The sequence below is a fragment of the Hemiscyllium ocellatum genome, chromosome 17 (genome assembly GCF_020745735.1).
Source record: "Hemiscyllium ocellatum isolate sHemOce1 chromosome 17, sHemOce1.pat.X.cur, whole genome shotgun sequence".
NCBI classification, from domain to species: domain Eukaryota; kingdom Metazoa; phylum Chordata; class Chondrichthyes; order Orectolobiformes; family Hemiscylliidae; genus Hemiscyllium; species Hemiscyllium ocellatum.
In genome coordinates this window covers 59,609,289-59,753,467 of record NC_083417.1, presented here as the reverse complement: position 1 = coordinate 59,753,467, position 144,179 = coordinate 59,609,289, and the positions used below count along the sequence as shown (strand labels likewise).

The following is a 144,179-nucleotide window of genomic DNA, read 5'->3' as shown; positions in this document are numbered from 1 at the left end:
CAGTCCCTGCATCCTTGTTAGATTTCCTCCTCTCATCCTTCCTACATAACTGTGTCACTTCACACTTCTCTTTATCAAATTTCACCTGGTCAGTCATCTATATCTCTCCTAAATTCCATCACTATTCCAGCACAATACTTCCAAGTTTTGTGTTATTTGGAAACTTTGAAAGTGTGTTCAGTACACTCAAGTCTAAATCATTATAACATACGTCAAGGGAAACATTGATTCCAGTACCTACAGTATCTCCAGCAGAACTCTGAAGAATAACTGTCCACCATTACACTACATTCTATTTTCTGTTACTTGGCACGTATTTAGGCTACCACTGCCTCTCTACTCACCTGGACTTTAACTGCACTGGAAATATGTTGGCATTTTACAAAGCATCTTTTGTAAATCTTTGTTCACCATATCAACCACATTACCTTTGTGATATCTCATCAAAAACTCAATCACATTAGTTGAACTTTCTGACTTTTCTATAATTAATCTGCACTTCATAGAATTCCTACAGTGTGGAATCAGGCCATTTAGCCCATCAAGTTCACACCTACATTCTGAAGAGCATCCCAACCACACCCATCCCTGCATTCCCCGGAGACAACAGGGTAATTTGGCATAGGTAATCTACCAAATCTGCACAGCGGGAGAAAACCAGAGTAAACCTACAGACAGTGCACAAACTCCACACCGTGACCCAAGGGTGGGATCAAACCTTGCGCCCCTGGTAATATGAGGCAACAGTGCTAACCACTGAGCTACCATGCTACTTACCCAAGTGTGTGTTAAATCTTCCCAGATGATCATTTCTATAAGCTTTCCCACCGTTAAATTTATCGATCTGTAGTTACACAAGAGTTTGACATTGCAATTCTCCAGTCCTCTGGCACCATGCTGTACCTAAAGAGAATTAGATGATTATGGCCCACTGCAATTTCCAGCTTCACTTCACGAGCCGTTCTTGGCTAACCAATTGCTTCTGGTGACCTATCAGATTTAAATGCACTCAAGCCTCCTAACAGCTCCTCTTAATCAAAGTTTAGCCTGTGTGGTATCTCTTTTTTTTATTTCAAAAATATACTTTATTTGTAAAATAATCATAAAATAATTTGATGGTCTGTACATTTGGTCATGCCATACATATGTCAACATTTACATACACAGATCAGAAATTATCATTTTTATATACAGGTCTGTACATTCCTCACTCATACGCCCATATATTGAGCTGAGGCGTCAGCAGAGCCCAAAATGACTGGATGGGCCCCCTGTTCTTCTTTAGGCAGGCAGATGTTACACGGTGGTCTTTCCCCACCGCGCCTTGGCGGCAGCTGCCCCAAGCTTCAGCGCGTCCCTCAACACGTAGTCCTGGACCTTGGAATGTGCCAGTCTGCAACACTCAGTCGGAGTCAACTCCTTCAGCTGGAAGATCAACAGGTTTCAGACCGCCCAGAGAGTGTCCTTCACCGAGTTGATGATCCTCCAGGCACAGTTGATGTTCGTCTCGGTGTGCGTCCCGGGGAACAGGCCATAGAGCACGGAGTCCCGCGTCACGGCGCTGCTCGGGACGAACCTCGACAAACACCACTGCATTCCGCTCCAGACTTCCTCTGCATAGGCACATTCCAGAAGGAGGTGTGTGACAGTCTCTTCCCCCCCGCAGCCGCTTCGAGGGCAGCGTGCAGTGCGGCTGAGAGTCCGGGCATGCATAAAGGATCTCACAGGCAGAGCCCTTCTCACCACCAGCCAAGCCATGTCTTGGTGCTTGTTGGACAGTTCTGGCGATGAGGCATTCTGCCAAATGGCTTTGACAGTCTGCTCAGGGAACCGCTCGATAGGATCCGCCCTCTCCTTTTCCCGAAGGGTCTCGAGGACACTACGTGCTGACCACTTCCTGATGGACTTGTGGTCAAAGGTGTTTTTCTTCATAAACTTCTCCACGAAGGACCAGTGATATGGAACGGTCCAACTACTCGGAACATTCCGCGGCAGCGAGGCCAGGCCCATCCTTCGCAACACCGGGGACAGGTAGAACCTCAATACGTAGTGACACTTGGTGTTTGCGTACCGGGGATCCACGCACAGCTTGATGCAGCCACACACAAAGGTGGCCATCAGGGTCAGGGTGGCATTGGGTGTATTTTTTCCCCCGTTGCCCAGATCTTTGTATAGTGAGTCCCTTCGGACCCGGTCCATCTTTGAACTCCATATAAACTGGAAGATGGCCCGGGTGACTACAGCGGCGCAGGTTCTGGGAATAGGCCAGACCTGTGCCATGTACAGCAGCAATGACAGTGCCTCACACCTGGGAACCCTCCAACCACAAGGGATGAACTCAGATTTCTCCAGTTTCCTCATTTCCCCTCCCCCCTCCTTGTCTCAGTCGGTTCCCTCAACTCAGCACCGCCCTGCAATCTTCTTCCTGACCTCTCCGCCCCCACCCCACTCCGGCCTATCACCCTCACCTTGACCTCCTTCCACCTATCACATCTCCATCGCCCATCCCCCAAGTCCCTCCTCCCTACCTTTTATCTTAGCCTGCTTGGCACACTCTCCTCATTCCTGATGAAGGGCTTATGCCCGAAACGTCGAATTTCCTATTCCTTGGATGCTGCCTAACCTGCTGTGCTTTAACCAGCAACACATTTTCAACTGTGATCTCCAGCATCTGCAGACCTCATTTTTTACCCTCACACCTGACGACCAGGTTTTTTCCCGTGATGGAGAGCGACCATAGCTTCCATCTGCCCAGTTTCTGCCTCACTTTACTGATACGCTCCTCCCAAGACTTGGCGCACGCCCCAGCCCCCCCGAACCAAATACCCAGCACCGTCAGGTGGTCAGTCCTGACGGTGAAGGGGATTGAGGATTGGTCGGCCCAGTTCCCAAAGAACATGGCCTCACTCTTGCCTCAGTTTACCTTGGCCCCTGAGGCCCATTCGAACTGGTCACAAATGCACATAAGCCTGCGCACGGACAGTCGCATAGCCTGTGTAGTATCTCAGCTAAATACTGACTTGAGCAGCACTGACCTGGGAACAAAAAGCTGCAAGCTCGGAGTTTCCCACTCCAGCCATGCCTTTAACGTTGACTGACACTTGTTCAAATATGTTGCTGAACTTTTTTATCCCAGTTGCGAGGTGGCCCAGCCACTGAGTGCAACTTATGGAGATGGTTATTCTTTTGATGATGTGGCACAACCGTGACATGTTTTCGGATCAGGATTGAACAATATGGTAATGAGGCAGCAACCTCTGGTGGTTTCATCGGAGACTCCTGCCACACCCTGAGTGAAGCAAACAGAAAGCTCGGCTTCCTTGGGACAGACACGTCGCTGTGTTTAACATGTACACATGCACATGTAGGTTTGCACTCACCCTCTGTGTCCCCTATATGTACAAAAAAAAGCACTGAAAATGACAGCACAACATGAAATCTCCAGTCTTGCATGCTGTGATTCCTTATGCCAGCAGCAGCCCTTTCTCTCTCACTGGTGCACTATGTTGCAAATCCCCTACTTGTGGGACAGGGGTGGGCCCAGCGTCACTGCATGTGAATGTTTGGATTCTGTCCCCTTCGCCATCACCATTCTGTTCACACCACCTTCTGCAGCTCACCCATTGTTTCCCTTTGATGGGAGGATGGCAATTGGCCGCTTTCTCATTGAGAGGAGCGATTCTTGTTGAATTTTCCGTCATGGGCAATTCTTTAACTGCTTGTTTTTTTTCTCTCTCATTAACTCAACAGGGAACATAGCAGAAAGTATTGTTCTAGAAACGGCAATGCTGTGAAATCCCACGAGGGAGAGCAGGGGGAAAGGAGCGCTGCTTCTGAATGGGAGCTGCAACACAGCATTTGCTTCACACACACAGAGACGGATAAAGGAAATTGTTGCACAAAGAGAATTACTCTTGTGGAATTTGAGAGCATGGATCTTGATTTAAATGAGAAGGGGTAATGTTGCCTCAAGAGCATGCCAGGGATCCGGTGTGAATTCAAATTGGACCCGGTTTTAACTCCCTCACTCTGCACAGAGTTCAAATCGAAGCCTTGATTCTGCAGCTTAGCCACTGTGTTCCTTTGAAATCTGTTCCACAAATTGAGCTGTGCACTGCAGCAGCAAGTGGGAATTAGCGTGGAGTGCACCGAGCCCTCCTTCCCACCCACCAGGCAGCTTTCTGCCACCCAGGACCTGCTCTTTCGCACCTGGTGCTGTCTCGTTCGCTGGAATCTCTTTTGACAACTTACTGTTTACACAGGGGTTTCTTTGTCATTTGGTCCTCCTTTCAATCGATGCCCTTTCCTCCAACTTAATCCGCCTTTTCTCCTCTTCACCTGACCTCCCTTCCTCTGCTTCATTACTTTCCCCTCCGCGTAACCTTCCACCACCCCCGCAACTGCACAGCGTCCTCTGGCTCATAGCCACTTGTTCCTTATGCTTGGCACTGGTGGCCGGAAGGAGGTGTGTGTGTGAGAACATTGCTCAGGATCTCCCCCCTTTAACCTCCCTGGTGGAACTGGGCCAGTCTGCTGTACACTGAGGTATCGATTGTCATCCTGGTGCCGAACATGAATCCACGAGTATGGTTTTTAAATAGGACTTTTCACAGTCTTGAGAGATTTACCCTTACCGTGTCTAATAATTTGCTTTTCCAGCAATCAGATTCCAATCAGAGGAAGATAGAAATTGCTGTAGGAAACCATTCAGCCCTTCAAGGCTGCTGTCACTATTTGTTGCTTACCTGGAGCTGTTGCATTCATCCCACTTCACTGCACTTTTCACAATAATGTCATGGAAATTTTTAATACCTCATTGTGGTTGTTTACAAGTTGTGCAAAGCATCTACTGTTACACTCGGTACAGATGACGACGTGCCTGGGATCTCAGAGTTATTGGGGCTACAGTTATAATTCAATTCAGATACAATTCAATTCAATTCAATACAATTCAGATGACCGTCGCCTTGAAATCTGTACAAAACTTGGAAGCCATTGAAATCTCTATGCTTTCTCAATCAGGAAACCTAGTTAAAGGGGAAAAGACACAAGGGATGAGGCGAGCATTAAAGGTGGAGAAGGTGATGAGGTATATTTGAAAGTTGAGATGACATGCTAACAAGCTTATAAAAGGTAGGGTGAATGAGGTGAAGAATTGTTAACTTCAAAGATTTGGGGAATAATGAGTCATGAGTAATTTTTAATAATGAGAAGAAAAAGGCGACATGCCATTACATTGGGGGAACGGGAGAGCCAAATTCATGGACATGCTGACCTCAGTGTAGCTAAAGCAGAATGAGCAAGTGGATAGAGAGAGTAGAAGGCAAATGACAATTTATTAATGTTGGCTTCAGAACTAATATTCCAGTTCTGAGTATTTGACAGATACACATTGCTCCTGCCGTACTCAAAATGGCCACTCGTATTAAGGTCTCAATCACTATAGGATTAGAATAGATGACTTACAATGTGGAAACAGGCTCTTTGGCCAAACAAGTCCACACTGACCCATTCCCCTAACACTATGGGCAATTTAACATAGCCAATTCACCTAACCTGCACATTTTTTGGATTGTGGGAGGAAACCCACACAGACATGGGGAGAATGTGCAAACTCCACACACAGAGTCGCCTGATGTGGGAATTGATCCCGGGTCTCTGGCGCTGTGAGGCAGCAGTGCTAACCACTGTGCTACCATGCCACCCATATGGGCACCTTGGCTTTATTGAGCCAATTTATTTAGACCTTATTTCCCTATAATTTCCTAAGTAATTATTTCTTACACTTGTGTGGTGTTCAATTTCAAGTCCGTAGCTTAGAAATTATATATAGACCAGTGATCCATTGATTATCACTTCAACTGACCCCACTGTATGGTTAGGGATCTATTTCAACAATCCAAGAGGATTTCTGGAAAGACGCCATGTTTGTGTAACGATCTCTTGAGTGTTTGAGCAAGCCTCAGCAAAACATTGTTTTATTTCCAAAAATATACTTCATTCACAAAATGTATAGAAGTACATTATAAAATATTCCCGCTTCAAATCACAAAAATTGCAACAGAGTTCAAACTGTCTCCTTGCAAATTGTTCCACTTTTGGGTGCCTCAATACAGTTTGAATCTTGATAATATTTACAATACATATTCCACATCAGACATGCATCTGGAAGACAAATCATTTCAAGTTCAAAATTACACAAAGTGTAATAGAATTAACCTTTTTCTCTGTTCAGCATGTTCTACCTGAGCTGACTCAATACAACTTCAATAATCTTGGTATTCACAATGTGATCATTACTAGGCATGTGGCCTGAGGGACTCTAGTTTTCAGCTTCTTGGTATACTGTAGTGTACTTAGATACACTAGTCGAATTAATGTTGCTTGCCATCTGCATGTGTGGATACTAAGGATAGCTGGTCATGTCGTTTCGTGGCTCGACTGGGACAACACTACTATTATAGGACAAGCCAAATAGAGAACAGCCAGGGAATTCCTAGAGACATGGCATTCATCCACAGATTCAATCAATTGGCACATCAACCTGTACCCGATATCCCGACCACTGCAGAGGACAGCTGGAACTGACAACCAGAAGCGGTAGATACAAATGCCGGAGGAAAGATCACAGAAGCGCTTCACAGGAGGCTCCCAAGCACTGAGGATGTCACCTAGATAGGGGATGAAACGTCTGCCACACAAATTCCCAGCTCAGCAAACAGAACCACAACAATGGATGCTTGTGGATATAGTGCCCAACCAAGAGAAACAATGAATGTTTTGAGTCTGGTCTGACTCATCTTCAATCATATTGGACTCAAACATTAACTCTGTTCTTCTCCCTCCACAGATCTGCCAGACCTGCTGAGTTTCTTCTGCATTCTCTGTGGTTTACATCATTTCAATTTTTTGCCTGTATTCATTGCAGGTATTAATCTGATAAAATTCTGTGAACCACCTCCAATTTGTACATCCTTTTGTAAATAAGGAGAACAAACTGCACCCATCTTTGCCAAGGCCCTGTAGAATTGAAGCATTTCATCATTACTTTTACATTCAATTCCTCTTGCAACAAAGGATAGAATTCCATTCACCTTCTTGATTATGTGCTGTAACATTCTGTGACTCAGGCATCAGAACATCTAAATCCCTCAGCACCTCCAAATCCCACAATCTTTGTCCATTTAAGTAATACTCTGCTTGATTATCCTTCCTTCCAAACTGAACATCACATTTTCCCACATTATATATCATCTGTCTTCTGACCTAACTTCTCTACATCTGTCTGCACACTCCTTGTGTCTTCCTCACATCATACTTTCCGAACTATCTTTGTGTCAAATTAGTTACCATACCCTGCTCCTCTCATCCAAATCATTGACATAGAAAGTTTGTAAACAATCGTAAAAGAATTATAAGAAGTTTAGGCCTTAGCCACAGAAGCCTGCAGGATTCTACTTATCAGATCCTGTCAATCAGAGAATCACCTTTTTATGCAAACTCTTTTTCTGTCAGCCAGCTAATCTATATAATGATGACTTGGATGAGGGAGGTGAATGAACTGTAGCAAAGTTTGTGGATGGCACGAAGGCAAGTGGTAAGGATAATGGAAAGAATTTACACACAGCCTACTGGTATTATCGCTGGGCTGTTAATAAGAGATCAAGGTAATATTGTAGGGAGTCTGGTTCAAATTCTGCCATTGTGGATGGTGGAATTTGCATTCAATAAAAATCCGGAATTAAAAGTCTAATGAAGACCATGAATCCATTGCCGATTGTCAGAAAACTCCATCTGGTTCATTAATATCCTTTAGGGAATGAAATCTGCCAACCTCACCTGGTCTGGCCTATATGTGACTCCAGATCCACACCAATGTGATGATTCTGACTGCCTCCTGGCTAATTAGAGGTGGGCCAGTATTTATGGCCTAACCAGTGAAGCCCACATCCTGTGAATGAATTAAAAATACATAGACACATTCAGTGAGTGGGCAAAAAACATGGCAGATGGAAACATATAAGGCTTTGGCAGGAAGAGCTGAAAATGATTTCGATGGGGAAAGACTGCAGAAAGAGATCTGGAGGTCTTCATGTGTGAATCCCAGAAAGCTGGCATCTCTGTTCAGTGATCCTCATGCATCGCAGGGTCTGTTGCTCAGCTTCCAGCTCAATGATACTGAGCCAAACCTTCTTGAGCCACAAACTGCAGGTGGGTTTGGGTTAGATCAGTGTCTTCCAGAACATTCTACACCTTGACACATTGCCTGATCTGCCATGCCTAATGAGTTTTAATTGATTATTTAAATATACTATTAATTTTTTTTCTGTATATAGATATTTTTAACTTCATCATCAATTTGAATTCAGCTTTAAACTTTAAAAATAGAATGGACTTAATAGCGTACTGGACTCCCACTCCACAGCAAAGCCCGTTCCCTGTAGCCGACACAGTTCCTATCAGAGTGAGAAGCAAAAGCAAACACAAAAGGAAAGACCTACCTCTTTTCACTGCCTTTCACCAAACTCCCCTCTCACTAAATTTGCAGATGTGCACCCCATTTTCTCACTTGTTCCTTTGGCTGCACAGACACACAATGGCTACGTGGATTAGAGCTAAAGAAACCAGATTCAACCAGTTTGCCATCTTCCCATAAACTGGTAATCCCTTCCTAAACCAGGAAGCCTTGGTAGCACCTCCAGATTTAGCACAAGTGAAAAATCAGTGGCATCCAACGGCAATGAGTGACAGCAGCAATCTGCAAGAGCTCCGAAACCAGGAAAATATTTGTACTTGTGCGATGATACTGCTTTTTCAAATTGACTTTTGTCTACAACTCCTGTAAAGATGGTCATACAAATGTCTAAGACACTCTGCTATTTGATCAGGCAACCAGACGTTTTGGAGATTGGAAGTTGTTACAAGAAATAAATGCTGAAGGAATTGATTTGGTTGCATTTTGACGGAGATTCTTGATGTCCCTGAATGATTTTGCTGTGCCCAATATTCAGACTATACCAGTGTACTGTGTGGCCATCTTACACTGAGAATGCTGCTTTATGTTTCTTTCTGTACTGGCTGTGCATGCTTCTCCAAACATTTTTGTGCTAATACTACGAAGGCATTGGCAAGCAATTCTTGTCACATTGTGACATTGTCCCATCATTTATTTACCAGTGCATTTTGTGAATGTAATACCATTAAAAAAGTCAGCATGTGACACATTCATATTTCAACTGAAGGACACAGTGTCACACCATCAGAGCAAAGAGATGTTTTAAGGGCTTTGTGCTCCAGTGTGTAATTTCAGAGACTACCCAGAGGGCAGATGGAGATGTGCAGAGCTGATGAGAGAAATTTAATAAGCAAACAAATTTGGGATATCTACTGGAGAATCCAGCAACAACACAAGCTTCTGGCACAGTATGGATTGGGTAAACATCTGAAATCATACCACAGGCATTTAGACCATATGACCATAGGAGCAGAAGTAGACTATTCAGCCCATCTAGGATCTACTCCACCATTCAAGGAGATCATGGCTGATCTAATAATCCTCAACTCCACTTTCCTGCCTTTTCCCTATAACCTTTGATACTGTCACTGATTAAAAATGTGTTGACCTCAGCCTTGAATATACTTAATGACCCAGACCTGACTGTCCTCTATGATAAAGAATTTCATAGATTCACTACCCTCTGAGAGAAGAAATTCTTCCTTATCTCTATCCTAAATGTGTGACTTTACTCTGACATTATGGTCTCTGATCCTAGTCTCTCCTACAAGAGGAAACAATCTTTCTGCTTTTATCCTGACAGTCCCCTAAGAATCCTGTATGTTTTAATAACATCGCCTCTCATTTTTAACTTCTGGAATGTAAAAAATACTTTATTCCTGGTCGAGACTCTTACAAAAGAAAAGTCTGAGGGCAGCAAATAGGTTGGTTGAGCGGTTAGGAATGGAAGGAGCAGAATGAAATGCAAAGATATGGGTCTTTCTAGGTTCTTCTTCCATCCTTGGTGGAGTTTCTGATTTCCAAAGCCAACATCAGGATGGATGCTGCTGATTTGTCCTTCCACAGCTCCATTCCACCATACTGTTCCCTGAATTGCTGATAGTATGATTTCTCTGCTCTGCATAGCCCCTTACCCTTCCCAAACTAAACAGCGCAGCTGCCAAATCTGGAACCAACCATCTGTATTGTAAGATTATAGGGCTTGGCCTGCGCTTTAAGAAACTGCTTATGGTCTCATTAAAGGGGAGGTTGAAAGATCAAAAGTTAAATCTATCTTGGTCACTCTCGGAGAACTCATCAAAAAAATACTGGCAGTACATGACTCAGATGGGAAATGATGGGAGTGTGACACAAAATAAAACTGGATCATAATTTTACAGTGGATGTAATTTTGTGGATGACACCAAAATTGATGGGATGGCAGACAGAGAAGCAGGTTATCTCAGAGTACAACGGGATCTTGATCAGATCAGCCAATGGCCGAGGAGTGGCAGATGGAGTTTAATTTAGATAAATGTGAAGTGTTGCATTTTGATAAGGCAAATCAGGGCAGGACTTACGCACTTAATGGTAAGGTCCTGGGGAGTGTTGCCAAACAAAGAGATCTTGAGGTGCAGTTTCATAGTTCCTTGAAGGTGAAGTCCCAGGTAAACACGGTAGTGGAAGAGGTGTTTGGTATGCTCGTCTTTATTGGTCCGAATAATTGAGGAATTGGGAGATCATATTGCTGCTGTAAAGGGCACTTGTAAGGCCACTTTTGGAATACTGCGTCCAATGCTGGTCTCCCTGCTATAGGGAAGATGTTGTGAAACTTGAAAGGGTTCAGAAAAGATTTACAAGGATGGTGCCAGGGTTGGAGGGCTTGAGCTATAGGGAGATGTTTATAGACAATAGGTGCAGGAGTAGGCCATTCTGCCCTTCGAGCCTGCACCACCATTCAATATGATCATGGCTGATCATCCTTAATCAGTATCGTGTTCCTGCCTTATCTCCATAACCCTTGAATCTACTATCCTTGAGAGCTCTATCCAACTCTTTCTTAAATGAATCCAGAGACTGGGCCTCCACTGCCCTCTGGGGCAGAGCATTCCACACAGCCACCACTCTCTAGGTGAAGAAGTTTCTCCTCATCTCTGTCCTAAATGGTCTACCCCGTATTTTTAAGCTGTGTCCTCTTAGCTGTGTTCGGCATTCATCCATCAGCTGAAACATGTTTCCTGCCTCCAGAGTGTCTAATCCTTTAATAATCTTATATGTCTCAACCATATCCCCTTTCAATCTTCCAAACTCAAGGGTATACAAGCCCAGTCACTCCAGTCTTTCAGTGTAAGGTAATCCCGCCATTCCAGGAATTGACCTCGTGAACCTACGCTGTACTCCCTCAATAGCCAGAATGTCCTTCCTCAAATTTGGAGACCAGAACTGCATACAGTACTCCAGGTGTGGTCTCACCAGGGCGCTGTACAGCTGCAGAAGAATCTCTTTGCTTCTATACTCAATCCCTCTTTTTATGAAGGCCAGCATGCTATTAGCCTGCTTCACTACCTGCTGTACCTGCATGCTTACCTTCATTGACTGGTGTACAAGAACACCCAGATCTCTCTGTACTGCCCCTTTACCTAAATTGATTCCATTTAGGTAGTAATCTGCCTTCCTGTTCTTGCCACCAAAGTGGATAACCATACATTTATCCACATTAAACTGCATCTGCCATGCATCTGACTACTCACCTAACCTGTTCAGGTCACCCTGTAATCTCCTCCTCACATTTCACCCTGCCACCCAGCTTAGTATCATCAGCAAATGTGCTCATGTTATTACTAATACTATCTTCTATATCATTAACATATATTGTAAAAAGCTGCGGTCCCAGCACTGATCCCTGCAGTACCCCACTGGTCACTGCCTGCCATTCCGAAATGGAGCCGTTTATCACTACTCTTTGTTTCCTGTCAGCCGACCAACTTTCAATCCAAGTTAGTACTTTTCCCCCAATACCATGTACCCTAACTTTGCTCACTAACCTCCTATGTGGGATTTTATCAAAAGCTTTCTGAAAGTCCAGGTACACTATATCTACTGGATCTCCCTCGTCCATCTTCAGAGTTACATCCTCAAAAAATTCCAGATGATTAGTCAAGCATGATTTCCCCTTCTTAAATCCATGCTGACTCTGACCTATCCTGTTACTACTATCCAGATGTGTCGTAATTTCATCCTTAATAATAGACTCCAGCATCTTTCCCACCACTGAAGTCAGACTAACTGGTCTATAATTTCCTGCTTTCTCTCTCCTTTCTTAAAAAGTGGTACAATATTAGCCACCCTCCAATCCGCAGGAACTGATCCCGAATCTATCGAACTCTGGAAAATAATCACCAACGCATCCACGATTTCTTGAGCCACCTCCTTCAGTACCCTGGGATGTAGACCATCAGGCCCCGGGGACTTATCAACCCTCAGACCTAACAGGCTCTCCAACACCAATTCCTGGCAAATATAAATTCCCTTAAGTTCAGATCCTTCAGCCACTGTTACCTCAGGGAGATTAATAGGCTTGGGCTGTTTTTCCTAAAGCGTTAGAGACGGAGGGGTGACCTTTTGACGTTTATAAAATCATGAGGAGCTTGGATAAGGTGAATAGCCAATTTCCCAAGGTAGGGAATTCCTAGATGGCATAGGTTTGAGGTGAGAAGGGAAAGATTGAAAAGGGACCTAAGGGGCAACGTTTTCATGCGGTGGGTGATGTGTTTATGAAATGAGCTGCCAGAGGAAGTTGTGGAGGCTAGTATAATTACAATATTTAAAAGACATCAGAATGGTCACATTAATAGGAAGAGTTTAGAGGGATATAGTCCAAATACTGGCAAATGGGACTGGAATAATTTAGGATTTCTGGTCAGATTGAATAAGTAGGACTGAACGGCCTGTTTCTGTGCTGTACAACTTGATGTCTCTGTTGAACGCAATGAGCATGCCCAAACTTCCAGCACTGATGCACCGTTGATGATGTTTTCAATCAATTGAGATTTTTAAAATTGCAATGAGAGGTTTATTTGCGGTCAAATCATCCTTGCACCAGGAAACCGATGGTTTAGCTGCAGAGAAAAGATTGTTGGTAAAATATCAGCCGATGAACTGTGTTGAAAAAAAATCACAGCGGATAATAAGCCTGCTGGAAAGAAAAATGGGTCAAAATGACAGAGATCAGCTGATGATTGCCATTTGCTGGAGGCTTTTAAGAGTATTAATGGGTGAATTATAATCATATGACTAAAGTTTTTTTTTATATATTCATGCTGACAGAAGCTCCTGCACTGCAGTCTCTTTTCTAGGATGGAGACAAAATGATTGCTTTTGATACCACCTCAATTTGAGGATCACAGTCAGGGAAGAGAAATGTTTGATCTTATACCCAATTCTGATCCCAATCTGACCTGGGACAGTGTAAAACCATCACTCATTGCATGGAACACGAGCAAGAAATGTTAAAACAAAAGTCTCCTCATTTGTACGTAATTACTACTCCATGGAGTGGTCCGGATCCAGTGTTCTCCAAGCACTAGATTACCTCACCCTCAGATCCTTATCAGATAGCCTTTGGGCCCTCATTACTTCTTTATTAGAAGCTTGTTACATTCTTATGATTTAGGGGCTGTTCATTAGTTATGCTGGAGCTGCTGTTTTCTGAACCACCCCCCTCCCTTCGTACAAGTAGTAATGGTTAGGCCTGAGAAATGTCAAGTGCCTGAAGTACTTTTTCAGTCTGTTAATTTTGGGAAATCAGAAATGCTGTTGCTGATTCTTGACGCTTACAGACTTCTCAGCTCCTTGAGAGACAGCTTGTGTTTTCAATTCTGCAAAGGCTCCCCAGCATTTGGAAGGTTCACTCAATGACAGATTGATGATGTACAACCTGCTCTCCATCCATAAGCCTCATAGCCAATTATATAATGTCTGCAATAGTGGTCTTCTGTGCCCTTTCTGTGAATGCTAACAGAGTTGAGGCACAGGGTTGCAAATAGTGATGAAATGCCAGTCTACTTGTGTGGGGATTAATATCACGAGACTCATTGTTATTCCAGTGGAGATGGCACAGGAGTGACATTCATCACAAGATTTCTAGAAATAGTCAGTTACTTGGCATCGCCACCCTCTGCCTATTTATGGTGATATGTGAAGAATCGCTACTTAGAGTCATAGAGTCATACAGTACGGAGTCAGACCCTTTGGTCCAACTCATCCATGCTAGCCAGATATCGAAATTAATCTAGTCCAACTTGCCAGCACTTGGCCTATATCCCTCTAAACCCTTCCTATTCATGTACCCATCCAGATGCCTTTTAAATGTTGTAATTGTACCAGCCTCCAGCAGTTCCTCTGGCAGCTCATTCCATAAACACCACCTTTAGGGCCCTTTTCAATTTTTCCCTTTTCACCCTAAACCTACGCCCTCTAATTTTGGATTCTCCTACCCTGGGAAAAAGATCTTGGGTATTCACCTTATACATGCTCCTCATGACTTTATAAACCTCTATCAGGTCACCCCTCAGCCTCCAACACCCCAAAGAAAAAAGCTCCAGTCTATTCAGCCTCCCTCATAGCTCAAATCCTCAAACCCTGGCAACATCCTTGCAAATCTTTTCTGAACCCTCCCAAGTTTTACAACTCCTTCCTATAGTGGGGAGACCAGAATTAAATGCAGTATTCCAAAAGTGGCCTCACCAATGTTCCACACAGCCACAACATGACACCCCAAGTCCTATACTTAATGCAATAACCAATAAAGGCAAGTATACCAAATGTCTTCAGTAACTTAATTAAATTCTGACAAGTAAACAGACAATTATTCCATGGATCCATTATAGTGCTCCGCCTCCATACAAAGTTCTAAACACATATTAACTACCCTGCTTCCCAATCTATGACCAGAAAACTGCAAGTATCAGGCAGCTTGCAAAGCTGGTAGAAATATATCCCAGCAGGTGTTGCTGCTGCCAAAAAAGGAGAAGGAGAAAATGCAGAAATACAACTTATTGCCTAGAGCTGCTTGAGAAAAGGAATACAGAGGAATAGCATTGGGTATCAGGATCACGAATGGCCAGGTTTTCAGCAGTATAGTTAAATGCAGTGTGAAGTTCCCTTCACGTCAGCACCAAAGCAGAGTCACCTGCTGCACAAGTTCAACATTTACCTCTTTCCAAAACCATGCTGTGTTCTTACTGGAGATGACCAGTGCTGGCTTTGCATTGTAGACCCACCATGCTCTAGCAGAAATGGGACTGGGGGAGACTCGTTCCATCAATCTGGTCTGTGTTTGAATCCACGTTCCAGGACTGAGTGGCTATTATGTTAATGATTTAGATGAAAAAATAGAATGTAAGATCTCCACGTTTGTAGACAACACAAAGCTGGGTGGGAGGGTGAGCTTTGAAGAGGATGCACAGATACTTCAATACGACTTGGATGAGTTGAATGCATGACAGATGCAGTTTTTAATGGATATATGTGAGGTTGTCAACTTTGGGAACAAAAACAAGCAGGCAGATTATAATCTGAATGGAAACAGATTGGGAAAGAGGGAGGTGCAACAAAATCTGGGTGTCTTAGTATATTAGTCGCTGAAAGTAAACATGCAGGCACAGCAGGCAGTGAAAAAGTGGCATGGTGGCTCAGTGGTTAGCACTACTGCCTCACAGTCCCAGGGACTCAGGTTTGATTCTACCGTTGGGTGACTGCATGAAGTTTGCACATTCTCCCTGTATCTGTATGTGTTTCCTCTAGGTGCTTTGGTTTCATCCAACATGAGGTGCAGCTGGATGAGCCATGGATATTGCAGGGATACTGGGATGGGGTGGGTCTGGATGGAGTGCTCTTTGGAGGGTCAGTGTGAACTCGATGGGCTGAACGGCCTGCTTCCACACTGTAGGGTATTCTATGTAGGCAAATGATATGTGGGCCTACGTAATGACAGAATTTGAGTACAGGGGTAAGGATGCTACAATTGAAGAGGGCCCTGGAATATTGTGTGTCGTTCTGGTCTCACCTGAGGAAGGATGTTCTGGCTGTGGAGAGAATGCAACAAAGGTTTAACAGACTAATCAAGCAAACGCACCAATGTACAGACTCAGAGTTACATCAGGATCAGTTGCTAATTGAGCATGGTTAGTGATGACACCCATTCTGATCTAACATTGCTGCACCACTCTCAGCTGCAGGCTCTATTTTTAATCAGAGTTGGTTTACAAAATATGACACATCTCATTGACAGAGCTCCCCCTGCTGGATTTTCTAAAAGGTGATCCTATCACAAAACACGGCACAGGCCCATTAATTTGGCCAGTGTTTGCTTCAAGAACAGAGTTGTGTCAACAGCACCTTCTGTCAAATCGCACTCCAGACAGACATGAGGAAAGTGCAGGGCCGTGACCCAAAGCATGGGATTTTCGCAGTTGCAAGCGAAAATTCATTGGAAACTTTCTAAATTCCTCCACATCTCAGGAGACCTGAAATAAATGACAAACGAACTGAAACTTTCTCATTCAGATTTGCTGGTGGGTCACAGCCTTGTTGGTTTGTTGTGTTGGGTGGAAAAGTGAGTTCTCAAGCTAGTGGATAAACCCAAATGAGGCTACATATGACTTTCCCCAAGGACAAGTCTAGACAGAATGAAACAGCCCTCCATGAAGGATGACACAATCTTACTGTGGCCATCTAAATAGGTAAAAGGAAAGAATTTTCTGACTTTAAGCAAGGAAAGTACCAACAGCCTTCATTGATATGGCATCTTGAACAGAAAAGAAAACTCCTAAGATGCTTCATTACAAAATGTGATTCAGAGACGTGCAAAGAGCTATTAGGCTAGCTGAATGAAAGCTTGACAGATTTAATGCCAGTCAAAGGAAGAGAGGTAGAGATATGAGGGAACTTCAGAGTGCACAGGTGAACAACTGGGAAAGCTCAACAGGCCAGGGTAGAGAGAGACCTGGGAGGGCATGGGGTGGGTATGTGTGTGTGGGGGGGAGGGGGGGTGGAGCTGGAAGATCACAGAGATAAGGAGGGGGCAAGAAGGATAAGAGCTTAAAAATGAAGGTATTGCTTGACTCGGAGCCAAATATAAGCCAGTGAACACAGGGGCAGTGGGACTTGTTGTGAGTTGGAGCATGAGTTTGAGGATTTCAAATTTTTGGAAAGTTAGAACCTGGGAGATCAGTCAAGAGTGAAATGGAATCACCAAGTCTAGAAGTAATAAATGGATCACAGTGTTAGTGGCAGATGTTATGAGACAATGACAGAGTTAAGCATGATTATAGAAGTGGCAACTGGTAGTCTTAGTAATATGGGTAAGGGAGATCATTGTCATATATAACCTTTAATTAAGAAATTACAATAATCACAGTAAGAATAATCTGAAATCAACTTCTTTGTCATAGGATATACTGCATATCTGTTATGAAGAGTAGGTTGTGCATTACATTTTGCTATGTTTTTTTCTTGGGTAGTTCAAAGTTATTTTCCCCGCCAATAACTTACCTTCAGTGTTGCAGCTGCTGTCGTAAATTAAAGTGTTTCTAAAGTGAAGATGGGATTCCTTTGGGATTTATGGTTGTATTGCATGACAGAGCTGAGAAAGATGGATTCATAAGAGAACAACAAACATAGGCAGAATGATGCCCAAGGCTTTTTGGCTGCATTCATTACTCCCCTCGGAACATTGTTTCAAGGATCTTGTACATGTCAGTGGAAACTTGTCTCTTGGTAATACAGAGCTAAAAAAGCAGACATGTTGCCAAAACCTTTTTGCCTCGCACTCACCAAATAAATGCAAGAAGATTAAATTTCAAGCGATCACTTCAATGCATCCTTCAGGAGAAAAGGGAACTCTGATTGGCTGAGTTGTTGCCATGCAAGAAAGTAAAAACACAAGAGATTTCCTAAGCTTCTGGATAATTCAAAAATAGCCCAAGGCTTGACCATGTTCCTTTAGTTTGCAGAGGATGTGTCACTGCTTATAAATGTGTTTCTCGTAAGTGTAATGAACCATATCATGTGATTGACTAATTATCTTGTTGATCAGTCTCACTATTAGCACACACTCAATATTATTCAGAAAGTGTTGCTCAATTGCACAGTCACAGCTGACAGCAGATTTTCGGTTTTGGATTCCATAAGTGCAGTCTGGTTGAGTACCATCTGTGTATCTTGTTGGCAGAAAACAACACTATGTTACCATCAGTCCTGGGACCAGTGCAACCCCACTAGGCAGTTGTGTAGGGGTGGCAGAAAACAACACTATGTTACCATCAGTCCTGGGACCAGTGCAACCCCACTAGGCAGTTGTGTAGAGGGTGGCAGAAAACAACACTGTGTTACCATCAGTCCTGGGACCAGTGCAACCCCACTAGGCAGTTGTGTAGGGGTGGCAGAAAACAACACTGTGTTACCATCAGTCCTGGGACCAGTGCAACCCCACTAGGCAGTTGTGTAGGGGGTGGCAGAAAACAACACTGTGTTACCATCAGTCCTGGGACCAGTGCAACCCCACTAGGCAGTTGTGTAGGGGGTGGCAGAAAACAACACTGTGTTACCATCAGTCCTGGGACCAGTGCAACCCCACTAGGCAGTTGTGTAGGGGGTGGCAGAAAACAACACTGTGTTACCATCAGTCCTGGGACCAGTGCAACCCCACTAGGCAGTTGTGTAGGGGGTGGCAGAAAACAACACTGTGTTACCATCAGTCCTGGGACCAGTGCAACCCCACTAGGCAGTTGTGTAGGGGGTGGCAGAAAACAACACTGTGTTACCATCAGTCCTGGGACCAGTGCAACCCCACTAGGCAGTTGTGTAGGGGGTGGCAGAAAACAACACTGTGTTACCATCAGTCCTGGGACCAGTGCAACCCCACTAGGCAGTTGTGTAGGGGGTGGCAGAAAACAACACTGTGTTACCATCAGTCCTGGGACCAGTGCAACCCCACTAGGCAGTTGTGTAGGGGGTGGCAGAAAACAACACTGTGTTACCATCAGTCCTGGGACCAGTGCAACCCCACTAGGCAGTTGTGTAGGGGGTGGCAGAAAACAACACTGTGTTACCATCAGTCCTGGGACCAGTGCAACCCCACTAGGCAGTTGTGTAGGGGGTGGCAGAAAACAACACTGTGTTACCATCAGTCCTGGGACCAGTGCAACCCCACTAGGCAGTTGTGTAGGGGTGGCAGAAAACAACACTGTGTTACCATCAGTCCTGGGACCAGTGCAACCCCACTAGGCAGTTGTGTAGGGGGTGGCAGAAAACAACACTGTGTTACCATCAGTCCTGGGACCAGTGCAACCCCACTAGGCAGTTGTGTAGGGGTGGCAGAAAACAACACTGTGTTACCATCAGTCCTGGGACCAGTGCAACCCCACTAGGCAGTTGTGTAGGGGGTGGCAGAAAACAACACTGTGTTACCATCAGTCCTGGGACCAGTGCAACCCCACTAGGCAGTTGTGTAGGGGGTGGCAGAAAACAACACTGTGTTACCATCAGTCCTGGGACCAGTGCAACCCCACTAGGCAGTTGTGTAGGGGGTGGCAGAAAACAACACTGTGTTACCATCAGTCCTGGGACCAGTGCAACCCCACTAGGCAGTTGTGTAGGGGTGGCAGAAAACAACACTGTGTTACCATCAGTCCTGGGACCAGTGCAACCCCACTAGGCAGTTGTGTAGGGGTGGCAGAAAACAACACTGTGTTACCATCAGTCCTGGGACCAGTGCAACCCCACTAGGCAGTTGTGTAGGGGGTGGCAGAAAACAACACTGTGTTACCATCAGTCCTGGGACCAGTGCAACCCCACTAGGCAGTTGTGTAGGGGGTGGCAGAAAACAACACTGTGTTACCATCAGTCCTGGGACCAGTGCAACCCCACTAGGCAGTTGTGTAGGGGGTGGCAGAAAACAACACTGTGTTACCATCAGTCCTGGGACCAGTGCAACCCCACTAGGCAGTTGTGTAGGGGGTGGCAGAAAACAACACTGTGTTACCATCAGTCCTGGGACCAGTGCAACCCCACTAGGCAGTTGTGTAGGGGGTGGCAGAAAACAACACTGTGTTACCATCAGTCCTGGGACCAGTGCAACCCCACTAGGCAGTTGTGTAGGGGTGGCAGAAAACAACACTGTGTTACCATCAGTCCTGGGACCAGTGCAACCCCACTAGGCAGTTGTGTAGGGGTGGCAGAAAACAACACTGTGTTACCATCAGTCCTGGGACCAGTGCAACCCCACTAGGCAGTTGTGTAGGGGTGGCAGAAAACAACACTGTGTTACCATCAGTCCTGGGACCAGTGCAACCCCACTAGGCAGTTGTGTAGGGGTGGCAGAAAACAACACTGTGTTACCATCAGTCCTGGGACCAGTGCAACCCCACTAGGCAGTTGTGTAGGGGTGGCAGAAAACAACACTGTGTTACCATCAGTCCTGGGACCAGTGCAACCCCACTAGGCAGTTGTGTAGGGGGTGGCAGAAAACAACACTGTGTTACCATCAGTCCTGGGACCAGTGCAACCCCACTAGGCAGTTGTGTAGGGGTGGCAGAAAACAACACTGTGTTACCATCAGTCCTGGGACCAGTGCAACCCCACTAGGCAGTTGTGTAGGGGGTGGCAGAAAACAACACTGTGTTACCATCAGTCCTGGGACCAGTGCAACCCCACTAGGCAGTTGTGTAGGGGGTGGCAGAAAACAACACTGTGTTACCATCAGTCCTGGGACCAGTGCAACCCCACTAGGCAGTTGTGTAGGGGGTGGCAGAAAACAACACTGTGTTACCATCAGTCCTGGGACCAGTGCAACCCCACTAGGCAGTTGTGTAGGGGGTGGCAGAAAACAACACTGTGTTACCATCAGTCCTGGGACCAGTGCAACCCCACTAGGCAGTTGTGTAGGGGTGGCAGAAAACAACACTGTGTTACCATCAGTCCTGGGACCAGTGCAACCCCACTAGGCAGTTGTGTAGGGGTGGCAGAAAACAACACTGTGTTACCATCAGTCCTGGGACCAGTGCAACCCCACTAGGCAGTTGTGTAGGGGTGGCAGAAAACAACACTGTGTTACCATCAGTCCTGGGACCAGTGCAACCCCACTAGGCAGTTGTGTAGGGGTGGCAGAAAACAACACTGTGTTACCATCAGTCCTGGGACCAGTGCAACCCCACTAGGCAGTTGTGTAGGGGTGGCAGAAAACAACACTGTGTTACCATCAGTCCTGGGACCAGTGCAACCCCACTAGGCAGTTGTGTAGGGGTGGCAGAAAACAACACTGTGTTACCATCAGTCCTGGGACCAGTGCAACCCCACTAGGCAGTTGTGTAGGGGTGGCAGAAAACAACACTGTGTTACCATCAGTCCTGGGACCAGTGCAACCCCACTAGGCAGTTGTGTAGGGGTGGCAGAAAACAACACTGTGTTACCATCAGTCCTGGGACCAGTGCAACCCCACTAGGCAGTTGTGTAGGGGTGGCAGAAAACAACACTATGTTACCATCAGTCCTGGGACCAGTGCAACCCCACTAGGCAGTTGTGTAGGGGTGGCAGAAAACAACACTATGTTACCATCAGTCCTGGGACCAGTGCAACCCCACTAGGCAGTTGTGTAGGGGTGGCAGAAAACAACACTGTGTTACCATCAGTCCTGGGACCAGTGCAACCCCACTAGGCAGTTGTGTAGGGGTGGCAGAAAACAACACTGTGTTACCATCAGTCCTGGGACCAGTGCAACCCCACTAGGCAGTTGTGTAGGGGGTGGCAGAAAACAACACTGTGTTACCATCAGTCCTGGGACCAGTGCAACCCCACTAGGCAGTTGTGTAGGGGTGGCAGAAAACAACACTGTGTTACCATCAGTCCTGGGACCAGTGCAACCCCACTAGGCAGTTGTGTAGGGGTGGCAGAAAACAACACTGTGTTACCATCAGTCCTGGGACCAGTGCAACCCCACTAGGCAGTTGTGTAGGGGTGGCAGAAAACAACACTGTGTTACCATCAGTCCTGGGACCAGTGCAACCCCACTAGGCAGTTGTGTAGGGGTGGCAGAAAACAACACTGTGTTACCATCAGTCCTGGGACCAGTGCAACCCCACTAGGCAGTTGTGTAGGGGTGGCAGAAAACAACACTGTGTTACCATCAGTCCTGGGACCAGTGCAACCCCACTAGGCAGTTGTGTAGGGGTGGCAGAAAACAACACTGTGTTACCATCAGTCCTGGGACCAGTGCAACCCCACTAGGCAGTTGTGTAGGGGTGGCAGAAAACAACACTGTGTTACCATCAGTCCTGGGACCAGTGCAACCCCACTAGGCAGTTGTGTAGGGGTGGCAGAAAACAACACTATGTTACCATCAGTCCTGGGACCAGTGCAACCCCACTAGGCAGTTGTGTAGGGGTGGCAGAAAACAACACTGTGTTACCATCAGTCCTGGGACCAGTGCAACCCCACTAGGCAGTTGTGTAGGGGTGGCAGAAAACAACACTGTGTTACCATCAGTCCTGGGACCAGTGCAACCCCACTAGGCAGTTGTGTAGGGGTGGCAGAAAACAACACTGTGTTACCATCAGTCCTGGGACCAGTGCAACCCCACTAGGCAGTTGTGTAGGGGTGGCAGAAAACAACACTATGTTACCATCAGTCCTGGGACCAGTGCAACCCCACTAGGCAGTTGTGTAGGGGTGGCAGAAAACAACACTGTGTTACCATCAGTCCTGGGACCAGTGCAACCCCACTAGGCAGTTGTGTAGGGGTGGCAGAAAACAACACTATGTTACCATCAGTCCTGGGACCAGTGCAACCCCACTAGGCAGTTGTGTAGGGGTGGCAGAAAACAACACTGTGTTACCATCAGTCCTGGGACCAGTGCAACCCCACTAGGCAGTTGTGTAGGGGTGGCAGAAAACAACACTGTGTTACCATCAGTCCTGGGACCAGTGCAACCCCACTAGGCAGTTGTGTAGGGGTGGCAGAAAACAACACTGTGTTACCATCAGTCCTGGGACCAGTGCAACCCCACTAGGCAGTTGTGTAGGGGTGGCAGAAAACAACACTGTGTTACCATCAGTCCTGGGACCAGTGCAACCCCACTAGGCAGTTGTGTAGGGGTGGCAGAAAACAACACTGTGTTACCATCAGTCCTGGGACCAGTGCAACCCCACTAGGCAGTTGTGTAGGGGTGGCAGAAAACAACACTGTGTTACCATCAGTCCTGGGACCAGTGCAACCCCACTAGGCAGTTGTGTAGAGGGTGGCAGAAAACAACACTGTGTTACCATCAGTCCTGGGACCAGTGCAACCCCACTAGGCAGTTGTGTAGAGGGTGGCAGAAAACAACACTGTGTTACCATCAGTCCTGGGACCAGTGCAACCCCACTAGGCAGTTGTGTAGGGGTGGCAGAAAACAACACTGTGTTACCATCAGTCCTGGGACCAGTGCAACCCCACTAGGCAGTTGTGTAGGGGGTGGCAGAAAACAACACTGTGTTACCATCAGTCCTGGGACCAGTGCAACCCCACTAGGCAGTTGTGTAGGGGTGGCAGAAAACAACACTATGTTACCATCAGTCCTGGGACCAGTGCAACCCCACTAGGCAGTTGTGTAGGGGTGGCAGAAAACAACACTGTGTTACCATCAGTCCTGGGACCAGTGCAACCCCACTAGGCAGTTGTGTAGGGGTGGCAGAAAACAACACTGTGTTACCATCAGTCCTGGGACCAGTGCAACCCCACTAGGCAGTTGTGTAGGGGTGGCAGAAAACAACACTGTGTTACCATCAGTCCTGGGACCAGTGCAACCCCACTAGGCAGTTGTGTAGGGGTGGCAGAAAACAACACTATGTTACCATCAGTCCTGGGACCAGTGCAACCCCACTAGGCAGTTGTGTAGGGGTGGCAGAAAACAACACTGTGTTACCATCAGTCCTGGGACCAGTGCAACCCCACTAGGCAGTTGTGTAGGGGTGGCAGAAAACAACACTATGTTACCATCAGTCCTGGGACCAGTGCAACCCCACTAGGCAGTTGTGTAGGGGTGGCAGAAAACAACACTGTGTTACCATCAGTCCTGGGACCAGTGCAACCCCAGTAGGCAGTTGTGTAGGGGTGGCAGAAAACAACACTGTGTTACCATCAGTCCTGGGACCAGTGCAACCCCACTAGGCAGTTGTGTAGGGGTGGCAGAAAACAACACTGTGTTACCATCAGTCCTGGGACCAGTGCAACCCCACTAGGCAGTTGTGTAGGGGTGGCAGAAAACAACACTGTGTTACCATCAGTCCTGGGACCAGTGCAACCCCACTAGGCAGTTGTGTAGGGGTGGCAGAAAACAACACTGTGTTACCATCAGTCCTGGGACCAGTGCAACCCCACTAGGCAGTTGTGTAGGGGTGGCAGAAAACAACACTGTGTTACCATCAGTCCTGGGACCAGTGCAACCCCACTAGGCAGTTGTGTAGAGGGTGGCAGAAAACAACACTGTGTTACCATCAGTCCTGGGACCAGTGCAACCCCACTAGGCAGTTGTGTAGGGGTGGCAGAAAACAACACTGTGTTACCATCAGTCCTGGGACCAGTGCAACCCCACTAGGCAGTTGTGTAGGGGGTGGCAGAAAACAACACTGTGTTACCATCAGTCCTGGGACCAGTGCAACCCCACTAGGCAGTTGTGTAGAGGGTGGCAGAAAAGGGGCGAGGCAGCAACAAACAGGAGCTGGTTAAAGAAACTGGAATTGAGGGTCAGCCAGAAAGTGGCAACATTTCCCAAAGGTCACAGGCAGCATTTTCTAGTCTGTCAGTTACTAATACAGGCACACTTTACACAGTCAGATTATCATCAATTGCCATGAATAAAGTGCCAAAAGCTATTTCAGTTAGTGAAGCATCTGACTAAGAATTATTTGCACTCTGCGACCTGTCTAGTCCCCTGATGCCTCCATCCTTAAGAAAGCAACTTGGTCAGATGAGGTGAACAATTGCTTTCTGATAAACTTACTACATAAACTAGAACATACAACATTACAGTGCGGTACAGGCCCTTTGGCTCTCAATGTTGCACCGGCCTGTGATACCAATCTGAAGCCCATCTAATATCTACACTATTTCATTATCATCCATATGTTTATCCAATGACCATTTAAATGCCCTTAAAGTTGGCGAGTCTACCACTGTGCAGGCAGTGCTTTCCACGCCCTTACTACTCTCTGAGTAAAGAAACTATCTCTAACATCTGTCCCAAATCTATCATCCCTCAATTTAAAGCTATGTCCCCACATGCTAGCTATCACCATCTGAGGTAAAAGGCTCTCACTGTCCACCCTATCTAATCCTCCGATCATCTTGTACATCTCTATAAAGTCACCTCTCAACCTTCTTCTCTCTAATGAAAACAGCCTCAAATCCCTCAGCCTTCCCTCCATACCAGGCAACATCCTGGTAAATTTCCTCTGCTTCCTTTCCAATACTTCCATATCCTTCTTATAATGCGGCGACCAGAACTGTACGCAATACTCCAAGTGCAGCTGCTCCAGAGTTTTGTACAATTGCAAAACAACATTGTGGATTTGAAATTCAATCCCACTACCAATAAAAGCTAACACACTATATACCTTCTTAACAACTCTATCAACTTGGGAGGCAACTTTCAGGGATCTATGCATGTGGACACTGAGATTTCTCTGGCTATCCACACTACCAAGAATCTGACCATGAGCACAGAATTCTGTATTCCTGATACTCGTTCCAAACGGAATCATCTCACACCTTTCCACATTAAACTCAATTTGCCCAGCTCTGCAGCCTATCTATGTCTCTGTAACCTGCAACATCCTTCCGCACTGTCTACAATTCCACTGACATTAGTGTCATCTGCAAATTTACTAACCCATCCTTCTACGCCCTCATCCAGGTCATTTATAAAAATGACAACCAGCAATGGCCCCAAAATAGATCCTTATAGTACACCACTAGTAACTGAACTCCAGGATGAACATTTCCCATTAACCACCACTTTTTCTTCTTTCAGCTAGCCAATTTCTGATTCAAAATACTAAATCACCCTCAATCCTATACTCCTGAATTATCTGCAATAGCCTACCATGGGGAGTCTTATCAAATGCCTTACTGAAATCCATATACACCACATTAACCACTTTACCCTCATCTACATGTTTGGTCACCATCTCAAAGAACTCAGTAAGGTTTGTGAGGCACGACCTACCCTTCACAAAACCATGTTGACTATTCCAAATCAAATTACTCCTTTCTAGAAGATGAGAATCCTATCTCTTATAATCCCTTCCAACATTTTACCCATAACCAAAGTAAGGCTCTCTGGTCTATAATTATCAGGATTGTCTCTACTCATCTGCTTGAACAAGGGAACAACATTTGCTATCCTCCAGTCTTCTGGCACTATTCCTGTAAACAATGACAATATAAAAATCAAAGCCAAAGGCTCTGCAATCTCCTCCTGAGCTTCCCAGAGAATCCTTGGAGAAATCCCATCCGGCCCAGGGGACTTATCTATTTTCACACTTCCCAGAATTGCTAACACCTCCTCCTTATGAACTTCAATCCCATCTAGTCTAATAGCCTGTATCTCAGTAATCTCCTCGACAACATTGTATTTTTCCTGAATACTACAAAAAATATTCATTTAGTGCCTCTCCTATCTCCTTGAACTCCACACACAACTTCCCACTACTGCCCTTGACTGGCCCTAATCTTGCTCTAGTCATTCTTTTATTCCTGACAGACCTATAGAAAGTTTTCGGGTTTTCCTTGATCCTGTCTGCCAAAGACTTCTCATGTCCCCTCCTGGCTCTTCTCAGCTCTCTCTTAAGTCTTTCCTAGCTAACTTGTAACTTCAAGCGCCTTAACTGAGCCTTCATGTCTCATCTTTACAAAAGCCTCCCTCTTCCTCTTGACAAGAGATTCAACTTTTTTTAGTAAACCACGGTTTCCTTGCTCAACCACTTCCTCCCTGCCTGACAAGTACATACTTATCAAGACACACAGTAGCTATTCCTTGAACAAGCTCCACATTTCATTTATGCCCATCCCCTGCAGTTTCCTTCCCCATCCTATGCATCCTAAATCTTGCCTAATTGCATCATAATTGCCTTTCCCCCAGCAATAACTCTTGTCCTGTGGTATATACCTGTCCCTTTCCATCGTTAAACGTTATCGAATTGTGGTCACTATCACCAAAGTGCTCATCTCCCTCCAAATCTAATACCTGGTCTGGTTCATTATCCAGTACCAAATCGAATGTGGCCTCGCCGCTTGTTGGCCTATCTACACACTGTGTCAGGAAACCCTCCTGCACATATTAACAAAAACTGACCAATGTAAAGTACTCAAACATAGTGTTTCCAGTCAGTATTTGGAAAGTTAAAGTCCCCCATAACAAATACCCTGTTACTTTCACTCTTATCCAGAATCATCTTTGCAATCCTTTCCTCTACATCTCTGGAACATTTTGGAGGCCTATAGGGAACTCCCAACAGGGTGACCTCTCCTTTCTTGTTTCTAACCTCAGCCCATACTACCTCAGTAGTCCTCATCAAATGTCCTTTCTGCCACCGTAATACTGTCCATGACTAACATTGCCACATCTCCCCCTCTTTTACCACCTTTCCTGTTCTTACTGAAACATGTAAACCCTAGAACCTGCAACAACCATTAAACTGAGGAAATTCTAATGATTGCTAATTTTTCATCTGCCAAACATCACTCCTGAGTTAATAATTCAATAGGACCCGTACTAAAGTTAATCTAGAATTCAGAAATACCATTAAATATGACATGGTTTGGTGACTAGTTAATTTAAACTGAAGAAGCTCAATTAATGAATATGTTTCTCAGTACATCTAAATTGGGCATGTTACCTCACTGGACACTAAGGATTGGGTTTGCTGATGTCTCTGTGGAATAGATTAGGAGGGGAAGAGAGAGTACAGCCAGCTTTTAGTTTCTGATATTCGTCAAACATGGAGCGAGGAGAGGAGGCATCAACAAAATACATGAATTGCTTCCTCAGCTTCATTTCCTTCATATGTTTTTAATGCCAGTGAACATTTTAATTCTCAAAGCAGCCATTCCAGTAGAAATGAAACATTAAACAAAGGAAATAAAGTGCAGACTGACTGCGATTGGAATTCAGAAGTGCTGTGTGAATAAATACTAATTTAGACAACATTTCATTCTGAATTCCAGTTAAAAATTATTTAACTCAGGAAAAACACACAAAATGTTCCTTCTCTTTAACTCCTCCTGTGAACAACTGGAAATGCCAGTTTTTACCAGGTTTGGACTGTCAAACCGAATTAACCAGCTGCTTGCCTTCAGCAACTCACCTCGAATAACCCAAAGATGTTCCCAGCTCACTGCAAACAAGGTCAACAGGGCTGAGTGTTCTGATTTTTAGCCCAAGTATTATGTTTATCGAGGGTCTCCCCATCATGGGCTCATTGCCACCTACTCCTCACACGATGGTTCTTGACTGTTAGCGGAAGGAAAAGACCAAAGAGGGAAGGTGCTTTAGCGGAGGTGCTGGTGAATAGAACAATGAAGAGCAGGGCCCTCCACTTTCTTGTGACTACAACACAGAGTGCCACCATCTTCTCTCTGCTTCCTCACACTAATCGAGCCAGCACTCACTCTAACTCTGCCCCTGCACAGTAACACCAACACAGTCTGCAACTCTCACTATTTCATGCAGCATCTCCACTCAAAGGCTCTTTCCCATCTCATCCTCCATGACTATTCACCCTTCCTGCCCTCTGCGCTTCCCCCTCACTCATTGAGAATGCCTCCCAAACTCTCCTGGTCCTGCATTACCTTGCGCTGCTCTTCCATGTTCTCTCAGCTCACTCAGTCTCTATTTTGGTCTCCTCATGGGAGGCAGAGATATGGGGGTCAGTGTGACTGACATTCCCCCCCCCTCTCTGAAGAGAAGGTCCCAGAGATGCCTGGAGAGGACTGAAACTGCTTACACAGAGATGCCAGAAGCTGTGTGTCAAGGTAACCCCGTGAGCATCATTGTGCTGTGCTGTTCTCCCATTCCCACCCACTGTGAATGCATTCTTAACATGGGTAAGCTTCTACCCCTTTTACACAATGAATGGCCTCTCTCCTCTCCTGCAGGCGCATCACCCATCAATCTCGGACACCAAAGAGAGCAGCCCCACAGACCATCAGCTCAACCTCCAGCTCTGAGGAAGCAGCCACAGATCCCTCAGCGGATATACCAGCAAAACGTTCCCCTGCAGCCTCCACCAGCCCAGAGCCTCTCACCTCAGTGGGTACTCTGTTTTGATTTGATTCAGGAGCAGGTTCTGGTCAGCACATCATTGGCATGTCCCTGCAGCTGGCTGGTGAGGAAATGGCCCAGGTGAATGGGCACCCAAAGCATGCCAGAGAACTAGGCACAGGATGATCCCATTGTGTCTGACTTTGTCCAAATGCACAGATGTGACGGGAACAGCTTGGTCAGAGACACTTGGTAATCTGCACCGGAAGTTGAAGGAGCCCACCGGTTAGCAATGCCTGACTGGCTGCGGTCTGTCTGTGTCTGGCTGTCTCCACGGGCAGGTTGGTGGTTGCCATGGGAGAGCCAGGTCCAGCAGAGCTCTCAGCGGTTGCTTGAATTGCACAGAGAGGTCCATCACTTTAAGCACCACCCCTCAGCATCAGCAGCAAGAGGGGGACAAGGGACCTCAACCTCACTCCTGGTGCCTCTTCTTCTCGTGGAGGCAGGGTAGTGCCAGCAGGCACCCAGACAGAGAAGGACACAGACACAGACACACACACGCTCACACACACAGATATACACACACTCACACACACAGATACACACATGCACACACACCACACAGACACACACACAGAGACACCACACACACGCACACCACACCACACACACTCGCACACCTGGATACACACACGCACACACACAGACACAAACCACACAGACATACACAGAGAGACACCCCACACACACACACACACACAGACACACCACACAGACACACACAAACACACACACACAGAGACACCACACACACACACACACACACGTACACACACATACACAGACAAATACCCACGCAGATACACACATACAAACTTACACACAAACCACCAAAGGTCTCTGTCAGGACCCTCCAACCTCCACCCTTCCGATGATCCCAAACCGTGTAGAAGTTGCAGCTAGGGAGGGTGAATCTGCATCTAGGCAGCATGATTGGGCCCTTTAGGTACTGTGATTGTCCACACAAATCATCCAGTTTAACAGACTCAAATATAAGAGGAGCTTCCCTCCACTCCAGTGGCAGATCTCAGGGCTGCACCTAGTAGTAGGAAGTCAAGAAAAAACACTCATAGCACACAGCACAAGCAACATATTATAAAAATAAATGTGCATTCAATTGTCAGATGTCTGATTGTCATATTAGCAGCAGATTCTGGATTAGTGGTGCTGGAAGAACATAGCAGTTCAGGCAGCATCTGAGGAGCAGTAAAATTGAAGTTTCAGGCAAAAGCCCTTCATCAGGAATAAAGGCAGAGAGTCTGAAGGGTGGAGAGATAAATGAGAGGAGGGTGGCGGTGGGGAGAAAGTAGCATAGAGTACAATAGGTGAGTGGGGGAGGGGGTGAAGGTGATGGGTCAGGGAGGAGGGTGGAGTGGATAGGTGGAAAAGAAGGTAGGCAGGTAAGACAAGTCACGGGGACAGTGCTGAGCTGGAAGTTTGGAACTAGGGTGAGGTGGAGTAAGGGGAAATGAGGAAACTGTTGAAGTCCACATTGATGCCCTGGGGGTTGAAGTGTTCTGAGGCGGAAGATGAGGCGTTCTTCCTCCAGGCGTCTGGTGGTGAGGGAGCGGCGGTGAAGGAGGCCCAGGACCTCCATGTCCTCAGCAGAGTGGGAGGGGGAGTTGAAATATTGAGCCACGGTGCGGTGTGGTTGATTGGTGCGGGTGTCCCAGAGATGTTCCCTAAAGCACTCTGCTAGGAGGCGTCCAGTCTCCCCAATGTAGAGGAGACCGCATCAGGAGCAACGGGTACAATAAATGATATTGGTGGATGTGCAGATAAAACTTTGATGGATGTGGAAGGCTCCTTTAGGGCCTTGGATGGCGGTGAGGGAGGAGGTGTGAGTGCAGGTTTTGCAATTCCTGCGGTGGCAGGGGAAGGTGCCAGGATGGGAGGGTGGATTGTAGGAGGGCGTGGACCTGACCAGGTAGTCACGGAGGGATCGGTCTTTGCGGAAGGCGGAAAGGGGTGGGGAGGGAAATATATCCCTGGTGGTGGGGTCTTTATGGAGGTGGCGGAAATGTTGGCAGATGATTTGGTTTATGCAAAGATTGGTAGGGTGGAAGGTGAGCACCAGGGGCGTTCTGTCCTTGTTATGGTTGGAGGTGTGGGGTCTGAGGGCGGAGGTGCGTAATGTGGATGAGATGCGTTGGAGGGCATCTTTACCTGTACATCCACCAATACCATTTATTGTATCCATTGCTCCTGATGTGGTCTCCTCTACATTGGGGAGACTGGACGCCTCCTAGCAGAGCGCTTTAGGGAACATCTCCGGGACACCTGCACCAATCAACCACACCGCCCTGTGGCCCAACATTTCAACTCCCCCTCCCACTCTGCCGAGGACATGGAGGTACTGAGCCTCCTTCACCGCCGCTTCCTCACCACCAGACGCCTGGAGGAAGAACGCCTCATCTTCCCCCTCGGAACACTTCAACCCCAGGGCATCAATGTGGACTTCAACAGTTTCCTCATTTCCCCTTCCCCCACCTCACCCTACTTCCAAACTTCCAGCTCAGCACTGTCCCCATGACTTGTCCTACCTGCCTACCTTCTTTTCCACCTATCCACTCCACCCTCCTCCTTGACCTATCACCTTCATCCCCTCCCCCACTCACCTATTGTACTCTATGCTACTTTCTCCCCACCTCCACCCTTCGGGTTCTCTGCCTTTATTCCTGATGAAGGGCTTTTGCCCGAAACGTCGATTTTACTGCTCGTTGGATGCTGCCTGAACTGCTGTGCTCTTCCAGCACCACTGATCCAGAATCTGGTTTTCAGCATCTGCAGTCACTGTTTTTACCTATATGAGCAGCAGGACCTGGCTAAGTGGTTACCATGCCTGACTTAGGCTGGCTTTTCATACATCCCAAGGGGAATAGACGTTACAGTGGAACACAATACTCATCTCTGAGACAGCAGCAGATGGTGGGAAATGCTTCTGTATTCAGGTTCACAAGTGCTGTGTCAAGCCTTAGTTTGTTAAAAGATCACTGGGACCAAACATTAATGTGAAAACCCCGTAACAAAGCCTGGTCTCTACACTCACCTTCCACACTGATGATCAATTTGTGTATATGAACCTGTCATCATTCATGAATCCACACTGTTCCGGAGGCAAAGGTTCATTCGGTCGATATGGGTTAACCCATAGGAGGATGGGTGCTGATCAATGTTCAATTAACATCCAAACCAGGCCTCATAGTGCAAACATGTCCACCCTGCTGCCACAGGCTGGAAAAATAAACTTTCTCCACCCACTGAAAATGTTGTACTTTGCAGTTATTTTTCTTCCTTGTTGCATAGTTAGGGTTTCGTCAAAGATGGCATGTTGTTCAATTTGTATTCCTGAGAATTACAGGCACCACATTAAAGTGAAGATTCCTCCTCTTCATGTTGCATTTTGGACAGCTGTCCCTGTTAACCTGCATTAGTTTCCAGACTCCCTCACACACCTATCCAACCTTTCTATTTGATATTTAATATTCCCAAGTTTCCTCCTGAGCCTATGGTTTATAAAATCTTTAGATATTGTATTTTAAGCAGGTAAATGTTCCTGTTGCTGCGTCTTTATTTAACTGCAGGGTATGAGAAGGAAAAATCCAGTGTTCCAATATACATGGGGAACAGGAGAAGTCGAAGAACCAAAAATCTCTGTTCTGCATTCTGAATCATTCAAACCTCCTAGCTGATCTCCCGGCAGCACAGGGATTGAGGTTGCTTCAAGAGTTGTGGGTCCAAATCACAATACGTTATTGAACAATACTAAGGGAACATGGTGCTGTGGAGCTAGAGATTGGAACCACGGCACGATGCACAATAAATTTGTTTTCAAAAGGTGTGTGTGTGTGTGTGTGTGTGTGTGTGTGTGTGTGTGTGTGTGTCCCTACTATCAATGTTCAACCACTGACCAGAAACTGAACTGGACCTGCTGTATCAAGTTTTGTCAGTAGTAGAGCAGCTCAAGTCCAGGAATTCTGCATGATTAAGTCACCTCCTCCCCTCTCCCCCAATTCCTGTCCATGACCCAAAAGGCACAAGTCAATGGCAGCCATGATGTGGAGGTAATGGTGTTGGACTGGAGTGGACAAAATTATAAATCACACAACGCCAGGTTATAGTCCAACAAGTTTATTTGGAAGTACAAGCCTTTGTCTAGTAGCTAGCTGACTGTGTGATTTTTAACCAAGGCACAAGTCAGAAGTGTTATGGAAAACTCTCCACTTACCTGGATGAGTGCAGCTCCAACAATACTCAGGAAGCTCCATGCTTCTGGGGCAAAGCAGGTTGCTTGGTTGGTACCCCATCCACCATCTTCACCATTCATTCTTTGTCACACCGAGGCACATCGGCTATCATGTCTACTATCCTCAAGGTGCACTGCAGTAATTCATCAGGATTCTTTCGACAGCACCTTCCAAACCAATGAGATCTACCAATTGAAAGGACAAGGGCACATGGAAAAAAAGACAGCAGATGCATGGGCGGCATGGTGGCTCAGTGGTTAGCACTGCTGCCTCACAGCGCGAGGGACCTGGGTTTGATTCCCACCTCAAGCGACTGTCTGTGTGCAACTTGCACATTCTCCCATGTCTGATTAGGCTTTCTCTGGATGGTCCTGTTTTCTCCCACAGTCTGAAGATGTGCAGCTTACGTGAATTGGTCATGCTAAATTCTCATAGTATTAAGTGCATTAGTCAAGGGTAAATATAGGGTAGGGGAATGGGTCTGGGTGGGTTACTCTTCGGAAGGTCGGTGTGGATTTGTTGGGCAAAATGGCCTGTTTCCATACTGTCAGGAATCTAATCTAAAACCTCCACTTGCAAGTTCCCCTCCGAGAAACGCACCATTCTGACTTGGGACAATATCGCTGTTCCTTCAGTGGTGCTGGGTCAAACATTTGGCACTCTCCCACTGACAGCATTTTGGGTGCAACAGTTCAAAAAGGCAGATGACCACCACTTTCTCCAGGACAATTAAAGATGGCTAATAAATGCTGCCCAGCCAGCAGCGCCCACACCCTGTGATTAAATATTAAAAAAACTCTTGCGCTGATTCCGATCACTGTCAAGAAATGTTCTGCCTACCACAACAATTGAGCAACGTCATGTGGTTTCAGAGCCAATGTGATGCCAGGTACAAAGGATGTATGTCTCTGCAACAGGCTGATCATATCAAACAGCCTGTTCCTTTGGTGGTTTGTAATCAGCAGAGAACATGCTACACTCAACCCGTTCAAACACAATCTTGTACAGTTTGAAAGCAAACCCACTGACACTGGCATTTTGATCTTAACCTAAGACTTGCACACATTGTGCCAACGGGCTCCTCTTGTGAAAGACTCACAAGGACAGAGGTGACATGACTCCTTAAAATCGAAACCTGCTTCGAACTGTGATGATTACACAGTAAAATGGACGGGTACATCACAACTGTTGGTGAAACAAATAACATGAATGGTCCCCTGATTGAATGAAAGTCCTTGTCTCCCAGTCAGGAGTTCCCAGTTTGAATTCCAGTCTGGATTGGCACTCACACCTCAGCCGCAATTCCTCAGTAGCTGTTCCATGTTTCTCACCTGGGGTCACCTTCAACAAACGTGTGCACAGTAGGCTAGGTGCCATACACCAGAAAGGGCAGACAAGTAATGGTTTTATTCAATGGCTTTATACTTAGTATTTCCAAGAGGTTGTGGCAGTTTTGAACTTCATTTACACCATGGGTGAGATTCTATAAGAAATATGAGTGCTCAGCTCAAACCAGTCAATATCTGCCACACATCTAGCCAGATGGGATGACCACCTTTAGACTGTTGGCGACTTGTCTGCAAGGAGCTGGCATGTGGAGGGTAACCATCAGCTGTCACATTCACACTCAACTTCAACTTTTAAGCAGCTGCCGGGACTTACTTGTTCTGCCAACGCACTTCACCTTTTAATGAGGAATTTCTGCTCTTGTACAGCGATAGATTCAAATGATGTCACTCCCAAAACCCACGTGTTACAGGTTAAGAGCCGGGTACTTGTTTGTGCAGTTTCAGCCCATGTTCACACTCACTCCTATCGCTCACTCTCACTCTCCTCTCATTGCCAATGTCCCTCCCCTCCCGCGCACTTCTAAGAGAGTGGAGCTGGATCAGGCCATTCAGCCCATTGAGCCAGCTGTGCCATTCACCAAGATCATGGTTGATTTTCTAACTCAACTCCACCTTCTCCCATTATCCACTTATCCCTAACTTCCCTCAAGATCCAAGAATCTATCAACCCCTGTGTGGGAAAAGATCTGCCACCCTGCCTACCCAAAGTAGGCCCACACAGAACATAGGAATGCAAACTTGGCGAAACTATACCAGAAATACCCCAGAATGCCTCAGCAGTGTCCAAACAGGCTGACAAGTGAAACCAGACAGCCCTCACAGGCAAGAGAATACTCTTCCCAAAACACACTAACAATACCAGACCAACATAGCTGTCCCAAAGCCCCGAGGGCATTCTCATAACACAGGAGTACCAAAGCCACACAAAGAACAGGTCCGACAGAGAGGCACCACCAAAGACTTTGCTCCAATCAGCACAATGGAAGCAACTTACTGTTTCAAAAGATTAAAAATCACACAACACCAGGTTATAGTCCAACAGGTTTAATTGGAAAGACTAGCTTTCAGAGCGCCGCTCTTTCATCAGGTGGTCCGAAAGCTCCGAAAGCTAGCGCTTCCAATTAAACCTGTTGGACTATAACCTGGTATTGTGTGATTTTTAACTTTGTACACCCCAGTCCAAAACCAGCATCTCCAAATCATGTTTCAAAAGTGACATTCTCACCACCTGCAAAGAGAACAGGAATCTCCTGATCCCATCAACACTGTGAGGATGGTGCATTGTATCGACAATCAGGACCCTCCTCTGATAACTGTTTTTCAATTATCATCGTAGCAACTGGATTACTCAATTTCTAAATACACTGTATCTTTCCCCATTTCAATTAACCATATTGTACAACATTTCTATAAAACCTGGCTTCATCATCAGCTTGAGGAAGAGAACCCTTGATCTACCTGTAATGCCGAGACATTAACCGTTTCAACCTGTCGCTGGGACATTAACCGCCTCAACCTGTCTACCTCCCTCCCCCACTCCAACCTCTCACCCTCACAACGCGCAGTCCTCCAATCCCTCTGCTCTAATCCCGACCTCACCATCAAGCCAGCAGATAAAGGGGGCAGTGGTAGTCTGGCGCACTGACCTCTACACCGCTGAAGCCAAATGCCAACTCGAGGACACCTCTTCCTACCGCCCTCTCAACCATGACCTCACCCCCCATCATCTCCTAGACCATACAGAACCTCATCACCTCAGGGGATCTCCCACCCACAGCTTCCAACCTCATAGTCTGGGAACCCCGCACTGCCCGGTTCTACCACCTTCCCAAGATCCACAAGCCTGACCACCCTGGCCGACCCATTGTCTCAGCATGCTTCTGCCCCACTGAACTCATTTCTACCTACCTCGACACTGTCCTATCCCCCCTGGTCCAGGAACTCCCCACATACGTTCGAGACACCACCCATGCCCTCCACCTTCTCCAAGACTTCTGTTTCCCCAGCCCCCAACGCCTCATCTTCACCATGGATATCCAATCCCTCTACACCTCTATCCGCCATGACCGGGGCCTCCAAGCCCTCCATTTCATCCTCTCCCGACGTCCCCAACAGTACCCTTCCACTGACACTCTCATTCATTTGGCCCGAACTGGTCCTCACCCTTAACAATTTTTCCTTCAAATCCTCCCACTTCCTCCAGACCAAAGGGGTAGCCATGGGCACACGTATGGGCCCCAGCTATGCCTGTCTCCTTATTGGCTACGTAGAACAGTCGATCTTCCATAATTACACCGGCACCACTCCCCATCTCTTCCTCCGCTACATTGATGACTGCATTGGCGCCACCTCGTGCTCCCGCGAGGAGGTTGAGCAATTCATCAACTTCACCAACACATTCCACCCTGACCTTAAATTTACCTGGACCATATCTGACACCTCCCTCCCCTTCCTGAACCTCTCCATCTCCATTAATGACGACCGACTTGACACTGACATTTTTTACAAACCCACTGACTCCCACAGCTACCTGGATTACACCTGTTCCCACCCTACCTCTTGCAAAAATGCCATCCCGTATTCCCAATTCCTCCGTCTCCGCCGTATCTGCTCCCAGGAGGACCAGATGGCCTCCTTCTTTAGAGACCGCAATTTCCCTTCCTACGTGGTTAAAGATGCCCTCCAATGCATCTTGTCCACATTCCGCACCTCCGCACTCAGACCCCACCCCTCCAACCGTAACAAGGACAGATGCCCCTGGTGCTCACCTTCCACCCTACCAAGCTTCGCATAAAACAAATCATCCATAGACATTTCCGCCACCTCCAAAAAGACCCCACCACCAGGGATATATTCCCCTCCCCACCCCTTTCCACCTTCCGCAAAGACTGTTCCCTCCGTGACTACCTGGTCAGGTCCACGCCCTCCTACAATCCACCCTCCCATCCTGGCACCTTCCCCTGCCACCGCAGGAATTGCAAAACCTGCACCCACACCTCCTCCCTCACCTCCATCCAAGGCCCTAAAGGAGCATTCCACATATATCAAAGTTTTACCTGCACATCCACCAATATCATTTATTGTATCCATTGCTCCTGATGTGATCTCCTCTACATTGGGGAGACTGGACGCCTCCGAGCTTTAGGGAACATCTCCGAGACACCTGCACCAATCAACCACACTGCCCCGTGGCCTGACATTTTAACTCCCCCTCCCACTCAGCCGAGGACATGGAGGTCCTGGGCCTTCTTCACCGCCGCTCCCTCACCACCAGATGCCTGGAGGAAGAAAGCCTCATCTTCCGCCTCGGAACACTTCAACCCCAGGGCATCAATATAGACTTCACCAGTTTCCTCATTTCCCCTCCCCCCACCTTACACCAGTTCCAAACTTCCAGCTCAGCACTGTCCCCATGACTTGTCCTACCTGCCTACCTTCTTTTCCACCTATCCACTCCACCCTCCTCCCTGACCTATCACCTTCATCCCCTCCCCCACTCACCCATTGTACTCTATGCTACTTTCTCCCCACCCCCACCTTCCTCTAGCTTATATCTGCACCCTTCAGGCTCTCTGCCTTTATTCCTGATGAAGGGCTTTTGCCCGAAATGTCGATTTTACTGCTCCTCGGATGCTGCCTGAACTGCTGTGCTCTTCCAGCACCACTGACCCAGAACCTGGTTTCCAGTATCTGCAGTCATTGTTTTTACCTACCTGTACAGACTGTCAGTTCTGTGTCAGCCTAGTCAATTTCTCTTCCAGCGAAATCGCTTGTAATAAACAGCTTGTCAATTTCACCCAACCTGGTTTGTGTAGTCTCTGTTTTATTGGGCTAATTTCTCTGATACTCTGTCTCAGACTTACTCAACAACTCAGTGCCCATGCGTCCTTGAAATAGAATATTCCAAAGATTTCCAACGCTTGGACTGAAGAGATTTCTCCTCATCTCAGTCCTAACTCCTAAACTACTCTGTTAAATGCTTTAGGAATGCTCTATATTTCAATTAAATCACCTTTCGTTCTTCTAAACACCATTCTTCTAATGCCAATTGACCATTACTCATGGGATTATATCTTCAGCCCAGGAAGCAGTCTGGTGGATAGCTACTGTATTCTGCTGTGGCAAATGTTTCCTTACTTGGATAAGGAGACCAAAAAACTGCACACAGCATCTAAGTTCATGCTGATCTAGAAATTGATTGCATAAACACTACATGAACTCAGCCTCCACACTATTACTGCTCCATTCTGTATGAAGATTAAAACCCCTCTGCTAACTCTTGGACGTTTATGACCTGTACCTCTCATTTCCTCATGTAAACTTTGCCCTAGACCACAATCACTGTTGGTGGTGGTAATGAGGGAGAGGGAAGAGAGGGTTGGACATAGATAACACCTACTTACCTTTTCTATCCTTTGCCATTTCTTAGTTCTCCTGCCCCGCTCCCACCAACTGAATATTCTTGATTTTCTCAGTTTGAATCCTTAATCTCTATTGTCTACAAAGACAATTTCATAACTTGATTGTTTGGTCAAAAGGTCTATTTGTTAGAGCAGCAAAAACACTAATTTCTGCTAAGCAGGTTACCCTTTGGTAATATCGCTACGAACATTTTTCAGCAGCAAATTTTCTCACACACACACACACTTTCAGAGATTTAATATAAAAGCTGCCAAACATCTTTTTTGCAAATAGAACAGAGTGCTGATAACCATTTGTGAATTTCTTTCTCGCAGTTATTTTATTGTTGCTAGAGATGTTAAGGTTTAGTGTTTTTTCCTAAATGGTTTTTCCACTAAAATGCCCAGCCCAGGGATTTTTTTTGTGTATGGAACTTTAGTCTAGAATATCTGCCTGCTGTGAAAAACCTAATGGTAACAGCAATGATCTCTGTGTTCCCCATACAATCTCTTGTTATATCCTCAGCGGCAGTGGCAGCCTTGACTGCATCTGATCCCATCTCATTCCAATGGGGTTTTAGCTGCAAAAAGATTATCTCACTCTGCAATGATAGCTTTTCAAAGTGCAACAAAACCAAGGCTGCTTGAGGCTCCCTCAGCATTATACGATAACTGTCACCACTTTATCCACAGATAACTCATTGTTCTTGACTGCATCATCACTGTTTTAAACAGTTCCTCTCCTCTTGAGCTCACACCACAGCCCCAGTCAGGGACAGGAACTCCTCGAGATCCTCCCTCACAATAATTCTGTCCCCCATGTTTCACATCTCTCCACACAGAAGTTGAAATTACAAGTGCTCCATTGTTTCTCAATCTCTTTTCCTCTATTTGCCACCTTCACTGTGTGGGTGCGACAAAATTATGGCTTCAAGAGGCAGATTTTGCCCTGAGTTTTATTTTTGATGAGAGGTTTTAAGGCGGACATGCTGAACTGTCAATTCTAATGTCACTGCATTCTTCTAGAAACTTTGTAATCACAAGGAGAAGGTACTGGAGAGCACCACAACTGTTGCCTCTCAAAAACCGCACTGCTAAAGACATTGAGACAACCAATATATCCATATTTTCCACTTTTTAAAATGGCAATAAAAACATAAGCATTATAATTTTTATCTGTAAGAGCTGGTATGCACCTTATATACATGGGCACCAGTGTATACATCAACAATGGGAATGGAGAATGGGTCGGCCAATGGACAGGGAAAGGAATGGGGAAGAGGACAGATATGAAGTGAAAATGCAAGAGACAAGAGGGTAGCATATAATACGAAAGAAAAGATCGACTGATCAGTTAGGAAACTGAGAAATCTCCTTTTCATGTGCATGACTCAACTCTTAGAAATGTCTTACATTTTTTAAGACATTCGTAGAGAAACACAACAAAAGATTTTAAAAACACATTATATTCTCTACCCATCAGCTCTCTTGATGCCAACCAGTTTGGTAGGTTTTACATCTTACTTTTAATCTTCCCTCCATCCTAAGGTTAAAACTGGGTATGTTCACTGTACAGTCTTCAGTCGTATTCAGAGCTCCTCAGATCCTTAAGCAGACAGAAGACCTGATAAATAGCATTCACACCACACGAGTACCATTTTCTGAAACCTCCACCATCAGTTTGTCTACTGTTGACCAGGAGCTATTATATTCAGCCAGAAACTGTAATAGGTAATCTACATTGGCTTCAAGTGAACTTCCCGACATTATAGATGGATTCACGCCATACAATATTAAAAAAATGGCTGAAGGCAATAGATGTGACAAACTATGATCCCTGACAACATTCCATCAGTGATATAGAGGAATTATGCTCTAGAAATAACTGCAGCCCAATCAAGCTGTTCTAGCACAGCTACTGTGCTATGATGTGCCTAACAATGTTGAAGGTTGCCCAGATATATCTTATTTGATTGTTAACGCATAGCATTAATGGCTGAACACAAACCAACTGTTGTGTTTCCTACATAAATTTGTCCTAATCCTACCAGATCAAGGGTTGCTGTCCCATTGGAGAGAGATGACTGGCAGTGGTTTAAACTGAAGGTCTCCATGCCTCAGGCGAGGGATAAGGTTGAGAAGCTGTGACCTTCATGGTAACCTCAGCCAGTGTGGGAATTGAACCCTTGCTATTGGTGTCACGCTGTATTGTAAACCAGCCATCCAGTCAAGTGAGTTAACCAACTTCAACACTCCCCTCAAAATTAAAAAGGTATGTCTTTGCAAAGAAAGTGTTCAAATCTAATGTAGTCTTTTACTGCTCCATCAGCGTTCTCTAGATCATCAATGAATTTATTGAAGGTGTCATTGATAGTGCTGTCAAGCAACACTCGCATGAACCTGCTCATTGATTCTCAGCTTGGGTTCAGGCCACTCAGCTTCTCACCTCACTACAGTTGATGTCCAAACATGGTCAAAAAAGCTGAGGCAGAGGGAAGATGAGATTGACATTAAGGTGACATTTAATGCAAACTTAGCTTTAAGGAGCTCTAGTGAAATTGAACTTGATGGCAATTGGCAGGAGTGAGGACTCTACTAGAGGGAGTCATAAGTACACAAAATGGTGGTGGTTGTTGGTCCTAGGACATCAATGCTTATGTTCCTCAGAGTGGTGTCCTAGATTTAGTTATAAGATCAGAAGTGGGGATCTTGGTTGATGATTGCACATCATTATCATTTGCATTTCCTTAGGTATGAAAGCATTTCAGCTCCATATGCAGCAAGACTCAACAATCAGGCTTGTGCTCATCAGTGTCAAGTAACACACAAGTCCAAGGCCATGACTGCCTCTATCTCCCATTGATATTCAACACATTCCCATAATTAAATCCCTTACTGGGAGTGGTTATACGGTGGGGATTATGGATCTGGGTGGGATGCTCCGTGGGATTCGGTTCAAACTCGATGGGCTGAATGGCCTCTTTCTGCACTGCAGGAATTCTATGATTCTGAACAGGACCAATCAAATAAATATTGTGACCACAGTCAGACTCAAATTCCAAGGTGAGTAACTCACTTAACTCTCCGAAGTCTGACCACCTTTGAGACAGAAGCTAGGTCTATGATTGATTGAATTTTGTCCACTTATCTGGATGAGTACAGCTCAGCAACATTTACAAAGCTTAACATTATCCAGAACAAAGGAACCCATCTGCCAACTTAAGCATTCAATCAACTATCAGTGGCTCACATGACAGCCATTGCACTATCGACTGTACACTCTGCAGCAACTCGCCAATGCAACTTTGAAAGCACCTTCCAAACACATGTCCTACAACACTGTCTAAGAGTGTGATTTAACCAAAGGTCAACAGAGATTTGGTATAACTTCCCTACTTTTCAATCCTATCCCTCTGGCTCGGTGTGCTGTTTTATGACTGTACCAGCTTGCGGTATAACTTTTAATGATTGGTATATTTGTATACAAACCCTTTTGTTCCTCTTCCCCAGAAAGACACCTTTCAAGGGGACTCCCCATTTTTCCTGTCAAATTTTGCAGCCTCACATTGATTTATGCCGAACTCCATTCATTAATTATTTGCCTATTCTGCAAGTTTAGTAATGTCTTCCTGCAGTACATTGCAGTTTTCCTCGTTGCTCAGTCAAAACACCATACAGGCACAATGGGACGAATGGCCTCTTTCTCTGATATACCAGTCTTTGATTGACTGTGCATTTCACTATTCTCAGCTACAGTTTAAGACAAAATCAAACTCTAACCTTACGTATAAAAGCAAACTACTTCAGAAGCTGGAAGTCTGAAATAGCAATGAAATGCTGGAAACACTCAGGAAATCTGGCAGTATTTGCAGATGGAAGGGAAATGGAGGATCAAACTCTACATAGGTAGGATGCCTTTCAAATTCAGACTGAGACACTTGAGCTTGGCTGGCTCTTTCAGCAGCCATTTCACATCTGTTTGGACGTTAATTGGTCTGGGGTTGATTCTCGACAAACAATGGGGGAGTGAAAGATTATTGGGGACTAGGTGGAAATGTGAAGTAATCAGATCAGCCATGGTCTTACTAAATGGTGAGGCAGGCTCAACGGTCTGAGTGGCCGAGTGCGGATTGTACTTTTGTATGTTCATCCATCTCCATCTGAGAGGAGAACTCACCTCCAAGACCATCGGCGAATGACATGGTCAGCAGCTCGTTTATCTCAGTGGTGCCACTGGCAGTGGTAGACACTGCTGGGAATGCAGGCACACTCCCGATGGGCAGACACCAATGGAGCTGGTACTGGCAGGTGCAAGTGAGGAAGAGGGACGTAACTGCAGGTCCCAGTGAGGGAGGGGACTCAGACTGGCAGGTCCCAGTGAGGGAGGGAGTTCTGACTGGCAGCTCCAGTGAGGGAGAGGGACATAACTGCAGGTCCCAGTGAGGGAGGGGACTCAGACTGGCAGGTCCCTGTGAGGGAGGGGGCTCTAATTGGCATGTCCAAGGGACGGAAGGGGCTGTGACTGGAAGGTCCAAGGGAGGAAGTGGGGCTATGATTGGCAGGTCCTAGTGAGGGAAGGGGGCACTTACTGCCAGGTCCCAAGGAAGGGGGGGTTCTATGATTGGTAGGTCCCAGTGAGGGAAGGGGGCATTTACTGGCAGGTTCCAGTGACGCAGGCCAGGATTGAAAGGGTAGGGGTCACAATGATGGGAGGAATACTGAGGTGAACCTTCCAACATGCACAGAGGGCCCAAACAGGAGGTGAACCTTCTCCCCACAGGCCCATCCACAAGGCTGGCACGAACCACTTGACGCCCTGAATACGTGGCATGGGTTTCCCCCACAGCAGAAAAAAAACGCAGGGCTGGCAGGACCCTGAAGTAGGCATGATTGTTTGGCTCAGGGGTAGGTAAAATGACTGTGAGTGTCCAATATCACTCACTGCCACCAACACATGCACCCCCCCCAAGCCCCGCCTCCAACCATCATGTACCATTGTGGTGGTGGCAGATAATGCAGTCCAAGATCACTCTTTCAGATTGACAAACCTTTGTATCCTTCTCTGCAAAAGGACGTCCTTTTAGCTCACTCACCTTTATTGTTTTCCAGTTCTGAATCTCATCGATGTATAGATATATGCATTCAGAAAGCACAGCAGTCTCCCACTCCTCCATCAACAATGAAACCATCCGATAGATATACATGAAAAAAATACATCAGCCAATTAAGACAAAGAGACCTTGGAGTGCAGGTTCATTGTTCCTTGAAAGTAGAGTCACAGGTAGATAGGATAGTGAAGGCAATGGTTGGTATGCTTTCCTTTATTGGTCAGAGCATTGAGTATAGGAGTTGAGCGGTCATATTGCAGTTGTACAGAACATTGATTAGGCAATTCTAGTCTCCTTCCTATTGGAAAGATGGTGTGAAACCTGAAAGGGTTCAGAAAAGATTTACAAGGATGGTGCCTGGGTTGGAGGATTTGAGCTATAGGGGGAGGCTGAATAGGCTGGGGCTGTTTTCCTTTGAACGCAGAGGCTGAGGGGTGATCTAATAGAGATTTATAAATTCATGAGGAGCATGGATGGAATAAATAGAGAAAATCTTTTCCCTGGGGTGGGGTGGGGGTGGGGTCGGGAGTGGGGGGAGAGGTGTTGGGGGGGGGGCGGGGTCCAGAACTAGAGGGCATAGGTTTAGGATGAAAGCAGAAAGATATAAAAGAGACCCAAAGGGCATGGATTACTTGGACGGAAGGGTCTGTTTCCATGGTGTACATCACTTTGAATCTAAGACAAATTCTCATCAAAGACACTTTCGGAGATGAGTGTAACCGAGAGACCCAATCTCATCAACCTTCGGTATGAGGTAATGTTCATCATAGTCAGGAACTTGTCCAGCTCCCATCTGCATTCCTGCAGTAAGTCTCCACAAAATGCACAAATCAGTGACTTGTTTGCAGAATTCAGTGTTTCTTTGCTCAAATAAATATCTAAATTAGTCCCATCAATTTCATGTTTCCCTGCTTCTCCCTATCCTACCTAGTGTCCAAATGTGGACACTAAATGAGGCCGAAACAAAGCCTTGCACTAGGCCAGTGTTCTTTAGTCTCAATGCAATTATCCTGGCATGACATCCCAATTGCTCATTCATGCAAATACCTTGGCCATAGATCTACAATGATTTAACCAATTGGTTAGAGAGATATATTGAAGTGTACCTTCTAACATGTCAGCTCATCCTGGCCAGCAATAATTGCTTTGCTAAGTATAAACTAAATATCGAAAAGAATGAATAATCAATCACTATTATAAAAGATAAGCAAGCTGAAACATTAATACTGTTTTTCTCTCCATACATGTTTCCTGATTTGCCAAGTTTTTGTTTTGATCTCAGCTTTTCAACAGCCACAGTGAGTTGCTCTTGGTTGGATTGGGAATACAAAATACAGCCAGACTACTAAGACCCCACAGAATCCTAGTAGCACACAAACCCACCAACACTCTCAAACAAAAACTAACAAACTTAAAAGACCCAGTACAACCCATGGACAAAACCAACGTCATCTACAAAATTCCATGCAAGAACTGCCACAAACACTATGTAGGGCAAACAGGAAGAAAGTTAGCCACCAGGATACACAAACACCAGCTAGCCACAAAAAAGACACAACCCTCTCTCCCTTGTAGCCCTACATATGGATGAAAAAAAAACACCATTTCGACTGGGACAACACATCTATCCTGGGACAGGCTAAGCAAAGACGTGCCAGAGAATTCCTAGATGCCTGGCACTCCAACCACAACGCCCTAAACAAACACATAGATCTAGATACCATCTATCAACCCCTCAGAAAACGAACAGGAAATGACATCACCACAAACCCCAGGTAAAAGATATAAATAGAAAGCAGGAGACAACAGCTTCTCATCACTTGGAGGTTGCCACTGATGATGTTACCTAGCCAGGTAATGAAATGTCTGGATATCAAACCTACAGCTCAGTGAGCAAACTTACACCCTATACGTTTTTGACGCAGGTTTAGTGAATTGATAAGTTGGAAATAGATATAGTGACCATATAGAAAATGGAGCTCAGAAATGTTAACTAAAATGGCCCCGGCATATTGGCTGCATTTCCCGGCATCCTAAGTGACAGGCTAAGCGAAACTAATTGCTAACATAGCAATTTGTAAGAAGCCAGCCTAGCGGTAAACAATCCTCCCCACAGGTCCAAGGATGAGATAGTACATAGCACAAGATAAAAGGGCAACCATCAGAGGAATACTGGAGCCTCATTGTTTTAGAGCTGTACTAATGAATACATGTGTAGTTTAGAGCAATTTTTGATATCTGAATGTTACCTTGAAAAGCAGAGTAAGAATAATGAGGGCTATGTTAAGAGCTTAACCAGATGGCTGTTGGTATCTGTGTGTGTGTTAGATTTAGAGCACTTTTTTTTGTGTAAGCTTCCAATAAAGTATGCTTTGTTTAATTTTACACTGTGCAATAGCTTAATGATACGGGACTCTGTATTGCGTACGAAGTTATGTATAAATGTAACAACTTTCCCTATCAACGGTGAGAGAATCCATCCTTTAGTACCCGGCGTGGTCTAAAGTGGCTTTTCTCTCCCAGGATTGTTTGTATATTCGTATACTGACAGTCTTGAATAAAAACAGTACTGTTGAAATGTGTTAATCAAGTGGTGGTTCTCTGTTCTTGGACAGGCGTTCACAAAAAGCCCAGAAGCTCAAAGCTGAGCTTCCACATTTTGGTGGCAGCGGTGGGATCCCAACGGAAGGCGGCTCCTGGTGACGGTTGAACAGGACACGGTCTTGCTGTGGCAAGGTGGACACGGGCCCAACTAGGACGTGAGTATACCGTTTGGGACTCACGACTAGTGTCTCCCCGAGTCAGGGGCGGACCTGGATCCAACTCACCGCAGCAGGAGCTGCTACCGGACGGGATCCAGAACAAACCAGTGAACAGCTTTTTAAAGGGACCACCACACAAGCGCTGGGAGTGCTATAGAAGGTAGGACAATTTTTTTTTAAAAAAAAGGCGCTGGGAGCGCGGGGAGAAATAAGAATAGTTAGATACGTACGGGTTTAAAGTCCCTTGGGGTTAGAGTCCCCATAAAAGCACCACAGTACGTCTGTGTGAGAGGGTTTAAAGTCCCTTGTGCAGGATTTCATAAAAGCACCGCTCACAAGTAGTTGTTTAGATACGTACGGGTTTAAAGTCCCATGGGGTTAGAGTCCTCATAAAAGCACCGAGGTACGTATGTGTGAGAGGGTTTAAAGTCCCTTGAGCAGGATCTCATAAAAGCACCGCTCACAAGTAGTTGTTTAGATACGTACGGGTTTAAAGTCCCATGGGGTTAGAGTCCTCATAAAAGCACCGAGGTACGTATGTGTGAGAGGGTTTAAAGTCCCTTGAGCAGGATCTCATAAAAGCAACACTCACAAAAGGTTAGGGAAAGTTTAGGGAACATTATGGGACAGTTCATGGATAAATGTGAGGATCCGGGATCATTAATTGTAACAGTCTGCGCAGAATATCCTGAGGATGCGCAGTCACTCAGGAAATTGTCAGGATGGCAAACAGAAAAATTGGGACCTGATGAATGGCCTGCAGGGGGTACGTGGAAATTGGAGATTGTAAAGAGAGCTACGGAGTTAGTGTGGAAAAAGGGAATAGGAGGAAAAAAGGGTGAGAAAATTATGGCTAAACTAAGAGATGCATGCTTAAAAAAGAAAGAGGAAGCTAAAAAACATCACGAGCAGAAGGTTTACAACAGTTGGTTACATAATGCTACAAAAAGGGGGCTAAGTGTCACTAAGGATGGGCTTCCTTTGACCCTCCATGAGCTCAAGGTTGCATGTGCAAATTTTGATGAAAATATTAATAAGAATAAACGGTTGGCCAACCAAGCGGTGGAGACGGCATTGTCAGACCTGAGGCTGGGTGCAGGATGGGAAGATAAGGGAATTAGTTCTAGGAATGTGGAATCCCCTCCCCAACCCCCTCCATCAGGTACAATACCCCAGGAGGCATGTAGTGAAAGGAGTTTTACCCCAAGCACAGGTAAAAAAGGATATCGGCCTCCACCACAGTGTGAACCCAAACGGCAATTGCCCTACCCTTGGACAGAGGAGGCTGACGATGACAGTTCAGAGATAGAGCAACCCCCAGGTCACATGTTCCCTATGCGTACTGTTCCTAACCCTCAAGCGGGACGGGTAAGAGTCCCCGGCCAGCCGCGCGCTAACCCTCCTGTCGCTGCGATTCTTTACCCCCCTACCATAGAAATTTTTACGCCATGGAAACTGCAGGAAATTTTGGCACTGACTATGAATCTCCCTGACAAAGATAAGGACCCACAAAAATGGTGTGAATCAGTTGAAAGCATTTGGCAGGCTTACGGGGCAGTGGGAGAAGATATCTGGAACTTTTTGAGGATTGGCTCTAAGTGGACAAAATTTTTAGAAATATTAAATATGCCCCCTGGTGCCAACAGTTGGACTGCCTTTACAGCACAACACCCGAATCAACAACAACAGGAGCAGGAAATTAAAGAAGCAATGCAGCAGGTCCTCAGGAAACCGGTTGACTTAGCAAAAATCATTGATTTAAAACCAAAAAAGGGGGAGGGTGCTGAGGAATACCTACAGAGGTTTAATGAAACTTATGGCACATATTCTGGGGACCCTCTTTTCCCTTTGGGAGTGGGGGCTGTCTCACAACAGTATAATAGTCTCTTGATGAACACTTTGCCTAAACCTATACAAGATAGATGGAAAACTAACAACTTAAGTTGGATCAATTCCTCACAGGGTGATACAGCTAGGGCAATTAAAGCATTATGGGGCGAGGGTGACAGTCCTAAGGCCGAAAAACCTATTAAATCTGAATTTGTTGTACGGGAAAGTGATCAAAATACCATGGCCCCCTTGCGGCAACCTCCCACCCCTCCCCAGCAGACACAGCAGCAAGGGCTGTGGAGATTACCCGGTCCCCAGCTGCAGTCTGACAATAGAGGCTATCAGCTGGAACCGGATTTTTATGTCCCAGGCTGGCAAAACCAAAAGGGCTCAGAAAGCTGAATTAATTGCATTAACTAGGGCATGTGAGCTAGCCTCCGGACTTACAGCTAATATATATACTGACTCTAGATATGCTTTCGGGGTTGCCCATAATTTTGGGACACTATGGGAAAATCGAGGCTTCATCACCTCGTCTGGGACCCCTATCGTACACAGGGAGGAAGTCATTAATTTGTTACAGGCCATTCAAAGTCCTCGCGAATTGGCCATTATTAAATGTTCCGCGCACTCTGCCGGAACGGATCCAGTTTCTATGGGAAACAAACAGGCAGATGAAGTTGCTAAACAGGCTACGGAGCTCCCTGGCTCCTTTATGATGGTTCACAGGAAATCTATTAGGGCCTCAGTTCCTGACAAGCCGCCTTCCTCCACCGCTGATATTGTTGCTTTACAGGGGGACACCCCTGACAATGTACTTCATGAATGGACTGATCTGGGATGTTTCAAGGACGTTGACGGTCTTTGGAAAACCCCAGTAGGCCAGGTGTGTATGACTGATGTTTTAGCCGTCTGGGTGGTTGATGTTGTCCATCACTTAACACACTGTGGGGCTAGACAAACTGCAGATTTAGTCTGGGAATCTTGGTGGCATCCCAGTGTTCTGCAATTGGCTAGAGCACAAACTAAAAAATGCTTGACATGTATGCAGCATAACCCCGGCAAGGGGGTCCCCTGTGATCAGGGTAGAACCCCGCTGCCTGAAGGCCCCTTCGATACGTTGCAAATGGACTTCATTGAGCTACCCAGAACGGCCAAGTGTAAATATGTTTTAGTTATTGTAGATGTTTTTAGTAAATGGATTGAGGCTTATCCTGCAGCCGATAACAAGGCTGACACTGTTGTTAAGACTTTACTCAAGGAGATTAAGCCTGGATCAGCCTACACCATTGCAAGCTTATTGGGGAGGAATGATAATAAGGGGCAGCTACTGCTGTATGTATTTTCTCTTCCCTTGACATAGGTGCCAGTAAGGAAAGAAGACTGAAGAAAAGTGAAACGATGAAACCTACCCTCTTTCTCTTTGGCCTCTGCCTAACAGTGACATGGACATCAATGCAGACCAGTAACACCACCAGCGGTGCACCTCCCACTCTCCAAGGGCCTACAAGCAACTCTAGTGCAGCCACCGCGGAGACATGGATAAAAACAGGCACCCCCGCGATGACTTCACACTCTACAGATGTTACTACTAAAATGACTAATGGTTTTGTGAGTATGGCACCACGTATTGCTTCTGATGGCCCCAATGGTACAGTAATAGTCCCGAGGGATCTCGTGAGTACTATGAGTGACAATATCACTATTAGCACCCCCCAAATGAGTTTATCACTGCCCAGAGTGATAGGTACCCAGTCTAATAATATAAGTGAGTCCAGTCAGACCCTAGCTACTCCTTGCAACCTCATCGGGGATTGGTGGGTATGGAAACAGGAGAATAGCATAATGCTGAATAACACAGGCCCCACGAGAATAGTTCAGGTCAGAGTGAATGCCACGTGTGATCGTCATGGCCCAGGTAACAGTGGGTTTAACCAGACAATTTGTCCCTTGGTCGGCTTTCCTGACTACTCTAAGGCCACTTCTAATTATAGCAGCATAGTCATCCAAAATCTTGCATGGTCACAGGATTGCGTGGAGCATTTGCAAAACCTAACAGGACTTCAACAGTGGTGCCCTGAATATAATATTACAATTCTGGATGCCAGGACAGAATGTCCCCGTAATATAACAATTCATAATACTGGCATCTGCCAGGAAGTAATGTATGTATGCCTACGAGGAAATGGCACCAAATCCGAGGATACCTATACGTACTTAAATGATACACGCACGTGCTGCCATGCCTTTGTGAATAATACTGCAGCATCTGTTCCACCAACAGACATTTTGGAGCAGATTCTTTGGCGCCCTTCTGCCCAATTATGGGGTCATGCAAGCCCTGGACCAGATTCGTGATCTCAGTCACGAGCTTGAGGAAATGGCTAAGGCCACTGCTGATGCCCTGGGTCATTTGGAACACGAGCAGACTGCCCTACGAATGATGACCTTACAGAATAGGATGGCTTTAGACTATCTCTTAGCAAGCCAAGGGGGAGCATGTGCAGTTATTGGCCCTGAGTGTTGTACCTATATTGAGGATGAGAGCTCGGCTATATATAATGACACTTCACTAATTAACGATGTTGCCACTAAAGCGTATGACCTGGACCATTCAGTCTCAGAAGAGACCTGTGCCGGGTGGAATTTACTGTGTCAGCTGTTGGGATGGCTAAAGTCTATTGGGCTGGACATTCTCTCCATTCTGGCCATCATTCTTGGCATTTGTATTAGTATCCGAATCGCTTGGGCCCTTATTACAAGAAGTTGTCAGACTTGTCCCTCACGACGCCGATGTAAAAAGGAGACAAGTCCGATATGGACACAGGAGGAAGGATTGACACCTACACTTTTGACTGATGACAATTCAGATGTAGAAACAGGAAAAGAGTTTGCTCGACTTCAACGTATTAATATCTGAGGGTTATCATAAAATGATAAAAAGGGAGGAATGATAAGTTGGAAATAGATATAGTGACCATATAGAAAATGGAGCTCAGAAATGTTAACTAAAATGGCCCCGGCATATTGGCTGCATTTCCCGGCATCCTAAGCGACAGGCTAAGCGAAACTAATTGCTAACATAGCAATTTGTAAGAAGCCAGCCTAGCAGTAAACAATCCTCCCCACAGGTCCAAGGATGAGATAGTACATAGCACAAGATAAAAGGGCAACCATCAGAGGAATACTGGAGCCTCATTGTTTTAGAGCTGTACTAATGAATACATGTGTAGTTTAGAGCAATTTTTGATATCTGAATGTTACCTTGAAAAGCAGAGTAAGAATAATGAGGGCTATGTTAAGAGCTTAACCAGATGGCTGTTGGTATCTGTGTGTGTGTTAGATTTAGAGCATTTTTTTTTGTATAAGCTTCCAATAAAGTATGCTTTGTTTAATTTTACACTGTGCGATAGCTTAATGATACGGGACTCTGTATTGCGTACGAAGTTATGTATAAATGTAACAACTTTCCCTATCAACGGTGAGAGAATCCATCCTTTAGTACCCAGCGTGGTCTAAAGTGGCTTTTCTCTCCCAGGATTGTTTGTATATTCGTATACTGACAGTCTTGAATAAAAACAGTACTGTTGAAATGTGTTAATCAAGTGGTAGTTCTCTGTTCTTGGACAGGCGTTCACAAAAAGCCCAGAAGCTCAAAGCTGAGCTTCCACAGAATGGAGGAGAATTGGTGAGCCCAGGAGACCAGAGACGCCTGGTTTGGTAATCATATAGATTGTGTACTGAGAGCTGAGATGTTGGAACACTGGAACAGGCTGAGTTGGTGCAATGTGCAGCAGCAAGGCTTCCAAGGGAATACAGTGACCCCAAGGAGGTAAGATGGATGTGAAGATCAGCCCTGAAGGTTGGGAATAGCTGGAATAAAGATGGGAGTCTGGAAGGTTCAGTTTGACCCTGAAGTATTTAGGACCCCAGAAGGAAGCACTAGTACACCTTGTGAATGACATATACTGGTCTGACACTCCTTATATACTGGAAAATGGAGCTCCACTACATCCAGTTACTGGACCCAGTATGTCCATTTGGAATGAATTCTTTCTTTTGATGTTCAAAAGATGTGGCATACAATACGAGGGAAACTTGTTGTAATAATTTGGTACAACTACAAGCTTTTTACTCAGTTGTCAAATTTTCAAGTGGGTAATACGTAGGGTTTTTTTAAAGTGGTAAAAGTAGAATAAATGAGGAACTGCCACAGAAGCGGTGTAGCAAATGTGATCAGGGAGAAATGTAATAATCCAGAACAGGTTTTGGGAAATAGAATTAACAAGATGATAGAAACAAAAAGTAACCAGTGATCAGGAATCATAGCCAGCTGAGAATATATAGGAGGTAAAGTTTATACCAGCACTGGAATCATAGCCTTTTATATTATGGAGTGAATGTAAATGATTACATGACCTTAAAAATAAGGATGTTTATCTTCCAGCAAAACCCTCTCTTCCTAGTCTTTGACATGTTGTATCCTTGTACCCCAAGCTTAAAAGCACCGTTTCATGCAACTACAGAGAATAACATAGCAGCCATATGAAGATAAATTGACTGGATCAGTCTTGAGTCCACATACAATACGCACTGTGCATTAAAGTTGTTGGCAAGGCTCTGCTCATCATGTTTTCAATGCTAAGTGCATGCGTTAATGATCAAGTGCATTCTAGACTTTTAATTTATTCTCAGTCATAATTTGCTTTCTCAGTGGGCCAAGGACACAAAGACGGTTTCCCTATTGGCTTATCTTAAATAGACAATGCCTGATGTGGAAGACTTTTTGAATTTCAAGTTACTGTGTTTTTCATATTCTAGGAGTAAGGCTATAAATCCAAGCATCATAAATGATGATTGACGATATCCTTCAATGAAAAGCCAAGTGTGGCTGGTACCCTTGAGGAAGACAGTTCATTCCAGCATCCTTGGGTGAAGTCGTTAATCAGAATATAACATAAGTGGTTCTCTTCTAACATCTTCATCCTTTTTCCTGTAATTAAAAATTACACACAATTGGCTTTTCTCAAAATGGAACTTTCTAAATTTATAGCTCTTACTTACCTTTCACATCTGCTACAGAAATTTTAAACCGTAGAGTAACAGGCTGAAAGACCTGTTTAATTGTCTATTGTAAAGATTTTATGTGAAATGAGTTGATTTTATTTTAATTTAGCTCTAAGGCTGTGAATATTGCTAAGAAGAAGCAGGCAAATATGAATACTGCGCCATGAATTGTGGAAGTGAGTGAGATATTCATTTGTGCAGAGAGACATTGAATTCTGCAAACAAGTCACTGGAATGTGCATTTTGTGAAGATTCAGCAGGAATGCATTTTATTGCGTGGCTCAGACTGCCTTTGAGGAAGTGATAGTCAAATTCTTGGGTTGTAGGCACACCCACAGCACTGATAGGAAGTGAGTTTCAGGATACAGACCCAGCAGCAGTGGAAGGAGTGACATTGTTTCTTCTCAGGTAGGTACTTGTCTTGCAGAGGGGCTTGCAGGTGGTGGTGTCCCTGCCTCTATTGTCCTTGTCCTTCGAGAAGATGGATCTCGTGGATTTGGGTCACCAGTGATAGTGCACTGTAGATGATAACACTGCTGCCACTGTGCGTCGGTGATGCAGGGAGTGATGTTTAAGGTGATCGATGAGGCTCTAATTAAGTGGACTACTTTATCTCTGACAGTGAATAGGAGAAAGTGAGGACTGCAGTTGCTGAAGATCAGAGTTGAAAACTGTGGTTCTGGGAAAGCATCATAGATCAGGCAACATCTGAGGAGCAGGGCAATTGACATTTTGGACATAAGCCCTTCATCAGGAATGTGATGGTCTGAATGTAGACTTGAGTCCATGCAGGTTGCAAAGGCAGGTGCTGAGGAAGGGGATTGGGGTTGTAGTAGTGGGTCTGCTTCAGGACGTGGCTAAAGAGTTTCAGGGCAGAAGAGACAACCTGGGAGATGCAACGAGAGAGAGATCCATTGAGTTCCTTGTAGAAGGGGGAGGAGACCTTTTTCAAGGTGGTCATCCTTAGAAGAAGCTTCACAATAAGGTTACAGCAACTAGGAGAAAATGAGGACTGCAAATGCTGAACATCAGAGTCAAAACGTGTGGCACTGGAAAAGCACAGCAGGTCAGGTAGCATCTGAAGAGCAGGAGAATCGACGGTTTGGGAAAAAAGCCCTTCATCAGGAATGTCATGATGAAGGGCTTATGCCCGAACCATCAATTCTCCTGCTCCTTGGACACTGTTTGATCTCCTGTGCTTTTCCAGCACCATAGTTTTTGACTCTTGCTTCAAACAGTGTCAAGTCTCAAATATTGTCGGACTCATCCAGCTAAGTGGCTTGAAGGTGAAGAACAGGTTTTAGGGAGTCAGGAGATAGGTAACTTGCTATTGAACTTTGAGCTTATGGCTTCTTTTTTAGCCATATTATTTATACAGCTAGTCCAATTAAGCCTGTGGACACAGTTGACCCTCATGATTTAACTCAGTAATGGTTTGGAATGTGAAGGGGAAATAGTTAGATTTTCTCTTGCTAAAGATGGTCATTGTCTGCACTTGTGCAGCATAAATGTTAATTGCCACTTGTCAGCCCAAGGCTGATTGTCGTCCAGGTCTTACAGTAGTCAAACATGGACTGCTCTCATATCTGAGATAAACACTATGCAACCATCAGCAAACATCCTCACTCTTAACTTCACAATGCAGTTAGATGACCCTGAAGAACCCATTCACAATGTCCTCAGAGCAGAATGACAGACCTCCAACAATCACAACTATCTTCTTTTATGCTGGGTATGACTCCAACTAGTGGAGATTCTCCTCAAATTCCCAGCGATTTCAATTCACTGGGCTCCTGGATGCTGTATGCAGCCAAATGCTGCTTTGTTGTCATTCTCATCTCAACCCCGGAATTCAGATCCTCTGTCCAATTCTGGGCCCAGGTTGTCATGGTGGCTGGAGCTGGTTATGCCCTGGCAATCCAATTTCTCATAAGTATTCAACTACAGAGCAGAGATTCTTCTGGTTTAGTAGAAATAGCTGTGCGATTCCTAGTCTGATTGTATTTGATAACAAAACCTCATAAGCAAAGTGGGGAAAGTGTTTCACTCCTCAGGACTAGCATTCTTCACTGCAATGAACACAAAATGCTCACTCACCCCCTTCAACGCGCTGGAAACATCTGTGGTTTGATACTTCTTAACATCACTATTCTTATCAACAGCAGGACAAGACCGTTCTCAGCGTTACAAGTTAACATTAGTTGGCACTGAAAGGTGAAACGGGATTTACAGGCAAAAGAGCAGTAGAAGGTTGTGGAAAAGCATGAGCTGGTTGAGAAGAGGCAGTGAGTCAGGCAGAATCTCACAGTGGATTGGGTTGGCTGGGTGAGGAGGGGGAAGTGACATTAGCCATGATTAATGCCTTTGGCAGTTCATTACATTTCAGCAGCTGCAACGCCAAACAGGGATTTCTGTTATTCCTTTGCAGGTAATAAAATCGTTATTGTAATTTGGCAACTGCAATACTTCAGGGAAAGGTGAGGAGCACCTGTGATGATGATCACAGGAGTGAAGTAGAGATAGATTGCTTGAAAACATCCTTCAAATTGGAATGATGCAAAAAGGAAACAAAACAAGATTCAATGTGAGTCCAAGTGGTTTATAATTACATATTTGTTTGTTTGAGGATGTGCGTTAATGAGTACACCTACATATTGGTGAATATTTCTGCTCATTCTCCTGTACCTGGTTGCATTCCTGTATTTCCCACACCACAGCAGTAACTACACATCAAAAAATAAAGTCATTGGCTGTAAAGGGAATGCTGGATGACTAAAGAAATTGAGGGTTTGGTTAAGGAAAAGAAGGAAGCATACGTCAGGTATAGACAGGATAGATCGAGTGAATCCTTAGAAGAGTATAAAGGAAGTAGGAGTATACTGAAGAGGGAAATCAGGAGGGCAAAAAGGGGACATGAGATAGCTTTGGCAAATAGAGTTAAGGAGAATCCAAAGAGTTTTTACAAATATATTAAGGACAAAAGGGTAACTAGGGAGAGTACAGGGCCCCTCAAAGATCAGCAAGGCGGCCTTTGTGTGGAGCCGCAGAAAATGGGGGAGATACTAAATGAATATTTTGCATCAGTATTTACTGTGGAAAAAGATATGGAAGATATAGATTGTAGGGAAATAGATGGTGTCATCTTGCAAAATGTCCAGATTACAGAGGAGGAAGTACTGGATGTCTTGAAACGGGTAAAGGTGGATAAATCCCCAGGACCTGATCCAGGTGTACCCGAAAACTCTGTGGGAAGCTAGAGCAGTGATTGCTGGGCCTCTTGCTGAGATATTTGTATCATCAATAGTCACACGTGAGGTGCCGGAAGACTGGAGGTTGGCAAACGTGGTGCCACTGTTTAAGAAGGGCGGTAAAGACACACCAGGGAACTACAGACCGGTGAGCCTGACCTCGGTGGTGGGCAAGTTGTTGGAGGGAATCCTGAGGGACAGGATGTGCATGTATTTGGAAAGGCAAGGACAGATTAGAGATAGTCAACATGGCTTTGTGCGTAGGAAATCATGTCTCACAAACTTGATTGAGTTTTTTGAAGAAGTAACAAAGAGGGTTGATGAGGGCAGAGCAATGGATGTGATCTATATGGACTTCAGTAAGGCGTTTGACAAGGCTCCTCATGGGAGACTGATTAGCAAGGTTAGATCTCATGGAATACAGGGGGAACTAGATATTTGGATACAGAATTGGCTCAAAGGTAGAAGACAGTGGATGGTGGTGGAGGGCTGTTTTTCAGACTGGAGGCCTGTGACCAGTGGAGTGCCACAAGGATCGGTGCTGGGTCCTCTACTTTTTGTCATTTACATAAATGATTTGGATGCGAGCATAAGAGGTACAGTTAGTACGTAGTTTGCAGATGACACCAAAATTGGACGTGTAGTGAACAGCGAAGAGGGTTACCTCAGATATAAAAGAGACCTAAGGGGCAACTTTTTCACGCAGAGGGTGGTACGTGTATGGGATGAGCTACTAAAGGAAGTGGTGGAGGCTGGTACAATTGCAACATTTAAGAGGCATTTGGATGGGTAAATGAATAGGAAGGGTTTGGAGGGATATGGGTTAGGTACTGGCAGGTGGGATTAGATTGGGTTGGGATATCTGGTCAGCATGGACAGGTTGGACTGAAGGGTTTGTTTTCATGCTGTACATCTCTATGACTCTATAACAACCTATACAAGTAACAACATTTACACGGCACCTTGACATTAAATGTTTCATGGTGTTGCACAGAAGGGTTATAAAGGAACAACTGACACTGAGCCACAAAAGGTGCTATTAAGCCAGATGACCAACAGCTTGATCAAACAGATTTTTGAAAGCATCTTAAAAGGCCGGGGGCAGAAAAAGAGGGCTAATGAGAACATCCCAGGGCACAGGCCATGGGAAGGTGAAGGTGTGACTGCAGATGATGGAGCAATTGAAATCAGGGATGCTGAGGAGGCCAGAAGAATGCAGATGTCTCCAAGAGTTACAGAGGGTTTTGAAAATAAAGATGAGAATCTTGTAATCAAAACCTTTTGTAAATGTCAGTCAATGTAGCTCATTGGGCACAGGAGTGCTGGGTAATTATGGCTTATTATGACAAAGGATAACAGCAACAGGGCTTTAAGATTTGAAGTGAACAGAGTTTAGAATGTGAGAGACCAGCCAGGAGAGCATGAGAATGAACATGTTTACAGGTTACAAGGGCTTGGATGAGGTGTCCAGCAGATAAGCTGAGGCAGGGACAGAGGTAAGCAATGATATACAGGTTGCAATTGGTGATCTTAGTCACGGTTGTGAATATATGGAGCGAAGCTTACCTTGAGGTCAGGTACAATAGCAAGATTTCAATCATTGTTTAAACTGTTACCAGAGAATGTAAATATAAACTTTATTAGCAGGAACCTGTAGAGGAGGATTTCCCAAAATGTAGGCCGCGATTTGCAGTTGGGTCACAACATGTGCTTTTGGGCTCACAGATTCCAAATCAGCCTGACCCTTCATTCCTTACATTTTATCCAATGGTGGGTGTACTCGAATGGGCTGCTCTTTGAGGACCAATTGGTGCTCTGAGCATTTGTTTTGCTTTCGTAGAAACCTTGCCTTGTTGTCAACCCACCCAATGCTGAACTCCTGAAGACGTAGAGGATATTATTAAGGTGGAGGAGGTTCAGATGAGGTTTACCAGGATGTTGCCAGGAATGGAGAGTTTGAGTTATAGAGAGGGACTGGATAGGCTGGGGCTTTTTCACTGGAGCGTTAGAGGTTGAGACGTGACCTTATAGAGGTTTGTAAAATCATGAGAGGCATAGATAAGGTGAACAGCAAAGGTCTTTTCCCTGGGGTGGGGGAGCTCAAGACGAGGAAGCATACTTTTAAGGTGAGAGGAGAAAGATTTTAAAAAGACATGAGGGGCATTTTTTTTTTTACATATAGAGTGGTTCATGTGTGAAATGAACTTCCAGAGGAAGTGGTGGATGTGGGAACAATTACAATGTTTAAATGACAGATGATTTCACGAATAGGAAACGGGATTCACAGAGGCCAAGTGCAGGCAGGTGAGACTAGTTTAGTTTGGGATTATGGTCAGGATGGACCAGTTGGACCGAAGGGTCTGATTCCATTCTGTATGGCTCTATGGCTCAACCACCACTCAGCAAGTGAGGTGTCTCCTGAACTCTGCCCCTCCCAGCCTGCTCAACTGCTCTCATACCCTCCCAAACTTTCACACTGACGTCACACAGAATTGAAATATATTCACACCAGGAATAAGTTTAGGAAGCAGCACTGGAGAACGTGTGATGCATGGGAATGAGCATGTTTGCCCCCAGCAATGTGAGTTAGTGCAAACTTATTACAGTGTCAGTTTGAGTCAATGCGTGTGTGTGGGTGTGTATAATTGAGGATGCATGCTACTCTGAGTGCATTTGTCTCAGTGGAGGTGAAATGAGCCTCAGATCCTGTTTTTGGAGACAAGAGTGTGAGGCAAAGGAGGAGGAGCACTGTTCTCAGTTAAAGTTTCATCGAGAAATTTCAAACTTGGCTAGACAGATCAGCACAAAGTTCAAATTAAATTGCTACTTTGTTGAAGAAATTTGAGTACTGCCAAGGGCAGCTTAAATTGTTAATGACCTATTACCATCAACATCAATAAGTAAAATATACATGAGCCAGTTAATATTGATTGTCATAAAATATTACTGATACAGTTCATAATAGTGGAATCAAAGATCTTATTCATGTCGTGCGGCTAAATAGAGAGCATAATGGCGTTCAGGGCCTCTTATTGATTAAGTCTTTTACGCTGAAGATAGTTTGCAACCAGTGTATCTTAAACCCTCACTAAATGTTTTGACAAATGTTTTCTGGTAAATTATAACATTAGATTTGTCCCATGGGAAGAGCACATGATAAATATGGAAAGCTTTGTATTTTGTGGATGTATTAACCACAGATAAATTGGTTAAATGTGCTGTTGAAATACCTGTGAAAGTCGATTTAATGAACCTGCTCTTCAAATGGGATGTTTAGCCTGTCAGGAAAGCGTGTTCAACTGAGTCTCGAGGTTCAGAACATCCTGAGCAGTGCACCACATTCTCCAGATTCATGCTACCACTAGATCAAACTCTCTCCCAGGGGCATCCTTTTGTACAATGAACCCTGGAGTTCAGGTTTAGGTTGAGAGGGGAAAAATTTAAAAGGGACCTAAGGGGCAATGTTTTCACGCAGGGTATGGAATGAGCTGCCAGAGGAAGTGGAGGAGGCTGGTAGAGTTATAACATTTAAAAGGCATCTAGATGGGTATGTTAATAGGAAGGGTTTAGAGGTATAAGGGCCAAGTGCTGGCAAATGGGACTAGATTAATTTAGGATATCTGGGCAGCATGGATGAGTTGGACCGAAGAGTCAGTTTCCGTGCTGTACATCTGTATGACTCTATGAGGTGAGTGCTGCCTTTCTGTATGGGGCTATAAGATAGAGGTCAGAGTTTCCGTCTCTATGTTGTTTCGTCTGTAGGTACACCATGGTACAGAAGCTTCGACTAAGGTACTAATGAAATGGCACTCAGTTCAGCTTCAGGAGGGATATGAAGCCTGAACAAAGGTGTGGCCATTGGTTGCTCAATCAATTGGTTGTTGACTCGGAAACCTTTTTATCTGTTTCCAGGGGATGTGGGTGTCACTGTCAAAGCCAGCATTTGTTACCCATTCCTAAGTATCCTTGAACTGAGTGGTTGTCCAGACCATTTTAGAGGATAGTTATGGGTCAATTGCATTGCTTTTGTTATGTGCAGAACAGAACAGGTAATGATGATGATGATGATAATGGCAGATTTCCTTCCTTAAAGGAAATTCATGATCAAATAGATTATTACGATAGTCATCATGGTCACCACGTCTAAAATTACTGGCATGTTCCCCATTAATTCATTGGAAAACTGGTGTCTATGTCTAACATAAATTATCCTCAATGCCCTCAGCTCAGGAAAAGGAACAGTAGGTTACGTTGATTGAAAGTATACAAAAGACAGACAATGGGAGGAGAACAATTGTCACTAAGCTGTTAAAAGATGACATCTGAATCAATTTGACATCTGGGTATCTCGAGCATGAAGCTAGAAAGCAGGAAAATGCTGCTTCTCCTGGCTCCACTAAAAAGCATCCTCGATAGTTTTCTGAGTGGCCTTCAGTGAATTGTCGGAAAGTCTGATCAACATCTGATACAGGTAGGCAGAGCATGCATGTTACACAAATCCATTTGTACATGTAACTGCAGTCAGTAAGTTCTCAGTTAAAGTTGTGACTGTGTTCCTAATCTTCAGGATTTTAGGTGAAACAACTTCAAGTGAAACATTGGTTCCCAAGAAAAGTGAAACAATTCTCTGAGCATAACATATACTGCATAAATTTAAATTAGATGACGTTCACAAGTTTCTTTTAAGCCTGACATGGGGATGACTTACTTCCACTGAGGTTTGGTAGCTTCTAAGATGGTTGATATGTCCAATATCTCCAGACTCTGCCTCATGTGGCCAGATGTTGCTTTAAGCATTTAAATGAATTGCACTCTCTCCTCTGCCTTAATCTAAATTTTGCATTAGCCTGATGAAGTCTTTCTATATCAATGCCTTCTCAAACAGACTTTCCCCCATTTTAGTTGGTCGTCATGAGTTGAAGAAGATTTTTGACATCTTCAGAAGTGTTTGATGCCATTCCTAAAGCATTTAATGGAGGTGGCTTTGAGAGATATAGAGCCTCCATTCTGGGCATTTTGACTCAGGAGAAGAATTTACTGTTGCGCCAACTTTCTTGCCAAGGATTTGAGGTGCTCACATGGTAGAGCGTCGCCACAGATTGTTCTCACTTTCATAAGGGATTGCTCATGTACGCTAGTAATCTCAATGCTCAACCTCCTGCATCAAGTGCTTTAAAACATCTGATTTCACAGCTAAAAATATGCTTTTCCTTGATTGCTTCTTATCACCAGGTTCATTACCATCACTTACTGAGCGTTTCTGAGTCACATTCAGCAGGAATTGCAGCATGAAATAATAGTAAAGTTAGTAAGTTTGCAGATGACACCAAAATTGGAGGTGAAGCGGACAGCGAAGAGGGTTTCCTCAGATTACAACAGGATCTGGACCAGATGGGCCAGTGGGCTGAGAAGTGGCAGATGGAGTTTAATTCAGATAAATGTGAGGTGCTGCATTTTGGGAAAGCAAATCTTAGCAGGATTTATACACTTAATGGTAAGGTCCTAGGGATGTTGCTGAACAAAGAGACCTTGGAGTGCAGGTTCATAACTCCTTGAAAGTGGACGTGCCGGTAGATAGGATAGTGAAGGCGGCTTTTGGTATGCTTTCCTTTATTGGTCAGAGTATTCAGTGTAGGAGTTGGGTGGTCATTTTTTTGGCTGTACAGGACATTGGTTAGGCCCACTGTTGGAATATTGCATGAAATTCTGGTCTCCTTCCTACTGGAAAGATGTTGTGAAACTTGAAAGGGTTCAGACAAGATTTACAAGGATGTTGCCAGGGTTGGAGGATTTAAGCTATAGGGAGGGGCTGAACAGGCTGTGGCTGTTTTTCCTTGGAGAGTTGGAGGCTGAGGGGTGACCTCATAGAGGTTTACAAAATTATGAGGGGCATGGATAGGATAGATAGACAAAGTCTTTTCCCTGGGGTGGGAGAGTCCAGAACTAGAGGGCATAGGTTTAGGGTGAGAGGAGAAAGTGAGGACTCCAGGTGCTGGAGATCAGAGCTGAAAATGTGTTGCTGGAAAAGTGCAGCAGGTCAGGCAGCATCCAAAGAGCAGGAGAATCGACATTTCGGGCATGAGCCCTTCTTCAGGGTGAGAGGGGAAAGATATAAAAAGGACCTACGGGGCAACTTTTTTACACAGAGGGTGGTATGTGTATGGAATGAGTTGCCAGAGGAAGTGGTGGAGGCTGGTACAATTGCAATATTTAAAAGGCATTTGGATGGGTATATGAATAGGAATGGTTTGGAGGGATATGGGCCAGGTGCTGGCAGGTGGGACGAGATCGGGTTGGGATATCTGGTCGGCATGAACAGGTTGGAACGAAGGGTCTGTTTCCATGCTGTACATCTCTATGACTCTACGTGTGGAACAAAGCCACCTCCTTCAAAATTGCTCCTCTGTCCCACCCGTTACATACACCCAAAGGGTTTTCGACTGTACAAAACTTGTTACAAGGAAAGACATTGAACCTCACCTGTGTGCAGTAGAAATATCATATCACAATTAACATCAGCTTGAGTCAAGAAAAAAAGTCAAGGAGTCAGTAGAAAACTCTTAAAAAATAAAGTGGCTTCAGTACAGAGTGTTGTTAGGGTTGGGTGCACCCCACTCCTCCACTCTTCAAAACATATTTTAAATTTAACCAGAATGGTGATATATGATATGTTATATATTATACATTCTCAGACTAAATGTGATTTAGCACTGGACACAGGTCAGATAAGTTACTTTACTCAATAAAGAATAGGTTTTTATAATTAAGACTTAAACCAACATGCAAAGATTATTGACAAGGTAGGTTCAGATTGTGCAAGGATAAATATGGTTAACAGACAAACGGTGGTCAAACACCACACATCTGAGAGCAATTGCGGTTGAGCTATATCACACAGGTTTCTTAGCAATCTCTGTTCTCAGACCTTAGTGACACTGCAGGTCACCAAATCCAATTAAACACTTACACTTTGGATGGGCTGGTCTTGAAACTCTCTTAACAGCTGCTCTGTCATGGACTGCCTCAACAACCACATACACTCTGGTGGTTTGGCTTCCTTTCCTGGGGCTGCGTTGCCCTGAATTCTGAACGCTGCACTCCTACACAACTCCAGCTTTTTCATGAACAGTGGGATTCACCAGAACTGTACTGCCCTGGGTTTGTTTCCTGAGCTCCACTCTGGTGGATCTGGCTAATCCAACTGGGCTTGGCTTCTCATGGAGTTCCAAAAATACTGTCAATCACGCACAAACTGACTCCCGAAAGTTCTTCCCAAATTCCGACTGCACAGATCAGTGATCTTCCTAGCATACAGATTCAAAGTGCTTTTCTGAATGGAGGCTGCCCCTGTCTCACTCTGTCGTCTTTTCCAAGTAACCGGGAACTGCTCTTTAGTGAGCCCTGACCTGTTTTCCGTGACTTACTGAAAGCCTACAACAGGCCTCACTCCAATTGTGAGACAGTACTGAATGTAACTAATATCTTGGATCAGTCAAATGTAGCAGCCCAGACAATTGTCTGTTCCATAAATGTTACAACTTACACTGACAGCTGGCTCCTTTTGCATACAACTGAAACAGAGTTCCTCGCAGCACAGACGCAGTGAGTCATGGGGCCCAATAGGGTTATTACACCTGGTGAAGGGACACAGCTCACATTATGATGCACAATGTCACAGTATGTGATAAATGGTGCATAACCAGGCAGTACAGAATCCGCAGCACAGTGGTACAGTGATTACCATTGCTGCCTCACAGCACCAGGGACCCAGGTTCGATTCCTGCCTCAGATGACATTCTGTGTGGAGTTTGCACATTCTCCTCATATCTGTGTGGATGTGCTCTGGTTTCCTCCCACAGTCCAAAGATGTGCAGGTTAGGTGAATTAGCCATGCTAAATTGCCCATAGTGTTAGGTGTAGTAGTTAAAGGGAAATGGGTCTGGATGGGTTACTCTTCAGAGGGTCAGTGTGGACTTATTGGGCCGAATGGCCTATTTCCACACTGTAGATAATCGAATCTAATCTGAAGTGCAACACTAAGTAAAGTTCCCACACCACCAATGTTAAAGTGAAAATGGAACTCTTTTTTTTGTCCGGAAGAGAAGGCCCAACAAAAGGAAAAGCATGTAAAATGGCAATGAGTGTGACTTAAAGCAAGGACGCACTGTCTAAATAGGACCCTGATTCACTTGTTATATGTGGCCTTCCAGCTGAAACAGGCAGGCGCTCAAGCTGCTTATGTCAGGACCCCTTCCAAGATGGTGGCATTCAGGTGACTAGTGTAAATGTGACTGGAGAGCTCTTTTAGGCAATTACCTCTCCATCTATGCCATGCATGGGCCTTCAAACATGAGCCATGAACTTGACACTGGACTGAAATATCACCTTGTTGAAATAATAACATCACAGCAGGAGCTTTCAACACTTGTTTCAAATAGTCTTGCACATTAACAGATTTCGGAAGAACAATGCTCCAAAGATACTTAAATCCTTTGTATACCAATTCTATTTTTAATTTTTGCTAAGTATTTGTATCTCCAGTGGCTTATTATGCATTCCTCTTTCTAAGAATAAACTCACTTGCAAGTAATTGTATTAGTTTTAGTTCAAATAGCAGCCCATCATCATTAATGCAACACAGAAGAATGTAATGATCCTTCCTTGTAGTCTTCAGCATGACTTGTTGTAAGTAAACAGCAATGTTTCATCCTCTGCATGCTCTTCTACTCTGGGACACAACACAGCGGGGATATTGGTTTTGAGGAAACTGGCTATCTGGGAAGCTGTCCTTTTGCTGAGAACACAATTCAACAAGAGCCCAAATCAGAACAAAGACATGGAACAATGGAACCAGCTGGAAAGAAACAATAGTTCATTATTTAGAATTGTATTACAACTAACCACAGTGAAACAAAGTGTAATTCAATGCCTCACTTGCTTTGTGTCAAAATGGTTAATTATTAAGATCCTTCAAAATGCATAGAACGCGTCTTGTAATATTAGGCCCAGATGTCCATTTTTTTTTACTTTGTTTTGGTGGTGATGACCTGATTGAAGACATAAACAGGTGGTGGAGATGGAGGTTGGCTGATTGTAATTGCATGCAAATACAAGCATTTCATCAGAATTCCCAGCACCTTGGCAACTTGGAGGGAGTGCACGTCAGATGCTTTTAAATAATTTGATCAGGTTGAAAAGATCCTTGAGGATCTTTTCCTTGAGGATTGAAGACTAAGATCAAGGGGAAATCTATTTGAGGTATTTAACAATCATTAAAATATTTGATGGAATAGATCAGAAAAATGGTTCCTGCTGAAGGGAGAGTCCACGGAAGCACTTCCAGAACATCGTAGTTAGTTCATTCAGATGTAGCATCAGAAAAACTTCTGCATAAATGGAAGAGTAGAAAAAGGTGAAAGGATCATTCTGTGAAATAAATGTGCCAGATTAATAACGATATCAATTGCTATTTGGGGTTTAGGAGAAACTCTGGGGTGTTCATATTTTTGGCTATAATTTTAGGTGTCATAAACACATTACACCATTGTTTCAGCTCAGTTCAGAAACACCAGATTATTTGGTGATAGGAATTAAGAGTGGAATCAAGTTTGCACTTCTCTCCTAACAGGGTTCAGTTCAGTTCAGTGGCAACCAGTCTCCATAGCAGCTATGGAGAAAGTGAGTGCTGCAGATGCTGGAGATCAGAGTCGAGAGTGTGGTGCTGGAAAAGCACAGCAGGTCAGGCAGCATCTGAGGAGCAGGAGAATCGATGTTTCGGGCATAAGCCCTTCATCAGAGATTCCTGCCTGAAATGTTGATTCTCCTGCTCCTCAGATGCTACCTGACCTGCTGTGCTTTTCCAGCACCATAGTCTCTATTATAGCAGCTGTGGTGCTTTTTCTCATGTGTGAAGCTTCAAGCCAGGGAGTTTGGGTTTGAAATATTCAGGTTGGAATTGGGGCGATAAAAAGTTTCAGCCATTAGAATTGTAAGAAGTTCATGCCATCAGATTCAAAGAGGAATCAAAAAACTGTCCCTACATCTCAAGACAGGGAAACAAGAAGAAATTGGTTGAGTAGAAATTTAACTTAAATGTTGAGAAAGGGGTATAAATTTCATTAGACTGGACTCTCCATCAGATAGTGTTGGCAAACTGTTTGGAACGTTGTTCAATGTGTGTGTTAGGATCTTTCTAACTGCAATTTTTTTCATTCGCTCGTGAGATGTGAATGTTGCTGGCTGGCCAGCATTTATTGCCCGTCCCTAGTTGCTCTTGAGAAGGTGGGGGTGAGCTTCCCTCTTGAATCGCTGCAGTCCATCTGCTATAGGTTGACCCACAATGCCCTTAGGGAGGGAATTCCAGGATTTTGACCAGTGAAGGAATGGTGATATATTTCTAAGTCAGGCTGGTGAGTGGCCTGGAGGGGAATTTGCAGGTGGTGGTTTTCCCATATATCTGTTGCCCTTGTCCTTCTAGATGGAAGTAATCATGGATTTGGAGGGTGCTGTCTACAGATCTTTGGTGAATGTCTACAGTGCATCTTGTAGATAGTACACACTGCAGCTTCAATGTGTCAGTAGTGGAGGAAGTGGATGCTTGTGGAGATGGTGCCAAATCAGGTAGGCTGCTTCGTCCTACATGGTGTCAAGCGTCTTGGGTGTTGTTGGAGCTGCACCCATCAAGTCAAGTGGGGAGTATTTCATCATACAACTGACTTGTGACTTGTAGATGGTGGATAGGCTTTGGGGAATCAGGAGGGGAGTTACTTGCTGCAGTATTCCTGCCCTCTGACCTGCTCTTGTAGCCACTGTGTTTATATGGTGAGTCTAGTTGAGTTTCTAGTCAATGGCAACCCTCACGAAGATAATGCTGTGAGATTCAGTGATGGTGACACCACTTAATATCAGGGATGGTGGTAAGATTGTATCTTGTTGGATTTGGTCATTGCCTGACGTTCATGTGATGCAAATGTTACTTGCCACTTGTCAGTCTAAGCCTGGCTATTGTCCACATATTGTTGCATTTGAACATGGACTGCTTCAGTATCTGAGGAGTTATGAATGATGCTGAACATTGTTCGCTGATGATTGCACAACTTCATGTCATTTATATATAAACTGGTTGGTTTGTTTTTGTTCTTCTGTGTAATAAATGTCTAGTCTGCTGTTAAGAATATCTGCTGCCTCAAATAAATATGTTTCAGTGAATAACCACCACATTAACTAACTAAGCAAAGCAAAACAAAAACGATTTATCTGGCTTGTCTGGTTATAGCATCAGCAGGACCAACAAGTCAAGGATGGGACTTCAATCCAATGCTTCTAGCTCAGAGGCAGGGACACAACCTTCTACACAACATAAAATCCGCTTTCTTGAATCTGTTAAAATGGAAAATTAACTGAGTGACTCACTCCTGCTCGGATGAGGCTTGGCTAACTTGCCATCTACAGCTGGACAAACTACCTACATCCATCACCAAGGCCTGTGTATGAATGTTGACAATTAAGGGGAGGACCTGGACACCAACTATCTGCTGTAAAATTAAATCTCAGCAATTTGACAATAACCTTCTCAGAAAGGGGGTAAAATAGAATTATAGGGAGACACCTCAGCTTGAGTTACTTAATCTCCCTGAAACGTAATGATTCTCTATGAAACCAGTCTTGCCTACAACTGATATTGTGAAACTTGAAAGGGTTCAGAAAAGATTTATAAAAATATTGCCGAGGTTAGAGGGCTTGAACTATAGGGAAAGGCTGAATAGGCTGGGCTATTTTCCCTGTAGCGTTGGAGGCTAAGGTGGTGGGAGACCTTATAGATTCATGAGGGGTATGGATAGGGTGAATAGCCAAGGTCTTTTCCCCAGGGGAGGGGCATTCAAAACTATAGGATTAAGGTGAGACGGGAAAGATTTAAAAGGGATCTAAGGGGGAACACTTTCCACACTGAGGGTGGTGCATGCATGGAATGAGCTGCTGGAGGAGGCTGGTACAATTACAGCATTTAAAAGGCATCAGATAGGTATATGAAACAAAGGGTTTAAAGGGACATGGGCCAAATGCGACTAGATTAATTTAGGACATCTGGTTGGCATGGACAATTTGGACCGAAGCGTCTCTTTCCATGCTGTACATCTCAATAACTCTCTGATCTTACACACAACTGATCCTAGGCCAGCCATAATTCAAGCTGTAGGGAGCACTGAAGCCTTCTGACACCAATCAATTGTTCCACCCAAATCCAACTCAGAATTATTTTGTGAAACTTCATTCATTGATTTAAAAAGCAAACAAATGGTCAAGTCAAGCATTTGATTTCTTAGATCATCAAAAATACCTTCTGTTGTTTAACCTAACAATTTTTTTTGGGAACAGCATTAAAAACATTCTGACTGTTCTCCATCGCTTGCCAGGTCAAGCACCCACACAGTGACAGAGGCACGATTCAACTATTCCAATAGTCGTGAATAATCTCTCGTTCTAACAAGCGTCATTACCTCACAAGCTGATGGAGCAGAAGTTCCAAATTCATATTGATAACTATTTCCTCATTTTCAACAGGTCCCCCATGGATTGCAGTTCCGTTATTTCTCCTCAATACTTCATTAGTGCTGTGTATATTCCTTTCCCTGTACAGTCCAATTTATTTTACATTTCCTTTGAGGTTCTATTTTTCTTCCCCTGTTGCTACTTTGCCTTTAGCCTTCTGATATATCATTTCCCTGGCCTTGATTTCCTGTGGCCCTGACCTTTCTATATCTTCACCTTTCTTATTTTAATATCCTGTAGCACATACTTATTTTTGTCCTTGCTCCATGCACCATCACAGGGGGAGACTATATACCTTGACTTTCACCACTGATGTATTTTGGCTCCTTTTGAAATTTTCCATCCGCCCACTGCTGTAGGAGAGTACATTGAGTCATCGATTTATGGAGTCATGCAGCATAGAAGAGGCACTTTGGCCCATCGAATCTGCACTTAATACAACTTTCCGGCTCTTGAGATTTCAAGTACTCGTCAAATGCACTTTTTAAAGGTTGTGAGGTTTCCTACCTCAGCTACTCTTCCATTCAGTGCATTCTGGACTCCCACCTCCCTCTGGGTGAAAACATCTTTCCTCAAATCCTCTCTAAACTTCCTGTCCTTTGCATTAAAAGGATACGTCCTTGTTTTTGACCCTTCAACTTTGGGGAACAGCTGCTTTCTATCCACCCTCATAATCTTATACACCTCAACCAGGTCTCCCATCAATCTCTCTGCTTTCAAGAAAAAAAGCATTTGTCTTTTCAGCCTCCAGTCCAATCACCTCTTTCCTATTGTGTGGTGACCAGAACTGTACACAATACTCCAGCTATGGCCTAATCAACCCTACTATACCATCCCATAATCCAAGACCTTCTGCCCCAACTATTACCATCTAGTCAATATCATCATCACAGCCTCTCTTCCCCCCACATCTCATTTACAACATTTATATATAAACCAGCACTGATTCCTGTCGCACTGGTCATCAGCCTCTAATCTCACAGCTTCCTACCCCCACAACCCGCTTGTCTCCTACCACTAAGCCGATTTGAGATCCAACTTGCCGAGTTACTCTGGATTCCATGTCCTTTTACCTCCTTTATTAATATCCCATGTGTGATCTTGTCAAAAGCTTTGATGAAATTATAACCCACATCTACTGCACTTCCTTGATCTACACACCTGATCACCTCCTCGGAAAATTAAATCAAATCTGTTGAGCATGTGTCAGTACTGTGGCTTCAAAAGGTGTATTCTGTCCCTTGTTTTGTGAAGAAAGATCGAGACAGAGATATTGAGCAGTCTGCTCCAAAGCCAATAAAGTAAACAGCTTTGGAGGCCTTGGATTTTTCTTTTTACAGCTGAACAATAGAAGCAGCCTGAATGAGTATGGTTAAGCTCCCACAGAACCAAGATTTTAGTTTTAGCTTTCAGTAGCAGTTATGGCTGGGGTCTTGAAGCTCAATGTGGAGGCTCTTATTCCTCTCTGTTACAGCTAAAAGCTAGGGTTCCCTTCCTGCTGCTAGAATTGCATGTGAGACAACTTATTTTACTGAATTTGCTTTTGCCAAGGATATGTTTCTGAGATGTCACTACATTGGAACAGTTAACTAGTAGTTAATATATATTATTTTATAATAGAGTATTAACTAACCCTTCGGTCCAACCCGTCATGCCGACCAGATATCCCAACCCAATCTGGTCTCACCTGCCAGCACCCGGTCCATATCCCTCCAATATAGTTAAGCCAATTATTTTATTTTTTATTCTGTCTGTATTTTAACTTTATTTTTACACTGAAGTGCATTTTGAGTAAAGTTAGTAGTTTGACCAATCAAATTGCATCTGGAACTCAGTGCCTTAAACTTACCTTTAAAAGTTTGAGTCCAGACTACCTCCTTAATATATTTTGAGGGAGTTTGGTCAGCTCCATAACAAGCATGACTTCCCTCTGGCAAAGCTACACTGACTATCCTTTATCAAACCATGCCCTTCCAAGTGGAGATAAATTCATCCTTTAGAATTTTCTCTAATGGTCTCCCTACCACTAATGAGACTTGTTGGTCTGTAATTCCTGACACCATTCTTGCAAGGTGGAACATTAGCTATTCTCTAGTCCTCAGGCATCCATGGCCAAAGAGGAATTAAAAATTTGGATCAGAGCTCCTGTAATATGCTCCCTCACCTCCCACAGCAATCTGGGATACAACACATCCAATCTGGCAATCTACCCAATTTTAAGCCTACAGACACCTCCAATACATCCAAACTCCCTCCGCTCCCCCCCCCCCAACAATACATCTGCTCGAGACCCTTAGTCCCCTTTCCCCAAATTCTACACCTACATCACCCTCCTTCCAAATGAAGGTGGAATGTGAAGTATTCCTACATAAAGTCTCTACATACAGAATGCCCCTTGGTTACTCACAGGCTCTACTCGTCCCTTAAATATTTATAGAATATTTTGGGATTGTCCCTAATTTTACACACAAAGTGCTTTCTCATGCCCCCTTTTTCTTTCCAAGTTGCTTTCTAAAGATTCCGCTTCCACCCAGCATTTTCTATACTCCACTATAGCTCCTATTGAGTAGCTCCCTTTATAACTGCTAAAAATCTCTCTTATGCAGTCCTGATTATGCCTGGACATCCAGCGTTCTCTGGGCTTGTTTTTCCTACACGTCACCCTAAATCGAATGTTAGGTCTGCAGTCTCCCCATTACCTATTTGGGCACTGTCCACTGTTCTGTTGTAGATTTCCCCCCAAGTAGCTGTTCCCACCTTATTTTAAATAAAACCCACCTTCCTCCCCCAATCCAAAACCTATTTTGCCAGACCATCTTACTCCTTTTCCACAACAAACCGAAATCATATTGTGCTGTGTTCGCTATCACTCAAACACTCCCCGACTGTCCATTCGAACATGTGTCCATCCTGGATCCCAGAATTAGGTCCAGCAGTGCAGGCTCCATTATTAAACTTTCGAGATGTTTATGTATCCTCCTGAATATATTTCAGGAAATCAGTCTGCTTTAAACCCTTTCCAGAATAACTAGTCCAATTAATGTTGGGGAAGTTAAAAACTCCTAATACAAGTGCCCTACTATTGGTTTTATATACCTCAGTGAATTTTATTGTCTGCTAACTGTTTGGGGACTATAATAGTGCCCATTTTAATTACTAAACTGTGCCTCATTTGAAGACCTTTCCAATATATTGTCCATCCTTACAGCCATAACTGACTCCTAATGCAACACCATCACCTCTGTTACACCCTTTGCTATCTTGTTTGAGGCTTGCATGCACAGAATGTTGAGTTACTAGTCCTGCTCCTCCTCAACCACGCCTCTGTGATGACAACACTGACACAAGGAATTGTGATAATCATGTCCTGAATTAACCTGCCTTACCTATAATATTCCTAGCACAAAGTACACACCATCCAGCGTAGCTTTACTCTCCTGAAACTCTACATGGGGCTGAATTCTCTTTGTCTGTATTATGCTGTCCCTATTGCTGTGAAGGGTATAGAAACAGACAACATAAATCAAGCAGTATTAATGATGTGATTCCCAGTGTGAGTTTTACGTTGTCTGTACAACGTCAGATGGTGGCAAGACAACAGTTTCCATGGATCAGAGCTCATCTATCTTTCCCAAGGTTCCCTCTTTGTCACAAATTTTAAAACTAAGTTCTTTTACTTCCACGTGGCCCATATTGCTTACCATAGAATGCATTATAAGCTATTGAACATCAGCAGCACAGTCCAACTGCCCACCTCACTGGAGGTGTATTTCTATATAAACATAACAATCCCCTGCTGTGTCACCATATGCTTGAAATTGAGTTGCAGATTCTGAACTGAGTTACTGTGGTGGAAGTAGCTAAAAGTAGCTCAGCAAGTTGGTCAAGGTCAGAGAGAGCTAGTGGGAAGCTTTCAATAAAAGGGGATGGGCAAGATGGGAGAGTAAGGAATGTACAGTGCTGAGACTGAAAGACTGGGGGAATGTGAGAAACAGGCAAATCCAGTTTTGGATAATTCAGAGGAAAGGTTTCAATATGAACAATTTTCTGAGCCCCAGCTTGTGAAAGAGGAGTACTAATGGAAAAGAGATTAATCCTCAGTCAGGTGAGGCATGCAGTTCCTTTCAATCACGCTCTCAACATACATTCTCAGGTCAGATAATGAAGAAGAACACAGCAAAGAACAGCTTCTTCTTCAGGACACCAACAATTTGCCCCAAGTCCAAATGCAGAAGAAATTGTCGTATTTTCAATTCTTGTACCAGCCAGCTAGGGGGGGGGGGTGGTGAGGGAACATCATTTCAAAGAAAGATACCTTTCTTCAATTCTGCACCTTTCACCTTTATAATGGGAAGTTATTTTGCTAGACTAGCAGAGACGAAATAGAAATTTAGTAATGGTATTTAACATTAGGAAATGGTTTGAAAGGGAAAGCTGGAAAAACTATCCCTTTGGTTGGTCAGTCAGCAACAAGGTTTCGTCACAGCAAAGAAAGAGGTATGCATGGGATGCTTTGTTACAGACAGTCATGAAGACTAAGAATATTGCATAGTTAAAGGAAGGGTAGATGAATATTTGTTGCATGGCCAGCTAATGACAAGTGGCTGGTTTACAGCACCCACATTTTCTCAGTGGCTGTCAGTGCCAACAAGCTGGGAGTCATAAAGGGTCTTGGTTATTATTCAGTAGCTGTGGTATATCAATGATTTCAGTCAGCATGACCAAACCATGGCTTCCATTCCTTCCTTTCGATGCATAGTCAATGATAGAATTGCAACTGGATATGTTGGGTCTTGCTGGGCTTTTTAGTCCTTCAGGGACAATACTAATAATAAAGTTGGCGGGCGGCCTATTGCAGTGATTCAGGTGGACCATTACTAATGTTGCTAATCCTATGGCACCAATTATAAAACTTCTGGAAATCATCCTGGTATTTGAGTTAGCAGATGCAGTCAACATTCTCTTCTCAACTAACATTACAAAAATAATGGGTTGGACATTCATCGCATTGTGAAACCTTGATGTAGATAAAATTGTTGCAGCACCTTGAAATAATTAACTGTAATTGAAGCATTTTGGCAAGTTCACAAGCATGGTGATACATATTAAATATTTCTCCTATCATTCTTATTGGAATAACATAACCATGGTTGTGATATCTGTCAAGATACGTTGCCTGAAGGAGAGACAAATTTACCAAGTTGGGCTGTCATGTTTAAGTCACAAGGTTCTCATGTACTGATTGTGACCATCGTCGATCAAGGAGAGATCGAGGCCCTGGATCCTTCAAAGCTTCCTTTTCCCAACAAGTCAGATCATAGTTCTTTTTTCAAATAAAAGCATAGTCTGTGTGAGAGAACAGGGTGGCTAACTGTCTCATCTTTCAAAGGATTGCCCCTTTTTCTCCTGCATCCCTAAAGGTCTGCCTTTTATCCTGTATTTCTAAGAGAACTTGTAGTAGACTAATCCTGGGAGTCTCCCTCTGCCTTTGCTTCCCCTGCTTTTTGCTGGTGAGAATGCAGACCACAAAGAGTAATGGTCACTGGAACCCCCAGCCAAAGTAATCTTTATGTTATTTCATAAAGTTTGTCTTCCTATAAGAGAAGTACAGATAAAAAATAAATTTACTCATTATCCCTTTCATTTCCTCACTCTCCACTTCAAGGTCGTGTTCTCTTAATGGCAATGCAGCAAATTGTAAAGACTTTCTTACAAGCTAATGTGTTCACTCCATGCATAAGTGGTATACATTTTTCCTAATTTACTCTCTTGGCCTTAATTTACCTTTCTTATATTGTGTCTTGGCTTTCATTTTAATTATTTGCTCTACAAATACTTCAGGTTTCACACTTAATTTAAACACACTATTCACCATGGACGCTGCATGTGAACCTGCTCCTCATTTGCCTTCGTGTCCACCATTAAATATTTCCCAGATTAAATCCGCTTAATTTGCCAATGGTTCCTTTCATGTCTTCAAAGTCTGGTTCCTTTTTATCTCATTCAATACTTGCTTAAATCATTATCTTTGTTCTTGATTTACTGATCTTCACAATAGTATAATATGATTTTTTTGGCTTTGCCCAAAATAAGCAGACAGGCCCTCAATTTAAGGTCTTCTCTAAAAGGTGGGGCCTCCAACTATGCAGCATTCCCTCAGTACTACACTGGAGTGTCAACCTTGGCTTTTGTGCTCAAATCGTGGACAGGGACTTGAAACTTGAACCTTTCGACTCTGTGGGCAGAGTGCAACTGATTCACCACTGATACAAATGGGAATAAAGTAAATGGAAAAATAGACAGAGATCCTGGAGTTTACTGCTGGAGGAAGAGACCACCATGGATGGCCACACACATCTGGAGATCCTTGACACTATTTTTAAGTCAAATCATACTGAAAGTTGGTGTCAAGGTTAGATTAGACAGAGTTACAGGCAGTGATCTGATCAAGGGGTCTGGATAGAGTGAAACTTTGAACATAGGTCCTCTCTGGTAGACAGCAATGTTTTAACAGTGAAACACCAAAACGAAACTGCTCCAATCTACCATCTGATAAATCAAAATTTGTTTAATTCTGTATAAAATAATATTTGCATTTGCACAGTTGATTCAGCACTAAGCAATATGTAACAGCAGACACATTGAAAACTCAAGAACAACAAGAGCAGGAAGCAGCAAAAATGAAGATGTATACGCCGCGCATGTGGGTTTGTGTATTTGAGGCATTTCCTGAATACTGTATGGGGTCCTTCAGTCAAGAATACATGGAATGATTCACCTACTTTCCAGTTGTCATTTTACCATGAGACAAACCAACTGACAACATACATACCAAAACTATCATTAACTTGGCTTTGGAGATGAAGCCTCAATGAATACTTTAAATACTGACAATACAAGGAAGAAATAGACAATTATAAATCAGCACAGTCTGAATAGGAACAAATGATTATAAAAAACATACAGTTCAAACGTGAGGCAGTTCACACAATAAACACAAAAGGGTAAAGACAAAGATTTGAAATTTCCAACTAAATCATCCAATGTCTTAGAAGTATGTCTTTAAACAGTTGGACACTAGACAGAGGTGATGGCCTTGTGTATTATCACTGGATTATTACGCCAAAGACCTAGATAGTGTTCTGGAGACCAAAGTTTGAATACCGTCACAACGGATGGTAGACTTGGAATTTAATAATAAAACAAATCTGAAATTAAGAGTCTAATGATGAACATTAATCTATTGTTGATTATTGGAAAAAAACATCTGGTTCACTAATGCCCTTTAGGGAAGGAAACTGCCATCCTTACCTGGTCAGGCCTACATGTGACTCCAGACCCACTCTGTGGTTGACACCTAATGCCCTCATTCCATGAACAAACTGACAAAAGAAAGGCCACCGGCCTTTCCACTTTGGGATTTGGATTGAGGCCCAACCCAGAGCAATGGTCTACTTTCTTTGTTATGTTATTTTGGGTTCATTGAAAAATAAATTTGGGCAGCAACAGTCCAGGCTCAATGTTTAAAACTTGCACGTAGTTGACAAACTGAGTGAGAAATGCCATGAGATGCCTGGAGCTGGAATGTGTCACTTTGTTGTTGTACAGAGTCCTAATTTACTTGGGGTTAAGACAGTGTTGAAGCAGGGACAGCTTTAGTTTTCATCGATGTATAATGAATGTTTGATACAGATTCTGGATGTCATTGAAGAGGTCAGAACACAAACAGCTTTCATCTCAGAGCGAAGGATAAACTGGAGCGCAGTCATGACTGTCTTTTCTAATACATCTCAAAGGCACAGGCAACCAACTGATGTAACATAATATGTCCAAAGGAAGAAATGATGTGCATTTCCATAGCACCGTTGACAACTTCAGGATGTTGTAAAGTATTAAACAGCCAATAAAGTTTTACTTTTAAAAGTATGGCCTTGCTACAATATAGGAAATGTGGCAGTCAGATTGAGCACAGTAGACTCCCACAAACAACAATGAGAATAGGACTAAACAAACTGTTTTAGCAATCTTAGCTGAGGGATACGTATTGAACAGGACAGCAGAAAAATTTCCATTTTCTACCACAAATAATGCTAGAGGACTCTTAGAGGCCTTGCTTAACATCTTAAGGGTGGCACGTGGCTCAGTGGTTAGCACTGCCGACTCACAGTGCCAGGAACCCTGATTCGAATGCAGCTATCTGTATGGAGTTTGCACATTCTCTCCAAGTCTGTGTGAGTTTCCTACGGGCGCTCTAGTTTCCTCCAACAGTCGGAGACTGGGTCTGTGTGGGATTCTCTTTGGAGGGTCGATGTAGACTTGGTGGGCCAAACAGCCTCCTGCTGCACTGTAGGGGTTCTATGATTCTATAATCTCAATTGAAAGAAGGCAACTTACATAGTGCAGCTCTTCCTTGGTATTACATTAAAGGGTCAGCCTGCATTATGTCTCTCCCTGTAGCGGGACAGAAACTAACCATGTCCTGACTCACCAAAAAGTCTGCCGCCCCGAGCCTCAGATGGTTTCTGACCAGAAGCAAAGGGCAGGGAGAAGTTACTTCCCAAGCGAGAAGGTCGAATGAAGTCAGTTTTATGTACCTACTGGGTTTTAGTTATCATGCAAAGTAAGAGTAGATTGTGATGGTGCCCTCTAGACTGGAGATTCTTACACACACGAATGAATAGAAACAGATCAGGATTACTACCTAGAGTTTAGTCTCCTGTGTTAATCTGCTGGCAAATGTTTTACCAGTCATTTAAAAAAAAAAGCCTCTGGGGCTGCCTTACAGTAACACAATAAACAAGATGTAACTACCACTGGAATCATTACCACTAATTACAGAATGACCGTTACTATGCTTCATTGAGTATAGAAAGAAGAGAGGCTAAAAGTTCTTCAAGAATTGTTTGTTGGGTGAGCTTTATTGTTGAACAGGTCTGTTATCCAGACTCATAAGCATTGAAAATTGAGAGTTCAAGTGTTTCCTGCTCTTTTTCGATGATCAGAGTCAAAGTCACTGATTTATGGTGACGAAATATGTCAATTTCCTGGAAAAGTTTAATTGTCTTTTAGGCATTTATTTCCACCTATAATCCATCTTATTACATGAGTGAATGGTCACAGGCTGCACCCATAATTTCTTCATTTTTTTTAAAGAAATTAACCACCCAGGGGCGGTGTGTTTGTGGGCGGCACGGTGGCACAGTGGTTAGCACTGCTGCCTCACAGCGCCTGTAGACCCGGGTTCAATTCCCGACTCAGGCGACTGACTGTGTGGAGTTTGCACGTTCTCCCCGTGTCTGCGTGGGTTTCCTCCGGGTGCTCCGGTTTCCTCCCACAGTCCAAAGATGTGCGGGTCAGGTGAATTGGCCAAGCTAAATTGCCCGTAGTGTTAGGTAAGGGATAAATGTAGGGGTATGGGTGGGTTGCGCTTCGGCGGGTCGGTGTGGACTTGTTGGGCCGAAGGGCCTGTTTCCACACTGTAAGTCTAATCTAATCTAACCTGCCGATCGCCAACTTACAGATTCCTGGCCTTTTATTTGGATGGATCCAGTGGCTGCTATTGTACAAGTCTCGGGGGGATGCTGCATTTGCTTTTTAAATCATACATTTGAGACTGCAAGCTGTCCCATCTAATCTACATCCAAGGGAGAGTCCAGCCTACTTAAGGACAGAGGTGCTGCTAGAACTGAGATTTTAGATGTTTTGAATGTTTTAGTAGGGGAGAGACAGAAAGATGTCTTGATCCTAACGTCCTAATGTTATTTTAGAGAAGATTAAACATTTGCACCCAAAGTGAGGCCATGGGACACTTCGGTCACCCCACATCAACAACTACCACGCCTAGGGGAGCTACTGTAGAGGAAAAGCTGCAGAACAATTACAATTACACCAAACAATGCAATCAACCCCCAATCACAGCAGATCACTCCCTTGGCCTGGCAGGGAGAGGCTAACACAGAGAGGACACGAGAGGTGAGTTGATCGGATGCTGACTCTGGGATAAGACTGTGCTGCAAGCAGAGGTTCACCAGGAATTGGAAGGAGTTGCTCAAACCCATTCAACATTGTCAGAAGAGATTTTCACCTAATGAGCTCGTGTTAGCACGTAAAAAGGGGACAACTTCAGAACAAACAAAAAACAAGTTTGGTTCCTGTCACAATAAAATAAAATCATGCCAAAGTTTACATTGGAGATCTCAAATTAGTCATTTTTCATAACGTTAAGCGTTAAAAAGATTCAAAATAAGCACTTCTGAAAATATTTAATTACTTAAAGAAATACTTGTGTTATCTCATAATTAATACAGATTTTGGCTTGCAAATCAATGTGGAAAATACTATATAGCATGTATTAAAATATGCATATGCAAAGATGAGAACTAGATTCAGAGATTATTTAAAAAAATAAGTGCCTTTGAATTCTGAAGGAAGTGGACTGCCTCCAACATAAGATTCACCTCAGTCAGATTAAAAAATACATTTGCTCAGGCAAAATGATTAATTTTAATACAAGTAAAAAAAACTCTTTACCTTCCCACAATTTCCCTTCAGTTTTACACCTCACCATAAAATATTCCAACTTTCCTTAGGATGCAGTCACTTCCTCCTTAACTACTCGAGGTGTCCAGCAACTGCTCAGCAACTCCCACCAGTTCAGTTTCCTCCAAAACCTTGACCAGCCTACTCATTGTCGCTTTCCTCCCTTCGCACTGCATAAACTTGAGCAGCAGTTGATATGCTTGTTCATACAATCCTTCCCGTTCGTACTCAAAAGCTATATTGTCGATGGCAGGATCCCGAAGACCTCGGCAAGTTTTCTTTAACAAGCGGCCAACCTCTTTCCACTTCCTACCCACTGTTTTGGCAAAGGTGAAATGATCTTGTGAAGTTAAAACACGGTCATCTGGCGTGAAAAAAAATAACAAGACATTGATTCGTTTTTCTGAAGCTGGGTGATTCAAATTCAATCCACCTCAGTGGGCTAACTTGTCCCTAAAAAACAAAGATTCATCGTTTTTAAAATCGGTTTTATTACATATAAGATGGGTTGCTCACAATGAGCAAACTTGGTGGCACCAGAGAAGGAGAATGTGCCAATCACCTGGACAACCCAATGCATAGTGCAGCAAAACACGACATTAGTAGATTTCGTCATAGAGTCACACAACATGGAAGCAGACCCTTCGGTCCAACCAGTCCATGCTGAACATAATCCCAAATTAAATTATTTCCACCTGTCTGCTCTTGGCCCATATCCCTCCCAATCTTTCCTACTCATGTATCCATCCAAATGTCTTTTCAACTTTGTGACTGTACCCGCATCCACCACTTCCTCAGGAAGTTCATTCCACACACAAACCACCCTCCATGTAAAAGATTTGCCTCCGATGTCCTTTAAAAATCTCTCTCCTCTCACTTTAAGAACGTGCCCCGTAGTCTTAAAATTCCCCATCTTCGGGAAAAGACAACTAGCATCACCTCTAATTACATCTCTCATTATTTTATAAACCTGTTATGAGGTCACCTCTCAACCTCTCCTGCCCCAGTCTATCCAGTCTTTTTCTTGAAAAAAGAAATGCTAATGCGAACCTCAACACTCAATCAAAAAGGGAAACTAACAACGTGGATGTTGGTAAGCTCATCTTTGTCCCAACAATGAACAAGGTGGGTACTTTTTCTCTTGAAAAGAGAAAATGGAGAGGTTGTCTAATAGTAATCTCTCAGCTTTTGAAATGTGTTGCCAGCACTGACATGGAGAATAATTCCACTTATGGGGAAGAGTGATAAAACTAGAGGCACCCCCCGCTCCCACCAAACAAAGGAATAAAAAGTGAGAGGAACAATAGTTTTTTTAAAAACTCCGTGTCCAATATTCAAGACAGGTAACAGGTAACATAGAGACATAGTCATAGAGATGTACAGCATGGAAACAGACCCTTCGGTCCAACCCGTCCATGCCGACCAGATATCCCAACCCAATCTAGTCCCACCTGCCAGCACCCGACCTACATCCCTCCAAACCCTTCCCATTCATATACCCAGCCAAATGCCTCTTAAATGTTGCAACTGTACCAGCCTCCACCACATCCTCTGGCGGCTCAGTCCATACACGTACGACCCTCTGCGTGAAAAAGTTGCCCCTTAGATCTCTTTTATATCATTCCCCTCCCACCCTAAAGCTATGCCCTCTAGTTCTGGACTCCCCGACTCACAGGAAAAGACTTTGTTTATTTATCCTATCCAAGCCCCTCATAATTTTGTAAACCTCTATAAAATCACCCCTCTGCCTCCGACACTCCAGGGAAAACAGCCCCAGCCTGTTCAGCCTCTTCCTAGCTTAAATCCTCCAACCCTGGCAACATCCTTGTAAATCTTGGCTGAACCCTTTCAAGTTTCACAACATCTTTCTGATAGGAAGGAGACCAGAATTGCACGCAATATTCCAACAGTGGCCTAACCAATGTCCTGTACAGCCATAACATGACCTCCCAACTCCTGTACTCAATACTCTGACCAATAAAGGGAAGCATACTAAACGCCTTCTTCACTATCCTATCTACCTGCGACTCCACTTTCAAGGAGCTATGAACCTGCACTCCAAGGTTTCTTTGTTTAGCAACACTCCCTAGGACCTTAACATTAAATATTTAAGTCCTGCTAAGACTTGCTTTCCCAAAATGCAGTACCTCGCATTTATCTGAATTAAACTCCATCTGCCACTTCTCAGCCCATTGGCCCATCTGGTCCAGATCCTGTTGTAATCGGAGGTAACCCTCTTTGCTGTCCACTACACCTCCAATTTTGGTGTCATCTACAAACTTACTAACTGTACCTCTTATGCTCACACCCAAATCATTTATGTAAATGACAAAAAGTAGAGGACCCCAGCACTGATCCTTGTGGCACTCCACTGGTCACAGGCCTCCAGTCTGAAAAACAACCCTCCACCACCACACTTTGTCTTCTACCTTTGAGCCAGCCATATAGATCACATCTACTGCTTTTCTCTCCTCAATGCTCTTTGTTACTTCTTCAAAAAACTCATTCAAGTTTGTGAGAGCACAGGAATAAAAGGAAATTCAGCTGAACGGAAAAATCATCAATTGGTTATTGCAACAATATAAAAGAATCCAAAATATAACAAGATACATTTTTAGTCTGATGACAAACAACTTAACCTTCTTGAGAACACTTAGTTTCACAACTCAGAGGACTATAAAGAAATAGAATGATAAAAGTGTTAAAAGTCTTATGACTCTCAGCCTGAGGCACCACTAAATTATTTAGATAAAGTCGAAATTGTACAATACAACAAATAAAGTTACCTTTGTTCGAAAATATGCGAAATGTTTTGCTGAAACATACCTTCAGACATTCTTAAAAATAATACAATAGCGTTTTCCACAATAACAGCTATTTAATATGTGCTAGTGTTAGCTCTGACATCTGGGCAGAAACAGTCACACCATGATGCTATCACTTCTGCTCAGACAGTTTCTACAGCTTTCAGTCTGGCGAAAGGTAAGTCAGGGAACTCAGATATTCACCTCATCTGGTTTCCGATATATCTTTAGTGTAGAACTTCAAGTCGCTTTCCATGTCTCACTGCTACTGTTTAATCATTTATTGGAAATAAAACTAGGATTAATCTTAACTGTCGTGCTTTGGTCAGATTACATTTTATTTGCCAACTAATAAAGTGGTAAGGTAACTGTGTCAGACTTGCAGAGTTACAATGAGAAAGGTAGTCTCTGGAGTATACTATTACAAAATGATATCGGTAAAGCCACAGATTGTGGTACATACGAGATGCAGACTGCTTATAGAATCTGACTGACTTACAGCAGATGCACCGTACATTTAACTCCGATACTGTGCTAAGACAGGCCAAAGTCAGAGCAATAAATTAATTCCCCCACTTCTACTCCTATTGCAAGCTCAAAACAGCATTCACAACAACCTTGAAACTAGTTCACATCCTGTGCCTGTTGCCTTCACCATGCTACAAAAAAAGGAGAAAAATAATTTGCATGGATTTGCTCATTTGTTTTCTTCTTTATTCCATACAGAGGATCAGGGTGTTGCCTGGAAGGTAAGCATTCATTGCCCCAATCTCTAATGTTGTCATGGGAGGGGGGATAGAGAGCTGCTGTGCATTAGTCAGAGGGAAATGGGTCTGAGTGGGTTACTCTTTGGAGGGTAGGTGTGGACTTGTTGGGCCGAGGGGCTTGTTTCCACACTGTAGGGAATCTAATCTAATCTAATCCACAGTGCAGTTATGGTTTTGAAGATGAAGAAGTCACCAGCTTGAAGGAGAGCTTGGAGATGGTGTTTTGTTCATGCATCTGCTACCCTCACCCTTTGAGACTGCAGAGATGGCAGGTTTGAAAGATTTGCCAAAGAACCCTTGTTGAATTGCTACAGGGTATCTAATCGAGGCTTTAGAGGCTGCAGCCATGTTGTGCCAATATGGAAAGGAGTGAATGTTTAAGATGATGTATGGAGTGCTAATGAAGCATTTTCTACATTTTGGATGTTTGCTGAAAATTTGATAAGATCCATTAAAGAATACCTAACCTAACTTTGTTAGATTAGTGAGTTTAGCAACCATGAACGAAAATACTTCTGAACGCGGTTACAGACATGCCTCCAAAAATCAAAGCATATTTAAAATATACAGCCCAACATCAAAGCTAAGGAGCAGCTCTCTCTCTCTCTCACTCACTGCACTACACATGAAAATACTGACGCCAGGATTTCAGATGTGGGACAGGACCCCAATCACCAAGGATGCTTTCCAAAGCTCAGTCAAGAGTAGCTAAGTTGGACTAACATATGCATACATGGAAATAAAGCCAAGATTGAAGGACAGGGCACTTGAAAGAAAATAGCATATAAAAATCCTGTGGATCATTGACACGTGCCAATCCAACCAAGTCAGAATGATAGCTGTGGCTCTTCATTCTTTTGCAGGTCATTTCCAGTAACTACACACCTGGAGCTCAGCACTCACCAAATAAAACACCTTGAAATTCAAAACGAACAGTCGAGTACAAAGGGCTTCCATTGGCTTGGATTGAAGATGGCGAGATTGAAGGTGGTGAGATTGGTGAAAGGGTTGAGGCTGCTGTTGGGGTTTTTGAATTAACACTGCAGTATGTCTCGGAGCTCTGGCAGCTTGAACTATATTCGAGGACCAGTCGTCTGATGTCTTCTTCCAATCTGGAAACTTCATCGTCACGGAGGTGGTTAGGCTGAAATATAAAATTTGTATAAAAATTAGAACTAACACCATAGCGGGCCAAGATATTTAAAGTTGGTGTGACCATGTGCTCGAGGGACAGAAAGCAGATTCAAAATTATTAAGCAACAAGAATAATCACTGCTGAAGCATTTTAAATGTGACAGTTTGCATTGAGCAAGGTGTCACATACAGCAGGGGGATAATGACCAGATCTCCTGTTTTATTATTGTTGTTTGATGAATAAATAGTGAAGAGAGATACCTTGCAATTTTCAAGAGTACCAATGGTTCAGTTACATCCTGCTGGAAGTCTCTTCTGAGAGATGGCATCTCTGAAAACGTAGAATTCATTTCATTGCAGTGTCAGCCCAAGTTTTCCGCATGTGTCTCCAGTATGGGATTTTCTGACTTTGAGGTAATACTGTTAACAATTGGCCCCAGCTGATAGATGCATCACCCTTTTCATCCAGATAAATTTATGGTAAGTAGGTAAATTGAAAGTAAAATCAGGGCAAACCTTTACAAATCTAGGGCTATGTCTCAGCTCAGATATTGTGCAGAATTCTGAGCACCACAACATAGGAGCATGAAAAGGCCTTGATGGGGGTAAAAAGAAAACTGATCAGGACCTTATGTGGGATGCCAGGCTTCAATCACGTAATACAAAAAATCAAGGAACTGGGACTGCTGTGCTTAGGGAAGACATAATAAAAACATTCAAAAGTTATGACTGGTTTTGAAGGATCAAAGAGGTGAGACTGCTTTCTCTGGTAAATGGGGTTGATCACCAGAGATCATGGATTTAAAATAATTAGAAAATAAACCAAAGGGAAATGAGGATAAATGGTCTCATGTAGTGTGTTTTTCAGAGACAGACAAGAGTGTTAGAACTTTCAAAAGGCAACTAGAAATATCCTCAAAGTGAACTCATTTGCAGAGTCACCAGGAATGTGGGCCAAAATGGGACAGCTCATTAAAAATAAGTTGTCGCCTTGTGGTAGTACACTGGGGAGATTCCCTGCCTGAGTGAGAAGGTCCAATTCAAGCCCCCCTCCAGAAATTGATGGCCAAGAAAACTGCAGAATATTACTTGTGAATCATTCCAATGCATGCCAACTCCAGGCAGCAAGAGGGTGATGTTTGATCAGCCATGTGATGGAAAGGAAATTGGGATCTCTCCAATCACTGTCCACTGTTCAGACTATATCCTGCACATAAAGGCACATATTAGACCAAGGTAATAATGGTCTCAGTTGTCTGGATGGCTGGTGTGGATTGGACTGGTGCCAACAGTACGGGGTTTCATTTCTGTTCCAGTTGGAGTGGATTCAGGCCCTGACCCTAATGGAGGATGTAACTGTGGATCACACCTGCATTCGGGCAGAGAACTTAAAATGATGATTTAAAAGAGCTGATACAAGACTGATACACCAAAGGGCCCCTTTCTGTGTGGTAGGATTCTACACCCACCTCGTTCTCTTTGATATGCCTCAGACAGTCTTCTGGATTTTCCAGGATGTCATCCAATGTCACTGGGCCAGCCTTAAGCTCTGTACTACAAGTGAAGTTGGGTATTGATTGGTTTCTGAAATGGTACACTAAAGCCTGCTGGAGTTTGTCATTTCTGTAATTGTGAAGAAAATTCTTGCATTTCCTTTCTTCTGTAAATTTCAGCTCGAGTCCAAAGCCACTGCCGTAAATTTTCAGGATTTCGACACCTCCGGAACTGCCAGCAGCATCTGCAAAAGAATTACATGATATTATTAACCATACAGACACTCCCATAATGTAGGGTGAATGCATATATAATTTGCTTCATTGAATTGTAAATAAAGAAGTTTTTATTCATTTAACTGATAGTAACGTATAAAAGTTATAAAATGAAAACAAAGTCTGGCCCAACCAGTTCACATCATTCAAAGACTAAGTGGTTTCAATCTCATTTGTTCAGCCTGGACCCACGTTCCTGCAATAAATTTTCGAGTCTAAACTTGAATATTTACATTTCTACCACAAAACAGTAAAATTGCAAGTGAATTCCACAGTCTCATAATTCTGTGTGAAGAGATTTCCTCTTGTTTTCTGTTCTAAACCTCAAATTTAACACAACCACATGTTGTATTTATGGAGCACCTTTAGTCTAGTAAAAGATCCAAGTGACTTCATTAGCGCATTGTCTACAAAGCACAGCTGCAAGACACAAAGATATTGGAAAGATGAGGCACTCAGAGTCCCTAGAGTGTGGAAGCAGACCACTCAGTCTATTGAGTCCACACTGACTCTCTGAACAGCATCTCACCCAGACCACTCCCCTACCCTATCCTTGTAACCCTGCATTTCCTGCTAATCCACTGAGCCTCCACATTCCTGGACACTGTGGGCAATTTACCATAGCCAATGCACTTAACCTGCACATCTTTGAACTGTGGGAGGAAATCGGAGCACCTGGAGGAGATTCGAACAGTGGAATCGAACCCATGTCCCTGGCGCTGTGAGTCAGCAGCACTGAGTCACCGTGCTGCCCTTCAAACAGGTGGTTTTTAAATGGAATCTCTTAGAGGAAAAAGAGGTAGAGAGATGGAGAAGCAGAGGGAGGGAATTTTAAAGTTTAGGGCCTTAGAAGCTGAAGGCGCGGTCACCAAGAAAGGGGGTTACTAATGTCGGGGATGCTCAAAAGACCACAATTTGATGCATACAGATATCCCAAAACGTTATGGAGTTGGAAGATGAGGTATGAAGAGGCAAGAGCCATGAGAGGCTTGAAAACAAGAAAGAGATTGACCAAAGATAAAAAAAAAGTCACTATTTAATCAGGATATAGGTCACTGAGTAGAGAAGTCATTGGCGAACAAGATTTGGGTGCAAGTTCAGATACGGGCAGGAGGTTAGAAATGACAGGCTGGTCAAGACATTTTGGCATAGTCAAATCTAGAGGTCACAAAGGTGTATCTCTACCCCTCTCCAATTATTTACATCTACCCAGTCATATTCTTCACAGCTTGACACACGCCAATTAAGTTGCCCAGTAACGTATGGACCACTGATTAAAGAAATTGCAATTTACCAAGTCTTTCTTCATAGCTGAAGAATAAAGATCTTTCCTTCTCCTCGGATCTTTTCCCACAAGTTCATCATGACCTTTTGGTTTTTTACATTTAACACTTCATGATTAAATTTAGAGTTTGACAGGATTATTTCACTTCCACTAACAATTCAAGGTGCTGTCTCTAATGGCCCATCATTTCTTTTCAGAGAAAAAAAAATTACTGTCACAAAGTAATTATCACCTCATACTTACTGATATTAAATTCCATCTGCCATTTTTTTTAAAAGACCATTCCTCTACCTTCCAACCCCTTGTCTCTTCCTTTGATTGTCTAAAGAATTAATTATAACTCCTATTTTTGTCGCAAGTCAAAATTCTGACAGCACTACTTCCCTCTGAGACCTCAGTTTATTAATCTGCACAGGAGGTTTGGGACCAAGCTGTATGATACACTGAAATGAAAAATGCCCTTAACTCTTCATTTTTTTGTCTTCCTTCTGCCTATTTCTTTTTCAAAATTTGGCATCCTCACAAAGTGATGATCTTGAAGCTTGGGGTAAGGTTGGAGGGAGAGCCACAAGGTTGAATCTTAGTTTAAGAAATCTTAATCACCTAGATGGGCTCAGAACCAGATCTTTATATGTCAAGACATGTGTAAACTCTGAGGTGATCTGATTTAAGGTACAAGGTGATAGTGTTTGGGTTCGAAGGTTAGGAGGGATGGTGGGTTTGGGGGGTGGAAACGGGGAGGGTGTCACAATCTCAATTGATAAAAAAAAAGACACACTGGGTTACACATCATGACATGGATATTTTCCCAATAAATAGCAAACACTGGAATGGGCTGCCCACTCATATGGAATGCCACTTCATCCAAATCCTTCGATGGAAAGCTGGACTTGTTCTTCCTGGGACATCGGTCACCGTTCATGAGAGGAACGTAATGAATGACGTTAACGAGGGCCAGATTTATTTCCTCAGTAAGCTTCAAATGTCTACAGATGTTAGGGAGAAAATTCCCACATATAATTTACTTGACTTTCCACTTCTCTCAGGAGATTCCATGTCTTGCAAGTAAAAAGGGAGATGTCAACAGGGATGCACAAACCACCAATGTTAATTTTCCTGTTCGCACTCCTGGATACATGTCCCGCAGCTCACATTTGGCAATGTGCTACTTATATATTCAGGTGAATTAGCGCCCCTTAAATGTTGCTTTTTAATGTTTCTCAAATGGGTGAAAATGTTTTATATCATGGAATGAAAGTCTGTGGACGCAACCTCATCAATCGTTAGCAAGTATTCACTTCAGATAATTCAACAAACATAGAAATTGTGGACATGAGAGTATCAGAGAATAGTGGGGAAACAGGCCATTCAGTCCAACAAGTCTACACCAACTCTCCAACGGATATCCCACCCAGATTCACCCTCCTCCCTTGTCCCTGTATTTCCCATGGCCAATCCGCCTACCCTGCACATCTTTGGACTGTGGGAAGAAACCTGAGCAGACATGGGGAGAAAGTACAAACTCCACACAGAGAGTTGCGAGAGGCTAGAATTAAACTGCATCCCTGGTACTGTGAGGCAGCAGTGCTAACCACTGAGCCACCGTGCTGCCCCATGCAGAGTAATGGAGAAAAAAAGCCAAACCAATCACAACCTTCCCTCCCCCTCATACAACACTGCTTGTTGTACACATCAGCATAGGCATTTTTGGAGTGTTGTATTGGAAATGGGGTAGATAGTTTGTGGGATCCAATATTCTAACAACATAAGCTTTAACAAATTTAGATATCCGAGCTGAAACAAAGATTTGTGAGATGTTGAAAATCTACCATATGACATATTTTGATGGTTTAATTTTCTCAATAAAGCTCCTCAGAAAGAGGAGTCATATCTGGACTGATTGATGGATTATTTTTAGTTCATTGAATGAATCTCTTAGTCCTTTTCTTAGCAACAGTACGCTCCAGTGAAAAGTAGTTTGCAGTCCAGCTTATTGCTAATAACTGGCATGGGAATGAAGGTCAGCAACGTAAGGGGCAACCTGTAGGTTGAAACTTACCTGCAAGTGTCAGTTTCAGGGCTTTATAAATTTTCAGGCGTAGCTGGGGTTCCTTGTACATGGCTGATAGATCCATTTCATCGGAGTGAATGAAGAGAAACACACTGCCCACCCAGGCTGGAGCTACAGAATCCATCCTCAGCCACTGCAAAACAGACAAAACAGAGAGGTCACTGAAACCAGCGTGGCTACCTCTTACATATATGCACACACTGACCAACAGGGGAATACAGTGCGGATCAAAACACATGCATCGGTCACTAAAAGTATTTCACGTACAGAGAAATATGAATCCTTCCCCAACTCAGCTCCAAGCATTGACGAAAAAAAATGCTCAAAAATTGACAACTGATCTGAGTCTTAGATCAAATGACATAAATGAAATAAAGGGACTGGCATACTGATTAAATTCTGTCACAAGTACACATGGCCATATGCTCATTTAGCTTCTATATATAGCTTATAGGTTGAACGTGGTTAGAGACAAAAAAAAAACCCTGCAGATGCTGGAATCCAAGGTAGACAAGCAGGAGGCTGGAAGAACACAGTAAGTCAGGCAGCATCAGGAGATTGAATGTAGCTGATGTCGAGAGGATATTTTCACCAACTTGCCACTTCTTTATTTTTATATATTAAATATACTGGTGCTCACGGACACAATATCAGAAATGAATCCACTTTGACATTTTGAAAAACAGGATTCTTGTACATTGGACCGGATGATTTCCTTCTCCTGTGCTGTCACATGCTTACTATTTTAATGTCCAGGCTTGGTCAAACCCAGTCGCTTTTTTATATGCCGTAATGCTTCAGGTAAGCACACTGTCAGTCAGACTTTTGCAGACCCTGAGGAAATTGAACCTTATTATCGAAGGGAATGCCACCTCAGAATTGTGAGACAGTTGCAACAATTTGGTCAGATCAGGGATAGGAAAATGAAACAAAGTAGTGTAACACTGGTGCACTGGAGCATTACATATTATTACCAGTTATTTAGGGAAATAAAGCAAAAAAAAGTTTAAATTAAGCCAAGGTCAAATCAAATCCCAGGCCTTAACCTCACGCTGTAAAATCATGAGGGGCAGAGATAAGGTGAATAGCAAAGGCTTTCCTGTAAGGCAGGGAAATTCAGAACTAGGGGGCATTGGGTTAGGGTGAGGAGGGGGTGGAGCAAGGATAAAAGGGAGTTCAGGGTCAACTTTTTCCACACAGAAGGGTGGTGTGTTCATTGGAATGAACTACCAGAAGAAATGTACAGATACAACATTTAAAAGACATTTAGACAGGTACATGAATAGGAGGGATATGGGCCAAAATCAGGCAAATGGGACTGATTTAGTTTAGGAAACTTGGTCAGCAAAGACAAATTAGATCAAAGTGTCTGTTTCTGTGTTGTATGAATTTACGGCTACCTATGATTGCCATTCGCACCTTTCCTGGATCACTGACTAAATAGGCTGAGTGAGATTTAGTGCCAACATATGCTACATGATTTTTTTTTTAGCCATCCCTGAGAGCAATCTGCTACTCTCCAGTCAACCGGATGCCACAAGAGCCAAAACAGAGGAAGAACGTCCGAGTGACCAGACTGAATTCAAATCAAGTCCTGTGGAGTGAAAGATCAGTGACTCACCATTGCCAATCGGCCTCCACCACTCCAACGTGTAAGTTACTAAGGGTTATGGGAAAACTCAGGAATGTTGGATTAGCTGTGATTCTTTAAAATGGTGGCTCTAGGGGCCAAACAGCCTCCTCCCGTTCCAACTCCATATGGTCTTATGGTAAACGGCAAGAAGGAATACTAATGACGACAGCCAAAATGTACCCATGGCCTTCACTAAACCCGTGGTCTGAACATGATGTGCTGTAAGAATCCATGAAAAAATATTTAAGTTCAAATCCCAGCACAGCACATTGGAGCTTTGAGTTTCAGTTTCAGGCTCATTCAACACCTGATATTTCCACAGGCCCTTCCTGCTCTGGGTACATCCGGTAACTAAATGGGTCTGGCTTCCTGTGAAAGCTTTTGGCAGCCAACTGGCTTCCTCCACCTTTCACAACAAGTGCTCTCGGTTGAACAAGCAGACTAATTACAATTCCCACTCCCTCTCCTGAATGCTGTGGCATATGTTTTATACCTTTAACCGAGCCTGACTTATTGTAGGCATTTCTGTTTCAGAAAGCAGCTCTGTTAATTATCCTCGGCCTCCCACACTTGGTGCCTGTGTTTGACAGTCCAGCTGTGACTGCCACACTGTGTACTCCCGTTCTGCAGATAAAAGGTCTCTGTGTTGCCTGACAAGGCAGTGCAGCAACTCACCAGCGCTCATCAGGAAAACAGGCCAGTAGCCAACCCTCAAACCACCCGATGTACTGTCCACAGCCTCAGAAAGCAACAAGTGACTGGTCCTTCGCACTGTGGTGTTGGGGGTGGAAGGGAGGGATGGGGGCAGTATCAAATCCCAGGTCTTACTGCACAGAATGTTAACTCCCTCAGCTGTACATGTCAAAAGCTCCTTGCTGGCACACTGCCAGGTGAGGTCACGTTTTCCTCAGCTCCATTTACCATTACATCTGAGAGAACCTGAGAGGTGCGAGGGAGGAGCAAAGGACTTCTGGGAAGGTTTTAAGTGGGTGGCTGAGGGGGAAGTTGAGCAGATGCACAAGGAGGTAGTCACTCCCCAGACACAGGATAAGGACAGCTGGGTTATTGTCAAGGGGAGGAAAGGGAACCGACGATCAGAGCAGGGATCCCCTATGGCCATTCCCCTCAGCAATAAGTATACCGTTTTGGATACTGCTGGTGGGGACAGCCTACCAGGGGAAAGCCATAGTTGTCAGGTCTCTGGCAATGAAGCTCAGAAGGGAAGAGGGGGGAAATAGAAAAGCGCTAGTGGTAGGAGACTCAATAGATTGACAGGAGATTTTGTGGTCAGGAACGGGACTCCCGGAAGGTATGTTGCCTCCCCAGTGCCAGGGTCCGAGATGTTGCCAATTGGGTTTACAGGATTCTGAAGGGGGAGAATGAGCAGCCAGAAATTGTGGTACATATTGGCACCAACGATATAGCCAGGGAAGGGATTGAGGATCTGAAAAGTGACTACAGAGAGCTAGATTGGAAGCTGAAGAGCAGGACGAGTAGAGTAGTGACCTTGGGTTTGCTACTGATGCCACAAGATAGTGAGGTGAGGAACAGTCAGCAAATGCAGCTTAACACGTGGCTGCGAGGCTGGTGCAAGAGGGAGGGCTTCAGATACCTAGACCATTGGGATACTTCTGGGGAAGGTGGGACCTGTACATGAAGGACGGGTTGCACCAGAACTGGAGGGGCACAAATGTCCTGGGTGGGAGATTAGTTTGTGTGATTCAGGAGGGTTTAAACTAGTTTGGCAGGGGTGTGGGAATCGGAGCCACATGTCTGAGAGGGGGTCAGTTGCGGATGGGGCAGTGACAGGATGTATTGAATCTATCAGGAAGGTTTCTCACGCGATGAAACAAAGGGATCGGTTAAAGTGTGTCTGCTTTAATGCAAGGAGTGTCAGAAATAAGAGTGACGAACTCGGAGCATGGATCAGTACTTGGGGCTACGATGTTGTGGCCATAACGGAGACGTGGGTTTCACGGGGGCAAGAATGGTTGCTTGATGTTCCAGGGTTTAGAACATTTAAAAAGAACAGGGAGGGTGGAAAAAGAGGAGGGGGTATAGCATTGCTAATCAGAAAGTGCATTACAGCTACAGAAATGAAGTTTGTTGAGGAAGGTTTGTCTGCTGAGTCAGTATGGGTGGAAGTTAGGAACAGCAAGGGAACAGCCACCGCATTAGAGATTTACGACAGACCACCTAATAGCAGTAGAGAGATTGAAGAACTCATAGGCGGGGCAGATTCTGGAAAAATGCAGAAGTAGCAGAATTGTTGTTATGTGAGATTTCAACTTTCCCAATATTTACTGGAACCTCCTAGGTGCAGATGGTTTGGATGGAGCCGTTTTTGTCAGGTGTGTTCAGGAGGGTTTCCTTACTCAGTATGTAGACAGACCGACGAGGGGAGAGGCCATTTTGGATTTGGTGCTCGGCAACGAGCCAGGACAGGTGTCAGATCTCACGGTGGGAGCGCACTTTGGTGAAAGTGATCACAACTGCCTCACATTTAGCATAGCCTTGGAGAGTGAAAAGAGCATTACTGAGGGGAGATATTTAATTGGGGAAAAGGAAATTATGATGCTATCAGACAGGAGTTGGAAAGTACAGACTGGGAGCAATTGTTCCACAGAAAGGGCACAGCAGACATGTGGAGACTGTTTAAGGAGCAGTTGTTACGAGTGATTCATGAATTTGTTCCTCTGAGACAGGTAAGAAGGGGTAAGATTAAGGAACCTTGGATGACGAGAACAGAGGAACTTCTTGTCAAAGGAAGAAGGCAGCTTCTGTAAGGTGGAGGAAGCAAGGATGTGGCACAGCTTTAGGGGATTACAGGCTTGCTAGAAAGGAGCTCAGAAATGGACTGAGGAGAGCCAGGAGGGGGCATGAAAAAGTCATGGGAAGAAGGATTATGGAGAACCCAAAGGCATTCCACTCATACGTGAGGAATAAAAGAATGTTTAGGGAGAAGGTAGGGTCGATCAGGGATAGTGGAGGGAACTTGTGTATGGAGTCTGAGCAGATAGGGGAAGCCCTAAATGTGTTTTTGCTTCGGTTTTCACCAAGGAAAGGGAACTTGTTGTAAATGAAAGCTTACAGGAGCTGGGATACGGTCTTGACCAGATCAAGATTGATGAAGTTGATGTGCTGGAAATTTTGGAAAACATTAAGATCGATAAGTCCCCAGGGCCAGATCAGATTTATCCTCTGGTCTGCTCCAGGAAGTGAGAAAGGAGGTTGCTAAGCCGCTGGTGAGGATATTTGCCTCCTCACTCTTCACGGGAGTTGTACCGGAGGATTGGGAGGAGGCAAATATTGTTCCGCTTTTCAAGAAAGGTAATAGGGAAATCACTGGCATTTACAGACCAGTCAGTCTCACGTCTGTGGTCAGCAATGTTTTGGAAAGAATTCTGAGGGATAGGATTTATGACTATTTGGCAAAGCACAGTGTGATTAAAGGCAGTCGGCATGGCTTTGTGAGGAGCAGGTCATGCCTCACAAATCTTGAGTTCTTTGAGGTGTCAAGACAGGTTGACAATGGTCGAGCAGTGGATGTGGTGTATATGGACTTCAGCAAGACATTTGATAGGGTTCCTCACGGTAGGCTCATTCATAAAGTCAGGAAGTATGGGATACAAGGAGATTTGGCGATCTGGATTCAGAATTTGCTGGCTGACAGAAGACAGAGTGGTTGTAGGTGGAAAGCATTCTGCCTGGAGGACAGTGTTACGTGGGGTCCCGTTCTTCAGCCTCTGCTCTTTGTAGTTTTTAGGAATGACTTGGATGAGGAGTTTGAGGGGTGGGTTTGTAAATTTACAGAAGGTTGGAGGTGTCGTCGATAGTATAGAGGACTACTGCAGGCTGCAGTGCGACATAGACAGAATGCAGAGTTGGGCTGAGAAATGGCAGATGGAGTTCAACCTGGATAAATGCAAAGTGATGCATTTTGGAAGGTCGAACTCGAATGCTGAATATAGGATTAAAGATTCTTGGCAGTGTGGAGGAACAGAGGGATCTGGGATTGCAAGCACATAGATCCCTCAAAGTTGCTACCCAAGTGGATAGTGTTGTTAAGAAAGCACGTGGTGGTTTGGCTTTCATTTACTAGGGGATCGAGTTTAAGAGCCGCAAGGTTTTGCTGCAGCTCTACAAGCCCTGGTGAGACTATATTTGGAATATTGTGTCCAGTTCTGATCATCCTACTATAGGAAAGATACAGAGGCTTTGGAGAGGGTGCAAAGAAGGTTTACTAGGATGCTGCCTGGACTGCCTTATGAAGAGAGATTGAATAAGCTCAGATTTCTCTCTCTGGAGAGGAGAAGGAAGAAAGGAGACCTGATCGAGGTGTACAAAATAATGAGTGGAATAGATAGAGTCAATAGCCAGAGACTTTTCCCCAGGGCAGGATTGACTGGTATGAGGATTCATAGTTTGAAGATATTAGGAGGAAGGTATAAAGGGGATGTCAGTGGTAGGTTCTTTACGCAGAGTTGTGAATGCATGGAATGCATTGCCAGTTGTGGTGGTGGAAGCAGAGTCATTGGGGGCATTTAAGCGATTACTTTTCATGTACATGGATAGCAGTGAGTTGAGGGGTGTGTAGGTTAAGTTTCTATATTTTACATTAGGATTAAACCTCGGCACAACATCGTGGGCCAAAGGGCCTGTTCTGTGCTGTACTTTTCTATGTTCTAACCACCATCTTATAGACAGAGAGCCCTACATATTGCACACTTACCATCAGCCCCCTCTTTATGGAGAAAACCAACACCCACACAGATGGCCAAATATTGAAAAACACTGAAATATCCACAAAGGTTTCCACACTGATTACACAATGCCCTGAGGAATAACAGCACTTCCCATCTTTTTTGAATTCAAAACTTGCATCCTTTTTCCAATTGCAGTCGCTGTGTTTCTCGTTTCCTTCACTGTAACTGTAGCTATCAAAGGGCCCAATCCTGGAATTCTCTTACTGAACCTCAGGCTCACTTTCCTCCTTTAAAAACACTCTTTGAAATCTCAGACCTAGCTAAGCTTAGGATTGCCTGTCCTAATATTGCCTTGTGTGGCTTGGAGCCAAATGTTGTTGGTTCATGGTTGTGGGAAATGCATTCTGAAGTTGTGCTAAATTCAAGGCATTATATAACAACACGCTATCGACCGGTTTGGCTAGTGCAGGAACCGGTCTTTATTTTCTCCTGTACAGCAGCTTCCCCCTCCATCCTGGTGATATCGTATCGCTAGTACAATCCTTACTTCCCAGAAGAAAACACCATAAATCTTATATTGAGGAAAAACTCCAGTCTTGTTTCTAAAACGGCCGTCGTATGGAGCAGGGTAGGATCTACTGCGAGGGCTTTGAAACAAAACAACCTATTATTAGCTAGATTGTCTGGTCACCATACCTGCGTTTACAGAGTCACAGCACCACCTACTAGTAGGAAGACAGTACCACATTGATCTGTGATTTCAGCCAACAGAACCACATTCCATTGCTATTCTACATGTGGGAAAAATTCAGCTTTTATTTCTCCTTCTCACCAACGATATATTTGCAAGAATTGTGTCACTCCTCAACATGATCTCCTCTTCATGACGCAAGATTCCCTGCCTATACACCCAGTTCATACTCTTAGCAAGCTTTGAGAAGATTTGTAGCTCAGGTTGAGGTTCTGGACATAGGTCTGCTTGCTGGGCTGGAAGGTTCATTTCTGGGTGTTTCATAACCCTACTAGGTAACATCCTCAATGGGCCTCCAGGTGAAGCACTGTTGATGATTCCTGCTTTCTATTTACATGTTTGGGTTTTTTTGGGTTGGCAACCTAACACATCGAGTTAGACCCCATCTACCATCCCTTGAGAAAAAGAACAGGAAATGACATCACCAAGCCAAAGAAACCCAAACATCTAAATAGAAAGCAGGAATCATCAACAGTACTTCACTCAGAGGTCCACTGAAGATGTTACCTAGTAGGGTGACGAAACATCTGGAAATTTACCTTCCAGGTCAGCGAGCAAACCTACATCCACAGTTTATACTCTCTTCCAACCTCTTCCATCAGGCAGAAGATACAAAAGCTTAAACACACATACCAACAGGTTCAAGAACAACTTCTTCCCTGCTAATATCAGACTTCTGGATGGACCTCTCAAATTGATTTTGCTTTTTTGTATACCTTTGCAACTGTAACTTTGCATTCCTCCCTCTGTCCAATTACCCTGTGGTCTTTGTTTGTTATGATCTGTACTACAAATCAAAACTTTTCTCTGTACTTAGGTACACGTGACAATAATATATCAAATCAAAAAAGGTCTTAAATCAATCAAAATAATTCCAGATTTTACATTTGATGTCATCTGTCATTGCATTCAGCAAACCTGCCTCAATGTCCAAATGTTTTCTTTTAAAAACATAACTGCAACCCAAACTTAATAATCAGAATACCAAATACCCGATTAGCTAAATGGAAAAGAATCAAGTGTTTTCTTTGAATATAAAAAGCAGAAAAATTCAGCATATATTTCAGTTTCCTATACAATAGCAACTGAAGGTGATCTTGTTGCTAGATTATATACACAGATGGCCACAGGCTTTACCAGTGATTCTATGGGATTCCGGCCCTGGGTTGGCATCACTCAGCTCTCTCTTGTTGAAAATAGTGCCAACAGAGACATGCCACAGAATCCTAGGACTCCATTCTCTCCCTATAGGAACAATTTGAGCTCCTGGACTTCAGTCTGAGACTCGTTCCAAATATCGACGAATCTAAAACTCTTGCTACATTCCCTCTAAATTGGTTTCCTTCTGCTCAGACCTCCAAGGTCCGTTTGTGGCAGTAACATCCAAAGCCGGAAAGGTGTCGGCACACAATCGATATGTTCAGACCGTCTGAGTAGCTGCTATTCCAAGCGTTCTATTCTACGCCTGTCAGCTCTCGATAAAAACATGTCAGCAGTGTGAAGGAATACTCACTTGTCCAAATGAATGCAGCTCCAACAACATTATCTAGGACAAAGCAGCCTGCTTGAATGGTATTCTATCTGCCACCTCAAGCATCCATTCCCTACGCCAAGGTAGCAATATGGTCTGTAAACAAGTTGCACTGCAGCAATTTGGCAATCTGTCTTCAACAGAATCTGCTACCTGGAGGCAGAGAGTAGTGCATGCATGGGAATGTCTGCATTTGCAAGCTCCCCCATCAAATCTCACTCTGTTGGATAAGGTTAAAGATAACAGAAACTGATAAGAGGCTTTACCTTGGGCTGTTGTGTGAGTGGAATTGCGCTGAGTCATTCAGGCATGCCACAAGCCAAGACTGCAGGAAACAAGTAACTGCTGTCTCTATCAAATAAGGCTTACATTTGGACAAAACATTCAGGATTAGTCACCTGCATGGATAAGTCCAAATCAGACACACACTTGACACAGAGACCTGTGTCTGAAGAGCCTGACCGGAATACTCTATTCGGCAGAACTTCGAAAAATAACACTGCAGGAGGTACCCTACATCAGGAGTTGTTCAGAAGAGTTTCAGCCTGGCCAACTGTCAATTTTCCTGGGTAATAACATTCAGGGTTAGTTACAGAAACCAGGGTAACAAAAGATAGTGACTGAGATATCTCTAGTCATTAAAAGTGTGCATTATTTGTTTAAATACTTAATACATTGTGTTTTGTAGAGCTCTTAGTATATTCATCTACATATGTACTGTTGTCTCTCAGATACAGGAAACAGAATTTGACATCTCGAGGGCATCAGTAACAAGTAGCTGTAATTTACTCTGACGCTGGTCTGAGTAATCTCTGATTTCCAACACTCTGCTGGAGTAAGTTGGTTCGAGGAAGGAAACGTTGGCAGTTTGGTAATGAGAAGGACGCAAAAAGAACAACGGGCTCACTAAAGAAGTTGGCGCTAACATAGAATAATGGGCCCAAGGGACTCTGTCTGGAAAGGAATACTCCAACAGGATATGGCTGGGAAATGACTGAAGTATTGAGTATAATGATAGAACCAGTACAGGAACACATGGGGATACTCTCTGGAGCACAGCATAAGATGATACAGAAAAAAGGCACTTTGCAGAAAGTATTGGCAGTAAGTTGTACGTCAGGCAGAAAGCCAACAGTGACACTGAAGCTGTGAACAAAGGTAGCTGAGCTTTGAGAAGAGATGAAGAGACTGACTGAGAAGGTGAGGAATTTATAATGCCAGAGAGATGCAAACCTCATGCAAATGAATCAGTCTCAAATGCAGTGTGAGAAACTGACAAGAGAGAAAAAGAACGTGAAGAGGAAACTAAAAGGGCTCACGCACAGAGAGAAGAGGTAAAGAAACACAGTGTCACAATTTGAAAACAGTTATGAATGTAGGGCATAAGTCAGCGCAAGGCGAGCATACGAAGTGTATGAAGCAGATAGAGAAGTTGCAGAGCCAGTTATCTGCACAAAGAGGGATAACATGTGCACCAAAGCCTAACTGAGGACAGATGAGAAGAAGATTGTGACGGTGACTGGGGAGGGCTAACTGATGAAGTGGCCAGACATAAAGAGGACAACCCAGGAGAATGGGGACACCGTCTGGATGGAAGGGCAGGAGAAAGTCCCATGCCTCCACAGCCTCCCTGATCACTCAGAAACAACAGGCCACAGTACTGGGAGGGTAATAGCCACCCCATATATCACAATAACTACCCTTTATAATGTTCAACAGCTAAGAAATATAGCCAGCAAGCCAGTCAGCATTAGGTGGGGAAGACTGACATTTCAGGTATAACCCTTCTTCATGAATGGAGATGGGGAAATAGGGGAAGGTGCAGATAAAGGTGAGAGGGGTGCAGGGGTGGGCTTCTGGTGGGGAGAGGGGTGGAGTGGTGAGGTAGTGATAAGTGAGCACAGACCTGGTACGGCCTAGTCCCGATTCATTCCTCCTGTCGACCTACCTGGTTGTACCTACCACCTGTACTCACCATCACCACCTCAACATTGCCACTCTCCCCACCCTTAACCCTTCCACTCTGCCCCTCTCCTTTATCTGCAACTCCCCTCCATTCCTGAAGAAGGGTTATACCTGAAGCGTCGGACTTCTCCACCTCCTGATGCTGCCTGGCTTGCCGTGTTCTTCCAACTTCCTGCTTGTCTACTTTGGATTCCAGCATCTGCAGTTTTTTTTTGAGCCTTTAAAAGAGATATAGGCAAGTGTATAGGAGATTGTCAGCCTGGAAATGACCCCCGGGAGCTGGTCCAAGCTACCCACAAGCAGCGAACCACACACGGGTTAGATAATGAGGTGAAGGAGCAAGGAAACTAACACTGATATGCCCCTATCCCATTATACATTCAGCTTTGCCCAGGCCACAACATGTGGAAGGGGGAACATTAGATAAGTGAAAGGAGGCTGTACTGACAGCCAGGGGAGCTAAAAGAGGGGATCCAGTGAAAGGCCTGAATAAAAAGTAGACAGAGGAAAGGGGAGCACCCAACTGCATTTCCTGCAAAGTGAGTACTTTACAGCATATTGGCCCAGGGCTAGACCGACAAAATGTTGGCTGCATCTGTTGACAATTGGTGGGTCCACACACTTGTGTCCCATGGGACAGAGCAGTCGAGAAAGACATGACCCTTCCAACATCACACACGCTGAGGCAAATGGTCAGAGAAGGACCAATCCCATGGGCTTACAGGAAGGGGACATGGGTGAGGGCGAGGAGCCCCACCTCTGGCAGCAAGGAGTGGTAGGAGCCCCGGGGGCTCACGGAAGTGTTTTAATTGTGGCACTATGCCAGTGATTGCCCAAACCCTCAGAGGGGCAGAGCAAATCAGACGCACGTCCAATCCTTGCCATTCAAGGGACCCCAGCATGTGCCATAGAAAAACGTGAACCCAACTCAGGCAACAAGTAGTCGGAAAAAATTACTGCCGATGCTAGAATCTGTACTGAAGACAAAGATTACAGCAGGTCAGAAAGCATCCATAGAGACAGAGCAAGCTAACATGAATCTGGATGACTCTTCATCAGAGCTGAAGTAAAGTGCAGAGGGTACAGCATTTATGCGATAGTTCTGGGGGGGAGACGCACTGGGGGCAGAGAGTGTAGGGCTCCTGGTGAAGAAAAGATGTTGATAGTTCAGCTTAAGTGATCAGAATGTGCGAATGGCAGAACGAGGGTGTGTCTCCTGCCAGCTCTGAAAGGATAGTAAGTGGGATGTTGTGGGGGGGGGGGGGGGGGGGGGGGGGGGGGGAGGCGAGGCCATGATGACAAGCTAAAAGAAAGGGAAGAAATGTTCATAACTTAAAAAGGTGTTGAACTCAATATTAAACCCAGGTGGCTCTAAAGTGCCGAGTAAGAAGATGAGATGTTGTTTCTCCAGTTTGTGCTGTGATTCACTGGAATACTACAGCAGGCCAAGGACAGACAAGTGGGCAGGAGCCTGTGTTAAAACAACTGGCTACAGGCAAGTCAGAGTGATCCTTGTTCCAGAGACCCTAAGGGATAGGAGGTTTGGAGGCCTCCCTATCACTGCGGGGGATCTTACACTACCCTGAACGCATCTATTGTAAATATTGACAATTGGAAAATAGAGAGAGAAATAATCATGAGTGGTTTTATGGGACATTCTCAAGCAGGACAAGCGACCAGCCCCTTAAATAAACAAATAGGAGCAGTAGAGTTGACGCATCCGACAGTATTAATAAAACTCCTAGCAAATCAAGAGCATATCCTGGGAAGTGACTGCATGGCCAGAGAAGGACTTTGATCCAGTAAACTTTATGATATGGTGAATGAAAAGTTTTTTTTTGCTCAGATCCCTGACATTATAAAAAGGAGAGTATGTACAGTGAGAGAAATGTGGTTCAGTCCTACTGACGTGAGTGAGGACCCAATAATACAAGGAAATATTGGACAAAACCAAGAGGAGTTTGCCAAACATAAGCATGGCTGTGGATAGACGCAAGGGGAAGTGTGCGTACAGGACCCAGACCCAAAGTCCCAGAGGCAGTATGGATTTCCCAAGCAGGCTGATGGTGGTACAGAAAAGATTGTGTAAAGCCTGGTAGCACAAGAGGTATAAAAAGGAGTCGCATTTGGATGGCGGAACTTTTCTAGGCCTGACTGCATGATATGTGCTGATGGTTTGCTTTTGCAAACAGGAACCAAACAGGAGCATTACAAGCTCCTGAATAAGTTGTCACAATCGATAAAGGAGTGCTGGCTGAAAGTAAATCTGAAAAAAGCTCAGATAATGAGGCAGAAAGTGAACATTGTACTGAGGAGTGGTGTTAACACCGGGAATAAGAGAAACAGACAAACAATGGATCGAAACAGTAGTTAGACTTCCTTCCCCACAGACGTGAAGGGATTACGATCATCTTCGGGCTTGATTGTATATTGTAGACCATATTGTCGGTTTTGCCATAAAGGCAGCACCACTACTGTTATTAACAAAAAGTGTCCCGTGGGAATGGAAGCCAGAACACACAAGCAATAGTAGCTTTCAATCGGGGTTGGTGAGGGCTGCTTTCCTAAAAAAACCCCAATCCAGTGGAACCGTTCTCCTCAAAGGTGACTGCAACAGACTCCACGATATCAGTGGTCTTATTGCAAAAGATACATGGTCAGTTGAGACCAATAGCCTATGCCTTGCATATGGGTAGATCCTCCCATCCTAGCAGATGACTTAATTTACCAGGGGGCACCCCATGAGTGTCAGATGTTGATAGCAAATGATCCCATGGGACCATTTGTATCAAAATGAAAAGGAAAGAGTATTGGTGAAGAGAACAAAGGGAATACAGTGACAGACAGAGATAAAAATAGGAGAACTGCAAGGGAATGCCAAATCACCCCTAAAAACTTTGTTGATGGCTCTTTGCCTGTACAGGATGGAGAACGGGGAACTGGGTGTGGTATCTATATGGAAGATGAGCAAGGACGAGAAGTGGATATTGCAGCCCTCAACCTGCCAAAAATGATGAGTATTCAAGCAACTGAGTTGGCAGCAGTGGCATACATAGTCAGTCACCCAGATAAATTGCCTCCAGGATATACTATCTATTCAGATAGTATGTACATGTGCAATAGTCCAATGGAATACTTACCTTTGTGAGAGATGAGAGGCTTTGTGTCAGCAGATGGAAAGGTCTTACGGTTCACCCCATTGCTGTGGTACATCTTTGAAAAGGTGAAAGAGAAAGAGAATGAAGTAATGAAAGTGCAAGCTCATTCTAAGTTATCACCAGAGTGAAAAAGAAAGGCAAATAAATTAGTCAAACACAGGGCAATAGCAGATCGAGGAAATAGGAGCACAGAAAGAGAAAGAAGTGGCCCCAATCAATTTAGCAAGAGAACCAAGAAAAGATAAAGAATTACAAAAAGTATGGGAAGGGAAGGAGTCAGAGAAATAGAAGGGACCCAAAAAGGCATACACATAAAAGGGACGGTGTGAAGGGAACTTTACTGTACCAGAGAGAGGAAGGAATGAGATGATGTAATGGTACCAAGATATATCTGGACACCAATGGTATATGGAGATCCTGGTGATAGTAGATACCTTCACCAAATGGTTAGAGGTGTTTCCCACTCAAATAGATATCTGCTAAAATCACAGCAAAGGTCCTGTTAGAAAAGGTTTTTACTGGTTGGGGTTTACCAAAAAACGTATTGAATCAGACCAAGGGATGCATTTTACAGCCCAAGTGATGCAGAATGTCATGACACTGCTAGGTATGAAACAAAGATTCCACATATCTTGTAGGCCCCAATCAAATGGGATAGTCAAAAGTATGAATTAAACTTTGAAGAATATGTCGGCTAAAATGGTGCAGCAGCACCAGGCCACTTGGCTGACTGTGCTTCCTTTACAGGATTTACCCTATGTAGGTAAATAATGGGTCCAGAGGCGGGTGGCTGGGAGCCACTGTTTGGATTAGACCTATCTGAGCCAGAAGTAGATGGAATAATGAAAGAAAAGTGCTTGAGAGTGTAAAAGAAGTGAATTATGTAGCTGCAAATAATATGGGTAGGAGAAAACAACACTGTAAGGTCCACTTTGACTCCAAGACAAAGCCTATGGACCTGCAGGTGGGGCAATAGGTAATGATACTTATACATCAAACAACATCCTTTCATCAGAATACAAAATGTTAACAGCCCTAAACAAGAGTGGCTGGTATCATATTAACCTGTTAAAACCATTTGACTGGGGCAGGATAATTATTATCATTTATACATAATGTGATGCCTCAGAGTTAGGAAACTTTTTATAGAATCTCAACAGTGTGGAAGCAGGCCATTTGGCCCATTGAGACAACACCAACCCTCTGAACAACATCCCATTCAGATCCATCCCCTTACCCTGTCCCTGTAACTCTACATTTCCCATGGGTAATCCATCTACCCTGCACATCCTTGGACATTACAGGCAATTTAACATGGTCAAGCAACCTAACTTGTACATCTTTGGACTGTGGGAGGAAACCGGAGCACCCGGAGAAAACCCATACAGACAAGAGAAGAATGTGCAAAATCCACGCAGACAGTGCTCGAGGCTGGAATTGAACCTGGCACTGCGAGGCAACAGAGCTAACTACTAAGCCACTGTGCCATCCCATCTACAGGTATACCTACAATAAAGAGGTATAGAATAAACTAAATAAGAGCAGAAACTTTGCTTGTTTCACAGGAAACTAAGACAACGTGGTAAAATAGAGGAAGAGACTAGGTTAGGCCACTGTTAGAATATTGTGTGCAATTCTGGTCTCCTTTCTATTGGAAGGATGTTATGAAACTTGAAAGGGTTCAAAACAATTTACAAGGGTGTTGCCAGGGTTAAAAGGCTTGAGCTATAGGGAGAGGTTGAATAGGCTGGGGATGTTTTCTTTGGAGTGTCAGAGGCTGAGGGGTGACCTTATAGAGGTTTTTAATATCATGAAGGGCATGGATTGGACAAATAGACAAAGTCTTTTCTCTGTGGTGGGGGAGCCCAGAACTAGAGGGTATAGGTTCAGGATGAGAGGGGAAAGATATCAAAGATACCTAAGGAGAAACTGCTTCACGCAGAGGGTGGTACGTGTATGGAATGAGCTGCCAGAGGAAGTGGTGGAGACTGGTACAATTGCAACATTTAAAAGGCATCTGGATGGGTATATGAATAGGATGGGTTTAGAGGGATATGGGCTGGATGCTGGCAAACGGGGCTAGATTAGGTTGGGATATCTGGTTGACATGGACGAGTTGGACCGAAGAATCTGTTTCCATGATGTACATCTCTATGACTCTATGACACAAACATGGGAGAATCAATAGTCATCGTCATTTTCCTTGGAATTGCGATTAGTGTAACCACTGGATATGCAGCTCATGGGCTTGTATTATGGAGGGAAGGGGATGATGGCGATCGACTCCAAGTACAAAACTTTAAGTATTCAAACAAATGTCATGGCGCCACTGGTCTGTTGGGAGGAGATGTGGGTCTTCTTAATTGCTTTTTGGGTCTCTCCCCTTCCTCCAGGCAATGGCTTGACTGGGCATAAAGGTGGTGATACTTTTTTTGTACATGGTCTGAGACAAGAGTAAGCCTTAAAGGATTGGAAACCTGTGGTCTTTGACGACTCAGTCGAGTGGATCAGAGTTCTGTGCAAGCCCACACTCACCACAAAATCAAATGTACTCTGGGAGGTTGGGAACAATTTGAATAGATGCCATGAGCAGGGACCTTTTACATTGTACAGAGATAGCCCATCAACTACTACCATCAAGATCCCGGAACCACCTCAAAGCCACAGCGCAGTGAATCTCAGTGATACAGGGACAGTAGGGTTAGTTTTAGAAGAAATAGAAGCAATAGTTACTCTAATACCAGGATACAGACACTTACAGGTCGTGTTTAATGTAATAGATACACAGGTGCCATCCTGGTACAATAACTCAACCTGGCAGCTCTTTGACCACACACTCCAGAAACAACTTAGTCAGAGTGAAGCTACATCAGAAAAAGAAAAGGAAGAAGAGAGAGTTGGCAGAGTTAGTGGGAGCTACAGTATGTATCAAGGGTGGTCACTGTTAACACCCTTGACATAGCAGAAATTGACGCTCAGTTAAGTTCCTCCAGGAATACCAGGATCAAGAAATATGGGTTGAATAGGACAGCAAGCAGCACAGGTAGGTAGCCCTAAGCACCATCAAAATTTTGAGATCATTGCAAGAAATTACCAAGAAGATACCTTGTGAGATGACCCACGTTAATAAAACAGCATTTTGTTCAACATATACTAGCTGGCTACTATCTATGGTTAGCACAAATATGTTGCAACTTGATGCTCATGGAATAGCTGATTGGATGTCAGATGAGCAACTGAGGACTTGGGTGTGGGAGAAGATGCCCTTACGGCACTTCACTTCACTCTGACCAACAAAGTCTTGATCACCTGTGATGATAATAAAGGTCAGCTCTGCATTGGTGCATTGCCCCCATGTTTAGGTATATGAAGCAATCTGATACACCCCTAATGAGAGTTCATAATATGGGTAAATACCATGAGGGAACCTGGATATCATTAAGTAACCCACCAACTCATAGTTCTAGTGTGATCCAAAAGTGGGATGGATTTGTCCCAATGCCATCAAAGGGGAAACCACTGGGCATGTTTGGAAGAAATGATCAAAGAGGGGCTAACTCAGTATAGATGTGTGTCTTATGAGAACTGCTCATTGGTTATCTACTGGCAGGATAGAAAACATTTTCTTGAAAATGCCTTAGGGGGAGACACCAACAATGTTGCCATGCAGCCTCAGGATATCAAAAAAGGAAGGACATTGCCACATTCTGTCCATCTAGGTTTACGATCAGCAATATCTCTGACTTAACCGTGTTAAAAATCACACAACACCACGTCATAGTCCAACAGGTTTATTTGGAAGCACGAGCTTTCCGAGCACAGCTCTGTCATCAGGTGGTTGTGGAGTATAAGATCATAAGACACAGAATTTATAGCAAAGTTTCCAGTGTGATGCAACTGAAATTATATCGAAAAAGATCTGGATTGTTTGTTAAGTCTCTCATCTTTTAGAATGACCATGTCTTAGCCAAGACCTTCCCCATGCCTTCACTTCTCGCTTTTAACCACAAAACTTCAAACAGATCATTGTTTGCAGTAAACCGTCCAGCTTTCAGGACAACACCATACAACCCTGTCATAGCAGATGCTGCAAGACGTGTCAGAGTGTCAACACAGATACCACCCACCACGTACGCAGCAGGTACTCATGTGACTTGGCCAACATTGATTATCTCATGCACTACAGGCAAGGATGCCCTGAGGCATGGCACATTGGCGAGACCAAGCAGAGGCTATGGCAATGGATGAATGGACACCGCACAACTATCACCAGCCAGGAGTGTTCCCCTCCCAGTCAGAGAATAATTCAGTGATCCGGGACATTTGACCTCAGACCTTCGAGTGACCAACCTCCAAGGCAGACTTCAGGACAGGTAGCAACGCAAAGTGGCCGAGCAGAGGCTGATAGCCAAGTTCATTACCCATGGGGATGGCCTCACCTAGGACCTTGGGTTCATGTCACACAACAGGTGACCCCACTGCACTACACACACTCCTACAGATCCATATACTTACGCAGACCCTCTCTCATAAACAAACTCTCTCTCATATGCTCAGACATACACACCCACATTCACCTTACCCACCTCCCCCTCCCCCACCACCACCACCACCCACCCACTCCCACACAGCGCGTGGGGTGAATTTGTATTTGCAGAATTAAGTTTTATTTTGCTCAAAACTGCACAAATCCATGTAAGATTCTATAAATCCCTTTTTTAGAAATAGAATCACTGTGAACATTGGGGCACAGACAGCTTCATACAGGGCACCTCACACCTTCAATGCTTTATCTGGGCCAACATGGCACCTATTGTTAAAGTTCACTTGAGGATGTAATTTTAAACAAAGTTCTGGGATTTACATATGAAAGAACTGAAACAACACAGTCATTCTAACAGATGAGAGACTTAACAAACAATCTAGGTCTTTCCCAATGTACCATTTCAGTGATATCACACTGTAAAATTTTGCTATAAATTCTGTGTCTTGCGGTCATATTCTCCACAACCACGTGAAGGAGCAGCGCTGTGAAAGCTAGTGCTTTGAAATAAACCTGCTGGACTATAACCTGGTGTTGTGTGATGTTTAACTTTGTATATCTCAGTCAACACCCGCACCTCCGACTTAACCATAAGCCGTCAAATTCTGTTTAAGCCAGAAACCGATGAGAAATTGTGCATAATTTGATCCATCCATCAAAATGATATAGATGAAAATTTATAGCAATGGAACTTCCATCCATTCCAAACTTCACAGCAGACTGGGTGAAGATCATTTTCAAGGCAAAGCAATTTATCCATAAATGGGCTGTGCATAAAACTTATGCAGAAAAGGCAGATAGTAACTTGCAGGCTCCAAGTTTCTAGAATAAAATGTGGGATTGGGGATTGAACACTCAGGTCCATCCATGTATCAGAATTATCTCGGGTGATTGTTGTACTGCAATTTTTATAGTTAATGTTGCAATAGTCATCTTTGTTTATTAAAACGGAAAGTTAAGAAATGGAAGGGACTGACAACAGATATTGGTCTCAGATACCAAAAGATGATTCATTTGGAAGAGATTTTGTAATGTTTGCTGATTACAGAGTAAGAATAATCTAGGTATAGCTAATTAATTGCATCTTTTTTAACTATTCGTTCATTGTCATTTGTATTGACATTATGCGTACTTTGTAAAATGGAGAAAGCATTTAATAATGTGTGTTTGCTACAGAACAAAAGGAAAATGAATAAGATATTATAAACTGATTGTAAACTTTCTTTACATTTATGACTATGGTTTGATACGTACAATAACCTAAATGGCATTTAAAATAACACAAACGTAATAACTTAAGGAGGCAAAGTTTACCACTGTCTCTAAGATATAGTAAACCCAATAGGGATGATCCTCAGGTAAAAAGGAGGAAGATGTTGGATAAGGCCAAAGGTAACAGAAACTGATAAAAGATTTCACAATGGGCTATTATGTGAGTGGAAATACACGGAGTCATTCAGGTCTGCTAAAAGCCAAGATGGCAGGAAATCAATAACTGTTGTCTTTACCAAATAAGGCATACATTTGGACAAAATATTTGGGATTGGTCACATGCACAGACAATTCCAAATAAGGCATACACCTGGGGCAGAGACCTATGTATAACGAGCCTGAGAAAAATGCTTTGTTCAGCAGAACTTCGAAGAATAACACTGTGGGAGGTATCCTATGTCAGGAGGCATGGTGAAGAAGCCGAGCAGAGTTTCAGCCTGGCCAGCTGCCAACTCTCCCCGGTAATAATGTTTGGGGTTAGTTACAGTTGCCAGTTCTTTCCTGTTGCCTTTTTAAGAGCATTGGGGTGCATCTACGCCCCAAGGACTGCCCCAGTTCAAGGAAGCTGCTTATCACCACCTCCTCCAGGGCAATTGGGCATGCCAAGCAATACTGCAGCTTCTGAGTAATGACTCTTCTGTATCCTTTGCTGTGAACTGTGTAACTAAACCATTACAGAAACTAAACCATAAGCCACATTGTGTTTTCCACACATTTTATCTGCTTGAATTCATAACATTTAAATTTAATTCAACTTCAAGTGAAAGGGAAAAACATATTTTGCCTTGGTAAAGGCGGCAGTTGGCCAACTGTGGCAACTGAAATCAGTAAGACTTAGGGGCAAATCTCTCTGCTGGTTGAATCATATATCAAACACAAAAGATGGTTGAAGTTGTTGTAGGTCTACCCTCTCAATTCCAGGACATCTTTGCAGGTGTTTCTCAGGTTAGTGTCTTAGCCCAACCACCTTCAATTGCTTCAGTGACCCTCCCTCAATCATAAGGTCAGAAGTAGGATGTTCTTCGAACTGCACAATGTTCAGCATCATTCATAACTCCTCAGATATTGAAGCAGTCCAAGGCGAAAAGCAGCAAGACCCAGACAGATTCTTGGTATAAATGCCAGAGTATGAGGATGGAACTAAACCCATTGCTTGCTGCTACGTACCAGCTTGTCTGAACAATGGTTCATTTGGTTATGTGGACTTAGTTCACAACCATTGTCATCACAAATGACATCAAATATTTCATTTAAATTGACCTCTTGTTGAGAGTGGCAAATCGAGTAATTAGTTTTATAACACTTTGGAAAAGGCCCAATTATACACACATCAGTTCTCTATCTGTTCTGTCTTTGCTTGCCATTAGTTCAAAATAATGATACCTTGGACTCAAAATAGTGGAGAAACATTGGCTGTATTTCCCAGCTGTCCAAGTGGCTGCTGGACCAATAGAATGACACATTATTATTTGGCACCCTGAATTGAAAACCCCTCAAACATTCATTCCGAGCTCTCTACAAACAACATAAAATTATACTTTCCATTTTTCTTCAGTTCTCTGTCCAAAGGCATTTTTGATCCACAGCAAAACAACCTCTGCCACACACAGGATAATGAGATCTGTCTAGAATCCAGTACAGCCCAAGTGGGAAATCAAACTCTGAGCTCTGGTGTAAATCAAGTAGGCTGCGTGAGAATTGCCTTGGAGGGCAGTATTCGATGATGCGGGAATTTAACTCCAAACTGTTGGTACTAATCTGACCATGAAGCCAACTGAGCGCCAAGGATTCTGAGCTGTCATGGCAATGTGCACTTTTACACGTATGTTGTAGTCTGGAGCTATGGACAATCATAGTAGAAGCTCCCATCGTATATAGCTTACCAGGAATCACTTCCAGTGTTACGGTATGTCATTGGCATGTGATGGAAGGATTCATCAGTTGATGTTCAACCTATTTTTGTCAGATTGTGAGTGCACTTTCCTTTGCCATCAGGTCTACGAGTGACACAAACCTGTAGCTTCTGGTTCAGAGGTAGCATCACTACCCAATGTGCCACAATATGTACATCTTCTTTTATGGGTGAATAACTTTTCCATGAGAAACATCAAATCATGTGGGCAGGAAAATATCTCCAGATTCTAATACTAATTGTTATTGTCAAAGCAGGTCTGTCCTTCACAAAATAATTTCAAACAGAGTCAGAGAGATCCCCTTTGCAAATGGATGTCAAATCAGCATTGAAAGTGTGTTGCTGGAAAAGCGCAGCAGGTCAGGCTGCATCCAAGGAGCAGGAGAATCAAAGTTTTGGGCATGAGCCCTTCATTTTCAGCTCTGATCTCCAGCATCTGCAGACATCACTTTCGCCTATCAAATTAGCATTGGCTCATGACCTTCAAGGTAATTTGTGAAAAGGTTTTGACCATGGGCTCCACAAATGTCCATGTTGCCTCTTTTGTTTTTGATCCTACTGTTGACCAGTACATAATTTTGAAAGTGGTGAACCTGTTTTCTTGATGCTTAGACAGTCTCAGGGTCAGTGGACTCCCAATTCAGGTACCAAATGAAGAGCTTGCAAATTATATAGAAAAGCTAATCTTACAGCATTTCCAACTTATGGCACCCAGTGAGTTAGTATTTAACTGGATAGACAATAAAAAAGTAAATTTGTACATCAAGCAAAAAAATGGGTTTGTTCGCATTCTTTCAGGACATGAATGATCAGACAGCAATCTTTCTCATATCCTGATAGTGAGTAAACCAATCGACAAGTGCAGACATGTTTAAATAAACAATTTAATTTGCAATTAACTATATGAACTAATATAAGCCAATCAGTCCTGAAAGCATCTCCCTCCAAAGGAATTTGTCGAGTACTTTTGGACCAGTACCGTCATGGACAATAAATAATGACTCTGAAATCACAATCTCACTTTTGGGTGTTATCTACATTTTAACTCCAAACACCTTGTGTGAAAAGTAGTCTCTACCCAAGCTACAGTGAATGAGCTACTAGGGTAGCATCTGCAATATTTCGTAACAACTGTGTCGGTAACATTTCTACTGACCTCCACTTGACTAGGCAAGATTAAAGATGCACTGGTGTCAAGATGAAACAAGTCTGCATTTTACCACTCTCTATTCACCCTGTAAGCCAACAAACAACATGCCAGATGAAAGGAGTCATATTGATCTTGAAACATTAACTATTTCTCTCTCTACAGATGCTACCATATTTTTCTCTTTCAGATCTCCAGCATCTGCAATATTTTGTTTCTCGTCAACTCCGTCATTTTTAAGTTGACTCAGTTGTCAATTCTCAGACTTCTTTGAAATATTATCCATTAAGTTCCACTCCAGGACTTGAGCACATAATCTGATTTGACATTTCAGTTCAATACTGAAGCTACACTACCTTGTCAGTAGTGCCTTCCTTTAGTTAAGTTACTAATCACCTCATATCTCCTCAGTGGATACTAAAGGTGCAATGGTACTAATCTATACACCAAGTGCATTCATGTTTAACCAACATTCTTCTCTTCACCAAAAATGAACAGATAACAGACATTTCTCTCATTGCTGTTCATGGGACACAACGGTGTGCAAAATGGCTGACAATTTTCTGCACAGGTAATTGCATTACAAAGCGAAGACTGTAGAATGTTTCTGAGACACAGTGAAGATAGATTCAAACCACTCCTTTCAAAAAGTGACACAAACCTTTAAGAATCGAACACTTAATGATTCTGAGATAATGAAGCCAGATATTGAATTAAAATGTAACAGTGAGCACAAACTATTAATCATAGAATCATAGAGATGTACAGCATGGAAGCAGACCCTTCAGTCCAACCTATCCATGCCAACGAGATATCCCAACCCAATTAAGTCTCACCTGCCAGCACCTAACCCATATCCCTCCAAACCCTTCCTATTCATATACCCAGCCAAATGCCTCTTAAATGTTGCAATTGTAACAGCCTTCACCACAACCTCTGGCAGCTCATTCCATACACGTACCACTCTCTGAAAAGGTTGCCCCCTGGGTCTCTTTTATATCTTTCCCCTCTCACCGTAAACCTATGCCCTCTAGTTCTGGACTCCCTGACCCCAGGGAAAAGACTTTGTTATTTATCCAATCCATGCACCTCGTGATTTTGTAAAACTCTATAAGGTCACCCCTCAGTCTCCGATGCTCCAGGCAAAACAGCCCCAGCCTGTTCAGCCTCTCCCTGTAGCTCAGATGCTCCAACCCTGGCAACATCCTTGTAAATCTTATTTGAATCCTTTTAAGTTTCACAACATCTTTCAGACAAGAAGGAGACCAGAATTGCACACAATATTCCAACAGTGACCTAACTAATGTCCTGTACAGACACACCATGACCTCCCAACTCCTGTACTCAATACTCTGACCAATAAAGGAAAGCATACCAAACGCCTTCTTCACTATCCTATCTAACTGCGACTCCACTTTCAAGGAAATATGAAACACTCTCTAGGACCTTACCATTAAATGTATAAGTCCTGCTAAGATTTGCTTTCCCAAAATGCAGCAGCCCACATTTATCTGAATTAAACTCCATCTGCCACTTCTCAGCCCATTGGCCCATCTGGTCCAGATCCTGTTTTAATATGAGGTAACCCTCTTTGCTGCCCACTACACCTCCACTTTTGCTGTCATCTACAAACTTACTAACTGTACCTCTTATGCTTGCATCCAAATCATTTATGTAAATGACAAAAAATAGAGGGCCCAGCACCGATCCTTGTGGCACTCCACTGGTCACGGGCCTCCAGTCTGAAAAACAACCCTCCACCACTACCCTCTGTCTTCTACCTTTGAGCCAGTTCTGTATCCAAATCACTAGTTCTCCCTGTATTCCATCAGATCTAACCTTGCTAATCAGTCTCCCATGGGGAAACATGCCGAATGCCTTACTGAAGTCCATATAGATCACATCTACTGCTCTGCCCTCATCAATCTTCTTTGTTACTTCTTCAAAAAACTCAATCAGGTTTGTGAGACATGATTTCCTATGCACAAAGCCATGTTGACTATCCCGAATCAGTCCTTGCCTTTCCAAATTCATGTACATCCTGTCCCTCAGGATTCCCTCCAACAACTCGTGGGCGGCACGGTGGCACAGTGGTTAGCACTGCTGCCTCACAGCGCCTGTAGACCCGGGTTCAATTCCCGACTCAGGCGACTGACTGTGTGGAGTTTGCACGTTCTCCCCGTGTCTGCGTGGGTTTCCTCCGGGTGCTCCGGTTTCCTCCCACAGTCCAAAGATGTGCGGGTCAGGTGAATTGGCCAAGCTAAATTGCCCGTAGTGTTAGGTAAGGGGTAAATGTAGGGGTAAGGGTGGGTTGCGCTTCGGCGGGTCGGTGTGGACTTGTTGGGCCGAAGGGCCTGTTTCCACACTGTAAGTCTAATCTAAAAAAAAACTTGCCCACCACCGAGGTCAGACTCACTGGTCTATAGTTCCCTGGCTTGTCTTTACTGCCCTTCTTAAACAGTGGCACCACGTTTGCCAACCTCCAGTCTTCTGGCACCTCACCTGTGACTATCGATGAATCAAATATCTCAGTAAGAGGCCCAGCAATCACTTCTCCAGCTCCCCACAGAGTTCTCGGGTACACCTGATCAGGTCCTGAGGATTTATCCACCTTTAACTGTTTCAAGACATCCAGAACTACCTCCTCTGTAATAAGGACATTTTGCAAGATGTCACCATCTATTTCCCAACAGTTTATATCTTCCATATCCTTTTCCACAGTAAATACTGATGCAAAATATTCATTTAATATCTCCCCCATTTTCTGTGGCTCCACACAAAGACCGTCTTGCTGATCTTTGAGAGGCCCTATACTCTCCCTAGTTACCCTTTTGTCCTTAATATATTTGTAAAAACCCTTTGGATTCTCCTTAATTCTATTTGCCAACATTATCCCATGTCCCCTTTTTTGCCCTCCTGATTTCCCTCAAGTATACTCCTACTTCCTTTGTACTCTTCTCAGTATTCACTCGATCTATCCTGTCTATACCTTACATATGCTTCCTTCTTTTTCTTAACCAAACCCTCAATTTCTTTAGTCATCCAGCATTCCCTATACCTACCAGCCTTCGTTTTCACCCTGATAGGAATATACTTTCTCTGGATTCTTGTTATCTCATTTTTGAAGGCTTCCCATTTTCCAGCCATCCCTTTATCTGTGAACATCTGCCTCCAATCAGCTTTTGAAAGTTCTTGCCTAATACCGTCAAAATTGGCCTTTCTCCAATTTAGAACTTCAACTTTTATATCTGGTCTATCCTTTTTCATCACTATCTTAAAACGAATAGAATTATGGTCGCTGGCCCCAAAGTGCTCCCCCATTGACACCTCAGTCACCTTCCTTGCCTTATTTCCCAAGAGTAGGTTCAAGTTTTTTCTCTAGTAGGTACATCCACATACTGAATCAGAAAATTGTCTTGTACACACTGAAGAAATTCCTCTCCATCTAAACATTTAAAATTATGGCAATCCCAGTCTATGTTTGGAAAGTTAAAATCCCCTACCATAACCACCCTATTATTCTTACAGAAAGCTGAGATCTCCTGACAAATTTGTTTCTCAATTTCCCTCTGACTATTGAGGGGGGGTGGGGGTCTATAATACAATCCCCAATAAGGTGATCATCCCTTTCTTATTTCTCAGTTCCACCCAAATAACTTGCCTGGATGTATTTCCGGGAATACTCTCCCTCAGCACAGCTGCAATGCTATCCCTTATCAAAAATGCCACTCTCCCCTCTTACACAGTATCTTACACGGTATTCTTACACAGTATCCACTAAATTAGACAGAAAAGACGAAAGCTCTCCTTCATTGCACCACCCTACCCCGGAGGTAAATACTGGGAACTGGTGACAGTGAAAAGTACAAAACATCAGGTACATCCCCCTCCCCCAGTGGCTGTCTCGCCATTTTCTAGTTCCTTGCCGTTCGAAACGAGTGAACGATTTTGCTCAAACCGAGAGGAGGAGTCGGTACCGAAGGAACTGGTTGCTAGGTTACCCCACCACCATCCCCCCCCCAGGTCAGCCGGTTACCCCCCAGTTACCTACCGCGAGCTCCTCACTGTCTGCCCGGCGCACTTCCGCCTAACGTCACATTATTTTTGCTCCTGCGCACTTCAGTCACTCTGACAACGTGACTCCCGTTCCGCTTTGTCGTCTCATATTCGTACGAGAGGCTATTTGGGAGCCGTCAGTCCCCTTGGCAAGTTCAATAAGTGGATTGGGGCGATCTTACACTTTGGCATTCGAAATACCTGAGCAGGAAATGGCCTGAGGTTTTTCACCTCAGCAGGTTAACAGATACAGTCATGGAAGGGCGGTGCAACCACAATGCAAAGCGGCTCAGAAACCGCTCAATGCTTCCCCCTACCTTCCCCAAAGGCCGCCGCGCTGCGTTGTGGGACCGATATTGGGCGCACGCGTGGAGCGGGCTCGGCCTGCGCTCTCGTGCGCCCCCTGCCGGCTTGGAGGTTTCACTTGCGGCTGGTCCTCAGGCGGCGGCCCGCGGAGCTGCGCTGCAGACGGTCATTCCCAGCGCCCAGTCCTCCCGGCCCCTCACCGGGAGACACAGGTAGGAAAATGCAAGGGGACCGTCAACACAAAAACATAGGGAGAGAAAGAAACACAAGTGGGGCAAAAAGAGGAGGGAAAGGCGAATGGGCTTTGCACCTTTTCCAAATCCTGCCTGAGGTTCTGAGAAGGCAGACAAGAAATTGGTTTGCAGAGGAGGGGAGGAGTGAAAATGAAGGAGGAAAGTAGGAAGGCAAGAAATTGCATACTTGAAACGCTTCATAGAGTCAAAATTGTTCCAGTGCAGCATGGAGAGGTTTCTCATTCTCACAGTGAGTGAATTACCTTGACAGTGCAGTCAGCAGACTTTGTCCACAGGAGCAAGTAAGTCCATAAACCACAAATTTACACGGATATGTTATTTTAATGCAAGCAACTGCTGGATATCTAAAATAAAAAAAACAGCAAGTGACAGAACAAATCAGCATCTGCGGAGAGAAGAACACGGTTAGCGTTTCTACTCCAGTACAACTCGTTTGTCTTCTGGACAGTTGAATGTTTCAGTGGGAGAGGGAGTACCTCTGGCAGTGTAGCATGCCATCAGTTCTGTAACTGAGTCTCCGTCTAGATTACTTAAAGATGGGACTTGATCCAGCACACTTCTAACTTCGAGGCTGAAATGCGTTGCCCCAAGCTGACACGAAATGTAAAAAAAAGCAGAGAAAAGGCAGTGAGATTTTCTTTTCAAGCTGGGGCGGCACGGTGGCGCAGTGGTTAGCACTGTTGTCTCACAGCGCCTGAGACCCGGGTTCAGTTCCCGACTCAGGTGACTGACTGTGTGGCGTTTGCACGTTCTCCCCGTGTCTGCGTGGGTTTCCTCCGGGTGCTCCGGTTTCCTCCCACAGTCCAAAGATGTGCGGGTCAGGTGAATTGGCCATGCTAAATTGCCCGTAGTGTTAGGTAAGGGGTATGGGTGGGTTGCGCTTCGGCGGGGTTGGTGTGGACTTGTTGGGCCGAAGGGCCTGTTTCCACACTGTAAGTCTAATCTATACCAATATCAGCACTTGTGGGGTTTATTTGACTGCAACTATAAACAGTATAATTATTACTGAGTCAGACTGTTCAGATTCTGGTATAATTTTAATGGTCAGCATTGCAGAGTAAGTTGTGAGTAACTTGGGCTTAAGAATTTTTTTTAGTTTCATTGTTCTAAACTTTGTTTCATTAATGTAAATACAGCCCACCACAACCAAATCGAACATAAAATTTCAGGACACACATCTGGTCATTGATGTTTCTAAGCTTCAGGCGACCGACTGTGTGGAGTTTGCACATTCTCCCTGTGTCTGCGTGGGTTTCATCCGGGTGCTCCGATTTCCTCCCACAGTCCAAAAATGTGCAGGTCAAGTGAATTAGCTATGCTAAATTGCCTGAAGTGTTGGGTGAAGGGGTAAATGTAATGGAATGGGTCTGGGTGGGTTGCACTTCGGCAGATCAGTGTGGACTTGTTGGGCCGAAGGGCCTGTTTCCACACTAAGTAAGTAATCTAATCTTATATGGTGACAATGTAAAAATCACTGATTGGAATAACTGTACGATGGTAGAAAGATGCCAAGTTTAATGCAATCATGGATATGCATGGCATTGTTAAAAATTCAATCCAAAATGATCAAACTGATGGTGAAAGCAGGGATTTAGTCACTTCGAAATGTGAGAAGCCTTGCTCACAATCCAACCCAGTCCCAAACAGTGAGTCAACTTGTACTATGAACCAGGCAGAGAGATAGTGATACACTTCTTTTCCAAGGGGTCTGCTTGTCTACAGACAGCAGCGCTAAGCAATTTCACCAGCCTTAGAAAAACCTCTTAAAAAAAGTGGAGAGGTAACTACAAATCAGTCAGCCTATTGTTAATTGTGGGAAAACTAAGAGAGATCACTGTAATAAAATGAGCTCTCGCTTGGGGTAGATTGTTAAAGCATGCATTGTTTAAAGGCAAACAGTGTCTGATTAATCTGATTGATTTGCTTCATTAAATAGCAAAGAAGATTGGATGGAATGTCATGGGTTTATGTAAAAGCTATCAAAAACACATCAAAAGACTTATTCAGAAATTAGAGGCATACAAAATGAAAGAAACTTGTGTTGTTTTTATTTCATTCATGGGACATTGGTATTGTACAATTTTGGGCAATCCAATTTCGGAAGGATATCCTGATTGTGGAGACAGTACAAATGCGATTTCCCAGGATAATACAGGGATTAGAACCTTTAGCTACATCGAGGTTGCAAAAGCTGGAAGTGGTCTTGCAGCAGGAATGTTTGAGGGGAAACCTACAAGAGTTATTCAATATCATGAGGCATTTTAACAGACAAAATGGGGTGAAATTGTTTTTTTTTTTGACCAGTGTGTTGCAAGCCAGAGGTTATATGTTAAAAATAATTGATGAAAATACTAAGCACAATTTGGGATAGTATTTTTGGATTGTAAAGACCTAGACTGCAGTAACTGAGAGACATGAATTTCTGTTGGGAATTTTAAGAGACAACTGGCCATGTACTTGAAAAGGATCAATTTGCAGGATTATGTGGAGAAGCTGAGCTTTGAGCCCAATTTGAACTGCTCTGTCAGAGTAAGAATAGGCACAATGGGCTGAATGGTCACTTTCTGTGCTTTAAAATTCATTTTGCTTCAATTCTATTAGTGATACCTGATCTGCATGTTCACTTGAACATTCCAGCTGGACAAACTGCACTACTGCAGCTTGTTTCCATCTGAGTTGCATGGAGATTTTGTGTGAAATTATCAACTGTTATTTCATTTAGTGAAAACAGTTTCCTTTGTATCTGTTTGAAAACATTAATTCCTTCAGTGGAGAAAGGAGATTAGTGTCCTAATCCAGAAAGCCAGATGATGAAGGATACAACTGGAACCAGTCTTTGTTCATAAACTTTATTTACAAAGTCACACATTACAAATGTCCACCTCCTAACCTAGCCACTATAATTTTAATCTATGCACTAAAATAAAATTGATACCTCTGGGGTAGATAAGACTTGAGTTTAGAGACTCTGGCTCAGAGGGTTTTCTTAAAAAAAAGGATTTTAATCTATTAATACTGTTTATGAAATTTCAACATGCACGAATATCCTCACACAGTAAGGTTTGTCCTGATAAAAAATACAAGAGCCTGAATTGCAATAGGCCCTGCATGATTTGAGCATAGAGCCTGATGTAGAATGAGGTGTGTTACCGCTGAGCCTGTTGTTGCACTTAATTGCAGCACAACTGTAAGGCAAGTTAATGCCTTGGCATTTGCAAACAATTGAGATAACTATTGGGTACTATGGAAAAAAAAAAGAAAACGATCACATTGGAAATGAAATTAGAGGTTTTACGACGGTTTGAGGCTGGAGAATGAGCAGTCATGATTGGCAGAGCACTTGGACTGCCCCCTACGTCATTGAGAACAATTCGTAGTAAAGCTGACAAAATCAAACACAGTGCATAAAGTGTTACACCTGTAAGTGCCAGCAGGATAAGTTGGAACCAGAAGCAGCATCATGGAAAGACACTCGTTAGTCTGGATAAAAGTCCAAAACCAGCGCAAAGTGTCTCTTAGTTTGATGGTCATACAGGCAAAAGCCAGAAGCATGTATGACGACTTGCAGAATGGGCAAGTTGCGGGTTCACAGTTGGAAAGTTTCACTGCTAGTCAAGGTTGTATCGAGCGCTTCAAGAGACGTTATGCAAACAGGAACGTTAAAGTGAGCAGTGAAGTAGCGATTACTAGTCCTGAAGGGGCTGATATATTCCCTGCCCCTATGAAAATAAATTTTGAAGAAGATGGTTACTCATCGAAACAAGCCTTCATCATTGAAGGAACAGGGCTTTACCGGGGGCATGTGCCACAGAGAACGTACATCTCCAAAGAGGAGAAGACGGAGTCTGCCAACAACCACAGGCTCAGCGGTTATCTCAATTGTTTGCAAATGCCAAGGCATTAACTTGCCTTACAGTTGTGCTGCAATTAAGTGCAACAACAGGCTCAGCGGTAACACACCTCATTCTACATCAGGCTCTATGCTCAAATCATGCAGGGCCTATTGCAATTCAGGCTCTTGTATTTTATATCAGGACAAACCTTACTGTGTGAGGATATTCGTGCATGTTGAAATTTCATAAACAGTATTAATAGATTAAAATCCTTTTTTTTAAAGAAAACCCTCAGACCCACAGTCTCTAAGCTCAAGTCTTATCTATCCCAGAGGTATCAATTTTATTTTAGTGCATAGAAGTTTAAAATTGTAGTGGCTAGGTTGGGAGGTGGACATTTGTGATGTGCGACTTTGTAAATAAAGTTTAGAAACAAAGACAGGTTCCAGTTGTATCCTTCATCATCTGGCTTTCTGGATTAGGACACTAATCTCCTTTCCCCTTGATGCTGTCCCTGAAATTCAGCATGCAGTCATGACTTCAGCAAGGGAAATTAGATTAGATTAGACTTACAGTGTGGAAACAGGCCCTTCGGCCCAACAAGTCCACACCGACCCGCCGAAGCGCAACCCACCCATACCCCTACATTTACCCCTTACCTAACACTATGGGCAATTTAGCATGGCCAATTCACCTGACCCGCACATCTTTGTGACTGTGGGAGGAAACCGGAGCACCCGGAGGAAACCCACGCAGACACGGGGAGAACGTGCAAACTCCACACAGTCAGTCGCCTGAGTCGGGAATTGAACCCGGGTCTACAGGCGCTGTGAGGCAGCAGTGCTAACCACTGTGCCACCGTGCCGCCCACTCATTAAAATGGGCTTTGATAAAGTCAAGGAGGCTGAGTGGGTGGAATTACAGGTGTTCCATGGAGACGAATTGACTAATGAAAATGTAATTTAACTAAAGAGTCAACAAACTAAAGAAGGAGATTGCACTGAAATAGTGCCCCCTCTGGATCTGTTAGCAAAACAATTATCAAAGGCTTTCATTGAAGAGGCATTGGAAATCTTCACTGAGTGTGACCCAAACAGAGAACGCAGCGCCAAAGTGAACAGGGAGATCAATGAGCATGTTAACTGTTACAGGGAGATCTACCGGCAAAAGAAAATGAAAACTACCCAAGAGTCCTTGGATAAATTTCTCAAGGTTGTTAACAACCCTGGCTGCTCTTTTCACTATTTCCACCAAGACTGTCTGTTCAACCAACTCTTGCTCAACTCAGAACAAAAATCAGAGCATCTTCATGTTTTGAGCTTCTATCTGCAGAGGGTGCCAGTATCTGTGAAAGAAAGTGGACCTTTCACAAAACATATGAACACAAGGATTAGAAAGAGCAATAGGCCATTTAATTACCTGAGCCTGCACCATCAAATGATGCTGATCTGATTATCTCAACTTCATTTTCCTGTCTGCTGCACATGACCCTTGACTTCCCAGTTGGTCTAAGTTGAATGTAACAATCTTGTACCCTTTGCCGTTCCCTCAGGAAAAGAATTACCCTTGAGATAAAGATTACTCCACATCTCTAACTTAAAAGCAAGACCACTATTTTTTTTAGAACTGTCGTTTAATTCTAAACCCCCCCCCCCCCCGGGGTTGGAGATGACCTCTCAGGATCTACTTTGTCAAGTCAGAGAGTCACAGAGATGTACAGCACGGAAACAGCTCTTCAGTCCAAACAGTCCAGGCCAAATAGATATCCTAAATTAATCTAGTCCCATTTGCCAGCACCCGGCCCATATCCCTCCAAACCCTTCCTATTCTTATACCCATTCATATGCCTCTTAAATGTTGCAATTGTACCAGTCTCCACCACTTCCTCTGGCAGCTCATTCCATACCCTCTGCGTGAAAACATTGCTCCTTAGGTCTCTTTTATATCTTTCCCCTCTCAGCTAAACCTATGCCATCTAGTTCTGGACTCCCCAACCCCAGGGAAAAGGTTTTGTCTATTTATTCTAACATGCCTCTCATGATTTTATAACTCTCTTTAAGGTCATCCCTTAGCCTCTGACATTCCAGGGAAAATAGCCCCAGCCTGTTCAACCTTAAATTGTAGGTGTTCCATGGAGTGGAATTGACTAATGAAGATTTAATTTAATTTAATTCAAGCAAAGCTCAAATCCTCCAACCTATGCAACGTTCTTGTAAATCTTACCTGAACCCTTTCAAGTTTTACAACATCTTTCTGATAGGAAGGAGACTAGAATTGCATGCAAAAATCCAAAAATGGCCTAACCAAAGTCCTGGACAGCTGCAATATGACCTCCCAACTCCTGTACTCAATACTCTGACCAATAAAGGCTAGCATACCAAGCACCTTCTTCACTATCCTATCTACCTGCGACTATTTTCAAGGAACTCCAAGGTCTCTTTGTTCAGCAACACTCCCTAGAACCCTACCATAAAGTGTATAAGTCCTGCTAAGATTTGCTTTCCCAAAATGCAGCACCTTGTATTTATCTGAATTGAGCACCATCTGCCACTTCTCAGCCCATTGTCCCATCTGATCAAGATCCTGTTGTAATCCGAGATAACCTTCTTCACTGTCCACTCCAATTTTGGTGTCATCTGCAAACTTACTAACTATTCCTCTTATGCTGACATACAAATCATTTATATGAATGATGAAAAATAGTGAACCCAGCACTGATTCTTGTGGCACTCCACTGGTCACAGGCCTCCAGTCTGAAAAACAACCCTCCACCACCACCCTCTGTCATCTACCTTTGAGCCAGTTCTGTATTCAAATGGCTAGTTTTCCCTGTATTCCATGAGATCTAACATTGCTAACCAGTCTACCATAGGGAACTTTGTCCAACGCCTTACTGATAGATCACAACTACCGCTCTACCCTCCTCAATCCTCATTGTTACTTCTTCAAAAAACTCAATCAGGTTTGTGAGACATGATTTCCCACGCACAATGCCATGTTGACTATCCCTATCAGTCCTTGCTTTTCCAAATACATGTGCATCTTGTCCTTCAGGATTCCCTCCAACAACTTGCCCACCACTGAGGTCAGGCTCACTGGTCTATAGTTCCTTGACTTGTCCTCACCACCCTTCTTAAAGGGTACCACATTAGCCAACCTCCAGTCTTCCGGCACCTCACCTGTGACAATCTATGATACAAATATCTTTGCAAGCGGCCTCACAATCACTTCTCTAGCTTCCCACAGAGTTCTAGGGTACACCTGATCAGGTCCTGGGGATTTATCCACTTCTATGCATTTCAAGACATCCAGCACTTCCTCCTCTGTAATAAGGACATATTTCAAGATGTCACCATCTATTTCCCTACATTCCTTATCTTCCATGACCTTTTCCACAATAAACACTGATGCAAAGTACTCATCTCCCCCATCTCCTGCGGCTCCACACAAAGGCCGCCTTGATGATCTTTGAGGGGCCTTATGCTCTCCCTACTTACCCTTTTGTCTTTAATGAATTTGTAAAAGCCCTTTGGATTCTCCTTGATTGTATTTGCCAAAGTGATCTCATATCCCCTTTTTGCCCTCTGATTTCTCTCTTAAGTATACTCCTACTGCCTTTATACTCTTCTGAGGATTCACCGGATCTATCCCGTCTATACCTTACGTATGCTTCCTTCTTTTTCTTAACCAAACCCTTAATTTCTTTAGTCATCCAGCATTCCTGACACCTACCAGCCTTTCCTTTCACCCTGACTGGAATATACTATCTCTGACTCTCGTTATGTCATTTCTGAAGGCTTCCCATTTTCCAGCCATCCCTTTACCTGCGAACATCTGCCCCCAATCAGCTTTTGAAAGTTCTTGCCTAATACCATTAAAATTAGCCTTTTTCCAATTTAGAACTTCAACTTTTAGATCTGGTCTATCCTTTTCTATCACTATTTTAAAACTAATAAAATTAGGTCGCTGGCCCCAAAGTGTTCCCCCACTGACATCTCAGACACCTGCCCTGCCTTATTTCCCAAGCGTAGCGTAGGTTTTGCACCTTCTCTAGTAGGTACATCCATATACTGAATCAGACCCATGTTCCTAACCATGACCTGAGTTCATCTGCATTCCCTGTTAGGCCTCTTGCACTGAAATAAATGCAGTTTCATTTATCAGTCCTATCTTGTCCTACCTTGTCCCTGCCTGCCCTGATTGACTCACTTGTTCCAGATGGGTCTCCCAAAGTTTGCCTCCATCTCTGATCAGGTTACCGTTGAAGACATCTTTGGCCCTTTCTAAAACTATTTGAGTCCATAGTGGTCTCTGGCATAACAATCAGATGATGGAAGTTCAAATTCAATCGTCAGTATTTACAACTATTGAAAGCAGGTATAGCGTTTCTCTAGCAAAAGTCATTTCAACACCCCCTATTAGTGTTTGTTTACTCTCCTGTCTTTGCCTGATTCTGCCTGTCTGTGACCACACTCCTAGTCGTCATCCTGAACTTTGAATTAATAGTTAAAATGACCATTTGCTTTTCCTGAATATTCCACATTATCGTCTTGCTCCATCCATTCAAACTCCCTGGTCTACATGTTAGCCAAGTAGTTATCTGGTAATAAGCCTTTGGGTGTGTGAGCTGTGTCACCTGCTTCAAGTACTCTCACATTGCTGCAATCTAAATAGTCTTCCTCAGGGCCCTGATTGAATAACAGAAGAGCACTTGCTGTACAAATCATCTTGTTTGCTTCTGGTGAGTGGCCCAGATTGAAAGATTTGGCAGTTCATTCTGATTAGTTGCAAGGAATGAACCTTAACAGTTTGATTGCCATAATGATTACCAGGGCTTCTGCTCTTCATGGTCCCTTATGGGAGAGTCAAGTTTTTGAGAGGAGCCTCAATGCTGCCTGAAGCAGGATGAACCTGTCAGCAGCCAAGACTGGCATGGGTCTGGATGGGTTCAGACCACAATTTGCTTTCATTGGCCTGATAGAACCTTACGGAACCTCCCTGGACAAAATTCACCGAGCCATTGCATAAGCCCAAACGAACAGCTTTGCAGATCTGGTTGGTATCTCCGCTGAGATGTGCATGTTCGACAGAGACTTAATTGTGCAAAGTGTATGCTTACTTTTCCAGCAAACCTGCGATGAAGCAGGGCTCCCAGGAGACCTCAGTGTTGCCAAGATTGTCTCAGTCTTCTGGATTACCTGCAGTTGCAGAAACCTTTGTCAGAATCGCATTGTGGATTCAGAGCATATATAAGGCATGACAGATCTGACCTTTACTGTCCTACAGATCCCGCAATAATGAGGAAGGACTTTGTAGAAAGGTCTTCAAATTAGACCATCTGGACAGAGCTTAGAAATAAAAAAAAGGGGTTATTACCTTGCAGGAATTATATAGCAGGACTGCTAGTAGTCAGGAGAAAGTGAGGACTGCAGATGCTGGAGATCAGAGGGCTTTTGGCCAAAACATCGACTCTCCTGCTCCTCTGATGCAACGTGGCCTGCTGTGCTTTTCCAGCATCACACTTTTCACCTCCCAGCAGTCAGAGGAATTTACAGGGGCAGAAACCTAAGAAAATCACAGCAAGATGTGAGAGGAACAGGGTTATAGTTGAAGGGGACTTCATTGTTTTTCATGTTAATTGTGATTGCCTTAGTCTGAAAGGATCAGATAGGAAGGAGTTTTTAAAATGCTTGTGAGAGGCCTTTTTTGTGCTAATGTGCAGATAGTCCCACCAGAACTGTAGCGCTAGACCTAATCCTGGGGAATGAAGCCAGTCAAATGGTTAACATTTCAGTGGGTGAACATTTTGTGTCAAAGTTGAGGGAAGACAGATTTCAGTATCATTAGACAGGGTCTGGCAAATATAGACCGGGAGCAGCTACTCACATTTAAGTCTAATTTGTAAAGCGGGAGACTTTAAAATTAGTATGGTGAGAGTACAGGGTCAGTGTATTCCTTTGAGTGAAGGGCAGGTGCAGCAGGTGTTGGGAATCCTGGATTTAAAGGGATATTGAGCATTTCATCAAGAAAAAAAGATGCACATGTCAGATGCAGTGCCTCAAAAAAGAAGGCTCTTCAAAAGTATGGAGTGTATGAAATTAGAAGGGCATAGAAGGGCCATGAAATATCAATGGTAGGTGAGATCAAGAAAATCTTCAAGGTGTTTTGTATGTCAAGAGTGGTAGAATTACCAGGGGAATAGTGGGATCTATTAGAGACCAAATGGGCGATCAATGGATGTAGGTGATGGCTTAATTGAATACTTCTCATCTGTATTCACAAAGGAGAAAAACATTGTAACTGGGGATTTCAGGTTTAAATGGTGAGGTTCTGGAGCATGTTAAGGTTAATAAGTAGGAGATATTAGACTTTTTAAACAGGCTTACAGGTGCACAAATCCCCAGGGTATCCCAAGGCTGCTGTGGGAGGCAAGGGAGAGATTGCTGGGGTCTTGGCAGAGATATTTAATACCTTGCTGGAGGATAGCTTATCTAGTTCATTTGTTCAAGAAGGGCAGCGGTATTAGACCAGGTAATTACAAACCATTTAGTCTGACATAACCAGTAGGGAAATCATTAGAAAACCTCTAAAGAATGGGATGAATCACTTTTTGGAAAGGGGGGGCATTGATCAGCGATTAATCAGTTTGGAATTTTTAGAGAAGATCTGGTCTGACTAATTGAGTTTTTTTTGAAAAGGTGACTAAATATGTTGATGAAGGTAGTGCAGTTGATGTGGTTTACATGGACTTCAGTAAGGCCTGTGACAAGGTCCCACGTGTAGGGTTGGAACAGACGTTAAGATCCCATGGGATCCAAGGTAAGTTGACCAACTGGATCAAACATTGGCCTAACAGTAAGAGGCAAAGGTGATGATGGAGGGCTTATTTTGTAATTGAATGACTAGCATTGCACCATATGGCTTGGTACTGGGACCTTTGCTGTTTGGTTTCACATTAACAACGTGGATGTGAATGATGAAGGTATAATTAGTAAGTTTGCAAATGACGTGAAAATTAGGGATGTTGTTGATAATGAGGAAGATGGTCTCAAGCTAGCGTCTGATATTGATCCGCTGGTAAATTGGGCAGAGCAATTGCAGATGAAGTTTAATTCTGACAGGTGCATGGTGTGGAATGTTTGGAGGTCTAATAAGGGAAGGACATATACAATGAATGGTAGGTCCTATGGAGTACTGAGGAACAAAGGGCCCTTGGTGTACAGGTCCATAGATCCCTGAAGATGTCAGCACAGGTAGACAAGATGGTGAAGAAGGCGTATGGAATGTTTTCTTTTATTAGGTGGGACATAGAATATAGGAGCAAGAAAATCTTGTTACAACTTCATAAAACGCTAGTTAGGGCACAGTTGGAATACTGTGTGCAGTTCTGGTTACCACCCTGTCAGAAGGACATGATTGCACTGGAGAGCATGTAGAGGAGATTTATCTGAATGTTGCTTGGGATGAAAAGTCTCAGTTATGAGGAGAAACTGAATAGGCTGGGTTTGTTTTCCTTGGAGCAGAGGAAGCTGGGGTGGGGTTTGGGCACCGGGGTTGGTGTGGTGGTGGTGGTGGTGGAGCAGGTCTGTTTGAAGTAAACAAACTTACAGCATAGGTCAGTGAATCTCTTTCCCATGGCAGACATGTCGAAGACTAGAGGGTGTAAGTTTAAGGTGAGCAGCAAGTGGTTTAGGGAAGATATCAGAAAGAACTTTTCCCCCAGATGTTGGTAGATACATGGACTGCACCACCTGAGAGGATACTGGAAGCGTACTCTCGCAAAGCTAAGAACCACCTGGATGAATATTTAAAATGCCAGAGCATAGTAGGTTGTGGACCAAGTGCAGGTAAAGAAAATGGCATGAGTGTAGTTTGGTGTTTGTTGATTGGCGTAGACATGGTGGGCTGAAGGGCCTAGTTCTATGCTCAGTGACTCTCCTGGACCTCATGGAGTTACAGAAATGTCAGTCCAAAACTAAGCTGTCTTCGTTAGACTGTCAAAGGCCTTCAATTCAGTCCATTGTGAAAGTCTCTGGGAGCAATGTCCATGGACATGCATCAAGATTGTGCAGTTTTTTAACATGATCTGACAGCCATTGTTCTCTGTGACAGACTGGAGTCTGATGCCTTTCTCATTGATGTGTTCTTGAACTCACCGCCTTCTCCAGCTTCCGAGTGACTATCCCCACCATGGTCAAGGATGCCCTCTCACCAAGCGTTTGAATGAAACGCAAACTTGATGGGATTGTTCTCGAGCTCTCAAAGGCTGAAAGTGAAAATGGAAATCTTGCAGACAAAGACCTCCAGTATGCAACTTACTGTTATATCTTACTGTGCACGCAGGAAACCTCTGGGCCAGTCTTCAATTGGTCAAAGTCCCAAAATGAGCTTACAGTTGAATCGGAACGGCAAGAAGACAAAATCAGGGCGTGCTCCAAATCCACCTAGAGTAATCACTGAGGATCACTGGCAGCAACCTGTTGATCACTTCTGCTCACTCAGTAGCCACATGTCTAGTCAGTAACTATCAGCACGGACATCCTACACAGAATACATTGTCCCCTTTGGGACACTGCTCAAATATGTCTACACTGACCAGTAGCTGTAGACAGATTCAAAGTCCTTCCGGCACTCCTGTATGACTGCCAAACTCGAGTGATATGTTGCCAATGCCTGAGAAAGCTCTAGCCATACACTTAGCTGTCCTCAGATGATCATACATAATATTCTCAGAGCACTTGAAGAAGATTGGCTCTGACCTCTGTGCTGGAAAGGCATGCCCATGAGGGTGAGACCTCCTTGACAAAGCAGCAGTAAGTTTTCAAAGCGGGTGAATAATGGAGACTGAAGGTGCAAGAGCCAAACGAAAATTCAAGAAAGGCACACAATCCCTCATTTACTGTGGACTGACCAACAACTGAGTAATTACATAATTTTAAAATTACTGATGTAAGTTGCGCTAACTGCACCGTTTTCTCTTACCTGTCTCCCTGTTTCCCTGCATGGCTAGCAGCCTCCTTACTTTGAGGGCTGCCAATTGAAAGCTCCTGAAGTGAAATCTCTTTTGGATGCCCTCAAACAATTTCTGAATGGCTGCCACTTTTTTTTCCCAAGGATCCCAGCCCTGAAGAAGCATGCCCCTTTAAATAAAGCATTCAAACATGCAGGAGGAACAGTAACTAATAGTAGCTTTTAAAACAGGAGGACCATCACACACATGTGAAAGCAAATATGGATTGTGTCCATAATCTAATCAATGGCAACAATATCTTTCACCAATCTTGAGTTAATTCTTTGCATGCACCATGCTGGGATATTTCTCAAATTGTAGTCGCATTAATCAATTATACTTTTATGCAGGATTTCATTGGTCACAGCATGTTTCCTACTCAAAGTCCATTGCTGAAAGGACTTCCAAGTGCTGTATTTAGGGCCACAAATATCATGTGTTCACCCATGTCTTGTAACTCAGCACTGGCAAATTACCTTCCACGATCAGTCAGAACGTTACCTGGTGGCTCAAATCTAGTTGGTATTCATTTCCCCATCATCTCAGTGATAGCGCTTGTGTCCTTTCTCGGTATCATTGTCAAGATACTAAATCTAGTTGCCAATTTGACAAAATAAATTTGTCCTAACCTTCAGATACATGGGACCTACCTTGTGTAAGTCAATTGTCAGTGGATGGTTAAAATTAGACATTGTGGCATCCTCTCATACTTACTTTTAAAGTCGCGTTTTAAACTTCTCACTAATATCTTTTATCAGCTTCATATAGATTCATCAATCACCCCTGTATGCTTTAGCAGAGTGCTTCCCAAAGTTTTTCTCAATGTGGTCCTTACTGAGACTTTAAAAATTGCTGTGATCGAAGAGTATGGAGAGCCAACAAGCTGTGGGAGCAGAAGAGTGACGAGAGACTGTGAGTGAGTGTTCAGAATTTTAAGTGAAGATTAAGCTTCAGTCTGCTCCTATATTTATGAAAACACATACCTCGCAGTTATAAGTCCCATTATCTGTGTGTAATTACACATAATTAACAGTTCAAAGGCACTGGATCCAAGAATCAAATGAAAGGTATAGGCTCATGTCCCATTATAAACTGAGCATCTTCAATAATAACAAAAGGAAATCATAATGAAAAAAACTAGGTAACAGTGTCCTCACTTTCAGCCATGCAAAGTATTCTGACTAAACTAACAACTGCCATCATTATCCCAAAGAAGTGAATTTTGCTTGCCTGGTCAGCTGTCTGTCTACTGTTACACGATTGTTCGGAGGAAACGTTGCTGTGAAATCGGCAAAGCTCACAATAATTTTCAAAAAGCAAAATATGCCAAAAGGCACGAGCTACTTTAGAATAAAGTTAGGCGAAGTTTACAAGTGTGATGGCTAATACTTGAGGCTGGATTAAGGGTGACCAGGACAACAGCAACTGGAGAACTCTGTGAAGCAATGTAAATGAAAAGGTATCAAAGTGAACTAGGATGACATGAAGAATTAACAAAGAAGTAATTAAATACATAGACATTCAACTCTCTGAGGCTAGATCTTTACTCCAGTACTGCAGATGAAGAATTGACCGGGTTCAGACTTGTCCCAATATAATCATTTCCTTGGCAAGTTACTGAAGACAAAACTTGATGTTCCATAGGATGGTCATCTTGACAAGTGTCCGGATGAGGTTAAGAAGGTCGTGCACAAACCAGCAATAGTATTACAAAAGTAAACCTGCCAAAATGACTCATCAAAAAGAAATCCAGGACAGGATGTCACGTACAAAAATTAATGGGATATCATAAAGTAATTAACCATAGTCTAGGGGGACCTTTGGCATCTCTCTCTCTCACACAGATCTGGTTGCATAACACTGTAGCTGCATGAGCAAGGCACAAGACAGGCCTCCGTGAACTACCACACGTACTCCATTGGTAGCATTTTGCATCAAATTCTTGCAATCTAGCCAAATGAGGTAATTGCACCATCACCCTCCCCACACACAAACACACACATCAAGCAGAAAGAATAAAAATGGTGGCTAATTTGAAAATTGACTTTTTGTTGTTTCCAGTTTGATTAAATTAAATGGTTTGGAAAGTGATTGCAAACCACCTGATTCAAAGAGTTGCAGAGAATAATGTGCAGCACTAGAACGTTGTCTGTGAAGGCGATGAGGAAATGCTTCCTGGTGACACATTAAGGAGATCCAGTAGTTCTACACTGTCAGAGAAGAGTGACAATGCTGAAGTAATGCCATTTGGTTTGGAAATGCACAAGTAATTAGAATACTGAATTAAATCCACTCAGGATTGGAGCGAGTTCTGGAAATGTTGGTAAGCAATTTGCTGACCTGCCACCTGGAGAAGTGGCACCCGGGTTCCTGGATATGGAAACATTTCAGTTGAGCTGTGTGCATGGGATGGACTCCATACTCTGTCAAAAAAAAAATCGAGTTTCCTTTAATATTTAAAGGAAATCCAGTTATTAAGTAATTTTCTGAGACAGGAAGATATCTGGAATCCATGCTGAAATACAAAGTTGGCTTTGGAGAGCTGGAGAAGTGATTTACTGACCTCTAGTGGAGATAGAGACATCCACATCCACATGTGATACTGAAAGGTGTTTCAAACCAAGCAGTAAAATTAACCAAAGGGGAGCCATCTAACTCCAATAACATGTGTGCACAGAAGAGGCCATGATTGCTGTTCAAAATGAGCCAGGATCAAGCCAGCATGCCAATCAGAATGTCAGAGTGTTTAAAAAAAAACTTGTAATACACACAAAATGTGTTGGCTGCCCTGAATATCCGAAAGGGTGGAGCAAGCTGAAACCTCAGAACAAGGTTTTTGTCAGGGATGTTGTTTAAATGGTTTCTGATGGAACTATTGAACTGAATTTGGCTTTGTAGTGTTGGTGTGTGCCATTTACCTTCTATTGAGAAGGAAGATATATTGCTGAATTGATAGTTCTGAATTCCGCGACAGTAGGACTATTCTACCTAACCTGAAAGTTGGTCTGATTGACAGTCGATGTGTAGGGTTAAAGTGGACACAATAAGAACTTGAGTAAACCCCAGTTGTTTGTTAAAAATCAACCCAGATGTAGCAGTAGATGGTGCTTGCAGCTGAGCTTAAGAACAGATGCTGTCGAGTTTTTACTGGGTCTGGAGTACAGTCTTCCTCTTCTGCTGCTAGTATGAATTTGGTATTTTCTGGAGGGGTTTGTGATATGCAGCACATTCAAATTGAAGAATTCTCACAAACTGCAAATGGTAAAGCCAAATAAAAAGAAATGAGATTAGTTTATCTTGAACAATATAAAAGCTGTAACATATATGCGAGGTTAAAGGCGAAGTTTAAAATAAATTATATTTCTTTTTCTTAAAATTTACAATAATTAATCTTGGGGAATGAAACATCATGCTTATTAATTTTTCAGTACTAATGAGTTTCAACAATTAATTAATTATGAGGAACTATTTAAATTGTACTGATCTTGATTGAACATGACTTAAATGTTTAATTGATCTTAAGTGCAATACTCGCTGGTAATTAGTTTATTTTGACATCTTCACAGTGATTTCTGTATTAATGCGATAAATAAAAACTCCGGCACAACAGGCTTTGGAGAGGCCAGTTATCATTGACAGTAACTTTCAGGTTTCTGCATTTAGCTGCGCATACACACAGACGCCAGAAGTGGCTGTTAGTTTTACCAACACTAACAAGGTTAGGTGCTTAATAAAAACCGAAAGAACTGCAGATGTTGGAAATCGGAAATAAAAACAAACTGCTAGGAAAACTCGGCAGTTCTGGTAGCATCTGTGAAGAGAAATCAGAGTTAATGTTTCGGGTCCAATGACCCTACTTCAGAACTCAGACATAAGATGCTTAATTCTGCTACAAACTTGTGAAAGTCGGATGCAAACTGATCTAATCCATTAATAAAAACAGGAGAAAGTGAGGACTGCAGATGTTGGAGATCAGAATCAAAAGGTGCAGTACTGTGCTTTTCCAGCACCACACTTTTTGACTCATTAATAAAAACAGAAAATGCTGGGGATTGCCAGTATCCGCATGTTTTGTTTTTATTTAACTTATTATTAACTCTGTTTCTCTTTTCACAGATGCTGTTCTGTGCTGCTGTACTTACATTAAATTAAATTTGGATGGTATAAAATAATAACTTGCCGACTACAAAGCTGTCGCGTGACAGTGCAGCCACTTGGATTTGGAGAGATAGCACACAGGGATTTTTGATGTTTAAGCTTAACCTTTAAGGAATAGATTGAACTGAAATTGGTCAATGTGTAATTTCCTGAATGTGTGCTACCAGAATGGAAACTTGTTCTTTGGGCCCACTTTCAGAAAATCTGTGTACACTCCCTGTTGATGAACTTTAGTCAGAAGATCATGAGATCACATCTCTGGTTTCCAGTAGCCAATCACAAAGGGCGAAGTTCCAACTTTGCAACAAACATTCTTGATTTCATCATCAGAGTAAGTATGTCACATGAGCATAAATATAGTAAGACCATTGACCTTTTTGGCTTTGAGTTATTTAGGTCTGGTACTTATTACATTTCATTCATTTAGGATCAGATTCAACAGTGGATAACACTCATGGAAGAGTCACAAGATTAATGAATAGGGCTCAGGACAACCTCAAGTAGATTGCAAAAATGCTGTTCGAGTCTAACAATGTGCCTGTCAGCTAGGAATGTAGAGCACCCATCAACTGAATTAAAACCTGCCAACTGCTCTTAGTAGGTATTGCTTAGTCCTGGGTGTTTTAGACTGGATGAAATTGTCTGTGCAAACTTACTTTCTTACTCTGTGGAAAATCTTCTGTAGTAAAATTAGAGGTTCAGACATGGTTGGGAAACAGTTCTGCAGTAATTAATGTTCTTTTTGTCATAAGGTACTCCCGTGCACCGTTGTTACCTCCCAAAAAATCAAGTTTGTATTGAACAAGCAGGAAGACTAAACCGAATGAATGGAAATCCCTGAGGAGGTCTTGGCCTTGATATTTTCCTACCTGTTAGTGTGTGAAAGGCACTCAGCCTCACAAGTCTGCAGAAAATGGGCGGAGGCTGTTACTTATCCTGCTGTGTGGTATTACACTGTAGTGAGGTGAGTAGATATTCTGTTGCATTCGTCTGTCTGATGAGTAGTAGCCATTGCTTGTAGTACCTGTTGCAAATAATCCTTGCAATGCTGGGCATGAATATTTCATTGGAGTTAAATAATAACATTGCTGGGGCATGGACTATGAGTTCGTGGCTGGGGATTAGTGGACCCTGGCATTTGATTTACATAGTTGTGCTAGCTAGTTATATGTAGTCATTTTGTTGCAATGGACAAAATATGGAGCGATGGAATACAGGATGAAGCCATTCGACTCATTGTATCCGTGCCAACTTTTGATAAAAACTGTCCAATTTTCTGCTCTTTCCCCATAGTCCTGAAATGTAAATCTGCATCCCATTACCTTTGAAAGTGATTATTGAATCTGCATACTCCACCCTTTTAGACAGGGCATTCCAGGCCAGAACAAGTTTTGTTGTGTTCTTGGAAACTTTAGAGATGGAAGAGTGGAGATGGGACAAATCAACCTGCCTTTAGGATGGATATAACCGTGTTGAATGCAGTGCAGTCAAAATTCACTAGGTTGGTTCCAGGAGTGAGACAGTTGTCTTGTTAAGAGACTGAGAAAATTGGGTCTATATTCTCGAGTTTACAAGAACGAGAGATGATCCATTGAAACATAGAAAATTTTGAAGGGGCTTCACAGAGTAGGCACTGAGAAACTGTCTCCACCTGACTGGGGAACATGGTGGCGCAAGCTCAGGCTGAGGGGTCAATCATTTCAAACTGAGATGAGGAAAGATTTCTTCATTCAATTTCTGGAATTCTCTATCCCAGAAGGTTGAGGAAGATTATATTTAAGAGTGGTATAGACAGATTTTTGATTTCCTCACATAATCAAAGGAAATGGAGAGTGGGTGAAAGTTGATGCCTAAAGTGAGTCGTTACACTGAAAGATGCAGCAGGTTCACTGGGCTCTATGCTCCTTTCCTGTTCCTATATCTTGTATTTCTGTGCCACTTCAGAGGAAGTACTTAAAATATTGGCAGCAACTGTGCTCTGCTGTTAGCTGCAGCTCAGGATAGAGGGAGTTTGATGATGAGGCCTAGCAGCCCTAGGCCACACCAGTGGGTGACAGCCTCCAGGCTCCTACTAGGCTTTGCTGTCAGTGATGGACACATCTACCCCCTTGGTATATCCCAGTCCTGTCCCCAGTGAGCCTGAAGGTGGGCATGGGATAATGTCAATTGGCTACCTGCTGCTGTTGGAAGGGTAGGTTGTACAGGTACTGACCAGCCTCTAGGAAGCTCTGACTCTGACCTGATGCCTCAGTCTCATCTTGAAACCTGGAAATTGTTTGCCCAAAACACCATCTATAAAAAAGCAGCTTTTTCACTGAAACTGCAACAGTGAATATATATATATAATATATATATAGAAAGAGAGAGAGAACTGGCATATTCCAATTTGGCAATGGAGCTATTATCACTGAGTCATATTTGACATCGTGAGGTGGCCCCTGGCACCAAACACGTTGCGTAGCAGCACATCAAAGGCAGCGTTTTCAAATCCATCTGAATTGCTGTGGATTTCTTTGTTTAACAATGTAAATATTAGTTTTGCTGTTTTGATTGCAACTAACATTAGGAGTTACTGCTCCAACCCTCTGATCCACCCACACCTGCAAGTTAACATACTGCCTGTGCGTGGGGCCGCCTTAAGGTGAATGAACATTTGTTTGATGGGAACTCTTACCTAGGAAAGATGTGTGCAATGTATACACCGTGACCTGGTCCCCTCTGCTTGATCTGGAATATCTACTCTGAGCTTTCTAGCCTCAAGGACCTGAAACTGTCACACCTTAATACAACTGGCATTGCTGAGCTCAAAAATGTTCTTGTAAAAATATTTTTCAAATTTGCTGTGTGCAGATGAGTGGTAACCAAAATGGGTGTGATGTGGGCATCGTGTGGACATTGTTCATTAAAAACTACAGACTTGAGGAAAGTGAAATAAACCAGGGAAATTGCAGTTACGCTGTTTGGTAGCAATGTAAAGGAGAGTGACTGTTCAGTGAAATGCAGTGATTTACATGATCTTGCCTCCAGGGTGTATCTTAGGAATGCAGTAAAGTAAGGACAATTTCACTTGACTCCAATCTGCGTTTCGAAGTTTATCTGTAAAAGCATGCAACGAGTTGGTTTGGCGGATGATTGGTTTGAGAAGTTCTGCAAGTTTTGAAAGTTTTAAAAAAAAAAGTTGATGAATGTTTCAGCAAACAGCAGAAGTGCAGTTTGAGAGCTCCGGTTGGAAATTTTGCAAGTTCCACATCATTTATTGCTCCCAAATAGAATAGTTTAAAAAGGGAATATTTTTAAATGAAGTGCGAGTAATGTCAGGTAAACTTAGCGAGGAAATATCAAGTCTATAGAGGTTTAGAAGAGACAAACAGCACATGACTAAAGAGTAGTTCAGAAATAGGAGGGTTCAGACTGGAACGAAATGCAGAGCAGATTAAGACTTGTTTGGAATGCATGTAAATAAGGTCCGTGAGCCATCAGCGCAGTTACACAAGGGATTATTATGTCAGGTAAAAAGCTGTTGTAGGACCAGGGAGATGACTGGTGGTGAGTTTAACCTGCGGGTTACTGTGCCACAAGCAGGGGGCAAGGTTGAGAAGGCGGGATCATTAAAGTAACGATTAAATCATCCATTACTTTAATGGTTATTGTATCTGAGGGCTCAATGACAAACCTATTTGGTTAGACTTTAAGGACCAAAATAGGGGCTATCCTCCAGTTGAGACTTTGCTGTAGGCCACCGAGTAGTGGGAAGGGGATATTGAGGCCAATCAGCAGATAAACTGCAGAAAGCTTCAAAACGTTTCAAATGGTGTTAATAGAAGAATTTAATCATCCTACTATGACCTGGGTATGGCGCAAAGAGTGAAGTAGATAGAGTCCTGCATATTTTGGTGGAGAAGCATTTAGGAAGCAGTGGTCACAATATTAATATATCCAGAATAGTTATGAATAAGGACAGGGAAGACTCTCATGTGAAACTGATGGATAGCTGGTACTGATTTGAAGAAAGGTCTGACACAAGTGGATTGGAAACAAAGGACAGGTAACCAAAATAGTAAAAGAGCAGTGGGCGACTTTCGAATAGGAGCTGGTTCAGGTGCAGTCTAAATACATTCCCATGAGGGACAAAAGGAAAGGCATCCAATGCTAGAGCTCTGTGCCAATTGTAAATAAGGTATTTAAAATGAAACTGATAAAGGAGGCTTATAATATTATCTAAGCACTTTGTGTCTACATTCACAAAAGAAGTTGTCAATAAAGCAGAGGTTGATAGAGAAATCTAGACAAGATGAAAACCGTTAAAGAGGAAGTACTTAAAAGATTGGCAGTGCTGATAGAAAATTCTCCAGAATAGATAGGAAATACCTAGCTTACAGAAGGAAGTAAGGGTGGAAATTGCACAGGCTCTCGACCCTTTAGATATGGGAAAGCTACTAAAAGACTGGAAGATTGCAAATGCTAGACCTCTGTTCAATAGACAAGAGAAGGATGAGCTCAGCAAATACGGGCGGCATGGTGGTACAGCGGTTAGTACTGCTGCCTCACAGCGCCAGAGACCCAGGTTCAATTCCCGCCTCAGGCGACTGACTGTGTGGAGTTTGCACGTTCTCCCCGTGTCTGCATGGATTTCCTCCGGGTGCTCCGGTTTCCTCCCACAATCACAAAGATGTGCAGGTTAGGTGAATTGGCCATGCTAAATTGCCCCTAGTGTTAGGTAAGGGGTAAATGTAGGGGAATGGGTGGGTTTCGCTTCGGCGGGTCGGTGTGGACTTGTTGGGCCGAAGGGCCTGTTTCCACACTAAGTAATCTAATCTAAGGCCAGCTAGGCTAACGCAGTGGTGGTGAAACTTACACTGATTATAATCCAGGATCTTGAAGTGACTTGGAAAACTACACAACAGAAAATGAAAATCAGTATGGACTTTTAAAAGCACATTGTATTTGACTGTCTTGATTTATTTGATAAGCAACAGAGAATGTTGATGGGAGCATTACAGCTGACATTGTGTATGAATTTTCAAAAGGCATTTAGTAAAGTACTACATAATAAAATTTCTGGCAAAATGTACATGTGTGATTACAAAAGCAGTAGCTGTGGTGAATACAATATTAGATAGCACTCTATTCTTCTAATTATAAAGCTAACCGTGCTGTATGCCTTCTCAATCTGAACAGCCACTTTCAAAACTGTCATGATAGTTATTTGAAGGGAAATGTACCATCCTGTCCCCCAGGGGTCAGCATTTCTCTAAACTTCGGTATGTTGGTTGTATTTTCAAAGTTTAAAAATGAATCATAACTTGGAAAAAGTACTAGTAAGATGGATAATCTTGATTTGGAGTTGCTGGTGTTGGACTGGGGTGTACAAAGTTAAAAATCACACAACACCAGGTTATAATCCAATAGGTTATTTGGAAGCACTAGCAGGATAGTGACAGACTTCAGTATGACACACAAACTGGTTAAATGGACTGAAGAAATTTTAATACAGAGAAGTGTATGTTGTTATATCTTGACAGGAAGAACAAGGAAAATAGTTAAAACAAATGGTACAGTTTTAAAGAAGTTGCAGAAACAAAAAGGCTTGTTGGTGTATGTTCACAGATGAGACCCGGGTTCAATTCCTGACTCGGGCGACTGACTGTGTGGAGTTTGCACGTTCTCCCCGAGTCTGCGTGGGTTTCCTCCCACAGTCCAAAGATGTGCAGGTCAGATGAATTGGCCATGCTAAATTGCTCATAGTGTTAGGTAAGGGGTAAATGTAGGGGTATGGGTGGGTTGCGCTTCGGCGGGTCGGTGTGGACTTGTTGGGCCGAAGGGCCTGTTTCCACACTGTAAGTAATCTAATCTAATCTAATCTAAATCGATCTTTTAAAGTGGCTGGACAGATTGAGAAGGCATACAGCACGGTTAGCTTTATAATTAGAAGAACAGAGTGCTTGTGCAACAATTTAAACTTTTGTAAAATAATGTTAAACCCCAGTTGGAATATCCTGTTCAATGCTATTCACTGCATTTTAGAAAAGACTTAGAGAGCTGGAAGAAGAGATGTACTAGAATACCATCAGGGATGTGGGACTTCAGTAGAGACTTGGCGTATTATCTTTTGAGTCGTGGAGACTGAGGGAAGATTTGACAGATGTTCAAAATCATGAACAATTTTGATAAAGTAAATTTGAAGAAACCGCATCCAATGGGAGAAGGATCAGCAACAATGGAAACAAATGTAAGAGGCAACGTGAAAGGAAAACTGTTTAATTCATAGTCTGAACGGATGGTGGAAACAAATTCAATTGTACTGTTCAAAAGGGATAATGTTAAGAAACCAGGGGACTGTGGTTAATTGGATAGCTCTTTTAGGGGCTAGCGTAGAGTTGAAAGACTGCATCATTCTAGGTACACGTGGCTATTGTGTTTAATTAGGTGCTTTTTGGTGTCAGTCCAGAGGGAAAAGTTGGAGTATTCATTGGGTGAAGTGAAGTCTGTATCTGTGGCTCCATTTAATCCTTTTTCATTCCATGTTCACGTACAACATGCTGGATCAGTGCTTGTGCATGATCCTGAAATGACACTGCTATCTGTCTATAACCACATTTTTGAGATGATTAAATCCTTACTAAGCTCTAATTTGATCCTTGCTCACAGCAGTCAATGCTAGAGCAGCCAGCAAATGCACATAGTCTTAGGATGATGTAGTCCAGGCTTACACCAGGATGATATTTAATTCACCATTTTGTCTCTGGATTGTGCATTGTTCACATGGTATCTTTGTACTGACTGTTTGCTGTACTTTTGCTGTCAGGTGTGACTCTGGAGCGGAAAATGACCAGAATGTGCGTGCATGCCAACGGTTCCAGTGTCATATCAAATATCTGAAGATCTTGTGCAATCAGTCTTTAGAAGCAAATCGCAAGAACTTTATCCAAATTCTACACAACTTGTCGGAATCGGCAACGGATCTGTTGGGCCTCTCCGTTGTGTGTATTGGTGAAAACCCTTACTTCTATTCCGGACAAGACTTGCTGCAAAGTGTCAAAAGTGTATTTAAAGCAGCCTCCTATTTACATCTCCGGCACATTGACCTCCGAGAAATGCCGTTCACTTTGGATGACGGCATCATCCAAATTGTCACCAGCAGAACTCCCTCTCTGGAGAGCCTCTTCATCAATAATAAGACGCTTGTGTGTAAGGTGACTTCTGAAACCGTTCAGGAGGCCCTGAGGAGTTGCCCGAACCTGTCTGCTCTGGGATTGTTTTATGCAAGCCTGACAGAAAATGTCTTGGCCAAGCTCCTGAATGCCAAGCGTCCGCCATTCAAACTCCTTCAGCTACACTGCGAGCGCATGGATAAATACAATCCAACTATCTCGGGTGAGATGTGGCAAGCTCTGGCAGAGAGACACCCAACTCTTTGTGTGGACATCGAGCTGGACCATACAGTCCCTGCTGAGAAAATACCCCAAATTCTGCAGCCTACTATCCCAGTGGCCAGCCTAGAATTAAGTACCTTTACGTTTATGGTGGAGCAAGTCAACTTTATCTCTCAGAACTATCACAACACGTTAAAAAGGATTGTTCTGCAAACAACGTCCTCTGGTGAACTGAACCGGGCCTTGTTGAGACTGGCATCTTGCTGCTTGTCTTTGGAAGAGATTCATTGCTACTGTGTGGTGTCCGTAGATGTTGTGCAAGCTTTCATTCTCCACTGTCCCAGACTCTGCAAGTACACACTGAAAACCTCTAAAGAGCCACACCCATGGCTCCCAGCAATTCTACGATGAACTTGGGAGTTGAGCTGCATGACCAAAGTTGTCTTCTGACCGTGAATAATCAGGTTTTGATGCTGTTCTATTCAACTTGAAGAATATGCACAGGCCCTGTTTTACAGGGCGTCCTCCAAGGAGAGGTCTCAATATTTTGAAAATGGAAAGGTCTCAACTCGAAACAAAAAGACATGGTGGAATGAAAGGTATTAGCAAAGGGAAAATTTACAGCTTCTGCAAAACAAACAGCCTTAAAAAACCATTGTAGTGCGCAACAACTGATGGACAATTGTCTCCTAATCCCAACCCTTCAACACTTTACACGTGGTGGTGTCTCTGCTCAGGCCCATTCTACACTCTGGTATCCTGTTCAGTAAGCAAACTCTCTCCTGAACCTTCTAAACACACCAAACCATTTGAGTTCATCAGAGTATTTGCATCTCAATGAGAAATTACATTGTGCCCCAAGGTCACACTGGGCCTGCTCAGCCTTTTTTTTTGTGTAGGCCCATAAATTGCATGTTTTAATTTCACTATTGGTATTCCTTTACGAGGCGACTGGAGGACAGCTGTTTTGGAAACTAAGGAGCTGGTTTCTGTACAGATGGGAAGCCTCTTTCACATAGCAGCCTTCAGAGGGTATAAGGGAAAGCAGTGGGGCAGGACAGTATAAAACACAAAACAGCAAAACAGACCTAACCAGCACTTGGGTTGCCAGCTAGATTGCTGCATCACTCAAAATTCTCTAGTTCTGAGCCACTTTAATACAAAGATGTGACTAGATTAAATTCCTGTGGTATTTATAATTACATATTTCAAAGTTTCACTCTCTCCTTATATACCTGGCATCTTTGCCTTTCTCATTAACTTTTAATTTTGAAGCATACAAGGATTTGTTCGGACACACATCAGCAGTGCCCAGAAATTGCATGTCTCGGTGTGGGCATTGGCTGTACTATTTTAAAAAAAAAGGTCACTTTCTTTTTCAGAAACATAAGACACTACTATCTTTGAAAAGTTTATTTTGGTGATCTTTTGGAAGTATTAGCAGAACAGTGAATACAGTCAGCACTGCCACAATCTTCAGTTTTGTAAAATGTATTGTTCCTGATTATCACTTAACGCGCAGAGCTGAACGAAAAGCTGAAATTTATAAGCTTTTTTTTCTTTAGCTTTGCAATAAGAATTAAAGTCACTTCATGACTCTTAAATGCAAAGGCTTCTTTTTCTCTATTCAATACAATTAAAATACTTAATTTCTATCACTAGACTCAAGAATATTCTCTTGTACAGGAAATATCAAGGTGAAGCCTTGCAAACCAGAGAAGTTCTCTTGTATTGGTATAATGGGGATATGACCAATTGAAAAGCCTTACTCCATCATTCAGCTGTTTTCTTTGATCTTATGTGTCTGCTGTACCAGTGAAAGTCTCCCTGGGTTATCTTTCCACATTTTCCTTATGCACTGACAACCTTGATGGTGAGAAAGAAGCATCTTGCTGTGAGGTGTTCTTTTTACCATGAAAAACATTGAAGTTTTATTTGCCAGTCTTTTCATTATAGTCATTCATGGGATGTGGGCGTTGCTGGCTGGCCAGCATTTATTTCCCGTCCCTAGTTGCCCTTGAGAAGGTAGGGGTGAGCTGCCTTCTTGAACCACTATAGTCCACCTGCTGTGGGTTGACCCACAATACCATTAGGGAGGGAATTCCAGGATTTTGACCCAGCGACAGTGAAGGAACGCCAATGTATTTCTAAGTCAGGATGGTGAGTGGCTTCGAGGGGAACTTGCAGGTGGTGGTGTTCACATGTGTGTGGTGCCCATGTTCTTCTGGATGGAAGGGGTCGTAGGTTTGAAAGTTGCTGCTGAAGAACCTTTGGTGGATTTCTGCAGTGCA

At 43.7% G+C, this 144,179-nt stretch overlaps 2 protein-coding genes across 8 annotated transcripts; one reads left to right on the top strand and one right to left on the bottom strand.

Moving 5' to 3' along the window:
• Nucleotides 1–76,483: 76,483 nt before the first annotated feature.
• Nucleotides 76,484–117,021, bottom strand: tradd (tnfrsf1a-associated via death domain). 6 transcript variants are annotated; one of them, XM_060838208.1, is made up of 5 exons: nucleotides 116,950–117,021; nucleotides 90,269–90,413; nucleotides 86,625–86,893; nucleotides 84,925–85,165; nucleotides 76,484–80,814 (listed from the first exon to the last, which is right to left on the bottom strand). In XM_060838208.1, the coding sequence occupies exons 2-5, from the start codon at nucleotides 90,402–90,404 to the stop codon at nucleotides 80,519–80,521; spliced, it is 942 nt and encodes a 313-aa protein (XP_060694191.1). In that variant the 5' UTR covers nucleotides 90,405–90,413; nucleotides 116,950–117,021; the 3' UTR covers nucleotides 76,484–80,518. The 6 variants fall into 6 exon arrangements, with proteins under 6 accessions (XP_060694191.1, XP_060694192.1, XP_060694195.1 ...); XM_060838209.1 differs by lacking the exon at nucleotides 116,950–117,021 and adding an exon at nucleotides 115,401–115,529; XM_060838212.1 differs by lacking the exon at nucleotides 116,950–117,021 and adding an exon at nucleotides 112,908–112,958.
• A 362-nt stretch (nucleotides 117,022–117,383) lies between these two features.
• Nucleotides 117,384–143,270, top strand: fbxl8 (F-box and leucine-rich repeat protein 8). 2 transcript variants are annotated; one of them, XM_060837803.1, is made up of 3 exons: nucleotides 117,384–117,472; nucleotides 135,268–135,479; nucleotides 141,321–143,270. In XM_060837803.1, the coding sequence occupies exons 2-3, from the start codon at nucleotides 135,343–135,345 to the stop codon at nucleotides 142,297–142,299; spliced, it is 1,116 nt and encodes a 371-aa protein (XP_060693786.1). In that variant the 5' UTR covers nucleotides 117,384–117,472; nucleotides 135,268–135,342; the 3' UTR covers nucleotides 142,300–143,270. The 2 variants fall into 2 exon arrangements, with proteins under 2 accessions (XP_060693786.1, XP_060693787.1); XM_060837804.1 differs by lacking the exon at nucleotides 117,384–117,472 and adding an exon at nucleotides 135,033–135,112.
• Nucleotides 143,271–144,179: the final 909 nt, after the last annotated feature.

Excerpts from the sequence above, each read along its gene's own strand:
- fbxl8 (XM_060837803.1), top strand. The coding sequence starts at position 135,343 with ATGGAAATCCCTGAGGAGGTCTTGGCCTTGATATTTTCCTACCTGTTA. Across the intron at positions 135,480-141,320 it reads TGGTATTACACTGTAGTGAG|GTGTGACTCTGGAGCGGAAA; the intron begins GTGAGTAGATAT and ends TTTTGCTGTCAG.
- tradd (XM_060838207.1), bottom strand. Across the intron at positions 86,894-90,268 it reads CCTGAAACTGACACTTGCAG|ATGCTGCTGGCAGTTCCGGA; the intron begins GTAAGTTTCAAC and ends ATTCTTTTGCAG. Across the intron at positions 80,815-84,924 it reads ATTTCAAGGTGTTTTATTTG|ATGACCGTGTTTTAACTTCA; the intron begins GTGAGTGCTGAG and ends TTTTCACGCCAG.